Source organism: Dryobates pubescens, chromosome 11 (assembly GCF_014839835.1).
Source record: "Dryobates pubescens isolate bDryPub1 chromosome 11, bDryPub1.pri, whole genome shotgun sequence".
NCBI lineage: Eukaryota > Metazoa > Chordata > Aves > Piciformes > Picidae > Dryobates > Dryobates pubescens.
The window spans coordinates 13,856,827-13,987,787 of record NC_071622.1 but is presented as its reverse complement, the minus strand read 5'-3'; the positions used below and the strand labels follow the sequence as shown (position 1 = coordinate 13,987,787).

The window sequence follows — 130,961 nt, the reverse complement described above, 5'->3', positions numbered from 1 at the left end:
GAGAAATGTGCCTCCTGGTTGAAGGCCATGAAATAGTGATGGCCACCTGGGCCAGACTCAGCCATGAGGCATTGCATAAAAGCATGCTGTCATCTTCATGCTCCTCAGCCAAGGGTCAGGAACTGAGGCAAGACTCAGTGTTTGTATTTAAGGCACAAAAGCACCCATTAGATGTTTTTGAGCATCTCATGTCTGCTCTGTGATCACAGGATCACAGGATGTTTGGGGTTGGAAGGGACCTGCAGAGATCGAGTCTAACCCCCCTGCCAGAGCAGGATCATAGCACAGGTCACATAAAATATGAAATAACAGTGTCTGCCTTCTAATGTTTGTTAAATTTAGTTTTTATGAGCTTTGGGTCTTCAGTGGTGCCTTTATTGGTCTTATCATTGACTGGTTTATAGCAAATGCAAAGCAGTACACCAAGTGTAATTAAATCTGGTGCGAGTAAAAAGTGAACTGAGATCACCTTGTGAGATGTAAATTTGAATTAGTACTTCAGTCTTCAATGATGCAGATGATTTGATATAGAGTATAAAAAACAATTCAAAAAGGAGTATTTTAAGGTTTCCTAGAGCTTTACAATTAATATCCTTACAATCAGCATAGTAACAAAGTCCTGGTTTGGACTGTTTCCCTCTTTGTTTTTCCCTCCCCCTTCATTGCAAAACATTGCATTTTAAAGTCATTCTAGCCTATGCCAGGTTATTCCTGGTCATTCTAAGTAATTATTTTTATTCACTCCCTCACACTCCTTGTGACCTACACCACAGCCTATCTAATTAAATCCCCATAAGAGGTTGATAAGGTAGTCAGCAATAACATCTCTGTTTTCTAAGTGTGATCAAATGTCTTGGCTAAATCTTGGAGGAAGTCAGCTGGGGACAGGACTGAACAGTCCTTTTTTTGTTCTGAATTAGGTTTTTAAAAGAGGTAATTTTTTTTTTCTTAAGTGGGTTGTGTTGAGCTCTTTAAATGTTAGAGTTCAAAGCTGGTAGAGACCAAAAAAAAACAAAAAAAAAAGAGAAACTGATAAGTTCCTCTCTTTAGAATGAAGCTGGTCAGAAGTAATGACTGAAATTTTCCTGATTTTTCCAGCTTTTTGTCAGTTCTGGGGAAAGGAAATATCATCTGTCAAAGTATTGCTGTACCAGGAATGGTGCCTTGGTGAAAGCTGCTTCACTTGGTAACCTGCAGGTGAGTGGAGAACATTTTGCTGCAAGGGAGAAAAAAAGAAATTGAACACAGTTAAGTTGTGCCAGGGGTGTCCAACTCACCATGTCTATAAGAATATTTATTTGATTTTGGTTTACATTTCCTGTATTTAACATATAATAGTAGCAGTGGTGTTCTTGCTACTTTTGAGGGTGTAAAAAAAATGGCCACTGAATACTCTTCCAAGAGCAGGCTGTCAGTCTGCCAAGACATCAGTGAGAAGCAGGTTTCTTTTTAAGGGGGAAAATGTGATGCGGATACCCAATTCTGCTCTATACTAGGTACCCAGGACACTACTGTCCTATTTTGGCCTTCTGTACAGGAAAGGCCTTGACAAACTGGAGCAAGCTCAGGAAGGCCCCTACTGTGGTTGGACGTGGAGCACTTGCCCTGAGAGGAGAGGCCATGGAAGTGGAACTTGGTCAGCCTGGGGCAGGGAAGGCTCTGGGGACTCTACACCATCCAATCCCTTCCTATAGTTTTACTGAGGATGCAGACCCAAGCTTTCCTCAGTGTTGCAAGGGAGCAAGGTGGAAGATGACAATAAACTGAAGCAAGAAAGGTTTGGATTGAATGCTGAGAAAACCCATTCCCCATGAGGACACTCAAGCAGCAGCAGTTTGCCCAGCAAGGTTGTGCCATCTCCCTTCTTGGAGGTTTTCAAGACCTGAGTGGCTGAAAGGCCTGAGCGACCTGGTCTGACCCCAGAGCTGACCTGCTTTGAGCAGGAAGTTGGACAGGGACCTCCTGAGGTCCCCTCCAGCCCAAGTTATCCCATTCGTTCTGTGATTCTGCACTCACAGTGCAGACAAGAAAACCTGGGAGATGGTATTTCAGACCTTAGCATCTGTCAGCATTTTTGTTCCTTGCAGCTTTCTCTGCAGCAGAGAGAAACTTTGTGCAGCAGGAGAGCTGGAAAAGCTTTCATCAGCTCCTGGTTTCCATCATTGCTGGTGTAATGGAAACATTTCTTCTGCTCCTTGCAGCAGCAAAATAATAGTAAAGAAAATTACCCCAGTCAACTGAGACATGCTGTTTCCAAGTCCTCCTTCCAGGTAAAATATTTATTACTTGTTAAAGTGATTGAAGGTCACCCATTCACTGCCTTCTAGAAACCAATATAGGGAGAGAAGAAAAAGGCAAATAAAGTACTGCCATGTTGAAAACTTGGAGACAGGGAATTGTAAATAAGACACAAAAGGTGGGAGGAAATGTCCATGTTGGTGGGTTACTCTGCTGTGGTAGGTTACAGTAAAGAAAGATGAGTGTGTAAGCGAATGATAGCAAGGGAAAAATAAATGGGCAGTGCACTGGTAAGATGAGATAATAGGTGGTGTCCCAGGTAGGCTGAACGACTTGTCTGCCCTGGCTTTAGTAACATAATCGTTTTTCCTGTGCTGGCTGCCCTGCTCCATCAGAGCAGAAGAGGTCTCTGAGACCTTTACCCTTTGTGTGGGTTATAAAGTGTGTACACAGTATCTTTTCCTTGGATCAAATCAGATCCAAGTGAGGCAAGAAGGGGCACTGAGGTTGATCTGAACAAACACTAGTTCAGAAATGATGGGTTTGCTCCAATTTAAGGTTTAGATTGTTTAAAAATGAAGCAGATTGAAGCAAGCTGTATGATCTCTAATGAAAATGTTCAGCATCATGAATAGGAAAGGAGAGAAATTTTAACCATATACTGTTGCAGGTCACATACTAGAATATAAAACCCTTTATGTGCACTGGCCTGTGATGTTTATGTTTATTCCAGCTTCGAAACTACACTAAGATACTTTAAGAAGTTAGGCCAGTTTATGCAACTTGAAGATAACTGTGAGGAGTTACTATGGATGTACTTTGCTAATAATGTGATAGGTCATGTTCAGCAGGAACACATCTGGAGACATAAGCTTATCATCTCCTCAGGTACTGGGTCGTGCACCCTGGATCGATGCTCTTAAAGGTCTTTTCCAAGCTAAACAATGCTATGTTTCTATCAGGCTTATTCCTTTGGGAAAGCAGTCTTGCATGAGACACTATAGGATCTTCAGTATTCAGTTCCCATTATTATTAAGTTCTTGCTTTCAAAAACATCACTGAAAGTCAGTGTGCAGCCAGAATATGAAAAACCAGTGCTGACCCAAGAGGGAAAGATACTGCTAAAACTAGCAGTTTGTAAGTCCTGAAGGAGGAGCATCAGAGATGGGAGCAGGTAGTAACATACTGGATCTTGCATAAGAAGGGTAAAAGATTTTATTTCCCTTCCAGTGTGGCCTCAGAAATGTTGTTGGATCTGCCCTTAATACAGCCTGAATAAACTCATGACTACAATGCACTTCTTAAGCAGTGTGAGGAAGGGCAACAGTTTTGAGCAAGCAGAGACACAAAATCTTTCAACAGCTTTGAGGGAAACAGTATCAAGCTGAGCTCTCCAACGCTGATTGCCTGTAGGAAGGCAAAGAGGAGAAGGCACAGGAAGAAGCAGTTCACTCTGCTCTTAACTGGCAACATAGTCCAGTAGTTTTGGTAGTTGTAGGGACATGAAGCCTTGTGGTGTACATACAAGCCAAAGAAGCCACAAGTGTGGAACAGCAGCAGTGCAGTGGTATCAGTAACTGCTAGTAATTCCGAAACACTTAGGGTTTTCCAGACAGTGTTTTCATAACACCATTAAACTGCAGGGTTCTGAAAGTAATCCTATCAGCAAAGTAAAAACAGAGGTCTAAACTAGCCAAGAGCTTCAGGAGTAGCTGTGAGATAATATTACCTACTTCATAAAATGAAATTTCAGGCAGTGATCAAAGGACTTTGTCAATTTAGGGACTGAAAGCTGGTTCAAAATAGCACACCCCCAAACTGGAGCGTGAAAAAGTTAGTGTATGAAATGCAGCTCCTTAAGCATTTCAAAAGGCAAGACTCCAAACTCACTTAGACTAAAAAAAATCAAAACAAAACAAAAAACCACCAAAGGTATTTACACAATCTATATAGCCTTAGGGCTTGCACTGGAAAACACAGAGTGTTTTCACAACACTCATACTTTGAGTAGACATTTTATGTCTCCTTAGTTTGTGAGGTGTCTCCAAGGCATATTAAGATGTTTGAGTGAAATTTAAAAAGCTGGATAATTAGGAGAATCATTTGTAAACACATGCCTAAGCTGGACTTCTGGAGTGGGGCAGTGTGCACTTAATGCCTACTATTAAATTCTGGAATTTGTATTTAAGACAGTGTATTAGCAGGTGTAGAAATGCAGGGAAACAAAGAATGTGATTATTTAATTATTAATGAGACAGGTGATTAAAAATAAATTAATGTGGTGGGAACTTTATTTTAGACATTTCTTTCATCCCTTTCATACTGTAAGAGAAGATCATTAAGTCCATTTATCTAAAATATATTGTTTAGCCACAACAAAATTAAAGGGAGGTTGTTGTGAGGTGGATGTTGATCTCTCCTTCCAAGGAACAAGCGATAGAACAAGAGGAAATGTCCTCAAGCTGCACCAGGGGAGGTTTAGGTTGGGTATTGGGAACAATCTTTTTGCTGAAAGGCATTCACTCAGGCATTGGAACAGGCTGCCCAGATTGGTGGTGGAGTCCCCATCCCTGGAGGTGTTTAAAAGCTGTGTAGATGTGGTGCTTGGGGATATGGCTTAGCGGTGTTTAGCCAGGTTTAGTGATGACGGAGATGATTGGAATCAATACGGCTGACCAATATGATCGGGTATTGATCCTTTATTGTTCCAGTATTGCAGGCCTATGGTGCAGGCCTATGGTGAGAGTATAGCACAGCAAAGTAAAGCATGGAAGGAGAAGAGATAGGACAGGCAGAAGAAGTGCGTAGCAAGGGAAACCACAGCTTATATAAACTCAGGGTGCCTTGTTGGCATGGACTCATTGGTTCCCTATGAGTGACCACACACCCCATTATTATAGATTATTGGTCCAACTACTGATGACCTGTGAGGTTTGTTGATGCAGGTGCATGTCCTGTTGTCCCAAGATAACTTGCTGTGTTTATAGCTACCAGTGCATTGCTTTAGTTACAGTGCTGCAAGAGAGCACTGTTTGGTGCACTGATAGCTGGCTCTGCACTTATGCTGAGCATGGCCTACCACCATGTCAGGCTCTAGGCCTGCACTGCCAGATTGCTCACACTGCTCGTTGCTGGCATTCCCACAGTGGTGCACTTGGCAGAGTAAGGTTAACAGTTGGACTTGATGGTCTTGAAGGTCTTTTCCAACTGAAATGATTCTATGATTCTACGAATCGCTTCCTCTTGCCAAAACAAAAAAATCAGAAGTAAATAGGAGCTGTTTATCTGTCAAAGTAACAACTTTCTGTCAGTGTTTGCAGCCATTCAGGTACCTTGAGGTGTTTTGGTGTAGATCCTTGGATATGAAGCCAGCTGCCTGGCCCTACTTTCTTGTCCTCTAAGTTACACTTTCAGAGTACACTGAACTTTTTTGACTTCAAGTCATTAGTGATTTTATCTCTGATAACAGAATGTTATTCTTGTCCAGTTTTATTTCAAGAGATGAGGGTAACACACTAAACACATGTGGTTTCCTTCTATTTATGACCTGCTCTGTGTAGTTAATGGATATTCAAACTGCAGGCTAGAAAAGATAAGCTAATGGATACCCTTCCATTCCCAGAAATCCAGGGCCAGGAGGTAAGGACAAAAAGGTGGTAACTTATTGTAAGCAGCTAGGAGAGCAATAAAATGCCTCCTCATTTGACTTAGCCTTCAGAGAGACAGGGATCTACTGGAGAGAATCCAATGGAGAGCTACAAGGATGATCCAGGGACTTGAACATCTCTCCTATGAATAAAGACTGAGAGAGCTGGAGCTGTTTAGTCTGGAGAAGAGGAAGCTGAGAGGGGATCTTATCAATGTCTATAAATACCTGAAGGGTGGATGTCAAGAAGAAGGTGCCAGGCTCTTTTTGATGGTGTCCAGTAACAGGACAAGGAACAATGGGTACAAGCTGGAAGCCAGGAAGTTCCACCTCAACATGAAGAGAAACTTCATTGGTGTGAGGGTGCTGGAGTTGTGGAACAGGCTGTCCAGAGAGGTTCTGGAGTCTCCTTGTCTGGAAAGATTCCAGACCTATCTGGGCATTGTGATCCTGGGCAAGCTGCTGTGGATGCTTTGGCAGGGAGTGTTTGGACTGAATGGTACCTAGAGGACCCTTCCAACCCCTAACATTCTGTGATCCTATGATTCTCATTAAGAATATGTCCAGCAACAAAACTCCTTCTAGGAGCTACTCTAAGACTTAATACTCCTGGTCTGGGAGTGTTCTTTGCTTTCCCACTGACCCTTTTTGTTCCTTTTTGAAGGAGATATAAGCATGTGTATGACTGGCAAACTGTCACTGACCACCTTCTGTTCTCTCATAGCCATGTGCAATAAAGATTCTTAATCCTTTCTTCTCTTCTTGAGGGACAAAATCCTGCTATCCCACAACATGCATCCCAGAAGACAGCATGGGAGTCAGGTCAGAAATGGTACAACATTTCTAGGTGGCACTACCTCCATACAGGCTTTCTTGGGATGTGAAACAGATGTAGTAAACTTCAAGCTGAGGGCAGATGGAAACGCTGAGCTTGCCACTGGATGTGTTTGTACTGACCGTCTGACTGGCAGCAGGTGAACACAGACAGCTCATGATCCCAAATTAGTGGCGGGAAGCAGTTTGTATGGAGAGCTGCCTGGATGCTGTTATGGATAACTCTCTGGTGCCCTCGTGCGGGGCTTTTCACACCACACAAAATTAACACACCTGCAGACTCATGGGGGTTGGCCGGAACCTTTGGCGATCATACAGTCCAAGCCCCTGCTAAAGGAGGAGCACTCCCAACAGATTGCCCAGGATCATAGTGTCCAGGTGGGTTTGGAATCCCTCCAGACAAGGAGACTCCACAACCTCTCTGGGCAGTCTGCTCCATGAGTCTAGCACACTCACAGCAAAGAAGCTTTTTCTCCTATTCAAATGGAACCTCCTGGGTTCCAGTTTGTGCCCACTGCCCCTTGTCCTGTCTCCGGGCGCCACTTACAAGGGTCTGGCCCCATCCTCTTGCCCCCCAACCCTTTAGCTCTAGCTTACATAGAATACATAGAATAAACCAGGTTGGAAGAGACCTTCAAGATCACCGCATCCAACCCATCAACCAATCAAACACCACCCAAACAACTAGCCCACAGCACCAAGCACCCCATCAAGTCTCCTCCTGAAAACCTCCAGTGATGGCGACTCCACCACCTCCCCAGGCAGCCCATTCCAAAGCTGAGCATTGATCGTATCCCCTCTCAGGCTGCTCTTCTCCAGGCTAAACAGCCTCAGGTCTCTCAGCTTTTCCTTCTCACAGAGATGCTCCAGGCCCCTCAGGACTTTTGCAGCTTCTGCTGGACTCTCTCCAGTGGTTCCCTGTTTCTCTTGAACTGGGGAACCCAGGAATTGACCCAGTACTCCAGATGTGGTCTCAGGAGAGAGGACAGGGTAGAAAACCTGTCTTGATCTGTTGCAAATTAAGTATCTAACTCTGTCTTCAAAGCTTTCACAATAATCTCTTTAAAGGAGGGAACAAATAAGTTTAGTCTCATTTTAAGTTGCAGCTATGTGAACCAGATCCAGTCAAATATAGACTCTGTGCAATTGTTTGTTTTGCACATACTGAGATTTTCTCTGGAGTGGCCAAAAGCAGAGCACTTTGGTTGAAAAGCACCCAGGGGGCCAGTAAATATGAGGATGCCTTGGCCTGTTGTTGTGTTTCTCTCTACAAGGCCATTTAGAAGTGATGAACAACAGTCTGTTTTTAGGTAGACCGTGAAGGAGAAGGACAGAAGAAGGCAAAGAACATGAAGGGATAGTGGGTAAAAGAAAAGAAAAAAACAATCAGGACAGGGTTTTAGTCAGTGCTGCCTTAGACATCAGTAACAGGAAATAACTGACAACTTCTTCCCTGTTTAGACCTCATGTTAGAGGATTTTGCATAGCACAGTCTTACCTTGGTTTGTATCTGATCGAAGCACCGGATCTTCATATGACTGTGTCATCAAGTGTGGTCTTCTTTCCCCATGTGGAGAAGCTCAGCAGATGATTGTAGCATGCTTCTCAGAGCTTCATTGAATTTTGCAAGGCTATCCCTGAGCTATGTGTTTGCAATATAATCCAAAGAAGGTTTCTGTTAACTCAGCTGTCTTTCCCATTATTTGAAGTTAAGCACTGACCTCGAGAAATCATGAAGAATAACTGTGTGCAGGCTGTGTTCTTTTTCCAAGTCAGCATGTGACTCAGCAGAGCACTTCTGCCCACTTCTTTGTAATACAGCTCTTCTCTCCTAAACCTTAGGAGCTGTCTAACTCAAAGAAACCCTGCTATGATAGTCTGGACTGCCCTTGAATTTGGAGCACATAGAACTGAGCTGTAACTATTTTGGGGGTGGTCCTGCATATTGTGCACACACTCACATTTCAGTCCAACAACTTCAATAGGATTTTGGAGTTAGTTTCTTCCCAAGGAGGCCCAGTCCAATTTCCAGTGCCTATGAGAACCTAAGCAAGTCACTCAAGGTTTGTCATTCAGCTCCCACACCTGAAGACAGATATAACAATTGTCAGATAATCTTTTAAACAGCTTTATGAATTAGGGATCTGTGGTAGCCTTTGATAGATGCTGAGAGCAGGCATTATAGAATGAAAATAATTAGGCTGGAGAAGACCTATAAGATCATCCAGTTCAACTGTTAACCCAGTACTGCCAAGTCCACCAGCAGACCATGCCCCTCAGCATTACATCTGTATGGCTTTTTATTCTGTTTAGGGATGGAGACTCCACAACTGCCTTAGGCAGCCTCTTCCAGAGCTTGACAACTCTTTCCAGGAAGAAATTGTTCCTTATGTCCAAACTAAACCTTCCCTGACACAACTAAAGGCTGTTTCCTCTTTTTCTATTGTTTGTTACTAGGGAGAAGAGACCAACATCCATCTGGCTCCAACTTCCTTTTTTTTGTAGTGAGCCAGAAGGTCTCTCCTCTGTCTCCTTTTCTCCAACAAAACAACCCCAGTTCCCTCAGCTGCTCCTCACAAGACTTGTGCTCTAGAGCCTTTACCAGCTTCCTTGCCCTTCTCTGTACCCAGTCCAGCACCTCAATGTCCTTCTTGGAGTGAGGGTCCCAAAACTGAACCCAGTACTCAAGGTGTGTGTACAGGGGGACAGCCACTGCCCTGATCCTGTTTGTCACACTATTGCTGATCCAGGCCAGGATGCTGTTGGTCTTCTTGGCCACCTGGGCACACCCTGGCTCATGTTCAGCTGGCTGTTGACCAACACCTCCAGGTCCTTTTCCACTGGGCAGCTTTCCAGCCACTCTTCTTGAAGATGTTATGTTAGAGTAGAAGTCTAAAGAAGAAACAGCTTCCCTGTTAGGCTTCCACCTTCACTCTTCTTTCATTATTTTCAGGCTAAATGAAGGAAAAATGATATCTTGGCTGTGTGTCTTTACTTGTTTTTAAAAATCTGTGGTTCTAGTTGGAAAAGTTTTGTCTTCCAAATGCCCAGTAAGAACAGAGTTTGGAGAAAAATCCCCTACCCCTATTCTTTACAGCCTCCCACATCTGCTTCAAATTTGCAGTAAGAGGAGAAATAAGATGTGTCATGCAGGTTATGAACACAGCAGATACGTATGTCTGTACATGCAGAAGGCTGAAACCTTTTGGATTCAGTTACATGAGGCTAGTGAGAAGCACATCACTATTTGTTGCAATGGTTTCCACTTGCAGAGAACCTGCATTTATGAAGCCCACCCTCTGTTAGCTGCCTGCAAGTAAAATTCAACAGAACTGAGAGGCTGTGTTAAAAGGTGCCAGAATTTTGTATTATCTTTAGAACAAGCAGTGGAAAGGCTACAACCTCCTTAAGGCAAAGAGAGGAAAAAAGAAGCAAGCCAAACTTTCCAAAGGAAATTATGAGTATTAATGTACAGTTGTTGCATCCTTATAACAGGAGATAATTCCCTAGGACTCCCCAGGGAGTCCTGGTGGACAATTTCACCATGAGCCAGCAATGTGCTCTTGTGGCCAAGGAGGCAAATGGTCTCCTGAGGTGCATTAAGAATGTGACCAGCAGGTTGGGGGAAGTTGCCCTCCTCCCTCCTACTTTGCCCTAGTGAGGCCACATCTGGAGTATTGTGTCCAGTTCTAGGCTCCCCAGTTCAAGAGAGACAGGTAACTACTGGAGAGAGTCCAGTGGAGGCTACAAAAATCCTGAAGGGCCTGGAGCTGTTTAGCCTGGAGAAGAACAGGCTGAGAGAGGTTATGATCAATGATCAGCAAGAGTGAAAGGGTGGGGGGCAAGAGGATGGGGCCAGACTCTTGTAAGTGGTGCCCAGTGACAGGACAAGGGATGAACCCTGGAGATTCCATCTGAACAGGAGGAAAGCTTCTTTGCTGTGAGGGTGCTGGAGCTGTGGAGCAGGCTGCCCAGAGAGGTTGTGGAGTCTCCTCTGGAGATATTCCAAACCCACCTGGACACTGTGATCATAGGCAACCTGCTGTGGGTGCCCCTGCTTTAGCAGAGGTTTGGACTGGATGATCTCCAGAGGTCCCTTCCAACCCCCACTAGTCTGGATTCTGTCTCATATTTGCAGTGTTTAATTAAAAATTGGCAGCAGTAACACACACAGAATTCTTCTGTCTCCATTGTCATCTCCATTGGAGCTGATTGGAAAGATTGATCATGTGCCTCAGGTTCCCAGTCATTCTGAATTTGGTTTTCTGTATTGATTATAGAATTAGATATTGCAGCAGCCGTGGGGCAGTGCAATCAAACCAGGTTATTTACAGCACCCAGCAGCGTGTCTGTTGGGGCAGCACATTTAGAAAGCCAGGGCAAGTGGTTTCAAAGAGAGCTGACAGATCACCACAATGTTTATCATTGTTACAGTCTCGGTGGGAGTCTGGGTTAATCTAATTAACATAACAGTGGGAACACAATGGCAATAACAATTAGCAGCACTAAAGAACTCTTTATTATGTAGCCAGTGAGACTGGCTGGAAAAGAGAGACACTGTGATGAATGCAGAGCTGGAGAGCTCAAGGGTGACTAATAGGTCAAAGAAGCTGGGGTTTTTTTTGTACTCATAACATTATCTGTGATATATTTTCACACAGTATTTCTCTAAGCACCTGCAACTTTGGTATAAAAAATTGTAGGGAAGGGAGGAAGCAGGTGGGAGAACGCTGATGTCTTTTTGTCCCATGAGCCACAAAAATCAGGTTTGTTGGTAATAATTTAGCAACACCAGAGAACACTTTCATCAAGAAAGTTAAAACAAACCTACTTGGATTCAATTTAAAGAATGCTGTTTGAAAGGAGTTCCAGGAATCACTAAGCTAAGTTGTAGTGGGAGGAAACTGCCCATAGATACCAAGGCTTTTACCATCAAAGAGTAAGCATTGTCAGGAGCTTTGTTGTGTTCTTTTGCATTCTATACAGAAGTGCCTACTGTGTTTCAGGAACAGCTATGTGGAGATTAATCATACAGGAGATGGTTTCAATTCATGAATCTTTGTGGGTTCCTTTTCCTACTACTTTCAGTGGTTTATTTTGCAGAAGTCTAGTGGGTTGGTATGCATCAAGAGGAGGGGGAGAGGGATCCCACCAAGGTGGGGGCTGGAAGGAACCTTTGGAGATCATCCAGTCCAAGCTCACAGCAGATTGCTCAGGATCACAGTGTCCAGGTGGGTTTGGAATCTCTCTAGAGAAGGAGATTCCACAACCTCTCTGGGCAGTCTGCTCCACAACTCTAGCATGCTCACAACAAAGAAATTTTCCCTTCTGTTTAGGTGGAACATCCTGGGTTCCAGTTTGTGCCAGTTGCTCTTTGTCCTGTCTCTGAGCACCACTGACAAGAATCTGGCTCTATCCTCTTGCTGTCCACTCTGTAGCTCTTTCTGAGCATTGATCACATCCCCTCTCAGGCTGCTCCTCTCCAGCCTAAACAGCCCCAGGCCTCTCAGCCTTTCCTCATCAGAGAGGTGCTCCAGCCTTCTCAGAACCTCTGTAGCCTCCACTGGAGTCTCTCCAGTAGATCCCCGTCTCTCCAGCACAAGTATAGGAATAGATTTCACAAACTTCAAGGCTTAGTGTGTGCCCTGTTCCTAGACACTTCCTTCCAGCAGGAGCAGTTGCAGCCACACTATCCTATCACTCACTGCATTTAAGTTTCCAGAAAGCAGCTGAAAACAGAATTTTAATGCACTTCCTGGTGAAATAGTTTGAAACAATATTGTGTAGCCATTGATCAGAGAATAACCAAAGAGGTCACCTTGCAGAAGGATTTTCCAAAAGCACCTGTGGAAAATGCATGGCCAGTGTCTATGATTTTTTTACTAAAAACAGGCATCTGCTTCTCATCCCCAACCTACAAGTAAAAAAATCTGCAGCGTGCAGATCAGACACCATAAACACTGCACAGCAGTAGCCAAAAGTCAAAGCATTCTTTCTGTTGTTCTCGAACACCGAATTTCTTTCCTTAGCTTCTTGCAGCTTTCTGATGACAAACCAACAAAAATACGATAAAAAGAAGTCTTGAAACACTGAGCAGGGCTGAGGAAGCAGTGTGAATGGCTTGACAGTGTGTAAGAAAGACAATGGGGAAGAAGGAAACAGAGGAGAAAGTGGTTTGGCAATCAGCCCATGAGAGGAGAATGCAGAAATACAGTGATTAAGTGCTAGCCCCATATCCATTCCTCTTGCATGGATTCTTAAACTCCTCAGTGTTTGTGCACCCTTCCTTGCTTTTTGTGGGACTTGGGACCATAGATTTCATCTCCAGATGAAGAAGTGGGTTCATTCTCTCTCACAGCAGGGGAAGAGGACCCATACATGGAGTAAATTTTCTGTCTCAGTGCTGCTGTTTCAGATTGTTTTAATCTCAGCTGGACGACCTGAGGACCTGCTGTTAGTAGACAGAGGTCAAATCACACCTCTGTGAACTTCCTTTGCTGCAGGTACAATGGGCCTTCTGTGCAAAACACCTACATTTGGAACAGAGACACAGAATCTGTCTGATTTTTCTTGACTCTACTGAATGCAGGGACAAGTATTGCTACACAGGTATTGCTACCTTACTACAGGGAGTAGCAAGAAGGCTGAAGGTTGTATGATGGTGGTGAGGAGGAGGCAGCAATTCTCAGAGATTTGCTTGAACTTCAGCTGAACTCTGTCAGAGAAAAGTAGAATCATAGAATCATTTTGGTTGTAAATGACCCTTAAGATCAAGTCCAACATTTAACCCAGCACTGCCAGGTCACCACTAAACCATGTCCCTCAGTACCACATCTACATGGCTTTTCAATCCCTCCAGGGATGGGGACTCTACCACTGCCCTGGGCAGCCTGTTCCAGGGCTTGACAACCCTTTTGTGAAAGAAATTCTCTCTGAGATCCAACCTAAACCTCCCCTGGAGCGAACTGAGGATGTTTCCTACTGCTTATAACTGTGAGAAATTACCAACCCCTACCTGGTCCCAACCCACTTTCAGGGAATTGTAGAGAGCAATGAGGTCTCCTCTTAGCCTCCTTTTCTTCAGGCTGAACAACCCCAGTTGCCTCAGCTGCTCCTCATTTTCCAGACTCTTCACCATCTTTGTTGCCCTTCTCTGGACCAGCTCCAGCACCTCAATATCCTTGGAGCAAGGGGCCCAAAGAAAAGAGGTAGAGAGATTACCTCGAGGAGATAGTCACTAATACCTGCTGAGTGCATTTGGTGGCATGGGTAATTGTTGTTAACAGACCAGAGACAACCAATGGAGAGGTGGACCATGGTTGGTTGAGGATTCTGGGGAGAACTTTTCTTTGTAAAGAAAGCTGATTGCCTGGTAACTCTTCATAATGAAGCTAAGGTGGCCTGGGAGCCTTTTGAAGTGTTATGCCACAACCTAGGTATCTGAAAAACAGGGAGGTAAGGTTTACTGGGTCAGGAGGGACTTTTGTCCTGAAAGACCTCACAGAGGAGGAGGAAGAGGATGTTGTAGGGGATGCTCTGTAACCAGAACAGCTTACACAAGTAAAGGTGCAGGAGAGGGCGCCAGATAGCAAGGAGTAACTTCTGGCGAGCCGACGTTTCCATTAAATAGGAAGAGGACAGCTAGTTTTAACTTTGCGCCGAGGTTATATATCACATAACCTCACAGCGTTCAAGCTGAGCACCCATGATTTTGTTAGCCAGTGCATTTAGTGTTCACTGGAGCAGCCAGGATATAGGAATAGCCACTGGACATTTGTCATTCATGTCAGCAACTCCAGCACTTGACCAGTCAGAAGTACCATTTTCATCATCTTTATCACTCCTCTGTAATTAGATGTGTGAGAGCAAACTCAGTGGGAAGTGCAGAGCTTGCTTTATTTTCATTGTGTCACACTCATGCTCCAGTTACAGCCATGGGACACCCCTCTGCAGTGCACTAGTTTCTTGGCAGGTAGAAAATTCCCTTACAGAGTCTCTAAATTGATACAGTTTGTGTTGGGCTGTCTGTGCTCCCAGATTATTGACTTAACCAGCATACAACTAGCTTACAGCTTCATCTCCTTTTATTCTCAGGGCTGTAGCAGGTGTCTGCCCTTTGCACACAGCATGGGCATTCAGGACACAGAAGACTGTCAGACCCTCTTTTGCAATAGAAAATCAAACATTTACTTGAACTGTAAGGTGTGGCAGCTACTTACACCAGCATCATCCTCAAATGTAGAATACTTCCTAGAAACACTTTCAGCTTGGTGGACTTTCACAGCCTAACTATTTGTACAGATTGCCTCCTGATACAAAATTTTCACTGGGCTACCTTTAAATTCATATATTCAAACTTCAATCCTATTTTACTGCTGTGACAGCCTATTGGCAAGAAGACCTTTGTGCCCCACTAGTGAAAATCTTCATGAGCTGTCTCTGTGTCTTTCCACCATCAATACCTCCCTAATAGCTGCAATTATGCAGCACTTCTCCTCACCATCCCTTGCAGATACAGAATCAAAGAATCCCAGCATGATGGGGGTTGGAAGGCACCACTGGAGATCATCTAGGCCAATCCTGCTACTAAAGCAGGGTCACCCACAGCAGCTTGCCCAGGATCACAGCGTCCAGGTGGGTTTGGAATCTCTCTAGAGAAGGAGACTCCACAACCCCTCTGGGCAGCTGCGCCAGGGCTCCAGCACCCTCACAGCAAAGAAGTTTCTCCTGTTCAAATGGAACCTCCTGGGTTCCAGTTTGTGCATGTTGCCCCTTGTCCTGACACTGGGCACCACTGACAAGAGTCTGGCCCTATCCTTTTGCCCCCCCACCCTGTAGATACTGATAAGATAGAGATTTGTTACACAGATTTAAACACAGCAGACAAGACTGTGGTTTGCATAACTAATTCGTGTGACAACTGCCTTTGATAGTGACCAGAGTTAAGGCTGGTGCTCTCTATATTTCATGTGTATGAACTTCAGCTTATCTTTCTTTATTTTGAGAGGATTTGCCACAAGGCAGAACATTGGAATGGCTCAAAATATCACTGGGCACTCAGAAAACCTTTCTTTGTTGTTGATTGTTTTGGTCTGTGGGCTAACAATGGAAGCGATACCTTCAGCTGAAGCCAGCAGCCAAGTGGCTAGCAGCGATAAAGAGAAGGAAGGAGGAGCAAGTGAGAGTTTGACCTCACCACCTTTGTTTAGATTGCTGATTCTTTTGAGTATTTCCTCTTTTTATTCTGTCAAGTATGTGGGGAAAGAGAAGGGCTCTGTAGCCAAACCATTCTGCCTGCTTATTCCATAATCTAAACATTTTTTTATCGTCTCTTTCTTTTCTGGCAGTTGTTTAAATAGCTATAGAAACAGTCCAGAGAAATGGGGACTAGACGCTAAAATTCTGCAAGATTTTGTTCTGGGCAGCATGCCAAGTAACAGGTAATTGTTGGCAGGGCTAAGAGGTTGGTTTGCATTCTGCTTTCAGCCTGCAGTATGAGAGCCTGCAAAGTGAGGGTTGAAAACAGGCCTTCAGGCAGTGGCTGGGGCCTTTACAGATGCATTAGACCATATAGGCTAAGTCCTTGAAGAACTTAATTTTCCAATGGTGTGGGAGTGGCTGTTGTAGAACATTAACACCTTGATTTCAACCTCCTGCCCACTTTTGTGTTCCTTGCTTCTCTGGTACTTGACAGAGTACTTGAAGACCACCCAGTTTTGTTCAGCATTTACACAGGCTGTGCTAAATGGAAAGAAAGACTCAGAGGAAAAACAGCCTTCTTGTAGTTCAACGTTGAAATATCCAGTGAGACATCAGAACTAAAATAAGGCCACTGCTCTTTCTTCTGTTGGTTATTTAGATAGGCAAGCACTAGTCTGCATATCATAGAATGGCTTAGGTTGGAAGGGACCTTGAAGATCATCTATTACAACCTCCCTGCCATGGGTAGGGACACCTCTCAACTAGACTTGGCTGTCCAAGGCCTCAGCCAATCTGGCTTTAAACATCTCCAGGGAGGGGGCATCCACACCCACTCTGGGCAACCTATTTCATAGTCTCACCACCCTGATACTGAAGAAAGACATCTCTAAATACATCAAGAGAAAACAACTTCCTTCAAGGAGAAATTCTATCTGGATGGAAGTGAAAAAAAAATCACTATGAGAACGATTAAACCTTGGAAGAGGTTGCCAGGGAAGTGGTAGGATTTCCCTCCCTGGAAATGTTCAAGACTGGGCTTGGCAGAGCCCTAGACAAGCTAACTCAATGGCCCTGCTTCCGGCACAAGTTTGGACCAGATGGTCTCCAGAAGTCCCTTCCAACCTAGATACTTCTGTGCTCTGTGATAATGCTCCTGATCATCATGTTTCAAAGTTGGGATAACAGAAGAATGTTGTTATTTGCTCTCATGTCAGGCACATGAGGATTCCACTGCCTGCGGAAATACTGTCTTTGTTATGAAATAGAAAAGGGAGGGAAAGCAATAGCTGCATTTCACTTGCAAACATTATTGCAACCCACTGTTGGTCCAACCCAATGTGATAAAGCTGAACTGCATAGATAACAGGAGAATATAGGTTTCTGCTGAGCATCATTGAAAAAGTAATAAAATGAGTTGGGGTTTGGAGTTTGGGGGTTGTTTTTTATTGGTTTTGTGGTTTGTTTTTTTTCTAGTGAGGGCTGCTTTTATGCAATAAATATAGCAATAGGTTCAGCAGAGTACAGCAAAACAGCTGGACTTGCCATGATGAATGTGTATGTGAAAATAAGCAAGTTCTAAAATGAGTGCAATGCTTTCCTGTAAAAGCCAAATAAACACTGACATTTAAATTGCTTTGGAAAAAAACCCAACCAAACAACAGACTTACTGGTGACTTGATAGAGTTGATCAATTTTAAGCAGATCATTGTAATATATGAAAATGCTCAATTTAGAGCAAAAGGAGATCACAGACTTATAGCATATTTTGATTTGCAGGGACCTTTAAAGGTCATCTAGTCCAACCCCCCTGCAGTCAGCAGGGACATCTGCAACTAGAGCAGGTTGCTCAAGAGTCCCAGACAACCTGACCTGGAATGGTTCCAGAGATGAGACATCTACCACCTCTCTGGGCAACCTGGGACAGGGTATCACCACCCTCAGTGTCAACAGTTTCTCCCTTCTCTCTAGTCTTATCTCCCTCTTTTTGTTTAAATCATCACCCCTTGTCCTGTCACAACAGGCTCTGCTCAAAAGCGTGTCCCCAGCTTTCTTGCTGCTCCTCTTTAAGTACTGGAAGGCCACAAGAAGGTCTCTGTGCCTCAGTGCCCAGCTAATTTACGTTTGCTCTCCTAAAGGATGATGACCAGGGATTACTACCCAAATAAGTAATGGTAATTATTAACTGCTAAGATTCTTGCTTCCCACTTCACCATGAGATGTTCTTTGACATTTATATATCCACCAGCATTACTTGGGCAGCTCCTGCACCAGTAACAAACACATCATGCCACAGCATGTCCTGGAATGGGGGAACTGCCCTGTGCATATGCTGGTGCCCTCAAGTAGGTGATGTCCTTCTTTTGTCTGAGCCAATTCTTGTGTGACTGCAGATAAGCTGGGAGAAGAGCATGAGGCTAACAGGATTACAAGGATCAGTGAGTACCTCACCCACTGACATGATTAGCTCATTGTCCTTTGTTGTGAGGGCTTCTCCCTGTGTGGCTTTCCCATGGCAGAAGCTGGGCTTGGGTGGATAGAACTTAGCGAACAGAACACTTATAAACATCTTGGGATCCAGGTACTGTGATCTGTGTTAGGCTTTTCATAAAGTTATGTAGAAAGAAAATGAAGCAGATGAGACAATGATTTCTGAGAGAGGGGGAAAAGGACCAAACATCTGAACTATTCAGCTCTCTGTTGTCTATCTTCTTCTGAACTCTTGCAGCCCATTCAATGTGCAAGATGGTTGAGCAAATCCCATTTCAATTACCACATATGCCTTCTTGGATAGGCTCCCAGTGGGAAGCTTCTCCGTGGAAAATGGAGACTTGGAACAGGAAGGCTGTGTTTAAACCCTGTGCTTAGTCTTAATGAACATACTCAGAATAAAAAGCAACCAAAACCATCTGTGCCCAGCAGAAGCAAATCCAGATGTGATGGGGATTTAGTCCTCTCCTTCCTTAATCGTGCCTTCAGGATCATTCAGCTCCTGCAGCACATGGCTGCTGTACTTTTGAAGGGTAGTTAATAATACACAAACAGCAGCTCACTTGGGAAGAAAGTTTTGGTCATGTCTGGGTTAATCACATGGAAACAGAACTTCTTACTCCTCTATGTAGAGTCAAACTACAATTTACTTAATTAAGAAGAAAAAACGACAGGCCTAATGTCTAGCTTTTGATGTCTTGCTTCACTAAAGTCTGTTCAAAGACAGTGGGAAGCCTTGAGCCTTCCTCTGTTACCTGAAAAGAAAGCCTTTAATGCTGCCTCCTGCAAATCCTAGAATCTCAGTACAGTGGGGTCAGAAGGAACCTCTGGAAATTGTCCAGTCCAACACCCCTGCTAAAGCAGGGTCACCCACAGCAGCTTGCCCAGGATCACAATGTCCAGGTGGATTAGGAATTTCTCCAGAGAAGGAGACTCCCTCCCAGCAAAGAAGTTTTTCTTCACGTTCAGATAGAACTTCCTGTGTTCTAGTCCATACCCATTACTCCTTGCCCTAACAATCTCATCCTATAAACTCATTTCCACCACTTATGAAGGTTTTTCTTTCTGTCTTCCCAAGCAGATGTGGCTGCCCATTTGAGGCAGTAAAGAATCCATCAGACCTCCAACAGGCAAACTTTTATCCTGGATTTTCTGCTGAGATCAGCAGGCTGAGCTGTGCCTTCCCGTTTGCTCCACTGTGTGAGCACCAGGCACTGGGAGGTGCAGTCAGCTGTGGTTTTACTTACTGGTTTTACTCCATTTCTATGTGAAGGAACAAATCAACGTGTCTTGTTTGACAATGAGGAAGCATGCTTCAACAATTAATTTTCAAAGGCCTGCATGTTAGCTGCTGTGACATGAATGTCCTAATTAATTAAAGTACAGTCCCTAAATGGCAGCTGAACAGGAGCAATCACCCCTAGCTGTGTCGTTCAACACATTTCATAACCTAGTGACTAAGCAGAGAAGTAAATGGCCTTGGAATTCACCATAAATGTTTTGGGTATTTAGTAAACAAGAAAAGTTCAGTATATTTTGATTTACATGCATACAGACCCCTGTAATTACTTGGCCACTGGAACAGGCAAATGGAGTATGGAACAGCTGAAGGTGATTCTAAGATCTAGGATTCCTTAACTGATAGGATACAAAATCAAGAATCACATCCTAAAGAGCCTGGATGTCACATCCCTACTCAGAGTCTTCATTCCTTTCCCATGCGCTTATTCCCATGTCATGTCCTAACAACTGGAGTTTCCCCCTTTCTGATACCCCTTGGTTTTGAGTTTATTGCACCTCTTTACTCCTCTGTTCTTCTCCTTCCAGCATTGCCCCTCAAGCCTTCCAAAAGCAGCCTCCAGCTTCAAAGAATCACAAGGTTGACACCAAAAGAACAAGCTTACAGCAGGATTCCTGACATGGCACGTGGCAGGGCCAACAAGTCTTCAGTAAAACCAGAGAGGGAAGGAGAAAAGACCAAGAGAAGGGATGAAGACTGAGGAATTTGTTGCCATGGGGCTTGAAGAGAAAGTATTTCAGAGTTAAGGTAAGATGAAGTTGCTTGTTCTTGTGGGGTTACTCCATGAGAGGATTTTTCTCCTTAAGTACCCGTGTGTGCAGAGTGTTTTTCCTGCTCCACAGCGACTGTCTTGAGCTGTAATTGAAGAGACTCTTTATTTGTAATAAATCCATTCTGGAATCTGGTTTTGAAATGCAACTTGTTAATATTCCCCAAGTACTAAGAGCTTGCATATTGTGTTACAAAGAATATAACTTGGTCAGAATATATCTGAAAGGTTTTGTTTGTACTCCATGGGAACTGGGAACCTAGGACACACTGAAGGGCCTCTACAAACAGCAAAGAAAGGAAGGTCTTTTCTCTCAAGTGTATGCTATTAGCACTGTGCTGTTCTCCTAATCTGGGAGAAGAAATTCTATGAAAGCAGCATTCTTGTGCCTTCTTCACAGGAAGGGTTCTCAGGCACTGGAATAGGCTGCCCAGGGAAGTGGTGGAGTCACTAGTCCTGGAAGTATTTAAAAGGTGCATGGATCTGAGGGATGAGGTTTAGTGACAGTAGCTTAGCAGTAGCAGTGGCATTGTGAGCTCTAGGTGAGCAGCTGGATGTGATGATCTCAAAAGTCTCTTCCAACCTCAACACTTCTCTGGTTCTGTGATTCTATGATTCTAAGGGTTTTTTTTCCAGCATAAACAATTCTATGATTCACAACCAAGCAAAGTAAAATGATAAACTTTATTTCAAATGTGGTGTTGTGTGAGCACTGGGATCCCAGGAGTACTCAAATGAGGGCTGGTTACATGTTGAACGGCAAGAAAATATAACTGGGAAGAAATAGCAACTCTTAAGTTTTGGGGTTTTTTTAAGGCTGTTTTACCAAAATTTTATTTTTGGCTCTCCAGCCAGAACAGCTGTGATTCTTTGAGAGTATCTTCCAGCTAGATTTTAAGGCTCCTTCTAACCTTTTGAAAACAACTCACGAGTTCTCTCACATTGTTCTGGGTTACTCAGATGGAAGGGATTCAGAATAGATTACAAACCAGTGGCTGTCCTCAGAAAAGAGATGCTTTTATCTTCTGACTTATCTCTTCAGTACTACTTTCTGCAACCTTGCTTTTGCTTTCAGACAATAATAATTATCAGTTTCCTCTAGCAATAGCTAATTATTATTTATCCACAATGGTTTTATTGTATTTGCAGCTGTCTGCCCACAGCACCTCATTCCCCTGCTTACAGAAGTCTTACAATTGCTACCTTCCCTTGGAGAAATCTTTTAAGATAGTTTTGTGTAATTACTTTGGATAATTACTTTTCTCTCCCAATGGATTTCATACTTTAATGCTTCTGACTGATAACAAACTGTGTTTCTGAGGCACTCAAGAAGGCTGTGGGAGTACATACAGGATGAACTCTGCAAAGGGCGCAGTCAAGTGCTATTATGCAGCACATCAAAGCAGCTGGTTCCTTGGCAAGTCTTCTTTACATTTAGATGTTGTTGGAATGCAGGAGAAGTAGCCAACAAGGTGGCATTGATTTTCAGTCCCTCTGATGACACACCTGCAGTTTGATAGCCCTGTAGTTGCATTCTGGATTGTGTGTTTGACTAACAACCACTGGAAGATTATGATGATGGTGCAGTCATTTCCGTTGAGAAAGGATGTCCTTGTCATGTCTATGTCTGTGGCACAGCAGGGTTGCATTGCAGTTATCCCTATAAGGAAGGTGATTGTGGAGACAACCTCTTTGTCCCTCTCTCCCAAAATTGAGTTGGAAGCCAATACAAAATCAGGCAGGATGGTGACTCTGCGCTGCACCTTTGAGGTATGAGAGCTCCCACTACTTTCATTGGCCACCACCAGAAGGTCTCCCTGGAGCCTTCTCTTCATCTTATGGGATGAAAGAGCTCCATCACACTGCCTTTAGGATATCATACAAAACAGGTGTTTAGAGAAGGAATGCTTTAGAGGAGTTAAGGGAAAAAAAACACCAAACCTCAAAGATCATGATTTTGCAGGAGAAAACATGGGGGAAAAGTTGTGCCTCAGGTGGTATTTTTGTTTTGCAGTGCAGATATGTTCTCTCATAATAATATCTAACGTGGCCAATTTATTACTTAGAGAGGATGGGTTTGTTCTTAAGCATCAGAGAACTAGAATAATGCATATCTGTTCCTGATTTTGCTCACATTCTCACGGTATCTGTTTAAGATGCTTAAGATACCACCTTTGCCATTAAAACATAGCATTTCCCTATATTACAAGGAAAATTATGGTCTTTAATTAGCTGGCATTTGTGAAATGCTTGGGGATTTCAGGGATCAGGTATTACCCAAGTATAAAATAGTGTAATTAAAGAACCTATTCAGCTCTCCTTTTGTTTTGACCCTAGCTGTAATTAGAGAGGAAGGTTTCCCAAGCTGTGTGCACACTGACATCTGTTCTGGAGAATAAAGCTTCTGGGATTTGGTGTATTTTCATCTGCTAGATGATGAGACAGACTAGTAATCCCGTTTACAGCTCATGAGTTTTCCATAGTTTATCTCTCCAGACTCCTGGAGTTGTCTTGTATGCTACATGTGACTGTACATTATGAAAGTCTTCTCAAACACAGATATGATAAAAGATATGCTGCACTCTACTGAGGCTGAGTCCTTCTCCAAGTTAACCCCTTGAAAACGCACCATAGGAAATGTTATTTCCTCATTCCAGCCTGCTCCTGCAGCTCAAAGATGGGCAGCAAGCAAGCCACAGCACCCACTGTTCTGAGAGCAAGTGCAAAGCTCTCAAGCAGAGCTCAACACCCAAATACACTGATAAGAGTCTGCTGTCTGATTAATATTTGACCTGAACAGGCTGGAGAGTTGGACAGAGAAGAATCTCATGAAGTGCAACAAGGGCAAGTGTAGGGTCCTGCACCTGGGAAGGAACAACCCCTGCACCAGTACAGGTGAGGGGTGACCTGCTGGAAATCAGGCCTGTGGACAGGGACTTGGGAGTGCTGTTGGACAAGTTCCCATGAATCAGCAAAGTGCCAAGAATGCAAATGGTTTCCTGGAGTGCATTAAGAAGAATGACCAGCAGGTAGAGGGACATCCTCCCCATCCACTCTGCCCTTCTGAGGACATACTTGGAGTATTGGCTCCAGGTCTGAGTTCCCCAGCTCAAGAAAGAGAGAGAACTACTGGGAAGAGCCCAGCAAAGGCTACAAACATGCTGAGGGGCCTGGAGAATCTCTGTGAGGAGGAAAGGCAGAGAGCTGGGACTGTTGAGCCTGGAGAAGAGCAGACTGAGAGGGGATCTGATCAATGCTTAGCAAGCGATAAAGGGCAGGGTCAAGAGGATGGGGCCAGACTCTTTTCAGTGGTGCTTAGTGACAAGACAAGGGGCAATGGGCACAAACTGGAACCCAGGACGTTTAATCTGAACAGGAGGAAAAACTTTGGTGCTGGAGCAGTGGAGCAAGCTGCCCAGAGATGTTGTGGAGTCTCCTTCTTGAGAAGGTTGGACTTGCTTTGGGATTCTGTGAGCAAAAGGAGACAGCAGTGCTGTGCTTTTTGATGGGCCAAAGAAAATCGTTGAGGACAAGGGTGCCTAGGGGCACACCCTTGCCTGGCAAATGGACACGTTTGCCACTGACCCTGCAGATCCTGCTGGTATCTGTCTGGCACTCCTTGCGCCCAGATTTCCCAGACAGGCGAAGGACAGCCCTGTGGCGCCTCTAGGGCAGGGCTGGAGGGTGGGCTACAGAGGCAGGGAGGAGCAAGGTCGGACCATCGCTGCGGACTCAAGACCCGACTCCTGGCGGCGACGGCGAGCTAGAGGCGGCGCCCGAGGGAGGAAGCGGGCGCGGAACGGGGCCGGGCTGAGCTGAGGCGAGGCGAGCCGGGCTGGGCTGGGCTGGGTTTAGCTGGGCTGAGACTGGGTGGGCCGGGCTGGGCGGCAGCGGCGTTCCCCGGCAGCGCTCAGCGGCCGCGCTCGCCGGCAGCATGGGCAGCTCTTCCTCCAGCCTGCTGGACGAGAGCAAGTGCACCTACATCCGAGGTAGGCTCTGCAGGGGAGAGGCGAAGCGGCCCCTGTCTCCCCAGACTTCTCCGCAGAGCTATCTGGGGGGAAAGCCCGCAGAGAGGCACCCGGGGGCGAAGCGGAGAAAGCCCCAGCGGGGCGGGGGCCAGGCGTGGTGGGAGCCCCTGGCAGCGGGCTGGGCTCGGGAGCCGGTGGGCTCGGCGGGGTTTGCGCTGGTCCGGAGGGGGACGGTGTCTGATGGGGTTTCGAGAAGAGAGTTTCTTAAACGGCGATGCTCTCAAAGATTCTTTGAGTGAGCTGTGCCGAAGAGCAGACGGCAAAAAAACTTTAGAATACGGTGAGACGTGAGCTGGAGCTGCCCGTGTGACGGTTCAAAGCAGTGGGTTTTGCTGAGGTGTATCGACTGGCCCAGCTGCCCTGATGCCTTGCAAAGCCCACTGACGGCAAGCTGCTAGGGAATATTTCTTTGGAGACTTTCAAAACCCACCTGGATGCATTTATGTGTGACCTGCCCTAGGTGACCCTTCTTTGGCAGGGGGTTGGACTCGATGATCTCCAGAGGTCCCTTCCAACCCCTAACTTTCTGCGATTCTGTGAGTTAGGTAAACTATTCAGAATTGTGTAAGAACTACTTTTTTTTCCCCCATTTATATGTTGAAAGATAAACCAACCAAATAAAATGCTTTAAATTTATGCATGTTACTATTAAACTACGAAGGAAAAGGGCAAAATTCAGTATTTGGGGGGCTACTTTTGATATTTGAGCAGTTAAAGGATGAAATACATCTGGCTCTTGCCTGCCTACCTACATTCCTTATCGGTAAACTCGCAGGTAAGGTATTTACAAAGCAAATTTCAAGGCTGAAGATTTACAAGCGAAATCAAAGTTTGCATGTGAAAAGGAAGCCCTGTCCCAGAATATTATGTATGCTGCATGTGAAGCCTGCAAGAGTCCTCACTGCTGTGGGCTGGGAGATCAAACAGGCTTCAGACCAGAGGGTGACTCCTGGGTGGTGCCCACAGCTGAGCTTGTCCTTTTATTCTGTTGCTTTGGGATTTTTTTGTGGTGTAGAGGGAGTGCAAATGTTGAACCGCTCCTCTGTTAGGACTCTTTTGAAATCACAGTGGGTCTTTCAAGAGATTCCCATAGTGGGAAAGATGTCCAAATATTAAATGGCTTTCACCCAAAAAGCAGTCGGCAAAGAGCTGCTGGCCTCTCATATGGGTGAGGGTTTTTTTGCAGTGTCCCCTCAGTATTGCTATTTTCTGTCCCACTGAGGGTGGTTTCAGGTCCCATTAGAGCCAAAAGGATGAAGTCCCCATGGGTTTCTTTTTTGTTTTACACTCATCCTCATGCTGTAGCCAAAATTGTGATTCCACAGTTCTGCATTTCAAGTTTTCTGGTCCCTGACTGCGTGGGGGCAGTTGTGAGCCTGTAAAAACCAATGTCTAATTACTGCCAAAAGAAAAGCAGGAGATTCGGGGATCTTATTAGCTTCTTCACAGCTGTGCAAGAGGAAATAGTGCAGGTCTTTGCCCTGGACATGTAGAATTAGAACAAGGAGCTCATGCCAAAGGGTTGGGAAATCCTTATCTTCTTGGACTCGTGTGAAACTGGACTGGATGCCTGTATCTCTGTAGCTGAAAGGGAGAGAGCCTTTGCCTTGCAGAGAGCTGTGCAGCTTGTGCTGCACAGCTGCAGAGGCAAGTGATGAAACAAAATCACTGTGAAAGAAGGTATTAGAACATTGTGTTTACCTCTGGCTCAATTGTTGCTGTGAGGATCACCCTCTCTGATCTTGCTTTGAAAAATAATTAATGAGGTGCTTTGTGCAGAGACAGCCCAGAAATTAGTACTTCAAGAAGGCAAAGAAATCAGGAAGAGCATCTTAAATCAAAAGAGAATGCAGTCCAGCCAACTCACCCAGCCTACTGCTCATGTTGAGGCTGGAGTCTGCAAGATTCAGACGTTGCTTATCTGTCTTACACGTCTTGGTCTGATGTATTTCTGGAGCAGTGCTGTGGTGGAGCTCTCCTCATTCAAAGAGGAAGCTGGCTGAATCACTGATTCTGGAGATTGAATAAGCAGCAGGTGTTTTAGCTGGCTTTGTAAAATTTAGGTTGGTTTTACTGAGGGGCTGGAAGCTTTGGGGTGTTCCTTTTCCTTCAAAGCAGCAGAGGGTTCCTCTGTAAAAAGGGAAGGGAGATCCCTGCATTTTGTCAAAAGAACTATCATCCATAGTGCTTGAATGGGATGGCACTGGTGAAGGAGGCTGTGAGATGGTAAGTTTGAGGATGCTGCCTTACACACCTTGCTCAGAGACCGCAGTCAGTGGTGTTCAACAACCTTTGCACATTTTGGGATGCTTGCTTATACTGGCCCAAGTGTCAGTACACTCAAGGCAGAATTCCAGCATGGTGAGGGTTGGAAGGGACCTCTGGAGATGATCTAGTCCAACCTTCTGCTAAAGCAGGGTCATCCACAGCAGATCGCCTAGGATCACAGTGTGGGTTTGGAATCTCTGTGAAGAAGAGGACTCCAGAATCTCTCTGGGTGGCCTGCTCCAGGGCTCCAGCACCCTCACAACAAAGTTTTTCTTCTTGTTCAGACAAAACCTTCTGGGTTTCAGTTTGTGCCTGTTGTCCCTTGTCCTGTCACAGGCCACCACTGAGAAGGGTCTGGCATTATCCTCTGCACTGAGGTCATGATAGTGTAATTTAATTTCCTGTTGCTGTAATGATGATTTTGTTCCTCTGAAGCCATGCTTCTGCATTGTAAAGCCTTACAGTGTATTTAGATAAGCTAAACCACAATATATGGAGTGGAAATGATGAACTGAGGGCTAAAGGGCTGGGTGGAATTTTCAGCAATAAACTGATGCAGTTTCTTCATCAACATGTGTACAAATCTACAGACTTTCTCATTTCATAGAATCACAGAATGGTTTGGATTGTAAGGGACTTTAAAGATCATTTAATTCCAACCACCCTGCCATGGGCAAGGGCACCTCCTACTAGACCAGGTTGCTCAAGGCCTCATCCATCCTGGCTTAGAACACTTCCAGGCTTAGAGCCTCCACACCTTCTCTGGGCACCTGTTTCAGGACCTCACCACCCTCACAGGGAAGAATTTCTTCCTCATGTCTGATCTAAATTGAACTGCTTCCATTTTGAAACTGTTACCCCTGGTCCTGTCACTCCATGCCTTTGTAGAAGTCCCTCTCCAGCTGTCCTGGAGGCCTCCTTCCAAAAGTCTATTTGCTGACATGGTTTGAGGGATGAGAGGAGAATGGAAGAAGGACATGCTGTGTAAAGTCATATAAAACAATGTGTAAAAAGATATGTGTAGGTGTCTCTGTGAAGCAGCGAGAACATAGCCCTTGGCACAGGCACCCCCAGGTAGATCTTGGTGGATACTTTGCTCTCTGCACTTCCCTGCAGGGGCCTTAGCACTGAGCCTCATCAGACCAGTCAGAGAAATGAATCTGGAGGAAGTCACTGAGGTATTGCTAACCACAAAGGCTGTTTTTTCTACCTTAACCTGCTTCATCTTCTTAAGGAAGAAGTGATAGTATTGAACCAGCCAGATGTCAAGTTGTTGAGAGCTCTGCATGCTTGTACATGGAGCAATACCTTAAGGCATCCCAAAACATCAGCTAATAAGATCATCGGCCTTGTTATGTGTGTTTTCTGCAGCAGATAATACCTAAAAGGAGAATATTTGATGCCAATATGTGGTCTTTGCAGTATGATGCACATGAGGCTGTGTTTGAGGGCAGGGAAGTTTGAATCAGGGGCAGGTACTTCACAAGCTGCCTGAAGACTTACTTAGGGAGAGTAAATGTTTTGCAGAACTATTTTTTAGAGCCAGAAAATCTCTGTTTTAAGAAACTGTTTACTGCCCTGCCATGGGCAGGGACACCTCTCAGCTACACTTGGTTGCTGAAGGCCTCATCCAGCCTGCTCTTGAACACCTGCAGGGATGGGCCATCCACAACTTCCCTGGGCAACCTATTCCAGCGAGTCACCTCCCTTATACTGAAGAATTTCTTCCTAAGATCCTGTGTCCTACTCTCCCTCAGCTTCAAGCCATTCCCCCTTGTCCTGTCACTAGACACCCTTATGAAAGGTCCCTCTCCAGCCTTCTTGCCGGATCCCTTCAGGTTTTAAAAGGCAGCTACAAAGTCCCCCAGAGCCTTCTCCTCTCCAGGCTGAACAACCCCAGCTCCCTCAGCCCATCCTCATAGCAGAGGTGCTCCAGCCCTCGGATTCTCTTTGTGGCACTCCTCTGGACTCATTTCAACAGTCCTATGTCTTTCATAATGACAGTGACACCGAAACTGGACACAGTATTTGAGGTGTGGTCTCACAAGAGCAGAGTAAAGGGGAAGAATCACCTGTCTGGTGAATAAAATGTGAAGACTCAATATTCTTTTCTTCTACCCTAAGGAAATTCATGTCATAGTAAAATAATGAAGGAGTCATCAGAGACTCCTGTGAGCTCTGGGGACAGCTTATGTCCACTGGGGGAAGGTGGGTGGAGTATATTTAGGGGAAGAGTAAGAGGCCATGTAGTGCCAACAAGGAGGAATGAGACAGAAAGCCAGATCACATGCACTGCAGCATTGCTAGTCTTGAAAGGCTAGCAGTTTCAAAGGTATCTTCAACAGAAGCTGTGTAGCACAAGCCTGTTTCCATACCCATGGCAAAGTATTTTTTTCCACTTATTTAAGATACTTGACATATTTAAAGTCAACAGCCTTTACAAGCAGTGAAATGATTTAAAAGCTCCTTGAAATGACAAGAATTTTTTATAGTCATTTCTCCAGATTTAGGACTGAGCTCTTTAAAGAGAAGGGAAGACTTGCAGCAGAGATAATCCTTCTTTGCAGGGTTTTGGGGGGGACTACACAGGACTTACTCAGGATGGAGTTTAAAAGATGGCAGCAATAATTAGAGGAATGGGAGCTGGTCATGTGAAAAGAGTTTATTAAGTAAATGCACGCTTTCAGTTTGATGAGGCATGGGCTAAACTTGTGATGGGAGATGTTGGATGGGTGATTTGCCTAATGATATTTAGTGAGGGTACACCCCACAGGGAGCAGTGCAGGGTGGTAGTGGGGAGTGATGGACTCATGGAACTGGGAAAAAGATGAAAGTGCTTGTTAAAACAACTTGGTAGCGTTCCCTGAGAGGTTGGGCTGGAGGTTTCGAGATTACTGATAAGAAAGTTTTGCTTTGGGTCTCTAATAGTAGTCAAGAAACAATCGAGGAAGTAGGTCTCACACTGAGGAGAAGGCAGAAATGGCTCTGAGAGTGTTCCCAATTTTCCATGTCTGCAATCTCAGCAGCACTGGTAGTAAGAGACCAAGCTCTGCTCTGTCTCACGAGGTCTGTTTGGACCAATTATTTTTTCAGTTTGAGAGGTGGAGGGATTTCAAGCATCCAATGCCAGTAATTTCAACATCTATGCCTTCGAAAGAGTTCAGCATGCAAAGAACAGAGCTTCTCTGAAGATTGGTTTTCTATTGACCATCTCAAATCTACCCATTTCTAGAAACATCAAACTGTCCAGGGGATGAGACTTTGTAGGTCTTTGCTTTTGACTTGCTTGTTTAAATGAAGTTCTCCTTCTTCCCTTCTTTCCTCCCTCCTTTCATGCCTTCTCTCCTTCCTTCCTTTCCTCTCTTCTTCCCTCTCTCCCCTTCCCTCCTTATCCTTCCTTCCTTCCTTTTTCATGTCTTCCCTCTTCCAGGCAGATGGGACAATCTGGCCAAGGGACACAGCGATGGTGCTGTGACCCTGTGCCCCCCCGGGATGCACCCTGTGGGTCTCCTCATTGTTCATCAGTTTTTGCTGAGCAGACCTTCCAGCCATTCTTTGCAGCTGACAGTGAAAGCTGTTAGATCATGTCTGTAAGAAATTTCATTTGTTTTCCCTGTGAATTTCAGTATGGTACTAATTAAGATGTTTTTGGGGTTTTTTTTGCACAAGGATGAAACACTTCAGCATCACAGAGTCATTTTTGTTGGAAAAGATCTTTAAGATCATTGAGTCCAACCATTATCTAACTTTGCAAAGGCTGGTGTTGAACCATGCCCCTCAGCACCACATCTCTGCCTCTTTGAAACACCTCCAGAGATGGTGATTCAACCACCTCCCCAGGAAGCCTGTTCCAGTGTATGAGAAACCTTTCAGTAAAGAAGTTTGTTCTAATGTCCAACCTAAACCTCTCCTGGTGCAACTTGAGGCCATTTGCTCTTGTTCTATTGCTTGATAGAAGGGAGAAGATACCAACCCCACCTCACTCCAACTTCCTTTCAAGGAGTTGAGAGCGAGAAGGTCTCCCCTCAGCCTCCTTTTCTCCAGGATGAACAACCCAAGTCCCTTCAGCTGCTCCTCACCAAACATGTTCTCCAGACCCTTCACCAGCTTTGTTGCCCTTCTCTGGATCCGCTCCAGCACCTCAATGTTTTTCTTGTAGTGAGGGACCCCAAAATTGAACATGTGTTCCTACTAGGTACAACATACTCAGAAAGAGTAGAGAGACTCCTCCTACTCTGTCAAGTTTTAGAGACTGAAGAGGAGCCTTCAAAGGCTTAAAAGGCAAGAGAAGCAAATCACTCACTAGCTTTACAGGAAACCATCTGAACAAACACCATCAGTGCTACAGAGGTGACTTGCACCAATGTGGGGTGAGATAACCCCAGTGCCTGACAGCTCTGGAGTGAAATTCTCCTGATCATTCAGCCATAAGCAGGGATGCTGGAAGAATAACTTGAATTAATTGTGGAAAAGTTGGCCTTTTATGAACAAACACTCAGGCTGGATGTTGAATTTTCTGCTTCAAGCTGTGGTGGTGTCGTTCTGGTTTTAATTTGGTGCATGACTGCCAGTATAGCAGAGTTCTCTGAAACATCTGGCTGCACTTACTGCTTTTTCTCAGCTTGTTGCAAGATGTCTCTTGTTGTGGTGTGGAAAGCCTGTCTTTTGTTTTCCATAGGTGAGCGTGGCTGTAGCATCACATAGGGCAGAAGTGTGGTGTCTCTCCCATTTAGAATCATAGAATCATTTAGGTTGGGAAAGGCCTTCAAGATCATCAAGTCCAACCATTATCTCTACCAAGTCCACCCCTAAACTATATCCCCAAGCACCACATCTACATTTAGCAGCATCTACTTCAGAATAGCATTTAGAGGGTGCTTTTTGTTTTCACGGTCTGAGGCTGATGGTCAAGCTGATAGGATTTTTTGTGATTCTGAAAGTCTAAGAGAATAGGCAGAGTAGTAATTTTTCTTTTATAAACATATATTGGATCCAGAATTTGTGAATATGAAATAGCACTCAGCAAGTACTATCTAGTCCAGTCCAAACAAGATAAATAAATACCCATGGCATGAAAGAAATGAAGTGAAATGCATAGAGAATTCAGATTTCAATAAGGATATGAAATTCTGTTCTTCATTATATGCACTTGCTAAGTTTCCAAATACTTGAAGACCTCAAGAAATGAGATTTTGAAGGAAAATCCTTTTGGCTTTACTAACTTGCTTGAAAGTTTCGGTCCTCAGCGAGGTTGTTGCTGTTGGAGCCAGGGGCAGATTTCCATCCAGTAGTTCTAAGAACTGGTGTTGGAAGTGAGAGGCAGCTTTTCTTTGGTTCTTACATTCTTTCATTCAGGGGGCAGGCACTTCATTTCAGCTTTAGACTGAATGCAAGCGGAAGGCATCCAGGGATATGATTGATGGGAAAGGGATTTGCCACCCAACCTGAACAGAATTTGCTGTACTTGATAACTTCCAAATTTCAGCTTTGGGAGATTAAGACTGGAGGCACCTTTTCTCTTAAGTTTCCATTGCTTGTACAATCCCATTTATTAACATCTTCCAAAAGCAATTTTTGGCAGTTTCCAGTCATGTTGTCTTGCAATGGCAATGGCCATGGTCAAGAATTTCCCTCATTAAAGCAGGAGCTGAGAACTTGTCCTTCAGTTTGTCAAGAAACGGATTGTCCATTATCAGATTCCATTAGCTTTCATGAATGGATGGGTGTTTTCCTAAGCCCAGAAATCCGTTATCCATTTTGTGGCATGGCTCCTTGTTCTGCCAGAGTCCCCGGGAATCTTGGTTAGGATCCTAATCTTGAGGGAGATTCTCCTCCCACAGTAGCCCTAGTGAGGCTACTCTGCACTACTGTGTCCAGTTCTGGGCACCCAGGGACTTTTTACAAAGGCATGGAGTGACAGGATGAGAGGTAGTGGTTTCAGACTGGAAGTGGCTTGATTGGACATTTGGAAGAAATTCTTCCCCATGGGGCTGGTGAGGCACTGGAACAGGCTGCCCAGAGAGGCTGTGGAGATTCCAAGCCTGGAAATGTTCCAAGCCAGGTTGGATGAGGCCTTGAGCAACCTGATCTAGTAGGAGGTGTCCCTGCCCATGGCAGGGGGTTGAAACTAAATGATCTTTAAAGTCCCTTCCAACCCAACCCATTCCATGATTCTTTGATTCTGTGGAGTGCAATGTAGTGCACATTACAGAGCCTGTGCTTGAAAGTGGAAAGGTGTTTCTTACTGGAAAGAGGCCCCTTTTTGTAAAGGGTAAGTGAAGGAAACCGCTGGGTGGTAGGGGAAGGCATGTGGCATTTTTATGCTTTTCTGCTCTTGGTGTAGAAAAAACTCCGTACAGAATTGAATTAAGAGTGCTTATTCTCCATATAAAAGCAAGACGTGCTCACCTTTGCCCCAAACCCCTGTGACTAAGTGTGGAGTCTTCAGCTCTTCTGTATTTAATATTTTACAAGCTCTCAAAGACTGGAGATCTTTAATTAGTACAGCTTGGTCACAACTGATGAGACAGTCTTTCCATCTGATAGAAATTTTAGTGATACTGAAGTGAGAAAAAGCAAAGTCTGAGATGATGAAAGCTGCTTTGTTGTTGATGCCTTAGGGCATTACCAGCTGCAAAGCCAGTGTCTAGATGGAGAAGGATGATATTCATGAACAATGTGGTCATGGTTGCTTTCAAAGAACAGCAGCTTTTTCCTTTTGGTACAATACACTTGCTGTTCTCTTCACACTTAAAGAACAATTAGAAATGGCTTCAAGTTTTTGAATGTGCATGCAAGCATCTTAGTTGCTTTTGCAGTTAAAGGACAGCAATGAAATGAGGCCAGCTCTTACATACAAGTAGGATTAAAGCTTGTGGAAGTGGCCCAGATTTTTGTGGATGAAGTGTTCACCTGCTTGGTGTTCTAAAAATTTGATCCTGTATTTTTGTGTTACTCTTACACAGAAGAAGTGTGGTGCTGATTCCATACTAATGCTGAACTCAATATGCAGAACCCAAGCTCTTCAGAGAATCAGAGTCACAGAATGTTTGGAAGGGACCTCTGGAGATCATCATGTCCAGCTTCCTCTGCCAACAAAGATTCACGTAAAGAAGGTCTCACAGGAATATGTCTAGGCAGGTTTTGAATATCTCCAGAGGTGGAGACTCCCACCATTCTGGGCAATGTGCTCCACTGCTCTGTTACCCTTAAAGAAGTTCCTCCTCATGTTTAGATAGAACTTTTTATGTTCAAGTTTGTGCCTGTTACCCCTTGCCCTGTCACTGGGCAGCACTGAAACAAGACCGGTTTCATCCTCACAACACCCACCCTTTAGGTATTTATAAGCATTTATGAGATCCCCCCTCACTCTTCTCTTTTCCAGACTAAAAAGCCCCAAGTCCCTCAGCCTTTCCTCGGGTTTCTGGCCAGGCAGCATGCCAAGAGAATCCCATGTCAGTTCCTGGCCTGGTTTTGGACTCTCACTGACAACATCAGCAGTGGGGAAGCCTTTTCAAGTCATTGTGGATTTGTAAAGAGATGATTGAAAATGGCCTGAGACCATCAGTTCATAGCTCCCTCAAAGTGCTGCTGTTTTTTCCATCTTCATTCTGTTTTGTCCTTCCAAGGTCAATTCATGTTTTGACTGTGGCTGTCATGCCTTGCAGAAAAGGTTACCTGTGCCTGGTGCTGGAGACATGTTGGTCGTCAAAAAGAGTGTTTGTGGTACAAACAGTGCAAGGCATTCCTTCTTCCTGGGTGGTTACTGTTTAAGCAGGCAAAGCACACAAGCTAGAGCAAAAGCCCAGAGAAATGCAAGCATGGGGCCAAGAAGTGCCAAGATGGGGAGAAGCAGCCTGTGCCCGTCTCCAGTGCAGGGTCAGCCCTCTGCAGCACCTCCAGCTGCACTGTGCCGATGTGTCTCAGCCAGGCAGATGTAACAGCTATGGTATGTGCTAGGGATCAGCTGGACCTTCAAGCACTGCTAAGTACTTCCACAGCCAACCCTCGGAAAAACTATCTGCAGTATCTTTATATTCTAAAACCATCTGGGATTTCCCTCAAAGTTTTATGTTCCCCAGGTCAAGATAGTGCAGGTTTTGTGGAGCTCAAAAGGCAGCTCTGTCTGCGCATTCCATTGCTAAAGGACCCCTGCTCCCTGCCTGGGATGGCTCATTTGCTGCAGTTGTACCTTCCTGGATTTACTACTGGGTTAGTTCTGTGTGCTGGGGGATCCCAGCTAAAAATAAAATAGCTCTCATGCTGTATCTGTAAACTTGCTGCCTGCCAAGCAGCTTCTCCTTTTCGGAGATAATGTGGACTTTATTGCTTGACATTTACAAAAGATGCCACCACCACCCTTCCAATCAGCATCCAGCTCACTCATCCCTGTGCTTTTAGCTGCAACTCTTCTTCAGCCCCTCTCATCTGTTATCTTATGAAGCAATTCAAAGCTCTTTTCCTTCCTCTGCATGAGTCCACAGTTGCCATTCACGCTGTGGTTCTCTGCAGGACTTTGTTGCAATGATGATAACTGAAGGTCTGACACTTGAAGCAGTACTGGGATGTTGGTCATCTCAGGTGAACGTTGCCTAAAGACCCACTTGCTTTTATCAAATGTGATTATATATTTTCACTTGATATAGAATCACAGAATTGTTTCAGTTGGAAAAGAACTCTAAGATTGCTAAGTCCAACCATCAACCTAACATCCCTCTGGCCATTAGACAATGTCCCAGAATGCCATGTCCACACATTTCTTGAGCACCTTCAGGGACAGTGACTCCACCACCTCCCTGGGCAGCCTGTGCCAGTGCCTGACCATATTCCACATACTGTAGTGGACACACTAGAGGAAAGGCAAGAATTCATCATCCCCAAGCAAAGATTTAATGGCAGGGTCTGTGCAAAGCTGAAAAGAAAAAAAAAAAGACTCCCTGTGCTTTTAGGGTAATCTGCAAAGTAATATCACTGGCAGTAATTTAGTCTGCCAGACACTTCTCACTGCTTTCAGTTGTGAATGAGGCTTTGCAGTCTTCAGCTGTTCAGGTTGAAGTTTCCATGCTGAGCATCTGCCTCAAACTGCATTTGTGAGAAAACTGCAGCTAAAATAAATGGGATTTTTCTGTTTGATAATTAAGCCATAGAAAATGTGGTCTTCCTCTCTGGTTATTCTGGTAAGCAGCTCAGGCATATCCTGCAAAAGGAGGGAAGTGGCTGGGGGCTGTGGAGCTGGGATAAGGGAGTGAGAAGGCTTTCTAATCACTGCCAGTGTTTACCTGCTGAACTAAACCCCATTTTTTTCCACAATTGCTCTCTGTGCAGTCTAGCAAATATCTGTGAAACCCACAGCTACCAGCAGCTCTTCATCCCTGTAGCAAAGGTGATGCCACAAAGCAAACACAGCTTTCTACCATGTAAGCTTACTGTGTTAGCTGAAAAGTTCTGTAGATTTGAACCCATCACCGATGCTTGAGGAAGACCAGGGTGCAAAGGCAGCTTTTGTGTATATTTTGCTATTGGCTTCATTCTGTAGGAAGGCCCAGATTTGTTGCTTGGGTTGTTCTTTTTCTGTTCTGAGATTTCCTGTACACTTGCCAAGCTCCAGAGTGTTGTGCAGGCATCAATCAGTTGATCTTCCCACTGAGATACTGTGATAAGTGGTGGTATTTTGTTTCATGCAGGAGTTCTGGCTGTTCATTTAGGGTTTGACAAACCTAGTGCTGATTTTTTCAGGGAACTGGCCATGTTAATGTTCTCCCCAGATTTCCAGCCAAGCTCCAGCTGTGCTCAGTTGTGATTTTGGGCAGTCAGCACTTCTGTAAATCAGAAAAAGAAGTTGACAGGAGCCATCTGGGAACTTCTCCCATCAGTGACATATGCTTTGTCCAGGTTTACAGTTTGTAGCAGACAGAGAGACAAGGATCTGCTTCTTTGGAGTGGTATTTACCTGCCTTAAAAACAAATCAGGTCCCTGCTTTTTCCAGCTTACCTTGCCACAAACTGAATTTCAGAGCTCTACAAAGAATGGGGCAGGTACCATATGAAGTTGATTAGAAGATGGTATTTTTGGATGTGACTGGAAGAGAAGAAGCTGTAATGACTTTTGCTTCTGTTCCATCAGTCTCTGACACAAGGAGTGTTTGAGGTTAGTGATGGTTTGTGAGCGAGGCTGGAGGAGGTACCCAGATGTCAGGGTTGCATTTGATGTGTATGCAAGTAGAAGCCCTAAGAATCATCCAGATTGTGAGCTAATCTAAGTTGATGGTGGTTTTTAGGGTGCTTTTGGAGGAGAAAAGATCATAGAGTCACAAAATGGTTTGGGTTTGTAGGGACCTTTAGAAGTCATCTAGTCCAACTGCCCCGCAGTCAGCAGGGACATCTACAACTAGAGCAGATTGCTTAGAATCCCAAACAACCTGGTCTGGAATGTCTCTCTGTGCAACTTGGGCTCTAAGGTCTACCCAGAGCTTTCCTTTCTCTAGGCTGAACAGCCCCAACTCTCCACCTATAAGGGAGGTGCTCCAGCCCTCTGAGCATCTTTGTGGCCCTGCTCTGTGCTGGATGCTTCCCTTAGGGGATGGCTGCAGTGCGTGCGCTTGCTTTCATGGTAGGTAGTTGCTGTGCTGCTGGAGGGACCGTAGGTATTTCATTAGTGCAGCAGCTCCATTGCCAGTCAAATTGTCCTCATATGGGGTTTCCTCAGAGTCTGTATGAGGAAAGGTCCCCATGTTGTTGTATGTGCTTCACTGTTCTCTACCACAGCTTCAGTTCCTTCCTCCTGTTCTTGAGTTTCAGCTGCTTTTTTTAGCTGAGAGCTGGAGGGCCCAGCAGCAATCTGCTTTCAAACGGATGTCCTACCAAGCCCAAGGGAAGCAGTGGAGAGGAAGAGTGCCCAGAACAAAATTGAGGCCATATTTGCTGTGAAACACACAGGAGATCTGTGACAAAAGAAGCTTCTGTAGAAGACTTTGGAAATGGAGCATTAAGGAATTGATGTGTTCACAATAATCCCTTGGGAGCTGTGGCCAAGTAGTGGTGACAAATGGTAAACTGAAGCAGCACTGGGATTAGTTGGAGGAAGCAGCTGGGTTAAGAGTGATCGAAGAAGGAAGGTGCCCATCTGAATCTATCACCCACTTCCCTTATGAGTGGAAAAAACCACAAAGCTGCTCAGCACATCTGGTACCAGAATGGAAATGTCTGAAGCTGATACCACACTGAGATACAAGGCAGTTACCAACATAAACAAACATACAAAGCCAGTGTGTTGGGAGGAGGAGAAAACATGACCTGAGAACTGTGAGCAGGAGCTTGTGGTTTGGTAGTTACTAATGTTGCTACATGGTTTTTCCTTCAAGTGCCTTCAGTGTTTAGGCAGTAGGAAGTGTGGTCAACTGAAAAGCTGCTTTGCTCTTTCTGTACCACCTGGCATTGGCAGTGGTTACTTTCATGAATATAAATCAAAATCCGACCTTCCTTGGAGGGTGCTCTTACGGCCAGACCTTGCAGGGTGCTGGGGCTGAGTGGTGTAGGTGAGCACTGGGTGGGTTTTTATTGTTACTGGTGGCAAAAGAATGTTTTTTAAGATTAGCTCCAACCTCTGTGATAGCTGAGGTGTCTGGAGTTCTGCTGCTGGAAGGGACATCCCATTTTCTGAGAGTAATTGTTAAGAATCAGGGCTGGACCAGCCACTAAATGAGTGACAGACTCTCCATGAAGCCCTTTGCCTTTCCAAATGGAAGAGAAAAGAAAGAAGGGAGAGAGACTGATGGTGTGGGAAAGAAACTAAACCAGCTGGGATGGAAAGAAGAACAATGCCATGGAATAGAGACAGAGACGCAAAGCAATACAGAACCCAACCTCTGATGGCAATGATGGTGTCTTTGGCAGTGCTGATGCTGGGGGGCAGACATTGGGGAAGTCCCAGACTGGACTCAATAGCAGTTGGGAACCAGATTTAGGAGCTGGAATCTGGAACTGCATTTGGGAACACACAGATTGTTATGGAAGGCAGAACAGAGAGAGTCCTCCCAGGACACCGGCCACTGAAGAAGCAGCTTGACCCTGGTGATCCCTCAGCTTTCTCTTGAAGATGCCATCCATGGGATGAAATCCCTTGCTGGTCAGTTGAGGGTAACCTGTCCTGTCCATTCCTCCCTGCAAGTGCCACTTCTGCCTTCCTGCACCCCAAGGTGGGGCACAAGATGTGGCAGTGCCCTTGGTTTGCCCAGGAGCATTCTCACTGCTAGAAGCAGCTTCTGGCTGTTCAAACCTGCCCCAAACTTCAGAAAGTGCCTCAGTGAGCAGAGATCGAGCTGGGAAGTCACAGCACTGGAAAGAGTTGGTTCAGGTCTAGCTCAGACCAGGACACTGCACTAAAACTCAGTTGAGAGCTGAATCTGAGGATGCTGTAGGAGGTGTCAGGTTGGGTTTCTGTGACCACTACATATAGCAGTGTAGGTTGAATCAGTGCCAGAGATGTGAGTGTGCACAGCCTCGGGAGGATGTGAAAGCTGTATTTCAGATGGGGCCCATCTCTCTCTATTCATATTCTTTTGGATAATGAGAATGGAGACATCTGTAAAAAGTAATAAGTCTCCCTTCCTTCCAGAGTAAGGCTATGAGTTTTCCAGCTGCTGGCTAAGACAGGTTTTCCTGTTGAAATAGCTTTTGTCTGACATAAGTCTAAAACAATATGGTTATGGTAACTGAAAATATTTCTTTGTCAGTGTTGTCCCTGTTAGTTTTAGTTGTAAATCCAAGGATTTCTCCTCATTGTTGCTTCTCAGAGCAGCTGTTGGATTTTCAAAACCTTGTGGAGCCTTCCAGTGAAGTGTGCACTGCTGATCAAACGCAGCATTGCTCCTAGCCTGTATTTTCTTTACCATATTCTGTGTCTCATTACCTTTTATCTTCAGAGTGGATTCTCATGATCGTAGAACAGGCTTTTGCTTTCCTTCAGAAGTCCTCTGTCATCTTGAATAATGCAAAAGCAAGGCCCTAACAGCCATTCATGTGGTTCTTGGTGGCAACCACAACAGTATGGACTGGGACATCGATTTGTCAGCTGACACCGTTCTGTATTTGTAAAACGTGCCTGGGGATCTTGTTTTAGCTCTGTAGAGTTGAACAATTCATTTACTAGGCATCTCTCTGATGTGTAGCTGTTCCAGACTGAGTGGTATGTTAACCAGAAGATATGCAATTTGTATGCAGGAGACGAGGAAAGGAGCATCTGTGTTTAAATAATGAGTTTTTCCAGAGCAGTTTTGCAAAGCAGGTTGTTGTAGAGCGTGTAAGAAATGCCTTCTGATGCAGCTGAAAATATTTGCTTGGTTTTTATTTCAATAACTTCTAAAAAAAAGAATGTGTTGCATCTTTTGTGTTTCTGTACTATAATTCTCTTTTCTTTCCTTTTCAAGATACAGTATTATAGAACTTTAGAAATTAAAGAGTCTAAAAAGCATATTAAAGGTATCACCAGTGAAGCCAGGGCTGCATTATCTCCTCTGGCTTTCTTTGCATTGCTCTACACTAGTTGTTCTTGAATCTTTCCAGTGGTGACCAGTGACAGGACAAGGGGCAACAGGTGCAAACTGGAACCCAGGAGGTTCCATCTGAACAAGAGGAGAAAATTCTTTGCTGTGAGGATGCTGGAGCCCTGGAGCAGGCTACCCAGAGAGGTTGTGGAGTCCTCTTCTCTGCCAAACAGAAAGGGACCTGGGGGCGCTGATTGACAGCTGCCTAAACATGAGCCAGCAGTGTGCCCAGGGGGCCAAGAAGGCCAATGGCATCCTGGCCTGCATCAAGAATAGTGTGGCCAGCAGGAGCAGGGAAGTCATTGTGCCCCTGTACTCTGCATTGGTTAGGCCACACCTTGAGTACTGTGTCCAGTTCTGGGCCCCTCAGTTTAAGAAGGACATCGAGACACTTGAATGTGTCCAGAGAAGGGCATCAAGGCTGGGGAGAGGCCTTGAGCACAGCCCTGTGAGGAGAGGCTGAGAGAGCTGGGATTGCTTAGCCTGGAGAAGAGGAGGCTCAGGGGAGACCTCATTGCTGTCTACAACTATCTGAAGGGAGGGTTGTAGCCAGGAGGGAGTTGGTCTCTTCTCTCAGGCAACCAGCACCAGAACAAGAGGACACAGTCTCAAGCTGCGCCAGGGGAAGTTTAGGCTTGAGGTGAGGAGAAAGTTCTTCACCGAGAGAGTCGTTCGCCATTGGAATGGGCTGCCCAGGGAGGTGGTAGAGTCACCGTCCCTGGAGGGGTTCAAGAGGGGATTGGCTGTGGCACTTGGTGCCACGGTCTAGTTATGAGGTCTGTGGTGACAGGTTGGACTCGATCTTTGAGGTCTCTTCCAGCCTTGGTGATACTGTGAGAGCCACCTGGACATTGTAGTCCTGGGCAAGCTGCTGTGGGTGACCCTGCTTTGGCAGGGGTGTTGGACCAGATGATTTCCAGAGGTCCCTTGCAAGCCCCACCATGCTGGGATTCTGTGATTCAAGAGTGTTTAGGAGTGTTTTGAAGCCCCACTGGATGCTGTTAACTGGGAAAATATTTCGTAGAAGTTCAGTGCTTATCCTGGGTTTCATCAGGCTGGTGAATTCTGTCAGCCCAAATGAAGACAGAAAATTGATTTATGTGGCTTTCCCTGCATCTGTTTCTCAGAAAGCCACAGACTGACTTTCAGCCACCATGAAAGAATGAAAACATGGCTTGAAATTTAGTTGTCATTTGTAAATGCAGGCAGCCTTTTGGAGGAATTCCCATTTGGATGAGGTTCAGAATGAGCCTTACTCTGTTAGAGGCAGTTTGTGGATATTGGACACTTAACGTGGGCTCATGGTAAATTTTTGCAGGGCAGCCCTGCAGAGTCTTAAGTAAAAACCAGACCATCTTGGAGGCTCTGCTTTATCTTCTGTTATCACTGAACTGAGGGCTTTGGGGAAAGACACAAAGAAAAATCCACTGTGTAATTTTGGCCTTTCAAAGCAGCATTACAGTTGTTGGTTGTTAACCTGCCCTAACATAAGCATTTCGTTCCCCTTTTTGCAGCTGAGTAGATAGGAGCTAAATGTATTTAAAGTAGTATTGCTAATGCTTACTTTTGCCTTCAGAAAATGAAATGTAGTCTGATAGACATAAACTTGCCAGATAAACCTCTTATCAGACAGAAGCTGTGTTCTTCTATTCTTATCAGCTCTTGCACATTGCATTCTTAGGGCTGGCTTCTTTTTTTTTCCCCTTAGTCCCCTAAATAAAACATTTTATGATATGCTGAAAGATGAAGAGTTTAAGTTTTGGATATTAGGAACAATTTCTTCACAGAAAGGGTTATCAAGGCCTGGAACAGGCTGCCCAGGGAGGTGGTGGAGTCACCATGCCTGGAGGGAGTTAAATGACCTGTGGCTGTGGTGCTGTGAAGTGGCTTAGCAGTAGTGGTCAGATTGTGAGCTCTAGGTTGAGCAGTTGGACTTGATGATCTCAAAACACTCTTCCACCCTCAACAGTTCTGTGATTCTATGTGGACACACAAAATAGAGAACTATATTCTTCTCCTAAAAGAGAGGAAATATCAGCAGCCACATTGATGGGAGCTCAGACTGGATTGATGTGGACCACTTTATGGAGACCCATGATGGAAGAATGGAAACTTGCAAAACTGGAGCTCCATAATTATTCATACAGAGGCAAGAGTGATGAAAGCAGTGTTAAATGCACTAATTGTGCTGTTGCCACCATAGATGCAACACCAGGCCTGTAACCTTTGCTGGTTATGTGTTGCTACAAGTTGTGGTGTGTGGGCAAGTACTTTTGGCCTGTTTCTACATGGAGGTCCTGCTGAAGGGGCACAGGGTTGCTGTGAACCAGCGGGAGAGCTCTCAGTGAACCATTTCCAAGTAAGTTCTCAGGAACAAATTTCCTCTTTTAATAATAACCTGCTTGGCTGTTTTTCCAAGCCCAGAAGCTCATGTGGTCCTACTGTACAAACACAGTGCTGGAAGAAGGTGGTTTTGATTTGTTTGATTTTTTTTTTTTTCCTTTCAAGTTGTGTTTTGTTGTCATAAGGCCTTCTGATCGTGAAAGATAAATGGAGAGGAAACAAGGCAGCTAAGCTTCTTTTGTCCAAAAGGAAGGAGCACTGAAACATTGAGGCAAAAGAGCTGAGTGGCTGAGGAGACTCAGACACGTTTAGTGAGGGAGACAATAGCTGACTGGTGCTTCTTCCCAGGAAGTCTTCTTAGAAATGAAAGAGCACAAACACCAGTGCCAGCCCTATTGTCTTCCCAGGGATGCTTTCATGAACACTTGAGGAACTGAAACTCATCCAGGCAGAAGTAGAATAATGTACAAGACTCGGTGGTTTTTCAAGTGGCTGGAGTGTAACCCCTTTGATCTGGATTCCAGTGTGTGTAAGCAGATTTGAGTGAAAGTAGCTCCATGGAGGAAACAAGTCTGAAGAAGAGAAGGCTAAGGGGAGATCTTAGTGCTCTCTAGAAATACCTGAAAGGAGGTTGGAGTGAGGCCAGTGGTGATCTCTTCTCCAGAGCAACTAATGACAGGATGGGAGGAAATGTGCCTAAGTTGTGCCAGAGGAGGTTTAAATTGGACATTAGGAAAAATTTCTTTACCTAAAGAGTGGTGAGATGTAGGAACAGGCTGCCCAGGGAGGTGGTAGAGTCACCATCCCTGGAGGTGTTCAAGAAGCATGTAGATGTGGTACTTCAAGATATACTTTAGTGGTCATGGCAGTTGGGTTACAGCTGGACTCAACGACCTTAAAGGTCTTTTCCAACCTTAATGATTCAGTGATTTTAAGACAACTCCATCTGTGGAGTTGTGTGCCACCACCTTCCTGTCACAGCAAGTGGCAATCCTAGCCATGCCTGTCTGGAAATCACAGTTGTAGACTCAGTGGGGCTCTGGTGTTTCTCTGAATTACAGATTAAAAATAGAAATGTGTAAAAGAAAATTATATAATGTCCAGCAGTTTCCTGGGATGAAGAGTAATTAGACCTTGAACTCCAGCATTTGTACAGGAGGTCTTGTTTTGTATGTGTTTTCTGCTATATTTCCATCAAATTCTTTCTGAATACAGAATCCCTTCATAGTGGGGGTTAGAAGTGATCTCTGGACATCATCCAGTCCAACCCCTCTGCTAAAGCAGCATCGCTCACAGCAGCTTGTCCAGGCTCACAATGTCCAGGTGGGTTTGGAATCTCTTCAGAGGAGACTGCATTAACTGCTCTGGGCAGCCTGCACCAGGGCTTCAGCACCCTCACAGCAAAGAATTTTCTCCTCCTGTTCAGATGGAACCTCCTGGGTTCCAGTTTGTGCCCATTGTGTCCTTGTTCTTCACTGGTCACCACTGGAAGAGTCTGGCCCCATCCTCTTGCCCTTCACCCTTTAGCTGTTGATCAGTATCAAGAATATTTTCATAAAGGATTTGGAATGGAATGGAATGGAATGGAATGGAATGGAATGGAATGGAATGGAATGGAATAGCATGGAATGGCATAGCATAACATAGCATAGCATAGCATAGAATAGAATAGAATAGAATAGATTGAAGCTTGAGGAGGGCAGATTTAGACTGGAGATCAGTCAGAAATTCCTGACAGTGAGTGTAGTGAGACATTGGAACAGGTTGCCCAGGGAGGTCATGGATCCTGCCCCCCCCTAGCGTTGTTCAAAGCCAGGTTGGATGAGGCCTTGAGCAACCTGGGGGAAGGTGTCCCTGCCCATGGCAGGGGGTTGGAACTAGATGATCTTTAAGGTCCCTTCCAACCCAAACTATTCTATGGATCAGTGTGTCTTCCTCCTGTCATGTCAAGCCAGGCATTTCCATAGCTTTGAAGAAGCCTTGATCCAGGCAGCTCGTGCTCTGGTGCCACTTCTTGGTGTCTCTCAACTAACTTGAATTATTTAAAGCTCATCTACCACATCACAGAGCTGTATTTTCCCTTCCTCATCTATAATCTTCACTGCTTTACATGGGGTTTGGTGAGCAGATCCATGTAAGAATTCTACACTTGTTTTCTAACTCTTCACTTTTATTGCTGTTTTTTTACAGCATGGGAAAGAACCTCCTTCCCCACAGGATAATGAACCAGTGCTTTCTCTCTTCTGCAGAATTAAAAATTCAGTGAGCAGTGTGGTTTGGTTGGCTGGGAGAAGTACAGAAGGGTTGATTTGTCAAATGGGAGACTTTTAGTTGCATCAATGTAGACATAGGAAACATGTTTAAAGACATTATCTTATTTTTTCTGAACATTAGATCAGACTGTCAGCAAGGAAAATTCATCTAGTTTGGCCTAGCTGAGGCATAGAAAGATTGACCATATATGAGGAAAAATAATTTAGAAATGCCAGAACTAAGGAATATTTTTCTAGTGATTCATGTCATAGAAACAGAGAATGGTTTTATTTGGAAGAGATCTTTAAGATCGAGTCCAACCATTAACCCAGCATTGCCAGGTCACCACTAAACAATGTCCTTCAGCACCACATCTACAGAGTTTTTTAATCCCTCCAGGGGTGGGGACTCCACCAATACCCTGGGCAGCCTGGTCCAGGGTTTGACAACCCTTTTGGGGAGGAAATTTTTCCTAATGTCCAACCTAAAACTCCCCTCTTGCAACTTGAGGCTGTTTTCCCTTGTCCTATCAATTGTTCCTTGGGAGAAGAGACCAGCCTCCATGTGGCTCCAACCTCCTTTGAGGGAGTTGTAGAGACCCAGAAGGTCAGGCTCCTTTTCTCCAGGATGAAGTACCCCAGCTTCCTCAGCTGCTCCTCACAAGATTTGTGCTCTAGACTCATCACCAGCTTCATTGCCCTTCTTTGGACATGCTCCATCACCTCATCAAGCACGTCACTATTCAGTGGGAAAGAAAAAATGCAAGGAAAGGGGCTCCTATGCTACCCAGTTCTCATTTTGTTACCCATATGTAGCCCTTTGTAATTTGTTGGCATTTGTGGAAGAGAAATGGAATAACATACTACAATGGGATAATGGCCTTCTGCTGCAGTTCTTAAAAAGTGATGCCTTCATGGGCAGCTTGGTAGTCTGAGAAGTCCATCTGGGTTGACTTACAGTCAGAAAGCTGGGGACAGACTTTTTAGCACTGCCTGTTGTGACAGGACAAGGGGTGATGGCTGGAAACCAAAAGAGGGAGACTTTGACTAGAGAGAAGGAAGAAATTTTTTGCACTGAGAGTGGTGAGACCCTGGCCCTATTTGCCCAGGGAGGTGGTGCCCTATCCCTGGAAGCATTGGAAGTGATTTTGGATGGGGCACTGAACTAGTTGGAGATGTCTTAGCTCACTGCAGGGGTTTGGACTAGCTGACTTCTAAAGGTTCCTTCTGGCCCAAACCATTCCATGGTTCTATAGTTCTGTATGAGCACACTCCAGGAGTTGCACAGAGTTACTCTTGTGCAGTTACAAATCTATAAATATAGTCAGAAAAGCCTGCAACTAGTGTCTTGCAGATGGTTGTTTCTGTTACCTGCAGCTCCAATGGGAGAGTGGTTTTTGTTGCTTTATCTTGTGGATGGTCAGATGGTGAAGTAACTGGCTGCAAGGCCTGTCACCCAAGGGGGAGAGAAGAGGGACTACATAATCTTGGTTTAAAGGGTGATGCAGCACTGCCTTACATTTTTGGAAAGCTCTTTAAATGTTCCCAAGAACCATTCTTCCATGATGTACTGGGATGTGCAGAGCGATCCGTGGATTCATAGAATTGGTTATGCTGTAAGGGACCTTAAAGATCATCTAGTTCCCACCCCCCTGCCATGTGTAGGCATACCTCCCACTGGACCAGATTGCTCAAGGCTTCATCCAACCTGGCCTTGAACATCTCCAGGGAGGGGACATACACAATCTCCCTGTTGTAATACTGAGATCTGGATTGAGGAAGCTGCTTGGTTTCTGCTTCCCAATTAGTGGCATTGCTTGTAGCTCAAGGAGTTGGAAAAAACCCTGAAATTTGAAACCCACTGACCTTTGCCAAGTTAATTTAATACAGAGCATGGTTTAGCTCCTTGAGGCCTCCAGGAACTAGATTTGGTTCATATGCTTTATTAAATCCCTTATGCTTCTGCTGCTGTGAAATAAAAATTGACAAAAAGGATTGTCAGATCTCATTCTTGCTGAATTTGTCTAGGAGTAATTGTTTCTAGACAGAGCATTGCTGCTTCTAACCCCATTGCCAATAAAGGAGAGATTTCATCAGCCTGAAGGCCAAGCTTATCTGACAAAGTAGTACTCAAACCCTTGGCTTGTGTTGGGCTTCTTGCTGCTTGATTAACCACAAGGTTTGGCCTTTATGTAATTTGTGATCATTAGGATTTTTTTAACCTGACAGGAGTGTGAAGGCAACTTCAGTAAATCTTCCTTCTCCCCTAGCTAATGATTTGGCAGAGCTGGTGGCTGTTTGATGGAAGAGTGCCTGATCTCACTGATCTCACTGGCTGCAGTTCTGGTGCTGGAAGGTTAACATTCCAATCCCTTCCATCGTTTTCCCTATCCCCTGCATGTTTGGACAGCAGTAGCACTGTTAGTGCCTTCCTGATGCTTACTGCATCACCCCTGTGCACTACTGGGGGAGATGTTTGTGCAGCACCCACCTCCAGCTGGAGATGTCCATCCATTTCCCTCAGCACAAGAGATGACACATGTATGGGAGAAGATAGGGAGGAGCTGGAGGGAGTGGTGTCCTAGGAGTTGCATGTGTGAAGTGCATGTGGTAAACAAGTAGATCATATAGTCAGAGAATCATGGAATCTTTGAGGTTGGAAAAGACCTTTAAGATCATTGAGTCCATCCTGTGCTTCCAGTGGAGGACACAGCATGGAAATAACATGATTGCAGTTGAGGTAGCCTCCAGAGTTTCAGGTAATAGCATGTCCTTCTGAAGGTGTGGGAGATGTGCTCTTAGGATAATGATGTCCTGGGCTGCATTAAGAAGAGTATGGCCTGCAGGTCAAGGGAGGTTCTCCTCCCCATTTATACTGCCCTGGTGAGGCCACATCTGGAGTATTGTGTCCATGTATATATTCATTGCATTTGATTCTAGATTGCAGTTTTGTTTGTAAATGCAGCTTCATTTGCTTCCAACTGAGATGGTCTGGCAATTTTATGTTGGGGGGAGGGGGGTGTGTGGTAATTTTAACCCACCACAGTCCAGTTCTGGACTCCCCAGTTCAAGAGGGACAGAGGTATTCTGGAGAGAGTCCAATCAAAGCTACTAGGATGATTAAGGGGTTGGAACGTCTGTCTGGTAAGGAAAGGCTGGGAGACCTGGTGCTATCTAGTCTGGAAAAGAGAAGGCTGAGAGGGAATCTTATAAATGTTGATAACTGTCTGAAGGGTGGGTGTCAAGAAGAAGGGGCCAGTTTTTTCAGTGATGTCTAGGGATAGTACAAGGGGCAGTGGATACAAACTGGAACACAGGAAGTTCCACCTCAACATAAAGAAAAACTACTTCACTGTGAAGGTTTTGGAGCCCTGGAGCAGGCTGTCCAGAGAGGTTGTGGAGTCTCCTTCTCTGGAGACTTTCAAGACCCGCCTGGATGTGTTACTATGTGACCTGCCCTAGGTGACCCTGGTTTGGCAGGGAGTTGGGCTCACTAATCTCCAGGGATCCCTTCCAACCCCCACCATTCTATGAGTCTATGATTCTGTATGTATATATAAACCTATTGAAGTATGTGGGATAATTGCGCAGCTCAGGATAAAATCTAGCTCCATTTAGTGTAATACTTGAGGAAGAACTAAGTGTTAAGTAAAGCTCTGGGAAGGGAGACCTGCAAAGCTGGAACAGAGCCTGTTATTGTTGGCTCCTCCTTTGCTGTGGATCAAGTTTACATGAACTTCCAAATGTGTTTGTTTAGCTTGCCTTGAAAGAGAAGCTTCACTTCTGGGGGAACACCAATTTCACACCCACACTCTCAACTGGGAAACATCCTAAGAAATCTGAATTTTTTCACATGACAGCATCAGCTTTCCCACTTGTCCTCTATAGAGAAGGTGAGCTAAGCACCCGAGGAGTGCTTGTATGCTGAGATTTAGCAAGAAGATGATCCAATGTGTGATGAGTATTCTGTTCTATGCCTCGAGTTTTGGATGACTAACTGGGATTTTACCAATGTCCACATTGCAGATGGATAGTTTGGGCATATATAGTTACAGCATTATAACTTTTTAATGAGAGTTGTCTCCATTAATACAAAACAAAGCTGAGAGTCTTGGTTTCAGTATTTCATCAGGTGCAAACCACACTTTTCAGCCTGTCTGCATGGGGAAGATGGGTGCCTCCACCACAGAGCTTCTTGGTTTGGCTGAGTGAGTGCAAACAAACCTGCAGAGAGGTGATTCAGCCAAATCAGAATGTGGGATTTGTGTCTCTCATCCCTTCCTGTCATAACAGGTACCATGTTATGACAAATAGTCACAACACTGTTTTGATAAATAAAAGTCAGACTTCTCTGGGAAACCTGCTCCAGTGCCTCACCCTCATGGGGAAGAATTTCTTCCTAATGTCTAAACTAAGCTTCTTCCAGTTTGAAGCCATTATCCCCTGGTCCTGTCACTCTATGCCTCATCTCCAGCTCTCCTCTACCCCCTTTCAAATACTGGAAGTCTTCAATAAGGTCTCTGCGGAGCCTTCTCCAGGCTGAACAACTGCAACCCAGCCTTTCTCCACAGGAGAGGTGCTTCAGCCCTCTGATCATCATGATTTCCTCTGGATCCATTCGTAACAGTCCCACGTCCTTCTTATGTTGGGGCTTCCAGAGCTGGTATCACAGGAGCAGAATAGAGGGGACAGAGAAGAAAGTCGTTCATTCCTGTTGTGTCTCATCACCTCATGCTTATAGGAAGTGCTGTGTTCAGCAGGTACAATGCTCATTGCTTCTTCTAGGTTTTATGTTGTCTAAGGTTTGCTTTCATACAGCAAATCATCTACCTTTTTCTTTTTTTTTGGACAGGGCCAATGTGCATTTTCAAAAGAGCTTAAGTAGTTTAATATCCCCCAGACCTCCAAGGAGATGTGTGTCACTGATGGTGGCATTTTGTGAAACCTCATTCAAAAGGCAATGAGGACAAGCAGTAGTCACTTCCCAGGGAAGGGTCACCTTCTGCCCCTGGAAGAGTCATCTTACTACCAAACACCAATATTTAAGTGAAATAACAACTTCTATGGCAAGTTCTTACCTCTTTCTCATCCTACCTTCCAAATAGCTGAGGTCCAGCAGGTGTGAGCAACTCCTCTCTTGTCTGCCAGCCAAGAAGGTACTGTTTTCTGACCGTTGTTTCCTGAATTCTCCTGACCCACATCCGTGCTGGCCGCTTGGCAGCACATTGTTAAGAGCAGAAAAGCATGGCAGGGTGAGCTAGCTGGGCTGTGTGTGTCCATGCTACCAGGCTGAAAGCCAGGGGCTAGACCAGCAGAAAGTCATGGGAGAACTTGCCAAGGGTGACCTTATTTTTGAAAGCTGTGTGTGTTTATTTCAATAAAAGCAGTGAAACCCAAACTAAGAAGTTGGGTATTTGAGGACATGCTTTGAGTCTGATGATTTGGAGCTATGTACAAGTTTCCAGCACAGGAGATGCACAGTTAAGAGGATCAATGGCAGTGGAGAAGCAAGAATAAACAAGTTTAGGGGAGGATTCCTGAGGGGCAACTGGAAGATATTTTTCACTTCTCAGTGCAGGGACATTTGTTTTTAGTCTTAAAAGACATAATTAGTGCTACACTGTTGAGATCAGGGGTGGTTCTGCAGAAGAGGAGATGCATCATGAAGCATTAGCAAAGTTTATTCTGGAGCATAATCAAAATCCTCAGCAAGGGGGACAGAAATCCTTCCACCACCATCACTGTCTTTTCTAGTTGGTAATTTTAGTTGCATGCAGGCTTCTACTGGAGTCATCAAACTGCATATTCTCCTAGGGTAAACATCCTAGCTGCTGGGTTTCAAATCACATTTATGTGGGCTGGAGCTGTGCTGTTGCCAAACCATCCAAGTGGGAAAGTTGGCCTTGCTCCATGTAAACAGCTCTGTCTAAGCAAGCCACATCCAATTTGGAGAAGAATTAAGGGAACACATTTTTCAGCTGCCCAGGAGTATTTTATCTCTAGTTGCCTCATGTTATCATTTCATGAGAAGAGTTTCTATTACTCATGACTATTTCCATCATGTTTATTTTCAGACAACATAGTTTTTATCTTCTGTAAACCAAAACAGTTTAAAGATCCATCAAAGAACAATAGATCAAGGGTTCACCTGCTTTTCTTCCCACCCACAGGTAGACTGCAATTCCTGTTAAGCCAAGCAGTGCAAAGCCAAGTCCTCGTGTGGTCCCACTAAAAATGTCTTAACCCCCACTTTGCATCTCATTTTAAGAGGAGGTAGTATTTTTTAATGTGGAGATCCTTTGCAACAAGTAGTGCAAAGACTGAAATATAACTGAAGGGAGGTTGGAACAAGGTCAGGGTGGGTCTCTTCTGCCAAAGACAAGAGGAAGCAGGCTCAAGTTGCTCCAGAGGAGGTTTAGGTTGGACATTAGGAACAGTTTCTTCCCCAAAAGGGTTGTCAAGCCCTGGCACAGGCTGCCCAGGGCAGTGGTGGAGTCCCCATTCCTGGAGGGTTTCAAAGGTGTGTAGAAGGGGTGCTGAGGGACATGGCTTAGAGGTAACTGGGCAGTGCTGGTTAATGGTTGGACTTGGTGACTTTAAGATCTCTTCCAACCAAAACTTTCCTATGGATAAACAACCTGAAACACTTACTCCCAAATTCATGCTTTAGTTGATTTATTGTCTGGATATAAAAAGTGTATTGCTGTCATATTTCTCACTGACACATCTTATGAATTGCACAGTTCCTTTCTCTTTGGTCTTCATACATGAAGCTGATCTAAGGAATGTTGACTGTGAAAAATCACTTTTGAGCTGGTTTAGCCGTAATTGAAAGACTTTGCCAAAACTGCAGGTATTTCCTGTCATTGTTGGGTTTCTTCCCCAACCTCAGAATCTTGTTCTTTGTCCCACTTCCTCTACAAACTTTTACTGCAGGATGCAGGCAAACAGTCAAGTGAGGTCCAGCGTCCCTGGGCCCACTGTGACAGACTGAGAGGCCACTGCAAGCTGGAAAAGAAAAGACACAGTAAAAAACAGGGGCAAACCCTGAGCAGGAAACTCCACCAGGGCTGAGGCCAAGAATATCCTACTGCTGTCTGGGACCAGCAGGGAAAAAAATGTTATAAAGAAGGTTTTGGGAAGCTTTGTCCTTATTTGGAGAATAAGCTTCTGCCTCTGCACAAAGCAGGCTGAGTTTTAAAGGACTGTCAGATGGGCAGGGACTTTCTGCTTCAGTGGCTACTATATACAAGCATATCAGTAGGTCTTAGAACATCTGACCTCTTCAGACTGGTTGGAGTCCAAGTTGTCACTGGTGCTGTACCCCATGTAGATCTATGAAAAACTTAGATCCCTAAAAGCTTAACCCAGCCTCCTGCTGTCACTCCAGCTTTCTGTAATGACTCTGCAAACGTGGCAGTCACAGAGTTGCAGCGTCAGAGAATGGTAGGGGTTGGATCCAGAGAACATCTTGTGCAAGTGAAGCCTCCTGTATTCTAGTTGGCCGAGCTGTCTCCTCCAAGTACCTGGGCAGGGCTTGAAGAAGGGTCAGGTTTCTAACCTGGATGTACTCCTGTGTAACCTGCCCTGGGTAATCCTGCTTTGGCAGGGGGGTTGGACTCAATGATCTCAAGAGGTCTCTTCCAATCCCTCCCATTTTATGAATCTATGATAATCTATTTCTAACCCTCTGCCATGGACAGGGATGCCTCCTATTAGACCAACTTGCTCAAGGCCCCAACTGCTATGCTTGGAAGACTTCCAGGCTTGGATCCTCCACAGCTTCTCTGGGAAACTTGTTCTAGTGCCTCATCACCCCCATGAAGAAGAATTTCTTCCTAATGTCTAATCTCAATCAAGCTGTCTCTAGTTTGAAGCCATTACCCCTTGTCCCATTGCTCCCTGCCTTTGTCGAAAGTCCCTCTCCGCTTGTCCTATAGCCCACTTCAGATACTGGAAAGCTGCTCTAAGGTGTCCCTGGAGCTTTTTCTTCTCCAGGCTGAACAACTCCAACTCTCTCACCCTGGTGTCATCTATCAATAGTAATCAAGGAGGTGTTGCATGGTTACTCTAGAAGGACTGTACTTATATTCTTGGAACAGCAAAGCTTTTGGGACCACTCTCTGATTTCGTCACAGCTGCTGCAGACTCAGCCCATCGTATAAAACACAGAACATAATGAAAACTCTGTGGTGCTGCTGCTGTGTGGCTGGGAGGAGGCTGTCAATCCAGCAACATCAATATAGGATGCAGGTGGTTGAGCTTTTCCAGGACTGTGGAGGTGATGGTGCTTCTTGGTGGTTTCCCTTCAGGTGTGCAGAATGCCAGGCCTGGGTTAGGAGGCCGTAACTATAAAGACTTCAAGAAATCTCAGTTTGGAAACTACTTTTTTTTTTCTTTTCTTGTACAGAAAATGCAGTATTTTTTTCCCAAGCATAAAAAGATAGAATTTTGAGAGCATCAAAATTGCTTGAGGTGTGGAATTACATTGCTCTGTTGTATGCTCAGAATATCCCTTTGTGCTGGGCTCCTTAATGCAAGGAATCATAGAATGGCCTAAGTTGGAAGGGACTTCAGAGACCATCTCAACTAGAATTGATTGCTCAAGACCTCATCCAGCCTGGCCTTGAACACCACCAGGGAGGGGAACAGAAAGGGATCTCTTCAGATCTCTTCAGTACCCAGGACAGTCAGGATTCTGCCTAGACCAGACTCAGACTCTGAGTGAGGTACATTGCTTCAGACTCTGAGTGAGGTACAAGCACATGCCTTTACCTTTCAGCCTTGCTTCTCTGCCTGTAAAGCATTATTCTTTCTCTGATAGACTTAATGAGTTAATTACTGGTAAATTGCTTTAATATTCCCAGAAGTGAGACTGTCAGAGTGTTTATTGCTGTTATTGCTGCTGCTGAGATCTTGACCACAGTGAGACAATACAAGATTAGTGTTTATTGCAGCCTGACTGGGTATCTATTTACAATAAAACAAAGAGCCTAGTGCCCCAGCCTAGGAAATATCCTTTGTATGAGTTTGGAAATCCAAGGGATAAAACTGGATAATACTGCTGAGGACTAGCCAGTATCACTTGGCTGTATGTTTCTTTGAAAACCTTATCAGCAGTGGAACACCCATGGCTCTGTGGCACTATGTCCCAGGGACAGGTAGGTAGCATCATTTCTTAGAGAAAAGAATTTGGGGTATATTTTCCCACTCTTAGCAGGAAAAACAAAGTCCAAACCCCAGTGTTTTCCTGGAGGAGTTCCCTCTTTGCTTGGTTATCACACTAGCTGAGTGCATCTCTGCAGCAAGTGGCCAGTGGTAGTCTTGGGCAATATTTTGGGTCACTGTTGATAACTGCCTTGGTTCTGCATTATGGTTTCTGAACCCATGTGACAATAAATACAATTAAACCTCTCTCTGTGCTTCAGGAAAAACAGAGGCTGTCATCAAAAACTTCAGCCCACACTACAGGCGCCAGTATGTGGTGGCTTTCTGCAAGCACGTACAGGATGAGCTGGAGCAGCACAGAGACTCCCAGTCCAGGTTCCTCAAAACCAAGGTAGGAGGGTTGTGGCCAGCAGGTGAAGAGGGGAGATTCTGTCCTCTTACTCCACTCTGCTGAGACCCCCAGCTGCAGTGCTGGGTCCAGCTCTCCTCAGCACAGGAGAGACATGGATCTATTGGAGCAGGACTAGAGGAGGCCACAGCAATGGTGGGAGGGCTGGAAGCCCTCTGCTGTGAGGCCACACTGAGAGAGTTGAGGTTGTTCGGCCTGGAGAAGGCGGCTCCAGAGCCTTTCAGTGATTAGAGGGGCTGATCTGAAAGCTGAGGACAGACTTTTGAGTAGGGTCTGTCGTGACAGGACAAGGGGAGATGGTTTGAAACTTTAAGACATTTAGTCACTTTAGAGTGAGAGGAGACTTTTTTGACAAAAAGGATGGTGAGACACTCTCCCAGGGTGCCCAGTTTGGGGCCAGGAGCAGCCTGCTCTAGTTGCACGTATCACTGCTGACTGCAGGGGAATGGACTAGGTGACCTTGAAAGCTCCCTTTCAACTCAAACCATTCCATGATTCAGTGAGGGCACATAAGCCCTTCCCTGTCCTCAAGCTGCCATACAGCTCTTTTCTCCTGCATGAAATAGTTCATGCATTAACTATTTAAATCACATTTTGGTAGATGTAATGTATCAAAAATATGAGCTGGACATGCATCAGCCACTGACTGGGCTTGGTTTTCTTGTTTTCCCCAGTATTGAATGCCATATAGTTAACAGATTCTCAGATCTGTAGTAGCTGGTTCAGTTAGATTTTAGGTGGAAAAATTGCCTCTGGGTACAGGTTTAAAGGTTATTTTCAAAAATTCATCTTTATTTTGGAATTAGAAACATAGAATCATAGAATGATTTAAGTTGGAAAAGACCATGACAATTGTCTATTTCCAGCCCTGCTGCCATGGTCAGGGATGCCTCTCACTAGACCAGGTTGCTCAAGACCCCATCCAACTTGGCTTGGAACACTTCCAGGCTTGGAGCATCCACAGCGTCTCTGGGCAGCCTGTTCCAGTGCCTCACCACCCTCAAGAGGAAGAATTTCTTCCTAATGTCTAATCTAAATAGAGCATCTTCCAGTTCGAAGCCATTATCCTCATCCTGTTACTCCATGACTTTGTTAAAGTCCCTCATCAGCTTTCTTGTAGCCCCCTTCAATACTGGAAAGCTGCTCTAAAGTCTCTGTGAAGCCTTCCCTTCTCCAGGCTGAACAGCCCCAGCCTGTTGCTGTAGGAGAGGTGCTCCAGCCTTCTGATCATCTCTGTGGCCTCCTCTAGACCTGCTCTAACAGTTCCATGTCCTTCTTGTGTTGGGGGCTCCCTGGGTAGATATAGTATTCCTAGTGGAGTGTCAGGAAACAGGTGGGGTCTCATGAAAGAAATGATGATGATGAACTAAAGGTCATTTTGCACTCAGCCTGCCAGCCAAAAGGTAAATGGGAATGTCTCTGTCTCAGAGCTGCCTTCTTACTTCAGGCCACAAGAATCTGACCATGTATGTAGTACCTGCCCAAATCAGTGATGTTTGTGACTCCAAATTGAATTTGAAGACTGAAAAGCTATTGCAGCAGCCTTATGGAAATGTGGAAATCAAAGCTTCCAAATGGTTGGTGATGCAGAGTCATTTAGGATCTCATGAATCATCTTTGCAGCCCCCACTGGAAGCTGGCACTGTCTTATATGAAGCAGAGCTGCTGCATTTTGCTGAGGACCTGAAGAAGTGGAAAGACAGATATGTTGTTATCAAAAATGACTACACTGTGGATTGCTTTGAGACTAAAGAGGTAAGTGCTTCTTCCTCTTATGTTCTTCTGCACTCCCAAATAAACTGCTGTCAAGTGAATTTACTGCTGCAGCTGCCTTTCTTTTAGCAACATGAGATGAAATGTCCTCAGTGAGGCAGCTCCAGCCTTGTGATGGCTGAAGGTACAACCAAACACCTTATGTTGGCCATGTATGTTTGCAGCACTGGCAAACCCTTTTACCAGCGCTTTGAAGCTTCCTTTGCCTGTCACAGAACACTCTTACCTATAGTTACTGCAATACATCCCTGTGCTTCTGCACTTGGACTCACAATGACAAGTTTTGGGTGTCTTTAAGTTGACTCCAGTGAAACTTTTCATTTGACAGCTGCTGTAGTCAAGCTAGTCCTGGCTGACTAATCAAACAAATGGGGATTAGAAGAAAATCCCATCTTTTTCCCTTCCCTTCTTTCCCTGACTCTTCCCCACAGCTCATAAGCCCTGAGAGGACATTTTAAAATATGTTTTTTATATTTAACTGTGTTTGAGGTTTTACCTGTCTAGGGAATATAACCAAACTTCACTCTGACAGAAATACATTCCCCTTGGGGATTATCCCTGTGCATTAGCTTTGTCCTTGGATTGTGTATTTTGTGTTTCCCTTCTCCTTAAATCTCTGTTTGACTCCTTCTCTCTTGTGTTTCCAGGCCTACCAGAAAGGAGCCAGCCCTAAATATCATGTTCTTCCTGCAGGAGGCAAAGTGCTGACTTCAGAAGAAGATTACAATTTGCTGTCTGATAAACATTTCCCAGATCCTGTTGGTAAGCCCTGCTTGATGCTGAGCCGCCAAACCTCTGGCTCTGTTCTGTACACAGACCTCTTCTGGGCAGGCTTTCGGGATGGACTTTAAACTAGGGCAACAGAAGATGCACACAGCCCTTTGTCTAAGGCAAAGGACAGCTCCAGATTGGACATACACAGAAGATGCAAAGAAATGCTGGTTGCCTTTCTTCCCCAGCATCCCGGCACAAAGGTGCTGGAAGCTGTGCAGCGGCAGGGCAGGAACCACAACACCATTGTTCCCAGGGTTTGTTAATATTCCTGGTTTATTTGTTTCCATTTTTAGATGCCAGCTGCCTGTGTTGAGTCACAGCTGATAATAAGTCCTACAAAGAGGGCAGGAAGGTTGTTGCTGCTGAATTTGTTGTTTCTGGGACAGGAACTTCTGTGATCCTGCTTGCCTCCACTCCATGAAGGTGGAGAAAATGAGGGCTTTAAGGGAATAGATCTCCTGTGGCAAAGTCAGATTTGGAAATTGGGATGCCACATGAGGCAAGAGATAAGGACAACATGTTGACAAGGATTATTTTTAAGTCCTGCCTTGTACCACTTACAGTTATGACTTTGGGAGGTGACCCCCTCGTATGCCTTTTCAAAGGTGTAGGGTGGTCAGAGGGTAGCATGGGGCAGTGGTGTCCTAAGGCCATCACCACAACTCTGCAGGAGCTGGAGTTGAGCAATGTGGACCAGCCCAAGGCCACTTTTGGTCTTTCCATGGCTTGTCCTTCACAAAGAATGGCTCAGTTAGTCTTTCACTGTCCTAATCCCATTCTCTGCAGTGCTGAAGACCCTCTGAGATAACCTTCTTGTGGCTGGGCTCTTGATGTGTAGCTCTGAGACAAGACTGAGTTTGATTACCGTAAATGGTGTTGTACAGCATCTCCGGTGCTCAGGGACTCAAGGCAGGTGGGAACAGAAGATGCTTAATGCTCTCTTTGCTTCCCTTTGAGGGCTTGAAGTGACAGTTCATAAGGCCATCTTGCAGCTGTGTTTGGAAACCCTGGAGACAAGGAAACTGCTGCTGTTCCTACATGAATTCTTGCAGTTTGTTTCTATATGCTCCTATATAGTCTCTACATAGAGGAGACCAGTGCTGCCCACTGACTTCATTGCCAGGAAATCCTTTTCCCTAACAGTTCAAATCCAGTGAAACAGTTTCTATGAAATTTTAAATTTTAAGTGTGTAGTTTTTGGCCACCTTGAATACATCAAATTGCTGTGCTATGACATAGAGATGTGGGTGGTGCCTGCTGAGTTTGCCCATCCCAGCTGTGTTCCCCTGCCCTCTGTGCCCAGCTCATAAATTCATAGAATGGTTTGGGTTGGAAGGGACTTTAAAAACTGTCTGGTTCCAACCCTCCTGCCATGGGCAGGGACACCCTCCTTTAGATCAGGCTGTTCAGTGCCTCATCCAACCTGGTGTTCAACACCTCCAGGGAGGGAGTATCCATGACCTCCCTGGGCAGCTTGTTCCAGTGTCTCATTACCCTCATTGTAAAGAATTTCTTCCTAATCTCCAGTGTAAATCTTCCCTCCTCAAGCTTCAATCCATTGCTCCTCATCCTATCATATTACAAGCCCTTGTGAAAAGTCCTTCCCCAGTTCTCCTGTAGCCCCCTTCTGGTACTGGAAGGCTGCTTTAAGGTGTCCCTGGAGCCTTCTGTTCTCCAGGCTGAACAGCCCAAACTCTCTCAGCCTGTCCACATAGGGAAGGTGATCCAGTCCTCTGATCATCTTCATGGCCTCCTCTGGACTTACTCCAGCAGTTCACTGTTCTTGTGTTGGATGCACCAGAACTGGACGTAGTGCTCCAGATGAGGTCTCACAGGTTGATTGGATCAAAAAGGAGATTTGACTTTTTACATGTATCATGCTTCCCTGCTAGCAAAGGTCTGTTTTCTCTGCCAAGCAGAGGAAAAGATCCAAATCCCACCAACAAAACCACAGATTTTGAACAGCTGTGTTTTCTGTGCAGGGTCAAGTGAGAAGGAGGTGTCTCAAGGCTTCGTTCAGCTGCCCAAGGAGTTCCCTGTGTACCTGTGGCAGCCCTTTGCCCGGCACAGCTACTATTGCTTCCCAGAGGCAGAAGCTCAAAGGCACTTCAGCGCCGTGCTGGGGGACTGCGTGAGACACGCAAACCATGGTGAGTGCAGAGAGAGCTTCTTCCTGGACATTGTTCATTTGAACAGCTCTTAGAGTTGCAGAGCTGTTAGAAAAGGCAATTCATTTAAGAAAGGTGCTGGGCTTTCAGTGCCTTGAGGAATGCATTCATGTACCCCTTCTTCTTAGTATTAAGAGACTTGTTTTGGTTGGAAGAGACCTTTGAGATTGAGTCCAACCACTAACCCAACACTGCCAGGTCACCACTTAACCATATCCCTCAGCACCACATCTACACAGCTTTCTAATCCCTCCAGGGATGAGGACTCCACCACTGCTGTGGGCAGTCTGTGCCAGGGCTTGACAACCCGGTTGGGAAAGAAATTGTTCCTCATGTTCAGCCTAAACTTCCTCTGGTGCAGCTTGAGGCCAGCCCCCACCCCACTTTAACCTCCTTTCAGGGGGCTGTAGAGAGCAGAAGGTCTCCCCTCAGCCTTCTCTTCTCCAGGCTGAACAACCCCAGTTCCCTTAGCAGCTCCTCACAAGGCTTGTGCTTTGGACTCTTTTCCAGCTTTGTTGCCTTTCTTTGGGTGTGGCCCAGCACCAAAATGTCCATCGTGGAGTGAGAAGCCCAAAACTGAACCCAGTATTCTTGCATTGTTGGGAGCAAAGTTAGGTGGGATTTGAGCTGCAGTGTGGTGAGCTGGAGTAGAAAAGATAGGAATTACTTTGAAAGTGACATAGTGCTCTCTGCCATCTCATCTGAATCCAGTATCATGATACAAAGTCCTAAGAGATGTTTACTAAATATGCCACTCCCACACAGATTTAGTGACCAGGTTTGTCCAAGGTGGACAAAGCCTTTGTGATTTTCAGTTCTGAATAGCCTGGTTCTAGCTGCAGGGCTCATAGAGTATGAAAGTGCTCTGGATTTTGGAAAGCCACCCCTTTGCTCCTCACTGAGGTTTGGTGAGGAGCTGGGGATACAATCAAGTTTTCCTGGCACTGTCAGCCCTCTATGACCTGAAGCCTGTTCATTAGATTTGGGGGTTTAAATTTCTCTCTTCTGGAGCAAGTGCAGCAGGCTTGACAAAGCTTTTGGCAGCCTTTTTTTCCCCATTAAAGTTCAGCACATTACTCTAGGGGCCAATTCTGAATTGGCAGAAGCTGGGACTAGATGACCTAATAGGTCTTTTCCATCTCCAATTCCTGTGAATCAGTTCTGGATTATATTTCATATGGGTCAGCTCTTGCTCCTTATGCATCTGTCCCAGCACTTATCCCTCCTAGCTTTTCCTGTGGTCAAAGTTTTATCTGACAGAAGATGCTCAGTGACACTGGACTGCCTTCCTCAAGGCTCATTGTTTCTGTCACACTGCTGTTTTGGCTCAGCAGCCTAGCTAAAGACAGTCTGGATTAAGGCCTGCTGTTACACCAGTAAAAGTAAAGAGGTTTTTACAGCTAGAGGAGTGGGAGCCCATATTTTCTGAATTTCTTGGAATTATAAACCATCTGCTGGAAACCCAGGTGCTGCAAGTGGAAAAATGATCACTGACAAGTAACCTTAACGCTGCCCTTGGAGTGAACTTCTTCAGGGATTTTTTCCCCAAGGATTTCATACTGATTTTTATTCATTCTCATGTGCCTGAGAAGTGTTACTTTATTAACACTTTTCAAAGTGTTTATATTTGCAAAAAATCTGCCTAAAAACTCAGATATCCAAACAATCCAACAAAGTCACAGGCACATGCTGCAGCAGCATGGGTAATGAACCTCATGGTACAAAAACTGTCTGGGCTTTTGTATTAAAAGTAACTGAAACAGGAGAGGAAATGTGAAAAGTCCTTTGAGCTGTGTTGTGGAATATAATTCAGTGGGACAAGGAGCAGTGGCCAAAGCAGCTCCCACCCCACCTCTTCTGAAATGTGCCAGGGCAGATTTGGCTCAGGCAGGAGGAAGCCAGATGTTATGGTTGATCAGAAGTTGCCTTTCTGTCTTTTCTAGCCACTTCTGGAAAGGAATAACACTGGCATTTAGGCAACCATTTGTGTGTGGTGTTGTTGGAGCCTGATTTCTCCCAGGAAGGAGAATGAACTATGGTCTTTTGCTGGGCAGAAGGCTGGAGTGAATCAGCCTGTGGAGCCGCCCTGGCATTCAGCTGTTTTCTCTCCTTAGAGTCACTCTGCTCTAGCTGGCTGGTCCAGCCTGTGCTTCTGGGGTTTCTGGTCAGAACTCATGGTCAGGAGAATAATGACAAAAGCGTTGGGATTTAGTGCTCACTGCCTGTAAACATGATTCAGATGTACGGACTGTGGGTTCTCCTCCCTGCCTCCTCCAAATATTCCTGTTGTGTTTATGCTTTATACTAACAGAACCATAGAATTACAGAGTGATTTGGGTTGGAAAAGACCATCAAGATCATCTAGTTCCAACCCCCCTGCCATGGGCAGGGATACCTCCTACTATAGACCAGGTTGCTCAAGGCCCCATCCAATCTGGCTTGGAACACTTCCAGGCTTGAAGCCACCACAGCTTCCCTGGGCAACCTGTCCCAGTTCCTCACCACCCTCATGGGCAAGAATTTCCTCCTAATGTGCAATCTAAATTGAGCTTCTTCCAGTTTGCAGACATTCCCCCAGCTTCTGTCACTCCATGCCTTTGTAGAAAGTTCCTCTCCAGCTCTCCTCAAGCCCCCTTCAAACACTGGAAGGCTGTTCTAAGGCACCCTGGGAGCCTTCACCAGGCTGAACAGCCCCAACTCTGTGTGGCCTCACAGCAGAGGCCTTCCAGCCCTCCCATTATCACTGTGGCCTCCTCTGGTCCTGCTCCAACAGATTCCTGTCTCTTCTGTGCTGAGGACTCCAGACCTGGCCCCAGCACTGCAGATGGAGTCTCAGCAGAGAAGAGGGGCAGGATCCCCTCCCTACACCTGCTAGCCAGACATCTTTTGATGCAGCTGAGGACATGGTTGGCTTCTGAGCTGCAAACACATGTTGCTGGTCACATTGAGCTTCTCATCACCCAGCACCCCAAAGCCCTCCTCAGGACTTCTTTCTATTCATTCTCTACCCAGCCTACATTTGTGCTTGAGGTTGCCCCAACCCAGGTGCAGGACCTTGCACTTGGCCTTGCTGAACTTCATTAGGTTGGCATTGGCCCACCTGCCAAGTCTGTCACCTGTGTGAGGGTGCCTCAGTGTCATGATAAGAGAGAGAAGGATTTGCAGTTAGAGGGGACAAGGATTCCCTTCATTATCAGTGGAATATGTAGATCCTTTGCACCCTTCTTGAGTATGGTTCAAACAAAGGATATTTAAAACCTTCCAAATGAGCCTAAAACAGTCAGGACCTGGCTGGTCATGGCTTTAAAAGTATTCTAGCACAACCAGACACAGATGCTGGGATTCTATGAATTGCCCTCAGCTGACTAATCTGTGCACAGAAATTCATAGATTCATGAATTCATATAATAGTTTGGGTTGGAAGGGACCTTAAAGATCATCTGGTTCCACCTCCCCTGCCATGGGCAGGGACACCTTCCACTAGACCAGGTTGCTCAAGATCCCATTTGAGATTTATTGGATTGTTAGGGGAAGATCCAAAGCGGGTGAAAAGGAAGGATCAAAGTGGATTGAAGAGAAACAAATTTGGGATGTCAGAGGGACAGAATTGCTCTGTTTCAGCTTTGATGATTCATGATTAATTCAGGAGAATAACAGCATGTGACAAAACATATTTATCCTGATACAACAAAGGTTGGACTTGATCATCTTAAAGATCTCTTCCAACCTTATGACTCATATTAACTTCCTGCAGCAAGGAGAAAATTCTGCCCATAATATTATATTTTAGCTTCCCTCCATAAGTTTTGCCCCACCTGAGTTTTCCTTAGGTTGACAGAGAGGAGCTGCTGACTGTTCACTGTTAGTTACCAGAAACCTCTTTGCAAGTGTCTGTGGAGGTCAGACCTTCCTCAGTGCAGGATTTGATGTAATGCTTAGCTTTAAAAACTTGCCAGTTTTTAAAGTTGTTGTGCTTGAGTGGAATGTGGAAGGAAGTGGTTTCATATTTTCCTCTGGTTTCCTAAACCTCTACTCCCAGTTTAGATGTGGGCTGTGTCATGCGATTCATTAGTTTCCCTTTATCTCCATGATCCCTCCACTTTTATCCACATCTTTGACTTGACGTGGCTCCTTCTCCATCCCCATTTTCTAAGTGAGGTGGTGAGAACTGCACACTTCAAATTCTTGTTATCTTAGGAGGTCTCATTTCCTATGTGAGCTCACCAGCTTCTGTTTCACTTACTATTTGCTGTTCAAAGTGAAGAAGCCCACGGAGCTGGGGTTGCTTAGCCTGGAGGAGGCTCAGGGGAGACCTTATTGCTCTCCACAACTACCTGAAGGGAGGTTGTAGACAGGCAGAGGTTAGTCTCTTCTCTCAGGCAACCAGCACCAGAACAAGAGGACACAGTCTCAAGCTGCACCAGGGGAGGTTTAGGCTGGAGGTTAGAAGAAATTCTACAGAGAGAGAGTGATTGCCTGGGGAGGTGTTGAAGGTCTCTTCCAACCTTGTCTATTCTATTCTATTCTATTCTATTCTATTCTATTCTATTCTATTCTATTCTATTCTATTCTATTCTATTCTATTCACTCTAGTCAGTGCAGCCCAACAACTGTATCTGCTCTAGGCCTCTCTAGTTGGTGGAGCCCACAAAGTGTACCTACTGTAGACCGTTCTAGTTGGTGGAGCCCACCAACTCTATCTACTCTAGGCCACTCTGGTTAGTGGAGCCACCAACACTATCCCAGTTGGTGTTGGGACAGAGGGAAGACTGCAGGATGAGAAGGAAAACACAACTAGCCAGTTCTGGGAGGTGCAGTTTCACTTCATGATTTTAGTTTCTTTCATCTGGCTCGATTTCACATCCTTATCTTTCAAAACCACATCCTGTCATCTCCAATTTCACTGTAAATAGAGGGAAAAAAAAAAAAAGTAGTTTAGAGAATAAATGCATTAAAGAAGCACAATGAAGAACTACATTAGGCACAAGAGAAGTGCAAAATGTACTTTTAAGCTCATTCAGGGCATTCTGTCACAGTGTGTCTACGTCAGGACAACTAAGGTGGCTTCAGATCTTTATTCTCCGTCTTTGGCTTTTAGGCTTGCCATTAGCTGTGTCCACATTTCCTTTTTCAGCTCTCGGTCTGCTGGTAGGTGTTTTTCTCATAATTATTTCTAGCTTTCCTGTGTTGCACACATTCAATACACACAGGGCTTGCCAGCTCTTGGACTATAATTCAAAGTAATTACTGAAGCGCTGGTGAAGGTTGAGAAGATGGCATTAAATACTGAAGCTGAAGAATATAGATCTCCAGTTACAGATCAAAGCATCTGTCATGAGTCCAAAAAGGACTTTGGAAGGATTTCTGAGTCTTCATGTTGCAAACACAGGGTGGCTTTTCTTTTCCAGAGAGGGCAGCTGAAAAGAAGGGTTTTCTTATTGCCTTTTTGAGGTGACATGTGGAAAGCACAATTAAAGTAGAACTGAGGAGGAAATTGCTTTTTTTTTTTTGATCTTAAAGAAAAATGTCCTTCTGCAGTGAGATGAAAGCAAGCCCTTTCTGAAGGTTTGTGTGCTCATTTGGGGTGGGAAAGGGCACAGATATTCAGCCCTTCACCTGCCTGGCTTAAACATGGCACTTGTGCCTTGGCTTCTGCTGCTGCAGCTGCTGCTCTTTGATTGATTAAATCCCTTTATGGTTAATAAGATAAGCTCTCCTGTGATCACATGAGCAGCTGAGACCATGGCTGGTCACATAGATAGGTCAGATAGATACCTGATGACCAAATGTACCATGTGAGGATGGGAAAACTCCTCAATTCCCAATCAAGCCAAAACAACTGGGAGAAATTCCCATCAAAGTGACATCAATATCATCTACTGCTTTTGATGCTGCCCTCCAGAAAGTGTTAGCAAAGGTAGTTAGCAAGTCTGCAGCTTGGCTTGCTCCTGAAATAAACCATTCCCTTAAATAAATAACAGAGTGCAGCCCCCTCCCTAGAGGTGTTCAAGGCCAGGTTAGATGAGCTCTTGATCAGTCTGGTCTAGTGGAAGGTACTTCTGCCAGTGGCAGGGCTTTGGAACTAGATGATCTTTAATGGTCCCTTCCAACCCAAAACATTCTATGAATCTACAAATGGACTTTTCAAAACTGACGAGTAAACTTCCATGGAAATATGAACGCTGCCATCACGTTCAAGGGCATTTTGCTCTAAATATCCTTGACAAGGCTTGTGGGGTGCTAGAACACTCATGAAATGTTTTAGGACACAATTTAGATTTTTTTTTTTAAATAATTTTGAATATCTTGCTTAAAATAGAGATTTTTTTTTCCCTCTTTCTGGGAGGCTTTTGCTTTACAACACCAGTTCTTTCAATGGGTGTGGCTTTTGTTTTACCAGTAAGCCTGCTTGCTTCTACTGCAGGTAGGATTTTCAGTCTGTAGGAGTGCCATTCATTCTGAAACACCAAGATAATGAGTATGTTAAAATCCTAATTGCACTTACAGCCTTCTTAGCTCTCTCACCTCCATGCCTTGGGCTGATTCTCCATTTCTTATCTATGACCAAGATTACCAGAAGAACCTTGTGCCTACCACACAAGCCTATTTCAGGAGCCTTGAAGATACCCATTTCATAGAATCACAGGATGGTTTGGGCTGGGAGGAACCTTGAAGGGTCATCTAGTCCAACCCCCCTGCAGTCAGCAGGGACATCTGCAACTGGAGCGGTTGCTCACAGCCCCAGCCAACCTAACACAGAGTGTTTCCAGGGATAACATTTGTAGGTGTAAGCTTTTATTTGGGCTCCAGCTTCAAAGTTCAGCAGCAGAAAGCTTTACACTTGGAGCAGGGACACAGTAACTGGTTTGGACAGCACTTGGAAACCGTCAGAGATGAATGATACTGTGGTTCTTTGTGTGTGTTTATACACTGCACTCATATTTTAGATGATGAAACATTAATCTGGTCCCAGCAGAGGGGAGGTTCCTTCTAATGTGTCTTGTGCTGATTTGAACAGCCTGAATGCAGCCCTTGCATGCTGCAAAGCAGAGAATTAAGCCTGATGCATGCTGGTTTGGTGGTCTTGGAAGGAACCTGTGCTGCAAACATCAACCTGCTATGAATACAGCAGGGTACTGTTGGGTTTGGAAATGACCTCATCTAGCTTCTGCTAGTGGTTAGCAGCTTCACACCACATGATCTATGAATAATATGATAATACATTGCTCTCCAGAAGATATCAGAGCTGTGAGGCTGATTCTTCTTAGATCCAGGGCATTATACATCACTCTTGATGTGGATAATAGTCTGACAGGACTCCAGTTTGTAAAAGTAAATGATATGTCCTTTTATTCAGAGGGTCCTTTCCAGAGGTGCTGTAGCTGAGTTACAAGAACTATCTTTTCCTGATGTCCAGTTCCAAAGCTCTCCTCATCTCCCCAGGTCCAGCAGATAGATTCACTCTCATTTTCCTACCTTCCAACACTTTTGAGATGGAGCCGTTTGCTTCATTTCAGAGACAGAAATTTTCTGGACCTTAGTTTTTCAGAGTTGATGGCCATGGCCTTTCTTACCAACTTTCTGTACTATCTTACAAGCAACAGCTCACAAAATAGTATCACAGAAACAGAGAATGGTTTGGGTTAGAAGGGACCTTAAAGATCATCTAGTTCAACCCCTCTGCCATGGGCAGGGACACCTTCATCTAGACCAGTTTGCTCAAGACCCCATCCAACCTGGCTTGGAGCACTCCAGGCTTGGAGCTTCCACAGCTTCTCTGGGTAACCTGTTCCAGTGCCTCACCACCCTCATGGGGAAGAATTTATTCCTAATGTCTAATTTAAATCAGGCTTCTTCCAGTTTTCAGACATACCCCCTGCTCCAGTCACTCCATGCCTTTGTAGAAAGTCCCTTTCCAGCATCCTGTAGCCCCCTTCAAATACTGGAAGGCTGCTCTAAGGTCTCACTTGAAGCCTTCTATTCTCCAGGCTGAAAATGTGCTGGAAACTTGAGTGGTGCTTTTTGCTATGTCAAAATACAATGATGGGATGGCCTTGCCCTCTCTTAGGCATTCCCTGTGTCCTGTCTGTAATCCTCTGGGTGATGTTATTGCTCATTTGACCCACAGAAGAAAGTTCCTCATCATCAAACAGAAATCACATGAGTGACAGATGCTGATCACTACAGTCCCTGCCCACAGCAAATAAATAGCCAGCAGGTATTACCAGAAATGCCAGAAAAAATTGCTATTCAGGAAACCTGTGCTACAGAGATCACTCCTGGAAAGGGAACTTGTTTTGCATCTGCTTCTTTATTTCTATTTGATAGGTGGCCTCTGATTGTGGTGTAGGGAGTTTGGTAAAACGATTCCTCAGCTGCAGGAATGTCTCTTATTCTGTGATGTTCTCCATCTGCCTTGACCCCAAATTCTTTGGTGGCTGGCATGTATAGTGGAAAGCAGAGGCAAAACCAACAGCCTGAGTATATATGAAAGAAACAGATGCCAAGGTGAGAGCAGAGTGACTTGGAAGGATAAGAAAAATGGGGAAAATGTCGTTTGCATTTCTTAGCATGCAATCTATTCCATTAAGGGAAGCAGCATGCAGTGGAAACAGTAAGTGGTGGAAGCACTGTCTTCTGAGACTGTTAAAACCAAAGCTAAAACAGGATGCCAGAATCCTGGCATGGTAGTGGTTGAAAGGCACCTCTGGAGATCATCCAGTCCAATCGCCTTGCTAAAGCAGGGGCACCCACAGCATGTTCCACAGGATCACAATGTCCAGGGGGGTATGGAGTCTCTCTCCAGAAGAGACTCCACAACCTCTCTGGGTTGGAACTAGATGGTCTTCAAGGTCCCTTCCAACCCAAACCATTCTATGAATCTTTCCCCAACCTGTAGCAGCTCCCCAGCTCAGGAATGTATCTGTAGATGTGAATGCTACAGGAAACAGATGAAGCCAGGGTGGATTACTTCCGACTTCTGGTAGGCCGATGCTGGGCGTTGTGTCAGAATCAGCATTTCTTTAATTAAAACCCGTGCTCTGTGAGCTCAGGCTTCTGGATTTTAACACTTGTTCATCTACATCTTTTGGCCTCAGCCTTCTGTGAAATGTCAGCCAAAAGAGCTTAGGTTCCTCTCAGGGGTTTAGCTAGCTTCGGTAAAGCAGTTTGTCCACGGTCAGTACTCCCCTTTGCTATTACTAACAATAAAGTCAGTAATTTATTGCAAAAAGAGCCCAGATGGGAGAAGGACATTTACTGGATTGCAATAGGGGCACTCAGTTTGTTTTGGAGAATGACATACTCTGTTTTTACACCTCATCAAACATCCTGACTGTGGTTCCTTGGCTCTCCAAATGCTGCTGTTGCGTCCAAAAATCAGTGAGTCCCAGTTTGCGGGCTTAGCCAAGAGGCCGAAAGGAGCTGTGAACTGCTGGTGTCTCAGTGGAGCAAACCACCCCATCAATCCTGGGAAAGGGAAATTTCTCGCTGTCTGGTTATCACATCTGACCAGAGGCCCACCAAGCGCTGAACAAACATTTCACTGTCCTTCCCAAACACAGATTTTTCCATGTGTTCACACTAAATGAGCTGTGCTGCTGCTTCAATGAAGAGTCATCAATAGGGCATTCGTGAAGGGGGTAAATGATACTCTATTTGTCCTCAAACACTTATTAGCACTCCTGTCGTTTGATGACACTAAGCTGGGAGGGAGTGTTGGTCTGCTTGAGGGTAGGAAAGCTCTGCAGAAGGACCTGGACTGGCTGGATTGATGGACTAAGACAATGAGATGAGATTCAGATAGGTGAGGTGCCAGGTCTTGCACTTGGGTCACACCAACCCCATGCAGTGCTACAGGCTTGGGGTGCAGTGACTGGAAACTACCTGTCAAGAGAGGACAGGGGTGTTGGTTGACATCCAGCTGAAGACAAGCCAGTGAGTGCCCAGGTGGCCAAGAAGAGCAACAGCATCCAGGCCTGGATCAGCAGTAGTATGGCCAGCCAGGCTAGGGCAGGGGTAGTCTCCCTGTACTCAGCACTGCTGAGGCCACACCTTGAGTAGTGCATTCAGTTTTGGAGCTCTCACTCTAAGAAGGATGTTGAGGTGCTGGAGTGTGTCCAGAAAAGGGCAAAAGAGCTGGAGAACAAGTCCTGTGAGGAGCAGCTGAGAAAACTGGGGTTGGTTTTGCTGTAGAAAAGGAGACTGAAGGGGAGACCTGGCTCTCCACAACTCCCTGAAAGGAGGTTGGAGCCAGGTAGGGAACAAGTGATAGGACAAGAGGAAATGGCTTCAAGTTGCACCAGGGCAGGTTTAGGCTGGACATTAGAAGAAGATTCTTTACTGAAAGGGCTCTCAAACACTGGAACAGGCTTCCCAGGAAGGTGGTTGAATCCCCATCCCTGGATGTGTTTCCAAGAGGCAGAGATGTGGTGCTGAGGGACATGGTATAGCCCCAGAGCTGGCAGAGTTAGAGCATGGACTGGCTGATCTTAAAGGTCCTTTCCAATCAAAATGATTCTATGACTGTTTTAGCCTCTTCCATGCTGCAATAATGAGTTTGAAGAGCTTTGTTAATGACAATGACTTTTCAGAGAGGCACACAGTTTAAACTGGATATTGAAATACTTTGTAACAGCTAGTGAGGCAGGTTAGGATATGTGATGTTAAAGAGGCATCTTGCTTTGATCATAGTTAAGAAAGATCATCATCTAAGCAGTTAATGTCAACTATTTTTGAGCTTTCTGGCACAAAGCAGCAGTCTGTGCAGAGTGCCAGTGCAGCATTCTGCTGCAGACAGAAATTTGAACTGGAATGTTCACACACAGATTTCACATTATATGGATTGGCTGAAACCCCCCAGTTTTAGCTGGAGGCAGCAAGGTCTGGGGCATTCACCTATTTATAGGTCTTGCACAGAGCTCATCAATGTTTTGGCTGGTGTGAGACTGGCTGATTTACAGCCAAATTCACCAGGGCAATTAATTTCTGCTGCTGTCTTTAGGCACGCACAAGAAGTGTTAATGGGGTCAGAAAAATTGTTAGGATGGCCTTTCCCAAAGGGATGTTAAACAATGAGCCAGCAACAGGTCTGTCCTCAGACAAAGGTGCAGCTGTCCTGCTGTGGATGGGAGGAGCAGGTGGGGACTTGGGAATGTAGATTCCCACATTACTCACCAATACAACCAAGCCTTTTTCTGCCAAGTGACAGAGAAGGAGCCCCAGCTCATAGTGTGAAGCACTTCATTAGGAGCCTTTGAGTCCCATGGCAGCCAAAATATGGGATACAGCTCAAATGAGGATGAGGACGCTCCAAGTTAACCCTTCTGCACCAGATGCAAGTGCAGTCAATGGGACTCAAGTAGCCTGGGACGCTGTGAATCATTTTCATGAGTTAAGGATTGGGGTATTTATGTTTTTTTTTAATGAGAGATTTCAACTGTTTATAGGCTGCAAGCTAGCTCAGTCCCACAGACAACTTTCTGCAGTACTGAACAAACTCAGCTGTGCCTTTGAGAGGTACAAATTTAAGAGGTGTATAAAGTAAGGGTGTTTCCAGATGTCCTTCCATCTTTAAATGACGTTTACAGCAATTATTCTGTTTATAAAAAGAGCCTATGGATGGCAATATCATATCTGTTTATACAACTAGGTTTCATACTTAGGTATGTAAGGATAGTCTCTAGGTGGGTTTTCCTGTTCTAGAATTAAAGAGAGCAATAAACATTTTGTTTTGCTTTCCATAAATAGGCTTATGTTACATTCTTCAGCAGCTGGAGAAGCTGTTTGGGTCATTTTCCAAGTGCAGTCCAGCCTGGATTAAGCATGTAGCATCAGGCTGGGTACCTCAACAGCCTCACTGGTCCTCACTGGAGGACAGGGAACTACTGGAGAGAGTGCAAAGGAAACTGCAAAGGTGCTGAGGGGCCTGGAGTAACTCTCTGAGAAGGAAAGGCTGAGAGACCTTGGGGCTGTTTAGCCTGGAGAAGAGCAGTCCGAGAGGGGAGCTGATCAATGCTGATCAATAGCTAAAGCGTGGGGGGCAAGAGGATGGGGCCAGACTCTTCAATTGTGCCTGTCAACAGGACAAGGAGCAATGGACACCAACTGAAACCCAGGAGGTTCCATCTGAACAGGAGGGAAAAACTCTTTGGTGTGAGGGTGCTGGAGCCCTGGAGCAGGCTGTCCAGAGAGGCTGTGGAGTCTCCTTGTCTGGAGAGATTCCAAACCCACCTGGACATTTTGATTGTGGGCAACCTGCTGTGGGTGACTCTGCTTTAGCAGAGGGGTTGGACTGGATGATCTCCAAAGGTCCTTTCCAACTCTTCTGTGATTCTCTGTTTTTCAGTAAACTTCATGGCTTTATGTGGTATTTGGATAAGGTTGACCTGCAGTCACCACTGCACCATGCTTCCCTAAAGTTCTTTGCAACCAGCAGGGACAGATGCATTAGTCATCATAGGTGCCAGCCAGATTGGATGAACTGGAAGCCCCTGTGAGGGCATTCAGGAGAGCAAAGTGCCCATCATCCTGTCTGCTACTGAACATCGTTCCTGATACCACTGGTGTTTACCACCTGCCTTCTTTGCAGCTGCAGTATCTGTTTCCATCTCCCATGCATCACACACTCCCATGCACGCAAGAGGAGCTACCCCAACAGCTTACTCATTGTTTCCCCTGCTTTGCTGTGGCCTAACGAGTTGGCTGCTGTGGGAGCTGCAAGCCTCTAGCCTTTTCATACACTGCTGGGGCTGATTTACAGAAGCCCTGCCTCTTCTCTGCTGAAGTCTTGGAGGATGTGCACCGCAGCTCCTTTCAGCTTGGGTACAATTCCCTTTTCTTGAGCTGTATCCCATGAATGTGGCTCTGTCTTGTGGGACTCACCAACAGCTTCTTCACAGCACAGTGCTGGATGGATCTGGTTGTTCAGTGCCTTAAAGCTGATGCAATCTTTTCCTCCTATGGAAAGTGAGAATGAAGTTGCCTAAATTAAGCAACTGCAATATCCTTGAAGGATAAAGCCTTCTTTCTGCTTTGAGATAGCTGGGTTTTACAGTGAGACTGCCACAATTGTGTTTTTTCTCCTGTGTTTACTGGCATAGGAATGAATGCACGATTGGGATTTGATGTACTTACAGCTTGACATTGTTCCCACAAATTGCTCAAATGAATCTCTCTGGGATTTTGAGCACCTTCTTTCCACTTCTCCTTGGGGTTGGGGACAGTCACAACACTGTCCCCAGACAAGGCAGAAAATACTGCCTTGAGCACAGAGGTTAAAAGTTGATCTGAGAGGGCAGACTCTTGTCAGCACTGTCACATCATCATCTCAGCAGGTCCAAGATCCAGCCCTTCAGATGGTCGGTTGTCCCTTTTGGTTAGGAGGGAGCACAGCTGTGAAGAAGGAAAACATGTGAGTCACAATTGGAGTGCTGCAAGAGCTGCAGTTCTCCCTTCCTCCAGCCAAGCCTGGCCTTCTTCTCATCAAAATATTTGGAGTTTAATTTGGGGAGGACAAAAGATTTTAGATGCAACATTCCACCAGTTTCTCCAGTGGATTACTGCGTTCTTTCATTAAAGCTGCCATCAGAAGGTGTTCTCTCGGAGGTGATGAGCCTGACTTACAACTTTTTTACTGGTATTTTAGACCCTGATTTGTGGCTTGCTGTGAAAAATGCTATAAATCATGGAGGTAGTGGTGAGGTTTGGTTGGGATTTTACCTGGTTGTTTTTCTCTAGTTGGATGATGGTATGAGCTCAATGCAGATACTGTGTGATGTCTCTGGACCTCCAAATATCTGTAAAACAGGGACAGTGTCTATAGAGTAGCAGTGAGAGTGTTTGCTGCTCCTCAGAATGTGTAACATACCTTCCTGAAGTAAATTATTACATCCAGGGAAAAGTCTGGAAGGGCAAATACTGACATTTGAGTTCTTAGCAGCTCTGAAAGCTCACTGCCCACCACATAGATAACATCTATAGACTGCTGCCTTCAAGCAGTAGCCAGGCTTAAACACTGAGGAAAGTAATGGTAGCTTTCTGGAGCTTTTGGGTTTGTGTAAAGTGCATGGAGGAGACATTTCAGGCATTGCTGCAGTTTAAATCCTTCATGTTTCCCATAATTTGTATAATCCCTGTGTTGCCCTTGGCATGCATGCAAGCTTCCTATAAAGCTGCTCTCTTTGGAAGTTTCATGAACAAGTCAAAGGAAGCATCTTGCTTGGCAGGCAAGACTTGAGAACTGACTCTCTGACTCTTCACATACCCATTGTTTATGCAGCTCAGTAACTTAAAGCAGCATACCTACCTTGAGAGAGTTAACCTTCTCCTTCCCTCATTCTTCCTAACCTGTACACAAAAGGACTTCAGCTGATCAAGGCTGCAAGCAGATTACCTTGAAGAGAGGGCAATAAACCACTGTAGCTTTGTTTTTCTTTTAAAATAGTAATCCTCAGAATAATCCTGAAGCTGTGTTCCAGAGCAAAGGCACAGCCCTTGCATTCCTGTAGTGTTTCAGTGGTGGTTTTCCTTAGGCAGGTTTCTCAAGCAGCCTGATGGCTCTAGGGAGCTTTTCCACATTTTGAGGCAGAGCCCAGGTGATCACAAACTGGTTCTGTGATGTGGCTGCTCCTGCACTTTCCATTAGCTGTGCTTTTGTGTGCTCTCACAAGAAAAAGAGCATTGGCTGCAACTCTCTTGAAAAGCCCACAGCAGCTTGGAAAGAACACATTGCATGGGATCTAATTTCTGTTGCACAACTGCTTATCCAGAGTTTGTCAGAGCAAACTAGCTCAGCCACTTCTCTGTTTTTTTCCCATGATGCAGTCTCATTGGTGCTACAGAGCGTCCCCAGGCAACCCCATTGCTCTTGGGAAGTAACTGTCCAGTTCTGGGTCCCTAAGTTCAAGAAGGAGAGGGAACTGCTTGAAAAGGCCCAGTGCAGAGTGACAAAGATGCTGAAGGAAGTGGAACATCTTCCTTATGAGGAAAGGCTGAGGGAGCTGGGGCTCTTTAGCTTAGAAAAGAGAAAACTGAGAGATGACCTCATTTGTGTTTATAAAGATGAGAAGGGCAAGTGTCAGGAGGATGAAGCCAGGCTCTGCTCAGTGATGTCCAATGATAGGACGAGGGGTAATGGGTGCAAGCTAGAGCAGAGGAGGTTCCACAGGAAACTAAGGAGAAACTTCTTCACTGTGAGGGTGACAAAATATTGGAACAGGCTGCCCAGAGAGGTTGTAGAGTCTCCTTCTCTGAAGACATTCAAAACCAGCCTGGATGTGTTCCTATGTGACCTGTTCTAGGTAATCCTGCTCTAGCAATGAGGTGGGACTGGGTGATCTTTTGAGGTCCCTTCCAACCCCTAACATTCTGTGATTCTGTGAAGAGCCTATCATCTCTCAACAATAGCCATGGATGATCACCAGATACTCCAGAGCTGTGGTTAAACATTCCTGAAATATCTAAGGAAAGCAGCATGATTTTGACAGAAGTTTTTGTGCTTAGTTGGGATGAACTGTCACAGTGCTCGCTTTGTCCAGGTCTGGTTTATTGTACATCCCTGAAAACTCATCTTGGTCATCAATTCCAAAGGAAAGCAAAGATACTGGGGAGTGTTACCTAAGGGTTTAACAATTTAATGACATGCTGCAGTCTTGCTGATTGGCATTATCTTAAATTCTTAATTCTGATCTTGAATTAAAGAAGCCAAAGCTCCGAACTCTTGGCCCTAGTATATGCTGTCATAGCCTTCACATGTACCATCTTACATTGCTTTGAAGAGCTTTCGTATGTCAATGACTGCCCTCTCAGTCTACCACAATCAAGGCTTGCTGCCCTAAAATGCTTTATCTTATCATATACACCTTATTAACATCTATTAGTATTGGTTTAACTTACCAGCTTAGACAGGAAGGCTTGGGACACTTCCTATTCACAGATTCACAGATTGCATTGGGTTGAAAGGGACCTTCAAAGGTCATCTTGTCCAACCCTCCTGCAGTCATCAGGGACAGCTCCAACTAGGTCAGGCTGCCCAGGGCCACATCTTCCTCCTGATGTCCAACCTAAGTCTGCCCTGCTCCCGTTTCAAACTGTTGCCCCTCATCCTATCACCACAAGCCCTTCTAAACAGTCCCTCTCCAGCCTCCTGTAAGCTAGGGATATTCAGATATTGAAATGTAGCTCTAAGATGTCCCCAGAGCCTTCTCTTCTCCAGGCTGAACAGCCCCAATGTTTTCAGCATGTCTTCACAGGAGAGGTGCTCCAGCCCTCTGATCATCTTGGTGGAAATGCCATAGCTCAGCTTCACTCTTCTAAATCCTAATGAAGGCCCAGGGTCTTCAGGCATTCAGGTGTACTAACTAATTTAAAAATATTACAGCTAGATGCACAAGGAAGAGCAGAATAGATTGAACAAGAATTGTCATTATTTAAAGATTTTTTTTTTTTTTTTATTTTGCTTTATTTTAGATTTTCTCAAGCAGACCACGTATGAAGTGGAGGCATTCCTAGAAGCCATTCAGTTCTTCCGGCAGGAGAAAGGCCACTATGGGACATGGGAAATGATAACAGGCAATGAAAAAGAGGTAAGAGAATATATTCCTGATCTTTTTTGGTTTGCTGTTGTTACTGCTTTGGATATGGCAGCTCTGAGGACAGTGAAAGTTGTAAAGCCTCTTGGAAAAAGCCAGCATTTTAAAAAAGAACATCTAATAGGTAGAAATGCCCAAGATTTCAAGATGCTTCTTGGTGCTGTGTAAGTGATAATTCCTTTTTAATAAACCCCATTTTGGGTTTGTTGCTAGAAGGTGAAAGAAAGTGTGCTGTGAACTAAGGTTGTTAGGTTGTGCTTAAAGGTAGGGATAACCACATTTCCACACAAAGCACACAGAATCACAGAGTGAGTATCATCGAGCCCAAGCCCTGATGAAGCAGGGTCACCCACAGCAGGTTGCCCACAGTCACAATGTCCAGAGCGTTGGGAATCTCTCTAGATCTCTCCACAACCTCTCTGGGCATCCTGATCCAGGGCTCCAGCACCCTCACAGCAAAGAAGTTTTCCCTTGTGCTCAGATGGTACCTCCTGGGTTCCAGTTTATCCTGTCACTGGGTATGACTGAGTTGAGTCTGGCCCCATCCTCTTGCTCCCTAACCTTTAGCTCTTGCCAAGCATAGATCTGATTCCCTCTCAGGCAGCTCTTCTCCAGGCTAAACAGCCCCAGCACACTCAGCCTTTCTTCCTCAGAGATGCTCCAGGCCCCTCATCATCTTTGTAGTTTCCACTGGACTCTCTCCAGTAATTCCTTGTCTGTGTTCAAGTGGAGAAACCAGAACTGGACCCCGAACTGCAGATGTGGCCTCAGCAGGGCAGAGCAGATTAGGAGGAGAACCTTCCTCAACTCACTGGCCACACTCTTCTTAATGCATCCAATGATCCCATTTGCCTTCTTGGCCACAAGGACACTCTTCTGCCTCATGGTGTTTCTCCAGCAGGAGTCATACATCTACCTCAATCTGATGACACAGGATCAGTTGGTGAATAAATGCAGTGTCTAAAAGAAGTCACTTGCTCATCTCTCGTACCACACATGCTGCTGTTTTAGTTCCGGTGACTGAGTGAGGCCAAAGGCCGCACACACCATGCTCAGATCCCATGGTCTGGATGCAGCAGATCCTCACTGTCAGCTGGGGCAGGCTGGGCTCTGTTTTCCTGTCTTCCTTGGCAGCTATTTTGCAAGTAAGAAACATTTGTCCTGCTGTTGCCACTACCTTTGTAACTAAACAGAGTACTTTTGCTACTTGTCCCAATCACAGGAGACAAGGCTTTGCAAGGAGCTGAACAGCAGCTAGACATAAATGTAGAAGAATCTCCTTAGTTTGCTTTTCCCCATGCTTTGGGAGTGAAGCTTTTAGTCCTGAGCAGATAAACCTGTAGACCTGCTTGTTGTGCCAGACTTCTGAAGTCCTACATCTTAACAGTCACACTTGAACACTAAACATTTGGGTATTTAAGCTCAGGGCCTAGGTCCATATTTGGGCATCTGAGTATGAAGCTTTGGCGCACTGATGGTAGCTGTACTAACTCCACCAATCTTTCTGGCATCACTCCAGATGTCTTTTAGTGAAATTGAGACATGATCTGAGCCCTGATTTATATTTTTTCCCCAAAGCACAGAGTACTCAGCAGCTAATATTTACTTTAGCACCAGCTGCTGGGTATTTTCCTTGATGAAATCTGGCTTCCCTTGGGAGGGGGAAAAAAAAAGCCTGATGCAGAGTTCACAATCCAGGGTTTTGTTCTAAGAAACCAGAGAATTCTACCTCTCAAATGGTGAAAAATGTGGAAACTGGAGAAGAATCTATAAACAGTATCTCTCCCAGTGCCATCGTGTCGGGGGCTGAAGTTTCCTGCTAACATCTGATAACAAATTCCTTAGGATAAGGAGTTCCACCCTTCCAGTGGAGGGAGCGAGGGTTTTTCTCTTCTCCCCTCTACCCCAAGTTATGGGGCTGTTAGAGTGCTAGTTTCATTTTATGCTTTATTTTTATCTTGCTTGCCAACTCCTTACTCATAACCCATATACCTTGAGAGAACTGTAATCAGAAGGCACCCAGGCTATTATCTTAGCAATAATTCATTCTGTAAGTATAGTGTGTTCTCATGCCTGTTCTGACCAAATATAAGCCTTGTTTTGGGCAAATATCCAAGCTAAGTGAATGGTCTGGAACTAGAAAGCTACAATTTGTTGCTGTAAAAATCTCTGCAGAATGCCAATAAATAATTGCCTGACATTCATCTTTAAGCACCAAGGCTCAACAGTGTCAGCTCAGGCAGTCCTGCAGCTCACAGCAACATGGATGTCACATCTGCCACTGCCAGGGCACTTGGAAGAAAACCTACTAAATATTTTCTTGTGTCATACAAATTCCTTTTCCTGGTTTTGTTTTTGCTCTTATTAACAACCCCCAGCACCAGTACAAATTAGGGGCTGACCTGCTGGAAAGCCACTCCATGAAGAAGGACCTGGGAGTCCTGCTGGGCAGTAAGTTATCCATGGGGCAGCAATGTGTCCTTGTGGTCAAGAAGGCCAGTGGTCTCCTGGTATGCATTAAGAACAGTGTGGCCAGCAGGTCAAAGGAGGTTCTCCTTCCCCTCTACTCTGCCCTGGCGAGACTACATTTGGAGTACTGGGTCCAGTTCTGCACTCCCCAGTTCAAGAGGGACAGGTAACTACTGGAGAGAGTGCAGTGGAAACTACAAAGATGATGAGGGGCCTGGAGCATCTCTGTGAGGAGGAAAGGCTGAGAGACCTGGGGCTGTTTAGCCTGGAGAAGAGTAGTCTGAGAGGGGAGCTGATCAATGCTGATCAATAAATAGATAAAGAGTGGGGAACAAGAGGATGGAGCCAGACTCTTTTCAGTGGTGCCTGTCAACAGGACAAGGGGCAATGGGCACAAACTGGAACCCAGGAGGTTACATCTGAACAGGAGGGAAAAAAACTCTTTGGTGTGAAGGTGCTGGAGCCCTGGAGCAGGCTGCCCAGAGAAGCTGTGGAGTCTGCTTGTCTGGAGAAATTCCAAACCCACCTGGACATTTTGATAGTGGGCAGCCTGCTGTGGGTGACTCTGCTTTAGCAGAGGGGTTGTACTGGATGATCTCCAGAGGTCCTCTCCAACCCCTACCATGCTAGGATTCTGTGATTACTAATGAAGGGTAAATTCATCTAGAGATGATATTTCTATAGATTAAATGCTGAAATAGGTGATTTAAATACCCCAAAGCCCTTCAACACAGGAATTTAAAGCAAATCCATCATTTCCAGATAGCTCAGATTCTTCAGAATATGTTTGAGCCCATTTTTTATTTGATCTGTTATGCTCCAGTTTGCATTTTTTGGGAGATGTTTTCTAAATGAGCCATTAGCTTAGTAGTCCATTGGTTTGGGTAAGTACTTTAGTCGATGCAGCTGAATCTGAGGCAGTGCTGCGGCAGAATCCGTAAGTTACATGAAACAACAATAAGTGGGGTATTGCATATTATGGGTATTTTAAAGGTATATGAATAAGTGGGGTATTGTGTGTTAGATTTCTGATTTATGCCCAGGAGCACCCCAGTTTGCACTACTTGGCAGCAGTCAGAGCCCTTTATTACTTATTTTGCTATCTAAATTCCTCCTGATGTGTGAGGCTGAATGTCACAAAGCAGTGGAAGCAATATAGACTCATAGACTTGTTTTGGTTGAAAAAGACCCCTAAGACCATCAAGTCCAACCATTCCCTAACTCTGCCAAGGCTGGTGCTAAACCATGTCTCTCAGCACCATATCTTTTAAACAACTCCAGGGATGGGGATTCAGCCACCTCTCATGGAAGCCTGTTCCAGTGTTTAGTAACCCTTACATGGAAGTTCTCCCAATGTCCAACTTAAACCTCCCCTGGTGCAACTTGAGACCTTTTCCCCCTCTCCTGTCACTTGTTATGTAGAAGTGTCCGACCCCTGCCTGGCTCCAATCTCCTTTCAGGGAATTGCAGAGGATGAAAAGGTGTCTAGGAACATCTGCTTATAGGTTTTCTATTCAAGAATCTGTAGGTGTTGGGAAGAGACTTCAATGTATGTGAATTCCACAATGTGGAAATTTTACTGGGTTTAGACCAGTACAATGATCTTTGACTGAAAAAAGTAATGGCTTGAAAACTCTCTCACAAACTCCAGCAGCTCTTTATTTTAACCCCTTTGCCTCAGAATTAGTCTGGAGCTAATGAATCCTTTTGATTATGTTATACATTGTTGAAAAAAGGTCAGACAGACTATAAGTAGAATCACAAAGGTCAGAAAGGTTTGAAAAGATCTCCAAGGTCATCAATTCCAACCATTAACCCAGCACCACCACCACTAAAGTGCCCCACCACCCACAGCTCACCACTAAATCGTTTCCCTCAGTGCCACATCTACAAGTGTTTTGAACACTTCCAGAGAATCAATTACTTGATTCACAGATTACCCACATTTCTGGCTTCCATTTCTGTCTCCTATGTCCTGTTTTTCCTGAGATTTTCTTCTTTTCTTATTTGGATGATGCTCACCTGAAAATGTGCTGGAGATCCACATTGGTACAGCCATAGATTTGGGAGTTTTGGCTCGTTATCTTCCTGTCAGAAGCAATCTTTGTCTCTCTTTGATGATACCTCCTCTGGGACAGTGTGAGCATCCCAGGAAAAGGGAGGTTGGGGAAGCTGCAGTCAGCAAACCAACTTGCCAAATATTTTTGATTTGCACATGGCAATTTCATAACTGCACACAGTAAATTTTAATGGGCACCTTCGTTCTTGTTTTGTCAGCTGTTGTGTGCTCCCTCCAAGTCTTTCAGTGAAAAATGCCTCAGGTGAAATGCTTCCCTTCAGCATACCTCACTCCGAGAAGGACATTGAGGTCCTGGAGTGGGTCCAGAGAAGGGCAATGAAGCTGGTGAAGGGTCTACAGCACAAGTCTTGTGAGGAGCAGCTGAGGGAACTGGAGTTGTTCAGCCTGGAGAAAACGAGGCTGGGGGGAGACCTTTTGGCTCTCTACAACTCCCTGAAAGGAGGCTGGAGTGAGGTGGAGATCAATCTCTTCTCCCAGGTAACAAGTGATAGGACAAGAGGAAATGACCTCAAGTTGTACCAAAGGAGGTTTAGGTTGGATGTCAGAAGAAAATTCTTCACTGAAATGGAGGCTGGAACAGCTTCCACAGGCAGGTGGTTCCATCTGCATCCCTAGAGGTGACCTGGCAGTGCTGAGTTAATGGTTGGACTTGATGCTCTTAAAGGTTTTTTCCAACCAAAATGCTTCTGCGATTCTGTACCTAACATTTCAAACCCAGTCCTTGGGGCAGTCTGGGGATAGCTAAGCCACTGTGTGTTTGAGGCTGCCCATGCTGGCCCATCACTCTGATTCAGATGCTCTGTGTTCAAGTGAAGAACAGTGTGTCAACATGCCATTTTTATCTTCTGACTATCTAGATCCTGAGCAACCTTGTGATGGAAGAACTCTTGCCTAACCTTCAGACAATGATCCTGCCTAAAATGAAAGGCAAGAGGAACGACAGGAAGCGTGCCTGGTTTGGTGTAAGTAATTGCTGCTGTTTGCAGAGCAGTTGTTTCCCATATCAGCTCTCTCTGCATGCTGATTATGATCTCTGCTTCTTAATATCATTTGGGTGTAGATTGTAGAAGAAACTTATGGCCTAGTCCAGCAGCAGGTGTCAGAAGGATTAAGTACCTTGAAAGAAGAATGCAGAGAGTTTGCAAAGACTCTTGAAGGAACCATTCGTTCAGACATGGATCAGATTCTGAACTCCAAGAACTTCTTAGCTGGGAAAATCAAAGGTTAGTGGAGGAACAGCTGTGTTCTGGAGCACACTGTTGTGTGCTGTTGTGTTGCTCAGATTACCAGATGTCATTGTTTTGAAATCCTTATTTTGAAAAATCCAGCTACTTTTCAGGCAACAAATGGTTTGGCCTCTGCTGTCTTTGATGGGAACTGATACCTGTGGCCACTGTGGCTGTGAAATTACCAAGGCTTCTCAGATTGGAACTAGAGCTGACAGGTTTTGAGTATCCTGATTAAAGATGCTGATTCTGCTTTCATTTTGACTTGGACAGCCTTATTTGTTGAAGATGAGCACAATTAAAGTTTTGACCTGATGTCTAGGAATGTGCCACAAAGCCAGGGTCTGGTTATGTGACAGATTCTTAGGCTATCAAGGAATGTTGATATGAGGTGGTTTTAAACTAATGAGAAGTAATTGTGATTTTGTTATGAATATAGAAATGAGTGTAAAAAGCATGCAAAGCATTAATTGAGATTGTCTGAGCTAGCAAATAAATAGCTGATCACTGAGGAGCTCTTTGGATGAAACTCAGGGCATGCTGTGGATATTCTCACATACCAGACTAGGATGCTTTCAGTACCAAGGTTGGACACCTCCTTTGAGTGTCACCGTGTCCATCCTCTGTGCAGACCTCCCAGGGTGTATCAGTACTTAGAGCTGCCCTTTCCTCTGCTCTCACAGTGCCCCCAAGCTGCTGGCATTTGATTAGCTGGGATGTGGGAAAAGATGTTTCATTATCATTCATAAAACTATAAACTCTCCTTTGATTACCCTCATCACCTGTGCAGAGGTGAGACTGCAGGGGAGAACAGGGAGTCAGGTCATTCACTGTAAAGTAAATCAGACTGCTTTTTCCACCATACTTCAAATGCGACCTTTGTATTGTTTGACACTCCAGCCACTGTTTCTGAGCCTGCCCAGAAGTGCTGCACAGAAAACATCCAGCCATTTCTCACATCCATATTAGAGGAGCTCATGGGTCCAGTGAGTTCTGGATTCACTGAAGTGCGCTCCCTTTTTGATAAAGAGGTTAACGAAATCATCCAGGACTTCCAGAAGACAAATGATATGACTAAGCTAAAGGAGGTAAGACAAAGATATTTTGGGAGGCTTTTGTATAGGGAAAAGAAGCTCCTAGCTAGAACTTGACTGACAGCAGTGTTTGCTTTCCCAGGTGGTAACATGTTAGGTCTTGGTTTTGTCATTTAGAAAGTCTGGTGGTGTTTGTGCAAGTAGAGTGTAGACAGCAGAATTTGGTTTAGGGCCACTGTTATGTTCTGCATTAAAAATTCACTTCTGGTTGCTCTCTCTCAAAACCTGTTCTCTCTCCACTGGAATGCAGAATGTGGATCAGCTGATGAATCTACCATTCAGCTCTGTGAAAATGGAGCCTTGCTATCTGAAAGTAAACCTCCTCCAGGAGCTCCTTCAAGACCTCAAGAGTCGCTTCAAGGTGTATCACATTGACTTTGTGATTCAGAGGACCCAGAACTTCATGCAAGAGGTACTGTAAAATCCAGTTTTTCCTCCTGGCAGAACAGGTTATGTTTGCCCTTCTAAGCTGCTTCAAAGGAATCTTGACAAAAGCTGTTCAAGAGTCCCAGAAATATCTCTCCATCAAAGCACAGATAACAAAACCTAAAAAAACCCCACAGCTAGAAGATGTTTGACATTTCTTGGGTTGCATGTGTGTGAATCTACCAGCAAGGCACAAAAAATTTGCACGGATCATGAATTTCCATGGTCTGAATTTTCAGTGTCTCAGCACCTGAGAAAGTTGTGCTTATAACCAGTGGGTTGGTTAAAATGTACTTGCAAGGGTTGATTTTTCAGGAAGGCTCTTAAATATGTTTCACCAAAATGGAAGGTCTCCTCCTCAGTACTTCATTTTCTGATTGATGTAAAGTATTCATGTTAGAAACATGCAATTATTTGCCTCTGGTGAGACCTCATCTGGGAAACTCTGAAGCACTCTGCACAGAAAAGACAGGAGCCTGTAGGAGCATAGCCAGAGAAGGCTATCCAAGGGCTGGAACCTCTCTGCTGTGAGGCCAGGCTGAGAGAATTGGGGTTGTGCAGCCCAGACAAAACAAGGCTCCAGGGAGACCTTCTTGTGACCTGACAGGACTTAAAGGGGCTGATCAGAAAGCTGGGGGCAGACATTGGAGCACGGCCTGTTGTGACAGAACAAGAGGTGATGGGTTGAACTAAAAGAGGGAGAACTACACTAGATCTAAGGAAGAAGTGTTTTACGCTGAGGGTGGTGAGACACTGTCCCAGGTTTCCAAGACAGCTGGTAAATGCCCCGTTCATGGAAACACTCCATGTAAGGTTGTCTGGGGCTCTGAGCGACCTGCTCTAGTTGCAGATATCCCTGCTTAGTGCAGGGGGTTGGGCTAGATGACCTTTAAAGGTCCCTTCCAACCTAAAAAATTCTGTGATTCTACTTGGGACACATCTCAGGATGTGGCTGCATGTAGATGCTTCAACCAACTTCACCTCTCCTGGGAATGGGTGAAGTGGCAACATCATTTCAGATAAAAAATAAACTCAACTTCTTTCCCCCCTCTAGTGTCTGTTGGTGGAGGCTATAATTTTGCTTTGGTTTTATTTCTTCTGGATGCCTGGCCAGAAGTCTATTAGGAGCTGGCCAGTAGACTCCTTTTGATTGCCAGATCACAAGGCAGATTTGGCCTTGCAGTTCTATGTTGAATCCTGTGCTTTTAATCCATAGCTGAAAAAAACTAAATAATCTAATTGGGAAATGGAGCTGGTCCAGTTCAATGGGGTGGGAGCTATGCACATGGAAAACAAATCTCTAGCATGGTGCTGGGATAGGGTTTTCTTAAAAGCAGCTCTTCTGAGTACAGCCCTGACCAGCAGCCGAAGAGTTACTGACAAATAGAAGTCTGATTTCATGTCGGAGTCTTTCAGGGGGGACCATTCCAAAATGCTGCCAAATAAAATATCTTGCAGTGAGTGAAGGCCATGAGTCAAGACAAAGAAGTAGACAAAAAGCAGATCCCACACAAACCAAGTGGTGTTTTTTACTGAGCAGAACACAAGTCAAAATTCAGAACGAATCAGTTAGAATTAAAGCACAAGTTGCTCTAAAAATGCTGGGTCTGCTTCTCTCTCTTTGAAAGGCTGGCCTTTTTCTCATCAAATGAGCAAATAGATTCACTTTGTGTCCATGGGATTTTATTTTATTAAAAAATGAGGTCAGGCATCCCTATACTAGAGCAGTCTTGACCTCAGAGAAGCATTTGGCTTAACTCAGTCCCAGATGGAGACTTGGATTCCTTGGCTTGGGAGCTTGGCATCCTCTAGTGGCCAGTGTTAGGAAATCTGGGAACATGAAGCTCCACTGGCATGAGCGAAACAGCTTCAGTGACTTTGCCAGAACTATGCCAATTTATGATCTGCTTCAAACAAAAACTGAAAACTTTCATCTTTTGATTAGCCTCAGACTTAACTCTACACTGATTTTTCTAATGTTTTACTAGTTTTTCTTGCACCCAGAGTCTTGCAGTGCATGAGTGTTGGTACAGTGGAGTAAACCACTATCAGCTCCATTTCTGTTTGTAAATAGAGTCTGCAGTCTAATCCTATGTTAACTGCAAAGTCAGGTATGAAAATTTGCCTTCAACTTTTGTCACTGCACCTTGAAAAGATTGCTGTCCAAGAAGGTATAGGGTGAGAAGCTTAAGTTGTGCCATGGGAGGCTTAGGTTGGATATTAGGAACAATTTCTTTCCTGTAAGAGTGGTCAGGCATTGGAGCAGCCTGCCCAGGGAGGTGGTGGAGGTGTTCAAGAAATGTGTGGACATGGTGCTTCAGGATATAGTTTAGTGGTGATGGTAGTTGGGTTATTCTTGGACTCGATCTTGAAGGGCTTTTCCAGCCTCAATGATTCTGTGGTTCTGTGTCTTATCCATAAGTAGGTACATATACATTTACAAACAACAAGAATCATAGAATCATTTAAGTTTGAAACAAAATTGTATTGGTTGGGAGTCACTTTCGGGATCATCAAGCCCAACCATTAACCCGCAACTGCCAGGTCATCACTAAACTGCTTAGCTACATTAGCAAACTTCCTAGTTCTGACCTACCTCAAGATAGAAGCTGAGGTAGTTCAATTTTCTTACTCTCTTGCATTAGGTAATCTTCTTTGGGGTTTCCCATTGCAAAACTGAGTGTTACAATTTGAACAAAATTAAGCCTTTCTTTCCCTTGACAGGGAAATGCTTGAAATATCTCTTGATTTTAGGCCTGTTATCCTTTCCCCATTTCATCTTCTTCATCTAGTTTAATGGCTTCTTTCTGTGTGTAGGAGTTTTCTGTTACTGGTCTTTAACAGATTGTTTTAATTATTATTTGTAGCTGATGGAAAATGCAGTTTATACTTTTGAGCAGCTGTTTTCTCCAAGTCGCCAGGCAGACTCAGCCAAAGTTGCAACAACCATTGAAAAAGTCAAGCTGAGAGTACTGAAGGTAAATGTAACATTGCATCATTTGCACCTTGGGTCCTGCCTTTTTGGATATTTAGAGTGTATTTAATGTATCTGAAAGAAAAGATTGCCTGCCATCCATCTGGAAAGGCATGAAGGCATTGAGATGCTGCAGCAGGTACAGAGAAGGGCAGCAAAGTTGGTAAGGGGTTTGGAGAGCGTGTCTTATGAGGAGTGGCTAAGGGAGCTGGGGTTGTTTAGCCTGGAGAAGGCGAAGCTGAGAGGTGATTTTAGAATAGAATAGAATAGAATAAACCAGGTTGGAAGAGACCTTCAAGATCATCATGTCCAACCTATCATCCAACACCACCTAATCAACTAAACCATGCAACCAAGCATCCTGTCAAGCCTCGCCCTGAACACCCCCAGCGACAGCGACCCCACCACCTCCTCAGGCAGCCCATTCCAGTGGGCAATCACTCTCTCTGTGTAAAACTTCCTCCTAACCTCCAGCCTAAACCTCCCCTGACGCAGCCTGAGACTGTGTCCTCTTGTTTATTGCTCTCTACAGCTCCCTGAAGGGAGGTCATAGTGAAACTGGTGTTTGCCTCTTCTTCCAAGGGGCTAACCACAGGAAACTACCTGTAGCTGCACCAGGGGAGGTTTAGGTTAGATATAAGGAAGAATTTCTGTGCTGAATGAGTCATCAGGCCAAGGAGGTGGTGAAGTCACCATCCCTGGAAGTGTCCAAGAAACAGTCAAATGTGGTACTTTGGGACATAGTCTAATGGTCATGGAGATGTTGGGTAGAAGGTTGGACTTGATCTCAGAAGTCTTTTGCAACCTTAATGATTCTATGATTCTTTGAAACAGTAGTTTGGTGGCACCTAGCAAAGTAACTCATGTAGGGAGTGAAAACTAGTTCTGGGTAGACACTTGTCAAAGTATTTCCATGTGCATCCCATTCACTGCAGTTAGATCAGCAGGAGGTGATACTCTGGATCTGGGTAAACAATTTTTTATTAGCTTTATAATGAGCCTGCCCCTAGAATTTGTTGCTCTCAGGAGAGGCAGTGCTGGAATACCTGGAGGGGGCAATCACGGGGCTGTTTCAAGTCTAGGTGTAAAGAAAATGAAGGGAGAGAGATTCCAGAAAACTAGATTTTAGGGTATTTTTGTAAAAGCTGGAATAACCTGCATGGGAATTCAGACCCTTGTGATGTGGTTTCATTTGGGTTTCACCAGCTACAGGATAACAAGAACCAGTTCCTCCCATGAGTGATTAATAACTCAGAACACGTTTGGGCTTGTTTCTCTTTCTGCCTGCCCTGACAGCAATACGATTATGACAGCAGCACTATCCGGAAGAAGATCTTTCAAGAAGCACTGGTCCAGATTACCTTGCCCACCATGCAGAAGACACTGGCTTCAACATGCAAACCAGTAGGTTTCTGTGATAAACCCCCCCACTCTGTGTGATTAAAGAAAGCACAACTGTTTCTGTGATTAATAAAAGGTAGGGAAGGATTAGTACCTTGGCAGTAAATCCTTAGCTCTGTAAAGCTGTTTTCTCTCAGGCAGTTGTGCAGACTGGCTGCCTGCTTGGCCAGATGATGCTTATATTTCCCAGTTTCTGGACTGGGAAGCTTCCAGCAAACAGAGAAATTGTAGACATAGCTTTCTCCATGATAGTTGCAGACCTTTGCCCCATCCCCTTTTAATCTCTTCCCTAGAGATTTGAAGTCCCTTCAAAGTGGACCCCACTTGACAGTTACAATTGTAGGTTATGAGCTCCTCTTTGTGTTCAGCAGCCCTGAAGTCTCCTCAGCCCGTGAGTAGAGGGCACTTTCTTCTTCAGCAGCACCCTGAGCATACCCAGCATCTGCCAATGGCCTCCTTCAATGCCAAATACCTGCTTGGGCAGCAGGACCAGCAAGCAGGCAGGCTGTGCACTTGCTTTCATTAATTTTAAATGGAAGAAATTGCATCAGCCTCCAGGAAACCAACCTGCAGACATGATCTCTGTTGCCCTTAGTCCTGGGGGTAGGTTAATACTCAACAAATGTGGCTACCAGAGTTTCATGGAGATGTTATCAGTGTGGCTGCATCAGGGGCCAGCTGGAATGCTGTTCACATCGCCTCCAAATAAATAATCTGTGCCCTTTTTCAAGCCCCTGCATATCCTCCTGCATTCTCACTCTGCTTGCTGAAAGGTGGCTGCCCTAAGCCATCCCAGCCTTTCTGCCCTTTTATTTCCCTTGATGTTCATCAGTTCCCAGAGGCTGTAAGCTCTTACCTACAGTGTGCTGCTCTCACTGATGCCCTCCAGCTTGCTTCAGTTTCAAAACCAAGTTTAAAACTATGCATTTTGCCAAGTTATGCTTTGTGAGGCCTTGGGTATGGACTATTACAATTTACAACTTTCAAACATATTTAAACCCACTCTCTTCTGTATGTCATTCTGTTTTCTTCACTATCTCCCAAATAATAGTCCCTTGTAGAGTGTCAGCAGTTCATTCAATATACAGCATCTACACACAGAGGCAAGCATTTCATCACCTTGAATGTGTGGAGAGAGGGCGAGTCCCACATGGTGACACTGTCATACAGTATGGAGGAAGTGGTGGAAGTGGTGCAAACTTCCCACCAACCCTCTGTTTCATTTCCCACAAGCCTTTTGTGTTTGTGCCTCTGTAGAAATGAGCAGCTAGCTTATGGCTGGGCACAGACCTGCCCAGTCAAGCCTTTACCTCAAAACCTCCAGATGTTTGTACATAGGCACCTCTTCTAGAAGTAGGCAGAGGTCACTTAATTTACTTTTTATAGACAACCCAGCAGCTGCTCAGTGATAATGACTCAGTTATTGTCTGGACAGCCTGTTGTATGTAAATTCAGTAAGCTAAAAATGGTACACACCTATTAGAAAAACAGAACCAAACCCTGTGTTCTCCTCCCATGCTCATCATGGACTCACCTCCTTGGACAAACAGCCAGTGAGGCACTTCCTCACCAAGTATTTATTGCAGAGGTGTTCAGTATAGGACAGATGACAGCAATCCATAGAGCATTTAAATGTGCAAGAGTGCTGTTTGATAAATACATCATAGATTGTGAAGATACAGAGTTTGTTTAGTCACAGTTCAAACAGTTCAGGAACATGGCAGGACCTGCTTGACATCATCTCCAAAGTGCTCTGCTGAAGGAGAACTGTCAGAATCTCTCAGATTTGTGACTGTCCTTTTCTTGTGTGCCTGCACAGGAGCTGCAGAAGTATGAGCAGTTCATTTTTGCTGACTACACTAATATGATCCAAGTGGAGAATGTGTATGAAGAGATTTTGTATCAAACACTGCTTGAGGAAGCCCTGAAAGGTGAGGACATTCTTGAGAGGACAGCAATTTTTGCTGTTGACACCTGAGCTTCCCTGAGCTCCCGAGCTTCCTGGAGTCTCACCCGGCTGTTTCAGACCCAGGTCCCACTTTCCTGAGGACTGGTGGTTACAATGCTATAGTGTTTGAATTCAGCTCACTTGTGGCAAGCCCTGAAATCTGAATTATGGGGCAACTTTGCTAAACCTGGGAAGCTCAGAGCTATAGCTTGGCAAAGGCCTATTGCTAACAAAAGGTAATTACACAAACTTCATTCCATTTTGATTCCCTAGGCCAAGGAGTGAAGTTATGTCCTTATTTGCAGCAAAAATTAATTTCCTCAAATTAAATACACTGCTGGATGCACTTTCCAGTGCATCACTGGTGCCTGTGCAGGGCTCCCTGCAGATCTCTCTGCTTCTGTGTCAGAAAACTAAACTATTTTTGATGGCATATAGAGATAAAATACTTCAAGCACTTCTCCAAGTATCTCTGTCAGTCTTTCCCACATCAGTTTGATCTTTCTGTTTTATTTAGTGATTAAAGAGGCTGCCATTCTGAAGAAGCACAACCTCTTTGAAGATAACTTGAATTTGCCCTGTGAAAGCGTGTCCAGCTTAACAGACCTGAAGACTCCTTCAGGATCAGCCCAGACCACTCCTGCAAAGAAGCCTTCCATTGCTCGGGCTGAGGCATCAGACACTGAGACACAAAGTGATGAAACTCTTGTCGTGACAGAAAAGATTTCCTGGGAGAAGGATGCTGATGATAGGAAGTCACCAGACAAAGAGGCAGTCAATTCTGTTCATGTGGCAAGCAAAAGGGAAGAAGTGCTGGTTACAGACATGGCTCAAAACCAAGAGTCCCTTTCATCTACCTTCACAAAACAAGAAACTGCAGAGGAAAGAAGTGCTGTGGAGAATGAAGATGTGGGGAAAGCAGAGTGTGTAGTGAACACTGAGGAGGAGCTTAAGACACAACAGGAAGCTGTGGAGGTAAAAGTTGGTCCTGAGACTGAAACAGCAGTGAGAGATTTTGGAGCTAGACCTAAAAAAGAACTTGAGGTAGATGAAAGAGCAGTGGAGGAAAAGGTAACTTCTGAGAGTCAGGTGGCAGTAGCTGCTGGGTTTTGCAGTGGCACTGAAAAAGACAGCAAAGCACAGGAAGAAGGTGCTGAAATAAAGCTCATTTCCCCATGTGATAATGCAGCAGAAGCAGAGATTTTAGGGAATGCTGAGAAGAAAATCGAGGGAGAAAAAGAAATTATGGAAGAATCACATCTGAGTGAAAATGCAGCAGGAAGGTTTGAAGAGGATAGTAAAAAAGCAAGCAATGACCAAGGAGCGAGTACTGAGACAAGGGTAACTTCCCAGGATGAAAAGACTGGGAAAGGAGGGTTTGATGATAAACCTGGAAAAGAAAGCAAGTCAGAAGAAAAGAGCTGTAAACCCCTTGATGATGTGAACGAGATAAGGAGTTTGCTGATGGTAGCGGTTGAGATACCAGCAGATACTCCAACTGAGAACATAAAGGAGACTTGTGAAGGTGAGATGTTAAAGTTGCAGGATCACAGTAAAGGGAACAAGGAGATGAACAAAATGGCTGTGGCAGAAATTCAAGTGAGCCAGACAATGGTGGATAAAGATGCAGCAGAATGTGCGAAGTTCAAGGAGGACCAACTATCTTCATCTTGTTTGGGGACAGATGGTATGAACATAGTGAATGTGTCCAAGGGGCCCTGCTATACTGGCCAAGCAGAATGGCTGGTGGAAGGCTCAACTATGCCTCAGGGGACACAGGCAGAGGGGGAGATGAAGCAAAGCATCTGGTACACGGGTGTGGGAAGCTGTGAAAGCAACCAACTGCAGCCAGAGGAACACGCTGAAAATGTGTCTGAAGGCAAAAGATTAGATGAGGAGGAAGCAGGAACAGGGAATGGCCAGGCTGTCCTGGTGGAGGTAGGGACTGAGAGCTTGCTTCATAACCCTGATGACAATGCAAGCACAGCACAAGTGCCCATTCTGGATATGGAAAACCCAAGCACAGGACTGATGGATGTGCTGGTTTCTGTGGTGCCAGAGCAGGGCGAGGTTAGCTCCAGAGACATCATAAAAGAAACACAGGCTGGTGAGGGTGAAGGGAAGCCAGAAGATGACTCAGCCTCACTCACAGAAATAACAAGTACAGAAGTAAAAGGTATTTTCACAGAAGAGAACAGAGAAGATAGTCATGTACAACAAAACTCTGAAGAATAAGAAGCATTCATCAGCCCAGCCCTGCATGATTTCTTTATCCCAGTAATCCATGTTTAATCGTGAATACTTAATTGGGTTGGGGCTAGAGGAAATGGGCTTTGTGGTGGTGTTACCAGCTCTTGCAGTTTCAGCATGGATCCCTTCCCCATGGAGAAAGGTTTCTCCTTGGTTAAAGCCCTCACTGTTCAAAAGCAGGTTATTGCTGGGGAATCTCATCATTCACCTAAAATTTGCCACCTTTTACATGTCTAGAAAAAGCCTGAGAGCGTGACCACTGAACACTTGAAAAGCAGCTCATCCCCAGCTAGAAAGTGACTTGAACAGCTTAAGTGTTCTTAGGTTCTGGAGCAGGGGAATAGCTCCTGGGTTTTAAATGGATGGATTTGACAAGCACTGCCATGATTCTTAGGTGGCTGGTACATACATTGCTATCCCAGGGTGCTTTTAGTATGTGCATGCAGTCTATGGGAAATCAACACAACTTGCAGTAGTTAAACAGAAACAAATAGTTAAGTTAGTAGGTTGCTCATACACCACACTCTATCCCAACTCTGCAAACTGATGACTTAATTATTTTAATGTTTTGATGGCGATTAAAGTCAAGCAAGTATCCTGGTGGTTATTCTTTTCTCTTATTGCTATATTTAAAATGGAGAAAAAATATGGGAGCAGGTTTCTCAGTCCCACTCTGCACTTCTGGGTGATTTAACCTTCCAGTGCACTTTACAGCTATTTTATTTTGTTTTATTTTATGGAAGGGAGAGACGAGAATGTTTACAATAACTGTCAACCATTAGGCAGCATCTTTCTGTTTTCCTTCCCCCCATCAAATAGATTCATGAGGGCTATCTAACAGAGTATTGAGAGTCCTGCCATTCCCATTCCCATGACTGAGAGAGCCCTGCCATTTCCATGACTGAGTTGCCCAGCTCCAGAGGCCTTGTTTGGTGTGGAAATTACATAAAAACTGCAATTATTGTGAAATATCATCATAATTGCATATAATTCCTAATACAAATGTTAACAAGCAAAAAGCAGCCAAAGGTTACTCACAGATGCTTAGATTTTGAGGGCAGGATCACATTTCAAAAGCAGTTACTAACAAGAGAGCTATTGCTTTCAGAGCTGGCATATTATCACCTGTATCCAGCCATGATCTATGCCCAGGGTTGCTTAGATACATTATTTGCATGCACAATTTACAGACTGTGCCCAGGAAAACTTGGAAATGAAACCAAATATTTTAATAAATTGGGCTTTAGAGCTCAAGACCTCACTTCAAATACTGGTTTAAGGCACCTTAAAAATCTGACCTGGTGTTTCAGACTGTTTCTGAATAAATATAATACAGGGCAGCAAAGGTTAATACAGTAAAGACTGCAAGATTTACAACCAAAGAGACATGGGAAGAAATAACAAAGTCCTGAGAGCATAATGCTTGTTGGCATTTAACTTCAACAAACTATGCAAAGCCTATTATTTAATGCTATCAAAACATGCTATAATACTAACAGAGAATTGACACTAGTGGCACAGGCAAATATTACTGCATGAGTAAAGAACGTTGTTGAGTAACTAGCCCAAGTGCAATGTCACTGCTGTACGAGAAATGCAACTCCCTATTTATTCCAGAAGCTCTGTTGTGGTACAGAAACATTAAGGTCACAGATGTTTTCCTTGCAAAAGTACTTTGTACTCCTTTCCTCCTAATATTTTGTGCAAAACCAGCAATTTGTCAACACACAAACCGCTGTCAGCCAATTTCTTTTACAAGTCATTAGTTAGTCCACTGTCAGCTCCTTTGTTTTTACACATCATTAGCTATTTCTAATTGGTACTGAGCATCAAGGGACTTCAAATTTATAACCTGTGCTTTACAGTTAAGTAGCCACAGTCTCTTTTAGCCATGCTTAAATTAGGGGACGTGACGGTTTTTTAATAGAGTGTTTTGTACAAAAGAGGACCAGCAAGACAGTGACTCTGTGAAAAAGGCTGCCACCTCCTACAGAGGCTCTTTCCTGTGGCTAATGTGAATTGGATATATCTGTTCAGAAAATACGCACCAGGAACATTCCCATCAGTGTCATTTTTGAGCTATTTCTGTGGCAGGCTTAGGTCTGGGTAATATATTCCTGTAATATCAAAGAACCGAGCTGTTAAATACAGATGCTTGGCATACTTGTTTTTCACAAGCAGGATGGGAAAGAAAGGGAAAGATTTAACCTGTACATCACCTTCTTCTGCAATTTAAATTGAAGGCTGATGTTTCACTTTTGTGGACGTTTTCTGTATGCTTGCAAAACCATGAGAGAAAATTATTTTTCTTGTCTTTAACCAGACGTGGGGAGAGGTGACAGCAATTTAGAGGTCAGCAATCTGCCAGCTTATGTTGGACTGCTGATCAAATATTACAATAATCCACCCATTCAGTATTTTTTCTTGCTCTCTTAGATTTTCCTGCACTTACCTGGAATGAATTATTTTGCCTGTAAACAAGGAACAGTAATAAATCACCTTTCAGTGCCTGGAGGGTTGAGGTTTAGGAGCCTTAAGGGAAGCAGGCTAGGGGCTGTTTCCACTGTTTTATTTCATGGGGTTGCCAGTTTTAAAGGACAGGATATGAAACACATTGTATCTTGCTTAGAACCTTGTAAAAACGCTTGTCACGGAAATAAAGTCAGCTCTTCCCTTCCATCATTGGCAGGCTGGTTTTGTGTCTGTGTGTGATCATTTCATTGGGGTTTTGTATATTGAAAAAAGGCACTTGGGGAGTGAGTTAAGGAGAAGCTTGCCCAGCGCTTTCCCTGATTGAGGGCTGCCTTTCACCCAGTGTGCACACACATATACACACAAAGCAGAGAGACTGATTTTAACAATGTGACACCAGTTTTGAGGTTAGGCAGCGTCTGACAAAGCCAGCACATCTCCCCCAAATTCCCCACATATTATAAACAATTTATCAACAATTTAAGTACAACATCCCAATACCCAATTGGTTTACAGCTTCTTTGTCTTCAAGTAAAACAACATTATCTACAAAAATCATAGCACATGCTTTGACAGGGGTGGTCTTGCAGTTATGGAGCTTCTTGTAGGTAAGAGGGGTGTGTGGGTTAGTATTATGATATATATATTAGCAGAACCAGGAAAGTGATTGTCCCCCTGTACTCAGCACTGGTGAAGCCACACATTGAGTACTGGGTTCAGTTATAGGCCCTACAAGGACATTGAAGTGCTGGAGCAGATCCAAAGAAAGGCAATAAAGCTGGCAAAGGGTCTGGAGAACAAGTGCGGGGGGGGTGGAGGGGGTGGCATCTGAGGAAACAGGTTGTTTGATCTGGAGGAGGCTGAGGGGAGACCTGTCTCTACAACCCCCTGAAAGGGGGTTGGTCTCTTCCCCAAGGACCAAATGACATGCCTCAAATTGCACCAGGGGAGGCTTGGGTTTGACATCAGAAGAACCTTCTTCCATTAAAGGGCCCTCACACACTGTACCAGGCTCCCCAGGAAGGTGATTGAATCCCCACCCTCGGAGGGGTTTTGAAAGACCAGGGATGTGGTGCTGAGGGATATGGTTTAGTAACTTAGTAGAGTTACATAATGGTTAGACTCGATGATCTTAAAGGTTTTTTCCAACCAAAGCAATTCTGTGATTCTATGATCTAGTCCCCAGCAAGACACACGTTGTTCATACAACGTGAACAGCTTTATACCATAGAGCCCCTGGCCAGTAATTCTCTTCGGCAGACCATGTAGTATGTTTAACTTCAAGAGCGTTGCTATAACCTAGGCATTCACTCAGTTTTCTATGCACAGCAGCCCTGGGGCTCGCCTGGCACCCGGAGCAAACCCCTGCAGGGGCGGGGCGCGGCGGGCCGGGGCCGCTCGCCTCAGGACACGCAGCGCTCAGCCCCGCGGTGGATGCCGGGAGCCGTAGTCCGACGCCGCCGCCCTTCCTTTTGTCCACGTCTCCCTCTCTCTCCCGGCGGGCTGCTGCCCTCACATGATCCGCCTGCTGTCACGTGACTCCCCGGAGCCCCTTCCCTTTTTCCGATTGGCCGGACGGCGCGGCGCGTGTCTGGGCGGGGGACAGCCGGTACCCGGAAGCGGCGCGGCGCGGCCAGGCGGTTTCCTTGACTACGCCACAGGAAAGCCGAGGGGCCGGCCCCTGCTTCCGCCTGCGCGTCGGCGTTGGGAGAGCCGCGGCCGCCGTGCAGTGAGGGGCGGGCAGCGACAGAGATGGGCCGGGGCCGGGCCTGGGCCTAGCGGCAGCGGGCAGGCGGCCGCGGCCATGAGCGGAGCTGCGGGCTGCCAGGAGGGCGGCGGCGAGCCAGGGCCCCGCTGGAGGAGGCCGTGGAAGCTCCTGGCCCTTGGCCTGCTCTCCGCCTCCTCCGTGCTGGCGGCTGCCCCGGGCGCCGGGGCCATGAGCAAGGAAGAGAAGCGCCAGTTGGGGTGAGTGGTGGGCCGGGCCGGGAGGGAAAGGGGGAAGTGAAACGGCGGCGGCGCCGGGTCGTCCTCGGAGCCGCCGGAGTCGTGTGCGGCCGGCAGGGCCTGTGCTGTGTGACCGCCATGGCTTTGCGGTGCACCGGTGTGCCCTCGTCCTGCTGGGGCAGGGGATCTGTGCGGCCCGCTGCTGTTGGGTTGGGCTTGACGGGTACGGGTGCGCCCCTTGGCCACCTGAGCTCCTGTCCGTCCCTTTTCCCCCCCTCACCGAAGACTCTAGGAGATGCAGGGCATCGGTCTCTCATCACTGTTTGAGATGTGTGTGCTAGAACTGGGACGGGATTTCGGGTCTGGTTGCCCCTCATGTGGAGTCAACCCCTTGTGCCATATGCTTGGGAGATGCAGTCTTGAAGAGTGAAGCCAGTGGTTGCGTGTAATTATGTATAAAAGTGATCAAAGGTAAATCTGTATTCGTAGTCAGTTGGTTTAATTATGGCTGTGCCTCTGGAACATGTGACTGTTTGGGAGTCATAAAAAAGGTAAATGTTTACATGTGTTTGTGCCTAGTTCCTGTATGTAAGGTAATCTGCTTTCATCCTCTATGTACGTACATATGAGAAGCTGCTTCTCTTGTGGTGTAGTTTCTAGTTGGAGAACAAACATTGCAGGCAGTGTGGCAGGGGATTGCACTCTATGGAGTAGAGGGTTTTTTTAGACAAGTAAGTAAACAAGCATATCATAATCTTGGTATATTACTGAGACAGTTTCATCATTGTCTTCTTCCCGTCTACTGGTCAGCTGCACAAAATAATGATACAAAAAGTCTGCTGGAGTAACACTCTGGATACCCTAAGAGTTATTAATCATTAGATATAAGTTGATATTTACCTCTGGTGTTTACAGTTACTGGGGTTCTCCATCTTGCCCTCTCAGGGTACTTTTTGTGCCTAATGTTTTGCACGTTTTCTCCATGTGACTGCAGAAAGAGTATACATTTCATTCACCAATTGGGTTTTAAAGCTTTATGGTCATAATTTGCACTCACTTTATCATCAGATGGCCCCATGTCTTGCCATGCTTCCTTTTTGGGGGCACCAAGCTGGGTCATTTCTGAATACCAGGTAATGTAAGTATTTATTTAATGGCAAGGTCATGTCAGTCACAGAAATTCTTCAGAAAATGAATGTAAATTGGCTGTAAAGAAATTAAAGTTTTAGGCAGCTCTCAGTGTGGTACATTGCTGAGCATTGTCATTGGCCAAACCCTAGGGTTTTACCTGCTGCAGCCAGGCTATGAAGTCCCTGACAAAAGCATCACACTGTGCTTTTGATGACTTAATGCATTTGATGAGTTAAAATTGCTTCTTAAAACTTCCAAGTCATTGAACTAAATCAGATATTTTGTCTATAATTGCAGCATTCTTCTCTCTTAATCACAGTATAACTAAGGTTGGGAGTCTTATCAGCAGAGATTGTGATGTTGATGTAGCTGAGAAGTTAGTGTGCTCTTCTGCCTTGCAGGGCTCCTCTGTAAAGCAGGAAGGCTTGGAGGTAGTGCTGCCTCTCAAAAAGCCCAGTTATTATTTAGATAGTGGCATTTCTCACCTTGACTGCTTTTCAAACACATAAAATAAATGTGTCTACAAGGCTTTTCTTTAGTATTTGTGTGCCAAGACTTTGAATGGAAGGAAGAGGTGTACCTCATGACTTATGGTCCTTTTCTGAATCACAGAGAGGAATTTATACTGTGTCAGTTGGTTTTACTATTGGTGATTACAAGCAGAACATAATTCTAGTTGCCTTTTTTTTGCTGAGCATCTCTTTTTGTGTCCCATCTCTAGCTTTAATGTGTTGGTGACATCAGAGCAGTTTTAGGGAGAAACACAGGAGGTTAAAAGAGATCCCCAAATCCATAATTTCATATTAGTAATAGTCATTCTGCAGTGAATGCAAGTAGCCAAATTAGGAACAATTATGATGCTGAATTTCACTGACTTGAGTAGAGAATACCTGCTACTGATACTCAGATATTAAAGTGTAACACACCCTGCTGTTCTAAGATGGTGTGTTTAAAGGCCATTATGAGGCAGACCACTAATGCTTGCCCTTTTTATCTCTTTTAGAAACCAAGTGCTTGAAATGTTTGACCATGCATATAGCAATTATATGGTAAGTAGAATACTTGTTTAATTGTTTTAGAGTTCTTATTGCTGGCCTGCAAGAGAAAACAACCAACAGTATGTGACTTTCCAGAGGAACAGCAGGGAGGTAGGGACAAAAACAAGGCTAAAATAAGTAAGGACACCTGCATAGCCTGTAAGAAGACATTAACAAATGTTACTTTCAGGAGGAGCAGTTTCAGGAGGGTTATAAAAGCTAGGAATTACTAGCAATAACTTTTATTAATCTCTGCCTGATATTTCTCAAACCAGTTTATCTCACATGAAGATGCAAGCAGTGCTGTTCTTTGACAAAGTATTTAGGCTGAAATTCCAGACTCCTAACAATACTAGGAAAAGGTAGCTGAAGAAAGCTGCCTAGTCAGTAGGTTCTGGAGAATACAAACCGCTCTTACTTCTTGGTAAAAATGGAGTACTGTATTTCTTCTGGGGCATGTTAGATGGAGTTGAGTGGCTTTGTGAGCATAAAGGGGATCTGGGGCCATACCTACACATTACAGCCTCTTCTGAGTATGTGACTGTCATATGACAGGGAGCCACACTCACTATGGTCTGTTTTAATATGACTCATGATTTTCTGTGCAGGTATCTTCATGTTCTGGCTGTGTGAACCATTCTGCACTCTAATCAATCTTGAAACACATTAGCTTAGTTCAGGTTTGTTTAAGAATAGAGAATTAGTGTGGGCTGACTTTCCTCAAGTAATAATTACTTTCAGATTTATACTAAAAAGCAATACACTGCTGGGGAGAAACTGTAAATGTGAAGAAAAAACATCTAAAGAACACATCCTTGCTGACTTTGTTAACAGTCTGTGCACATGCTCTGTGGCTGTTGCAGAAACCCCTCTTTTTTCAGTTGTCCCAGTTCCTGCAGGACAAACTGCTGTCCCTTGACAGTATCTTGCCACATGGCCCAGTTTCTCTTTTATGGTTTAACACTTTAATATGTAGGATTAAAAGTTTCTAAGAATGAGTAGAAAGCCAAGCCAAGAGTATTCTCAAAGTGGGTGTAGTTTTTCTTTTACTCTTAACTCTTGCTTTTGGCACCTTAGCACTTTAACAACCATCAGGCTTTTTGGTTGCCTGGGACCTGCTTCCATGGGGGGGAAAAACCTTGGCCTGCATTTCCCATGGCATTCTGAGGTAAAAACTGTTAAATATTTGGCAAAACTGGATAAAATGTAATACACCAGTGGAAAGGCTTCTGCTGTTCCTTGTGTGATAAGCTGCAAACTGGTACGTTTTCTTCTGAAGCAAGAAAACGCTGGATGAAAGAGAAGAATGACTTTAGTGATCCTGGAAACTTGGAAGCCAAAAGGATATTTACTTGCCACGTATCCTGGAGCACTGAACAAACAGAGAAATATGACTTGTTTGCTCGAAGCTGAAGAAAAGATTAGGGTATCAGGCTTGATTCTGACAGAGAAGGAGGTATTTTTGCAGCTGCTTTTGAAACAGGCAGCTGAAAAGCTGTGCTTTTCTGTTTCTATTAATATACGTTACAGGCTTGTGAATTTAGAAGACTGAAAACTCATCTTTGCATGCAAGGGGCGAAACTCTTGCCACTGAGATCACAGAATACTAGGGGCTGGAAGGGACCTCTGGAGATCATCCAGTCATCTTGTCTTTTCTTTTTTTTTTTCATTCACTTGTTAACAGAAGCTTTAAGAAAAAGCTGCTGTTTTCTTTCAGTCTTTGAACAACGTTTGTTCTAATCACGTCTTTTTTCTTCTTGACTGTCAGAAGGAGTATGTGGAACTGTCAGTCACTTGAGGCCAGTAGGTGGTTCTTGGTATACAGCACTAGTAGAAGTGTATCTTCTTTCATTCTTCAAGTACTGTGCTACCCTGAATTTACAGTCCTGACACGAGGCAGTGTCATCTTTTGGGTCAGAACGTGCAGAAATTGCAGAGGATCCGTTGAGCTCTGTTTGTGTAATAATTTTCCTGAAACCTGTCATATTTGTGCTGTGTTTTCGTATTTACTGGATCCTGCTACCTTCCTTTGAGGTCACTTGAAGGGAGAGAAGTTGCAAGTTGGAAATCACTTGACCTAGAAGCTTTTCTTGCTGTAGACAGACAACAAGTGAACTTTTCTTTTTCAACTTGCTTCTAGTTCCAGATGATTTTGTAGGACTAAAAGTCCCTTTCCTGTAGCATTTTTATCACATTTTTTCTCCTGGACTTAAATGAAAGAGTTGAGTTTTGACACTGGTTTTGTCCTGTGTTTCTTTAATCTGTTTTTCTGAACACTTTGCACAAATACTCACATCTGAGGATTTGTGAGAAATACTGAGAAACCTCTGAGCTGTATTAAAATGATCTAAATTCTGGCTTTTGTAATTGAACTTGGGGAGAACGGAGTCGTGCAAAGACCGAAACGGTTGGGAGGGTGGTAGAGAGGGAAGCAAACCATCAGTTTCAAAAGAGGTTGATGTAAGAGCTGTTTATTTACAGAAGGTTGTTCCTTCTTTTCCTCTCTGTTTCATGTTTGAATATAGATTATTTTTGTACCTTATATTTGGAAAGGCTTTGAGTGTGTTTGCTTGCTCTTTCAGTGCAGTAACTGAACTTTTTATCCTGCCACATGTTCTGTGCTAAAAGTAAGATTGGGGAGCACAGCACAGCAGCTAGTTTCCTAAGGAAATCAGAACAGAGAAGCTGCATCCCAAATCACTTGTGTTGGGCTTCTAATGGAGATGCAATTCATAACAGAATAGAATTGTTTAGGTTGGAAAAGACCTAAGATCATTGAGCCCAAACAGTGACCAGCACTGGCAGGTCATCACTAAACCATGTCCCTCAGCACCGCATCTACGTGGCTTTTCAGTCCCTCCACTGACTGGGACTCCACCACTGCCCTGGGCAGCCTTTTCCAGGTTTGACAACCCTTTTGAGGAAGAAATTGTTCCTCATGTCCAACCTAAACCTCCTCAGAACTTGGCACACCTTGAGGCTGTTTCCTCTTGTCCTGTCACTTCTGTCTGGGGAGAAAAGGCTGACCCTCACCTGTCTTCAGGTCCCAACTTTCAGGGAGCTGAAGAGAGCCAGAAGGTCCCCCTCAGCCTCCTGTTTTCAAAGCTAGGTGACCCTGGGTCCTTCAGCCACTTCTCACAAGACTTGTGCTCCAGACTCTTCATGAGCTTTATTACCATTCTCTGGACCTGCTCCAGCCACTCAATGTCCATCTTGAAGTGAGGGTCCCAAAACTGAACATACCACTCTTTGGGCCCAGCCATCAGCAAGTTTTTACCCAGTATTTCTGTGGCTGCTGAATTTTTTTCAGTGAACCTCTCCTATTGCACAATGATTAATTTCCATTTGGAGTTTCTTTCATGTGATGTCCCCCTGTGTGAGTAGTGTAAGCCTACAGAGCTTGTGTTGACTTGGGAAGGAATAGGAACAGGCCCCTTATTCACTGTGTTTGACTTAGGCAGTGGTGCCATTCCTGTTGTTTCTGCCCGACTGACAAGAAATAATAACACAGTGCAGCTCTGCAGAGTGCTTTTTCTAGAAACAGGGGAAGTAACCATTGCTTTTCCAGAAGATCTAGCAATGTCTCTCTTTAAAATCAAATCCTCTATTTGGAAAAGGCTCAGTCTTGGAATGCATTTTTGATGAATGTTATCTTTTGTTAGGCCTTGTGTAGTAATTTGCTCATTTATTATTTTACCTTGTAAGTTTTTATCTGCTACTGATTGTGACCCTAAGTCACTTGTCTTCATTTAGAAATGTTTCCAGAGTTACCTCACAGTTTAATTCTCAATGTTTTTCCATAAAATGCCAGCCATGATGAAGCCTGCATAAGCTTTCAAACTTGTCTCTGAGATGATAACTTCTGCCCAAAAAACATCATAAGAAGTATCATATACACCTGGGTGCAGAAAATGCATAATTAACTAATCACAGAATGTTGGAAGTTTGAAGGGACCTCCAGAGATCATTGAGCCCAACCCTCCTGCCAAAGCAGAATCACCTAGGGTGTCCTCACAGGAATGCATCCAGGCAGGTTTTGAAAGTCTTCAGAGAAGGAGACTCTACAACCAATCTGGGCAGCCTGCTCCAGTGTTCTTGTCACTCTCACTGTAACGACATTTATCCTCATGTTGAGGTGAAGTCATCTGTGTTCAAGCTTGTATCCATTGTTGCTTGTCTTATTACTGCACACCACCAAAAAGAGATTGGCCCCATCCGCCTGACACCCACCCCTCAGATCTTTATAGACATTGATCCCATTTCTGTCTTCTCAAGACTAAACAGCCCCAGGTCTCCCAGTCTCTCTTCACAGGGGAGATGCTCAAGTGCCCTAATCATCCTCATGGCTCTCTGCTGGAGAGAGTCCAACGGATCCCTGTCTCTCTTGGACTGGAGAGCCCAAAACTGGACACAATACTCCAGGTGTGGTCTCACCAGGGCAGAGAAGAACCTCCCTAGACCTGCTGGACACACTTTTCTTGATGCACCCTAGGGTACCATTGGCCCTCTTGGCCACAAGGGCACATTGCTGACCCATGGACAAGATGATTTCCAGAGGTGCCATCTCATCTCAAATACTCTGTGACTGTAATTTGGCTTCCTTTGATCAGCCTCTGAAGAGCTGCTGAAGTGGCTGTGCCAGTTTTAACTTGTTTCCTGCTTTGTTTCCCAACAGGAGCATGCATATCCAGCTGATGAACTCATGCCTTTAACGTGTCGTGGACGAGTACGGGGTCAGGAACCGAGTCGAGGGGATGTGGACGACGCCTTGGGAAAGTTAGTGTTTGAAATGGTTGCTGTGCCATGGAAGCATCTAGGAATGACAGCACAGTCTGCAGCCCATAAAACTTGTTTGCTCAGTTGACATGAAAAACTTCCTTTTATTATTTCCTCTTGCCATGCTAACTGATGTGAAATTGTATGTTAATCAGGAAAAGAAATGACCGGGCAGTGAGAGCCAAAGAAAGTCTTCCAAATGTGAGCTGACATTTATGGTGTCTGCAAATTTGTCTGCTCAGTAGAGGTTAGAAGGGTTAAATATCAGCTGAACAGAACAGTAAACAGTTCTCTTTTATGCTGGCCTTAGAAGTGATATTGAAAATGGATTTATTTTTTTTTAATAGCAGGAAGCTCTCTGAAAACACAGTTAGTCAAATGATTATCATGTGTGTGATAGCCTGAGTACAAAACATGCTTTCAGGCAGGGAAACCCTTCACATTTTTCTTTTAGGATAGCTTATAATACAAAGTACTGATGCTTTGGCCAGCAAAATGTAGATTTAAAGACTGCCTTTCTCCATGCAAAGTTGAATTGCTCTGAGTCTGTCTTTAAGCGATTCATTTGTTGTCTGTGTGTACAGCTAATAGAGCAAATACTTAATAACAAAGAGATGATAGCTTTTTCTTTATTGGTATCACTGCTTAATGTCTCTAAACAGAACAGTGTTAATCAAAGCTGCAGGCTTGTCTTAAATATTCCTTCTAATTCACTCTCTGATGCCAAGCCTGTTTTGCTCATTTATTTTCTTTGTCCTGTATGAAAGCTCCATAGTCTAGAATTCCTCTGTAAGCCTGCTGCCTTGGAGGTGTTGGGAGCTATGACTGATGAGAAAGAAGTGTCAAGCAAATGTATTTTTAATCCTGGTCATGCACTCTTCTTAATGACCTTCTTTTTGCATAGTGACATTGAGTAAAAATACTTGTCACCCCCTTAGCTGCACTGAATAGTGTAAGTATTTAGTACTTTCTGTATAGAATCATTTTGGTTGGAAAAAACCTTGTAAGATCATCAAGCCCAACCATTCTCTAACGCTGCAAGTGCTGGTGCCGAACCATGCCCTTCAGCACCACATCTCTGCATCTTTTAAACACTTCCAGGGATGGGGATTCAGCCACCTCCCTGGGGAGCCTGTTCCAGTGTTTGAGAACCCTTTCAGTGAAGAACTTTCTTCTAGTATCTAACCTGAACCTCCCCTGGCACAACTTGAGACTGTTTGCTCTTGTCCTATTGCTTGTTACTTGAGAGAAGTAACCCACACCCACCTGGCTCCAACCTCCTTTCAGGGAGTTGTAGAGAGCAATGAAGTCTCCCCTTAGCCTTCAGGAGGTGCGGCTGTGGGAGCGTTGTGTTGTTCAGCCTGAGAAAGAGAAGGCTCCAGGAGGTCTTCTCGTGTCCTTTCAGTGTTTGAAGGGTCCAATCAGAAAGCTGAGGGCAGACTTTCTAGCAGGGCCTGTTGTGACAGGACAGGAATTTTTTGACAGTGAGGGTGGTGAGGTGCTGTCCCAGGTTGTCCCAGGGAGATGGTAGATGCCCCTTCCCTGGAACCATTCCAGGTGAGGTTGTTTGGGGCTCTGAGTAGCCCACTGTAGTTGTGGATGTCCTTGCTGACTGCAGGGGGGTTGGACCAGATGACCTTCAAAGGTCACTTCTAACCTCAAGCATTCTGTGGATCTGTATGGAACTGTGGATCTGATTTGATGTTTCCTTTCTATGGAATAAGTAGTTTTTTAAGCCTGCCACTTGCTAGTGCTGGGTGGCATCAAGTGAAACTTGCTGAGACAAACAGCAAAGAGGAGATTCTCATCTGCTTTCTTCATTTCATGTGTCATTTAAAAATCTTTGTATAGTGACAGGCTGTTCACTTATTCCTAGCCCAGGAGCTGCTATGTACCTTCAGGCCTCCATTACTGCCTCTTTCTTGTTCCATTGTATTCCATGGAGAAGTTTCTTAACACCCTAAGCCCATTTTCTTTAGTCTTTCACCACTGATTTTAACACTGAGCTTGACTGCAACCAGTTCCAGCTTTTTCTGAGGTAGGTAGTTGGAACAGTTTCTGGGAGAAGAAATTTAGCTTGGGATGATTTTTGATCTTCCTGGGTCTTTTTATTACAACTTAAGTCAACATCCTTTTCTTTGTTTGTTTTTTTAAGAAAGATAAAAATAGTTTGGCAAAAGGCTTTGAACCATTCTGCTGAGTTTCTGAGTATTTGATTGGAAACTAGAATAAATCTGCTTCCAAGAAGTCTGAAGGCTTTGCAGTAAATAGAACTATCTTTATAATCACAGCTTGTTTGAGACAGCTCCTACTCCGGTCACTAATGAAGGGAAGAAGCTGCACAGGGTATTTCAAACACCTTGTGTACAACTAATTTTTTAACAGCAAGTGGTCTGTGAGAATTCAGCTGCTGTTAAAGTTTATTAGATTTCTGCACATCCAAGTCTATAGTACATGTATTTAAAATTTTGTTTCACAGGTTCTCCCTGACCTTGATTGACACCTTGGACACTCTTGTGGTAAGTTTTATCTATTGATAAACTTCGATAAACCAAAAAAGATTGGCTTCTGATGCTCTGATTTGTTTTTAGATCTCTATGTTTTTAAATAGTATGTCAAAATTAGTAGTTTGTCTTCACCTGGTACCTGTTTGAAGTGGCCTTTGCTGGTAAGACCTTCCAGATGTTGCAGTGGTGGTGTCTGGAGTTTGTTGCAAAAGAAAACTAGAGCAGTTCTTTTGCATTTCATTGATGCTTTTTTAACTTGCTTTTCTTTGGGCTTTAGCTTAAAGAAACACATGAAGTTCCTTCCCATGTACCCTAAAGCTTTATGCTGTAGGTGAACATCTCTTAACTACTGAATTACTTAAGTTTTGAAATTGTATGTGCATGTTTCATGGTTGAATTTGCTTGCACTTAAATATGCTTTAAAAACCAAAAAAACCCTGAAACCTTGGTTATATTTGCTAGGAAATGTTGCCCAACTTACTATGTTCCACCTCTTATTAAGAGATTCCAGTCTGTACCAGATACCCAAATGGATTATTGTGGTTGATATATTTTTTTTTGCTCTTAGAGCAGGATTAACACTTGTGGAATTTAAAGGCACTTAAGATAATGAATTGGATGAGTCCAATTCCTAAAGACTCCTTAAGACTAAAATAAATGTAAAATAAAAGCTTGGAACCCCTCTGCTGTGAGGACAGGCTGAGAGAGTTGGGTTTTTTTGGTCTGGAGAAGAGAAGGCTCCAGGGAGATCTTCTTGAGGCCTTTCAGTACTTTAAAGGGGACTTTTGAACAGGGCCTGTTGTGACAGGACACAGGTGACGGTTTTAAACTCAAAGCACGAGATTTAGACTAGAGAGAAGGACAAAGATTTTGAAAGTGAGGGTCGTGGTAGACTAGAGAGAAGGAAGTTTTTGACAGTGAGGGTTGCCCAGAGAGGTGATAGCTGTCCCATTCATGGAACTATTCCAGGTCACACTGTTTGTGGCTCTGAGCAGCCACTTGGTAGTTGTCCCTGCTGACTGCAGAGGGATTGGACCTTTAAAGGTCCATTCTAACCTAAACCGCTCTATGAAATGCCTGGGCTGTTCTTCAGGCACAAAAGAAAAACTGCTGGGAGGAGAAAGGGTACTAGAACAATTCACCAAACTTAAGGATGTGGCTCCTTAGCTCATGGGTAGGAGTTTCTGTGAAATATGGGAGGCTTTGGAACAATCCAGTCGTCGCCCACTCTACCAGCACAGCCTGCAGCCTGCTGAGTCCTGCTTCACTACAGTCATGGCATGTGAGCAGGAGAAGGGAAAAACAAATAAGTCCTTGGGTGGTAATTTAGGTACATTCTCAGTGACTTTGTGTACAGCTTTGATTCTCTTTCATGTGTCTCATGAGAAAAGCATTCATACTAATGTCTGCTTGCACAGTGTCAGAGGGCATCCCTGCAGGACCACAACATCTATTCTATGTATTCTATGTATATCAATCCAAGGCATGTTAAATACTTTGCCTTCTTTAATTCATTGCACTTGTTCTTCTGCACCTGAGTGTGGCTGCTGAAACTTCAGCACCTGGTTATATTTGCATTGCAGGTGTTGAATAAAACCAAAGAGTTTGAAGAGGCTGTAAGGAAAGTAATAAAGGATGTGAATTTAGACAATGACATAGTTGTATCTGTCTTTGAAACCAACATAAGAGTCCTTGGGTGAGTAATCTTTATCTTTTCTAAACTCTTTAAAATGTGTTTATTTTGTTTTGTGTGTTTTTTTAATGGAACTGCCCTTAAGTCACAACTTTCTGTGCTCCTTCATTTGCAACAGTTGTGCCTGTGTCGGGGCAGCTTGACACCTGCCCTAAGCAAGGCTGTCAGATGCAGTGGTCCTGAGTCAAGCTGGCCCCCATCTCACTGCTGCAGGTGTAGCTGTTGGGATTAAAAGAAATTGTTCCTGCTGGGGTAGCAGTGGTTTTTTGTAATGGAAACAGGCTTATAAATTACACTGTTCAATACTTGATTTCAGGGATAGAACATATCCGTACTTAGTGTAGTAGATTATTTCAGGTTGGATGGAACTCTGGAGGTCTCTAGTCCAATGTGCTGCTCAGCACAGAAGCAGAGCAGGTTAGTTGAAAGCTACTATTGAGTATCTCTGAAGAGGAAAGGCTGAGAGACCTGGGGCTGTTTAGCCTAGAGGAGAGCAACCTGAGAGGAGATCTGATGAATGCTAGCCAAGAGCTAAATGGTGGGGGGCAAGAGGATGGGGCCAGACTCTTCTCAGTGGTGTCCAGTGACAGGACCTGGGGCAGTGGGCACAAACTGGAGTCCAGGAGGTTCCACCTAAATATGTAAGGAAAAACTACTTTGCTGTGAGTTCTGGAGCCCTGGAGCAGGCTGCCCAGAGAGGTTGTGGAGTCGTCTTCTCTGCAGAAATTCCAAGCTCACTTGGACATTGTGATCCTGGACAACTTGCTGGAGGAGTTGGACTGGGTGATCTCCAGAGATCCCTTCCAACTCCCACTGTGCTAGAATTCTGTTGTTATATGCAGTTTTAGCGGTGCTGGTGGCTGTTCTCTATTAACTCTACGAATCAATGAATCCTCTGCAGTTTAGGATGTAGTCCTAAACAAGAATTGCTTCCAAAATACTGGCAGCAAACCTTGAATGTAACTGGGAGTTGTGTATGCTTAGCATTCCTGTAAATTAGGGCCATGGGAATACAGCACAGTTATATCTATAGACATCTAAATAGTGGAATTATTATGTTGCTGTTGAGATAAATACACCTTTTGAGATTTGGATATTTTTTTCTTGTATTTAGAGGTCTCCTAGGTGGGCACTCAGTGGCAATTATGCTGAAAGAAAAAGGTGACTACATGCAGTGGTACAACGGTGAACTTCTGCACATGGCAAAGGAACTGGGCTACAAACTTTTACCTGCTTTTAACACCACTAGTGGTCTCCCTTATCCAAGAGTAAGTCCTCTGGTTTCTGCAATTCAGAGTTACTTCTGTAAGCAGTTTTTGTTGTTTTGGTTTTATCTCTGTTTCTAAAATAATTTCTGTGTTTAATAAATGTACAGAAAATCAAAAGCTGAAGAAATAGTGGTTTAGGCTCCCTGAATCCCTACATTTCCAGCTCTGGAATCTCTAATATGCATTGTTGTGGATAAATAGTAACAGCAGTAACCTTGGCTGAGCTTGGTCTTCTGATTTCTTGCTCCCTGCTACTTAAAGGCAGCACCAAGTAGCTGAAGAGAGTAATTTTTGGTTTGGTACAGATCTCTCACTAAGACAGTGAAAGAACAAACCACAGACACTTGCTTGTGAATTTATCAGAAATTAATCTTCATAGTCTACATCCATACTTTAAAGAGGGCAAAAGTTGCTGTCATCTAAAATCATTCACTTGATGTAAAAAACTTTCATCATTTTAAATGACAGAACTGTGCTTCTGGTGCATATCTTCCATTGAGTTTGTGAGATGGGGCTTTGATTGGAAACATTTCCATCAGTTAAAGGTTGAGGCTTAGTGAATCAGCATTTTCCCCGTGAAAATGTCTCATTCAAAACGTTCAGGGTTTGGCAGTCCTCTGCTAAGAGGCCCCTCTCCAGAATGCAGAGTTGTGCCTGCCACAAAAGCAGGACCATTTACCAAGTGTTCTCTGGAGCCAGGAATAGCAAGATACTCGCCAAGCTGTTCTGAGTTCATGGTTTGCTGGTATATAAATTGTTAGAATTAGTGGGGTTTTTTTTATCCATCTCTCCAGTGAACCAGGCAGCAGGTACTTGGGCCAGTCCTTGTTTTGGAGGGTTGAGTATTCTGGGTAGTTAGGGAGAACTTTATGTGCATGTTTGAGTTGACAGCAAGTGGTAAAGCAGAGCAAAACAGAAGGGGGATGTGTGATCTTTTTCTTTTGTTCCCCTTGCCTTTAGAAAAGAGCATAGATTACAGAGTTGCTCTACAAATCTATCACAGGAGTGTAAATAGTAAAAGTAAAGATGATAATCTCTGCCTTTTTTTCCCCTCACCTCCTTCTAGGTTAACTTAAAATTTGGGGTAAGACATCCAGAAGCACGAACAGGAACAGAAACTGATACCTGTACAGCTTGTGCAGGTACCTTGATCCTTGAGTTTGCAGCTTTAAGCCGATTCACAGGAACATCTATATTTGAGGTTTGCTTTCCATGATACCTTGGGGGTTTTTTGGTTTGCTGTTCATTAGTGTTGTGTTACATCTGTGATTTTGAAAAACCAATTTTGGCTTCATGAAAGGGGTGCATCCCTTAGTTGTTAACACACAAAAGGTTTGTGTGTGTGTGCCTTCAGATTGGTTGTGTTTATGGCCTTTTTCTCTAAGAATTCATTTGATTATTTTATGTCTAAAGGTCAAAACCACAGAAATTACTTCTGCTATAGTGTAACTACTTTTAAACAAAATAAACAACATAATTACACTGAAGCATAGCTGAAGGGTAATGGTTGCATAATTTTTGGGTAGTGGGATCAGGACTAATAAGAAGAAAAGTCGGTTAGAGCACCTCCCCTATGGGGACAGCCTGTAGGAGTTGGGACTGTTTAGCCTGGAGAAGAGAAGGTTCTGCACAGACCTTGGAACAGCCTTCCAGTAACTGAAGGGGGCCTACAAGAATTCTAGGGAGGGACTTTTTACAAGGGCTTGTTGTGACAGGACAAGGGGAATGGATTGAAGCTGAAAGAGGGCAGATTTAGACTGGAGGTTAGAAAGAAATTCTTTACAGTGAAGGTGGTGAGACACTGGAGCAGGTTGCCCAGGGAGGTGGTGGTCAGCCCCTCTATGGAGGTGTTCAAAGCCATGTTGGATGAGGTCAGCCACTTCCCTGGGCAGCCTCTTCAGGGCTTGACAACCGTTTCAGTGAAGTTTCTTCTAATGTCCAACCTAAATTTTCCTTGTTTCAATGTCAGGCTGTTTCCTCTCATTCTAGCAATTGCTGCTTGAGAAAAGAGACTGAGCCCCAGCTGGCTCTAACCTCCTTCTGGGGAGTTGTAGAGAGCAAGAAGGTCTCCCCTCACCCTCCTTTGGTCCAGGCTAAACAACACCACTTCCCTCATCCGCTCTTCACAAGATTTGGACGTGCTCCAGCACCTCAGTGCCCTCCTTATAGTGATGGCCCCCAACCTGAGCCCAGTACTGAAGGTGTGGCCTCACTGGCGCTGAGTACAGGGGGACAATCCCTGCCCTCTTTGTAGCACTGAATTTTATAATAGATTGGAAACAATTTCTGATTTCCTAGCAACCTGATTTGAAGAGACAGAAGAAGTAGTGTTTGGTATCATTGTTTCTCTGGTCTCCTGTGATGAATGTTTGTTGTTGTTGCAGGAATATGCTCGGAAAGCACTGGATTTTATCTGGGAGAAGCGGCAGCGCAGCAGCAACTTAGTGGGTGTCACCATTAACATTCACACTGGAGACTGGGTCCGCAAAGGTGGGTGGCGTTCTGGCTTAGACTTTAGGCAAGAAAAAGATCTTGAGACACTGTCCCCAGCACACTTCCCTACCTTACTGAAAACTATTAATGGGATAGGCAAGTGGAGTAGCCTAATTTCAGTGCTGGAGAAACCCATTAGACCAGGCTTTGCTCTGGAAGGGTGTACTGGTAGAGATACTCGTGTTATTTGTGTCCTCTGATTCACTTTAATACTGAGGAGAATGCCTTGGGGTAAATTCTGAAACATTCCTCTGTAAATAAAGGAAAAAAATCTAAATGGGTCTGTGGTTGTTTGTGGCAGCCAGTGGAAATATTTTCACATGAGGAAAGTGAAACAACTGACTTCAATGCGTGTCTGTTTGTGTTAGGATGTGGAAAGCCTTTAGCATAGACACCCAGTATTGTGCCTCTGCATCTATCTATGCCTTAATGAAAAAGCCTTTGAAATCAAAATGAAACCAAGGAAAAATATCCTTGTAGCTACCACCTTTGGTTTTCATTCTCTGCTGTTTTCTAGATAGTGGAGTTGGAGCAGGGATAGATTCCTATTATGAATATTTATTAAAAGCCTATGTCTTGCTGGGAGATGACAGCTTCCTGGAAAGATTTAACACGGTAAGTTAACACCTTGCTCAGGTTTGTGCCTTCTGCCAGGCAAATTTAAGACTAATTGCATTGTCAGTCAGCTGTTCGTCTGAGAAGCCTGTGAAGAAGGCATCTTCGGCAGAATTTCTGCCACTTCTGGTGTGTCTAGTGCCAGCTCTTGCTTCAAGGTTTTGCTAATCTTGGGTGAATTGTCACCTAAGCAACTATTTTAACACCATCCAGTGAAAATTAGAATCTTCTGGGCTTTTTTCCATGTCTGCAGTACAGGAGAAGCTGTATTTCAAGATCAGCTTGGAGAGTGTAATATACAGATGTTTCTGTAAGACGGTGTACAAGCCATGGACAATTTCCTTCTGTCCTGGAGGAACAAAAAAGATCTGAAAATCAAAGTCTGAATCTTGCACTGCAGATCCTGAGGCCCACTGCACATCTAAGCACACTTATAAGCTAAAAAACCCTGCCACACTTAGATTACTAAATCCACAAGGTTGCTGAGAAGCTTTGTCAGCATCTTTGTTCTTTCATAAAAGCATTTTTTCTTTTGAAAATAGCCATGTCCAGCAGCAACATTTTATATTATAAACTGATTTTGTATAGTACCATTAGATCATAAGCAGTACTAAAATTGGAATAATTCAGTAGCTTAAGGCCTGTTGCAACATTTGAAGTGTAATTATGATTTCATACTCCTAACCTGCAGCCACCGTTACTGTATTTTGCCTCAATTATGTCTGTTAACTGATTCCTATCTGTTTGGCTCACGTGCTTGTGACTGTGCCTCAGAAAACAAGAGAGGCAACTCCTGTCTTGGGCTGTATAGAATTGGAAGTTAGTAAGCTGACAAGTGAGCTAGTGGGTTTGAAATATGCTCTGAGCAACCAAATTGAGCTGCTTGGGTTGTTTGTGTTGTTTTTTAATATACCTTCTTTCCCATTTCTCCTCCTCAGATGCATATGCTTTCGAATTCTCCTGTTCAGAAAAAGCTGTTTCAGCTTTAGCTAGCATGTGCTTCAAGATTCAGCCAAAACAAATGTGCCTTAACTGTGATAGTAACTTGTTAATCACATGGCTGCTGAATATACTACTGTGTGTGTAGTACTTGGGGAAAAATGATGTATATCCTGTGTGTAATGCTGTGGAGCTCTTCAATATTGAGTGCTTCTTAGTTTGTAAAAGTAGAAACTACTCTGCACTGCTAGAGGTAATAATGATTGGGAGTGTAGTGCTGCTTCTACTGAAATAAAATGCCTGCTGCTGGGCCATCTACAGCATTTAGGGATAAAGCATCTAGTCTGGTGATCTCTCTCTGTTTGGGAATACCAACTCATGTGTTTTCTGCTCTTTGTCAGCACTATGATGCCATAATGAGATACATCAGCCAACCACCTCTTCTTCTTGATGTTCACATTCATAAACCCATGCTAAATGCTAGGACCTGGATGGATTCTTTGCTAGCTTTCTTCCCTGGATTGCAGGTAAGGTTTAAACCCTGTGCGCAGATGATCTTAATAACAAGTAAATAATGAAACAGGCAGGGATCTGCTGGAAGAAATCCAATGAAGAGCTGTGAGCATGACTAAAGGGCTTGAACATCTCTCATATCAACAGAGACTGAGATTCCTGGGGCTGTTTAGTCTGGAGAAGAGAAGGCTGAGAGGGGATCCTTATCAGTGTCTAAATATCAGAGGGGTGGGTGTCAAAATGAAGGTGCCAGGCTCTTTTCAGTGGTGCCCAGTGATAAGACAAGGAACAACAGGTACAACAGGAAGTTCCACCTCAACATGAGGAGAAACTTCTTTGCTGTTAGGGTGCTGGAGCCCTGGAGCAGGCTGCCCAGAGAGGTGGTGGAATCTCTTTCTTTGGAGACTTTCAAAACTCACCTGGATACATTCCTGTGTGTCCTGCCCTAGGTGAGCCTGCTTTGGCAGGGGGCTTGGACTTGATCTCTAGAGGTGCCTGCCAGCACCTCATGCTCCATGATTTCAAGCTGAGCAATTTGATTTGCAGGAATACTGAATGGTGCTCAGTCCTGCCACTTCAGTGCTGTGATGCAAGTTAGCATGCATTGCTGGCCATGTTGAGTGCCAAGAGAAGGATGTCTGCAGGGTTTGCTTCCTTCAGGCTAGTCACAAAAACAATCTAAGCAAGGTACCTTTATGGTGCTCTAGTGACAGCTTTTCTAGGTTGTGTGTCATTTACACCTTCAAGCCAAGCTAAATCACACTTCTCCCCCAGAAGCTGGTCTGCAGCTTTACATGACCACAGCAATTGTTGCCTAACTTTGTGTGGTGAACTGGTGTTAATTTTATTATTCCATTTTAGGTGCTGAAGGGTGATATTAGACCTGCTATTGAAACTCATGAGATGCTCTATCAGGTTATAAAAAAGCATAACTTTCTTCCAGAGGTAAAGTAGCAATTTTTCACTTGTGCAAACTGATTCTTAGCTTAATTTGAGCAGTTTCAGATATCATTGTGGAAAAAAACAACAGAGGGTGTATGTGTTATTAAAACCAAAGGCTCATTTCCGTAGCATTCATATATGACTTACAGTCCTGCAACTGTATTTTGGATATGAAATATTTTTTCAGTTATGTTGTAGTTAACACAGCAAGAGGAAGCTGCTGCTATTAGTGGTTTCTTGAGCTTTGTATTTTAGCCTTTCAGAACTGCCCTTGACTCACTGCAGCATGCAGAACTTGTATAACCACGTGTAGTAGCTCCTTAGTAATACAATAGCATTAATTCACTGTCATCTTTTCTTTTAACCCAAAGAGGGAAACTAAGGACTGAATTGTTCTGAAATTGTGCATAATGTCCTTAAGAGTAGGTACAAAAAGTTACTTGTAGATATTGCCAGGGTAGTCTCTGAGCAAGTGTATTCTGCACAGGAAAGCTTGCTTACCTGCTGAAGTGTGTCTTTATTCTGTGGTGACCCAGAATATATGAGAGAGCTTCCAGCTCCAGTTTTAATTTTGTCTTTTCTCTGGTGTAAACTTACTTCTGCTAGAGATGATTTTAATTACCATCACATTCACCTAATGCAGTTATTGAGACCAAAGAATGCTTTCTAAGCACTGGAGTGATTTTTTTTTTTAGAGTGCTTTTAAAATGGTATGATTTGGCTCCTTGGGGAGTTTTTGGGTTGGTTTTTTTGGTGCTTTGTACTTTCACAAGCAAGTCTGACAGATGAGTTAGTTGGATTTAAGCCAATATGCCATCCTCTTTAGCAAAGACCTCATTTAAACCCTGTACAAACTGGTAGTGAATGAAAGCCATCACAGAAGGGGCTTTTACCAATGCATAATAAGAGTGAATACACAGACTGAAAAATTTGTAGATAACTGATTTCTGTCCTGTGGTATTTCTCATGGTAGAAACAGCTGCTTCCCCTCTGTCAGCCTGCAATGACAGCTTAATCTGCTGGAGGTGTAAGGTGACAGGTGTGCTTGCAAAAATGGTACTTGTCAAAGGGTGATCTCTGTGTAGCTGCCCTTCCACAGGCTGCTTTGCTTGGGTTGCAGCAACAGTAGGGTGCTTGTGCTGATGGGAGTGATTGGAGGCTGTATGCTGCCTTCTGGGTCTGGAGCACAAGTTCTCACCTGGCATCACCTGCCAGAACTCCGCCTGCTGGAGACTTGTCAGGAGGCTGGATGGTGTCCTGCCCTAACACATCTGTAATTTCACTAAGTGGTCTGAATGAAGGAAATACTAAATACTGTCACAGGTTGGCCAGGGATGTGGTTGGAGCCCTGTCTCTGGAGACATTCAAAATCAGACTTGATGTGGCTCTGGGCTGCCTGATCTAGTTGAGTTGTCCCTGTGGACTGCAGGGAGGGTTGGACAAGATGACCTTTGAGAATGCCTTCCAACCTGATGCAATCTGTGAGTCTGTCTAGAACAGCAGGGTTGATGGTTTGAACTGAAAGAGGGAGATTTAGACTGGAGAGAAGTTCTTTGACAATGAAGATGGTAAAACACTGGGCCAGGTTGCCCAAAGGCGAAGGTTCAGCCTTCAAGGTGAAGATTGGATGGGGCTCTGAGCAGCCTGCTGTAGTTGCAGACGTCCCTGCTCACTGCAGAGAGATTGGACTAGATGACCTTTAAAGGTCTCTTCCAACCCAGATGATTTTATGATTCTATGAAATGAACCCATGTTTGGTTTTCTTGTATTTATTTTTGTCGATCCTTTTTACTTCTTCAGGCATTCACAACAGACTTCAGAGTTCACTGGGCTCAGCATCCTTTAAGGCCTGAATTTGCTGAAAGCACTTACTTCTTGTATAAGGTAAGGTCACTTTCATTCCTCTGGTTTTTGGTCACTTTGTTCAGCACCCAAAATTTGGTTTTATTTCAATAAGGAGTAGCATATTTTGATGTAAAATATATAGCCTATCTTTAGCTTATTTTGTCTGCTGGAACCAGGTCTGTGTGTAAACAAGCTGAAAGTATTTGCTTTCAAAAATTGTTGTAGAAATCTTGTTTTGTATGCCTAGAATTAGAACAAAAACAGTTAGGTGACAAAGGGCTGTACTTTAAAAGATGTTTACAGATATTGCTGATCTCTCTTAAGGAGATCTGAGAGACTAAGGGCAAAACTACTTGTACCTTGCAGAAAAGAGCAGTGCCTATATGTCCTGGTGTTTCTGTAAGCATTTCCATGTCCTTACCTGCATATCTGTAAAAAGGCTGTGCAGTGGTACCTCAGATTGATTAGCACCCCTAACAAATTAGACTTTATGGTGCCTCAGAAGGTTTGGAGTCAAACTAGCATTAGGAAAACGGAAGCTGCTAATTGTACCTTAAGTCAAACTGCACCTCTGAGTTTGGGGTTTGCATTGCTTTTGTAGGCTACTGGGGACCCTTATTATCTAGAAGTGGGAAAAACACTCATTGAAAACTTGAACAAGTACGCAAGAGTGCCTTGTGGGTTTGCTGCAATGAAGGATGTTCGTACGGGAAGTCATGAAGACAGGTAAAAGGTTTTGCAATTCTCTTCTTCATAAAAAGATTACAGGAAAAAAAATCTCATTACTCTCTTTACATAACTGAATTGACTTTTGAGTAGCTGTCTGTCTGCAGTTGAACAACCAAGCCCTATATTGCCTGTTTGTCATAGTCTATAAACTGTTTGTCTCAGAGCGATGGAGGAATTGCTTCCAAACCAAATACACTTCAAATCGAGAGGTTTGTAAAGAGGTTTATTTGTTTTGTGTGTTTCTGCTGGTTGGTACTGAACATGCCTGATCATTTCCCTCCAAACATAGTTTCTTCTCAGTGGAAGGAACACTAATGGAATTCAGTTCCACAGTAATAGTCATGAAGTCTTCAGAGATGGAGCAACAGGAGTATTTGTTCTACTGATGCTTTTGAAAAGAAGAGGGGATCTTCCTAAAGGGCATGCATTTCTTTCCCATAGAATGGACTCTTTCTTTCTGGCTGAGATGTTTAAATACCTTTACCTGCTGTTTGCTGATAAGGAAGACATGATTTTTGACATTGAAGACTATATCTTCACTACAGAAGCTCATCTGTTACCACTTTGGCTTTCCACTACAAACCAGACCATCTCTAAAAAAAATACAGTAAGTAATAACTCAACTCTAAATTAGTTTTAGTGATGCTTTGAAGCAGTTTTGGGGTTTTTTTTTGTTGTTGTTTAATGGGGGAAGTAGAAGAAAAAGCAGGAAAGATCCTAGTTTGAAGAAGTACACCATTTCTGACACTTCATTTCATAGGAGCCATTTTGTCATCACATGACTACAAATAATGTTTACTTGATGAGATTCTGCACCACTGAATCAGGGGGGGGAAAAAAGCTGTGGAATATGAGCAATAGATAAAAAGAAAACAATTCTTCATCTTGGTATAAATGTTAAAAGAATACACTGCTGTGCTTTTGTTTTCAGCTTTATTTTCTGTTATTTTTTTCTAAGACATTATCATCAATGCCTAAGTTTTTGTTGCTAATTTTACCACACTAACCCTTGGCAAATTTAGAAAGGTTTGTTTGAATCCATGGAATAGGCATCTGTTGTCTAAATGTGAGAACACTGATAGAATTACAGAACTGGTGAGGTTGGAAGAGACCTCTGAGACCATCAAGTCCAGCTGCACACCCAGAGCTCACAATCCCACCACTACTGCTAAGCCACTGCCACTAACCCACATCCCTCAGCAGCACATTCGTGTGTCTTTTAAATCCCTCCAGGAATGGGAGTGCCAGCACCTCCTGGGGCAGCCTTTTCCAGTGCCTGAGAACCCTTTCTGGGAAGAAGTTTTCCCTTGTGTCTAACCTTAGCCTTCTCTGGTACAACTTGAAGCTGTTTCCTCCTGCCCTGTTACTTGTTACATGTGAGAAGAGACCAACCCCCACCTCACTCCAACCTTTCGAGGGGTTGCAGAGGGCCAGAGGGTCTCGCCGCAGCCTCCTTTTCTCCAGGCTGAACAACCTCACTGCCTTCAGCTACTCCTCATAAGACTTGTGTTCAAGGCCCTTCACCAGCTTAGGTTGCTCTTTTCTGGACCTGCTCCAGCACTTCAGTGCCCTTCTTGGAGTGAGTACAGTATTTGAGGTGTGGCCTCACCGGTGCTGAGTGGAGGGAGACAATTGCTATTGGCCATACTATTTCTGATCCAGGCCAGGAGGCTATTTGCCTTCTTGGCCATCTGTGCACACACTGGCTGATGTTCAGCCAACCACCGACCAGCACTCCCAGATCCTTCTCCACCAGGCAGCTCTCCAGCCACTGCTCTCCGTGTCTGTAGTGTTGTATGGGGTTGGTGAAACACAAGGCGCTTGGCCTTACTGAACCTTAAGCTGTTGGCCTCTGCCCACTGGTCCAGCTCTGTAGGGCCCCGCTGCCCCCAAGCAGACCAATCCTTCCTCCCAGCTTAGTGTCTGAGGGTGCAGTTGATCCCCTCATCCAGATCATTGGTCAAAATGCTAAACAGAACTGGCCCCAGCACTGAACCTAGGGAACACTGACAGGTTTAGACATTACTTAACCTTCCAAAATAACCTACAGCTAATACAGCTGTGCTGAGGAGCATCATAAACACCTGCCATTGGTTTGGTCTGTGCTCATGAGGTAAGGTGATATCATGTATTTGTGAGGCAGTAGAAGTACATGAGACTGTGGAGAAAAGGGTGACAGGGGCATCAGGGGTGTAAATTCCCTTATGTTAGTGTCTCCATTTTCACCCTGTACTTGGAGTTTTATGGTAATACCTGGATCAGGGGAAAAGGCTCCTGTTGTGTGTCAAGCCACACTGAGTAGAAAGCATGCTGGTTCAGGGACAGAGCTTCATGTTCATCAGTGGGATAAATGCAATTACTGGCTCTCAGTGCCCAATGTTAATACATTTAATGTGCCATGGAGTTGGATTTTCCTGTTCCTTGATAGTGGAGAGCCTGCAGCCTCTCTGAAATGTGCTTTCCTTGAGCATTTATCCTGTTTCATCTTTGAGTTTTGGAAAGGAGAGACTTCTTTAAACTACACAAGAAGTTCTCTGAAGGATCTGAAGTATTTTATGTGACTTTCATTCCCAACATGAAAAGTTGATACTTTTGAGGCAGGCAGGATACCCACAGCTTAAACTGTCTGAAGAGGTGGCCTCAAAAATGTAGTTCTCTTCAGAACCACAAATATTAGTAAAAGGCCAATAAAGGGCAACAGAGTAAGTTGCTCAAGTGCAGTTTTCTTAAGCTCTTTAAGTCAGAGCTGTTAACATGCATAATGCAAATAAGAAAGGTCCGTTGAAAATAGTGTCCCAAAAATTGTGTGAAATGGCTAAAAGGCTGCGAGTGTGTTTGTTCTGTTGTGGAATTTACCTGATGGTGACAAAAAATGGGTAAGAACAAATGGAATGTGTCAATTATTTGTAATATAAACACAGTGCTATGAAGCCAAAGTGCCTGTGAACTATCTGGCAGCATCAAGCCAACATCCTGTTTGTACTGATTCTCATAAACAGGAAAGGTCATGTCTTGCACTGTGATGCTTGCAAGATCTTTCGGTGATGTGACTACTATTTGTCACTCTTAGGAGCAGAGATACTTCAAAGTGTTTGTTCCAGTAAGCTAACAGCCTTTTGACCTTGTTTTTAGGGAGCCTTTACCTACTTTCATAAGATAATTCAGTAGATTTTTAATTAGCTAATACATTGCAAACAAGGTGGGTTTTTTTGCTGTGGGCATTTCTTGCAAGTAGATAACTACTAAGAGCAGGCTAACTATGGCTCCGAAGCGCCGTACATGTTCCACATGGCTTCACATGTTGCAAACTGGCAGTTTGTGCCAGTGTGAACTCTCTCATCTTTACTGAAAATAGACTCTGTGAGTTACACAGAGATCCATCCCTGCCCATTCGGACTTCCAAGCCTATGTGGCTCCTGAGGAGGAGAATCTTTTGTTCATACGATCGGATGTGATATTCTTAGTAACGGGAAGCAGGAATGACCTCAGGTCTGCAGCTCCTCCACTCAGCATGAGGACACAGTCAGATTAAATCAGAACAACTTCCTTTAGTTGTCCAGCACATAAAGGTGCAGGGACACTAGCTGTGTCCTGAGCAGGCTTGAGGAATGCTATTTGCCACTAAAGGATTAGGTGTTTCTGCAAAAAAAGTTGGAGAGATTGTGGATGCAGGTTTGGTAAGTGACAAATCAGAACTGGTTGCATTTGTCTATCCCTGGAACAGGGTTGTAGTTAGCTGGTTACCCTTTGTTACTCCAAGGTGTGGCACAGAAAAGTGATGCATCCTTCATTCCTGGACTCTGGACTGCACTCAGCTGCTGTATATCCTGAGTACACACATTACTTGAGGGTGGATCTGTTGGTTTTTTGAACATAGAACTGTAAGCTGCATTTTTAACAAGTGATTGCATCTCTTGTTTTAGACTACAGAATACACAGAGCTGGATGACAGCAACTTTGACTGGACCTGTCCCAACACCCAGATTCTTTTCCCAAATGACCCAATGTTTGCTCAAAGCATTCGTGAACCTTTGAAAAATGTGGTGGATAAGAGCTGTCCCAGGGGTATTTCCAGAGCGTAAGATGGATGTTTTCTGTCTTTTGGCAGTGTAGAGATGAGTGGGATTGAGTCTGTTAATGCATGTAAGGAGAAACAGGAGGTGTACTGGAGCTTGCTCTGCTTGAGTTTGTAGTCCTTTTAGAATGGATAACTGAGCTACAGGGAGAAATCAGTCTGGCATCAACAGCAAGACTTAATTCATTTCCAGCAGGAATTTGAGTGCTTTTCAAAGCAAAAGGAGCTTAATGAGCCACATGCTCCAAGTGGGGATTATAGCTCAGGTATTGCAGGAAGTATGTCTCTGATTTGTAAAATTGATGTCTGCAATCCCTTGAACAGTTCTGCAGTTCTTTGTGGTAAGCAAATCATACTGCAGAACCTCACAGAATCCCAGCATGGTGGGTTGGCAGGAACCTCTGGAGATTATCCAGTCCAACAGCCCTGCTAAAGCAGGGGCACCCACAGCAGCTTGCCCAGAAGCACAATGTCCAGGTGGGTTTGGAGTCTCTCCAGAGAAGGAGACTCTACAACCTCTCTGGGCAGCCTGCTCCAGGGCTCCAGCACCCCTACAGCAAAGAATTTTTTTCCTTCCTGCACAGATGGCTTCCAGTTTGTACCCACTGCCTCTTGTCCTGTCACTGGACACCACTGGAAAGAGTCTTGACATCTGGCCTTTAGATATTGATAAGATCCCCCAACTTCACTTGTTTTGAAGAATTTAGGACAGTGTTAAAGCTGAGGAAGTTTATCCTTCTAACCAGCTCTTTCGTATTTCTACTTCACAAATAACACCGAGAAGCAACTGCTTGAGGACAACTGATTTTAGTCAGTCTAATAGTCATGCAGTCTAGTCAGAAAGGAGAGACAGCACACGTGGCAGTCTTGCCATCACCCTTGCATGTGCTTTTTTTGCACTACAGAATTACTGATCATCTCAACAACTTTAAAAGACAGACAGTTTGATAAGCTGAATCCTAGTGAAGCTTGTGCTCAACATTATTTGAAAGAATCCAAGTTTTGGGGTGGTAGGAATAATGTGAGAGTTACATTTCAACAACAGTCTTGTTTTTAAAGCTTTGATGTCTAATGTCTTTTGGCAGAGAAGATGGTTTGGGAAGTGGACCAAAGCCGCCATTGAGAGCCAGAGATTTCATGGCCAGTAATCCTGAACACTTGGAGATACTGAAGAAGATGGGAGTCAGTTTGATTCATCTGAAGGATGGGAGAGTACAATTAGTACAGCATGCAGTGCAAGTAAGACTTGACAGGACTTCTTTTGGAAACCTTCAGTGATACTTGACAGTTAAGAGCTTCAGGAGGGACTGGCAGACTGGAAAGAGGCACATGAGCTTTATCTGCAGCTATATTTAGCAACCTTATGCTTGTTAATGTTTTGCCTCATTAACACTTTTAACTAATCTTCCCTTGAATTAGATGGAGGCTTTTGAGTCAAAGTGATGTAGCTAGCAACACCTTATGTGAAAAGATCTCAGTGTGAGATACTTCCACTTGTGTTTAAGTGGTCTGTGTGTTTTCAGTCTTCTGGGTGGTAGAGGCGCTGAAAGGTTAACTTCCTCAATGAGATGATGAATGAGTGCCAGTGAGCATCTGCTCTGTGCTTTAAAATTCTGTAGCAGTGGTCCAAAGCAAACATAACTGCAGTAATTATTTTTCTTTCCTCAAACACTTCTGAAGAAACTGTTTATGTTTCTTTACTCCCAGGCAGCAAGTTCTCTTGATGCTGAGGATGGCTTGCGGTTCATGCAGGAGATGATTGAACTCTCCAGTCAGCAGCAGAAAGAGCAGCAGCTACCTCCTCGTGCTGTTCAAATTGTTTCCCATCCCTTCTTTGGCAGGGTGGTCTTGACTGCTGGACCAGCACAATTTGGGATGGACTTATCCAAACACAAAGCAGGGGTAGGGAGGATGTTGATTCAATCTGTTTGTGGCTTTGTTACTTTCCTAATTCCATAAGCCTAAATTTTACAGTACTGCTTCTATCTCAGCCTTGCCAGCAAGAGGGTGATAAATTAATTACAGTGATTAAAATGACAGGGCACAGAAATGGCAGCAGTGACAGACTCTTAGATGGGTGACTTAGCAGTCTGTGGCCTGTGCTTTGCTCTTGAGTCATCAGTGATGAGTTAGGATTTAAAAAGCATACGTAGTATGGTTTTCTGGAAACAAATTCATGTGGTCTGCAGTGCAGATCTTAAGAGAGATTAATTCAAGGGGAGGTTTTCCTACCATGTCAGCCAAAAACTCTCAAAAGCCGTTTTGGAGTTACAGCAGGCTGTTTTCATGCAAGCTTTTATAAAAGGCTGTGTCTGGATGGAAGAAGAAACTATCAGTGGCAGTGGTGCCTATTGGAATCAGTAGGAAAACCCAGTGGCTTAGACTGGGCAAGGTGCAGCCCCAAAGAGGAGTTCCAGAGAAGCTGTTCACAGAAGAGAATTTTCCAGAGACAGCAGCTGACAAAATGCAGCAGATACAAGAATTAGGTTTTCACTTGGTCATTCATTGCTTCTCAGAACTCCAGCTTCAGGGTAAAGATTGCCTGCATTGACAGAACATTGGCTTCTGTCACTGAATGCATTAGATTAACTGAGGGAATGAAAATGCTTAGGAATCTTCTGCAAGTTTGAACCCAGTGCTCTAATTCTCTCTTCTTGTTTGTTTTTTCCCAGACAAGAGGATTTGTTGCAACCATTAAGCCATATAATGGATGCTCAGAGATCACTAATCCTGAGGCAGTGAAAGAGAAGATTGCTCTGATGCAGAGAGGCCAGTGTATGTTTGCTGAAAAGGCACGAAATGTCCAAAGAGCTGGAGCAATAGGAGGCATTGTTATTGGTAAGCAGAACCCTTCAGTTCATGTAGATGTACTTCACAGATTTGGAGATAGTAGAGAGCTGATAAGCAGCTGTTAGACTGTCTGAGATGACAACACAGAAACTGCGCCTTCAGAAGAAGAAATGGTTTGGTTTGGTCTGGTTCTGTGCAGAAAGCATAGCTAAACAAATTGGGATGGGTGATTGTCACTGGGTTTTGCAGATTAAAAACTCTTTGAAGGATCACAGAATTGCAGTAGTGCTGTCTGCTTACTGCTGAGGAAGACAAGCTAGGAATGAGAAATGTGAAGGGAAACAAGTACACATGTTGCCTTTTTGCAACAAGCTTCAGATTTTGTGCCTGGCGTCCTCTCAACTGTCTGGGCAGCAGAAGGCTGCTGAGAAGTCTCTGGAAGTTGGGAGTTGTAGTGTATCTAACAGGAAGGTCACTTGCTTCTTGTGTGCACTGGCCAGATGACAACGAGGGAAGCAGCAGTGACACAGCTCCTCTCTTCCAAATGGCTGGTGATGGGAAGAACACAGATGATATCACAATTCCCATGCTCTTCCTCTTCAACAAGGAAGGAAACATCATCCTGGATGCAATCCGGGAGTATGAGGCTGTGGAGGTGCTCCTTTCTGATAAAGCAAAAGACAGAGGTAAGATCAGAGGTGGTTTCTTCAGGTTCAGAGGTTATTCTTCAGTTCAGCTTCCCTCTCTGCCGTTGCCACCCAAAGGTGCGCACGTGTTACTTGGCAACTCTGCTTTTCTGTTTGACATTGGTAATAGGTATTCCAGCAAAAAGCCATTGTCTGAGGAGTGTCATTACCTGCTCCCCCTCTTCAAGTTCTTATCAACATGAAGTGCTGTTCATAAGTTGTCAGTTTGACTAAAGAGAAAATGCAGCCTTTTGGATTCTTTTTGGACCCCTTTTGTCATAATGTGCTTTGAAGTGGTGTCAGGAATAGCTGAGTGTTCAGTGCCCTACATTGTAAATGCCTCTCTCTTATCAAGCTCCCCAGTGACATCCTTGGTACCCAAAAGGAAAGATACAACTGTTACAACTATTCTGCCTATCTAAGGAGAAGTGAGAAATAAGGCTGCTGAGCTCAGATGTTTTGCAATTTTCCTTGCATGGTGCAGGAAGATTGCAAGCTAAAACATTCCCAATTAAAATGCTTGCCTATGACAGATCATTCTGAGTTTCCCTTTTGTGAGCCTTCCTTGCTAGCACCACTTTGTCCAAGCAGAGCAGATATAAGATGAAATCTCTCAGTGGCAGCATTTATTTCCTGCACATTTGCAAAGGTGATATGCTGAAAGCTGCAGTGTTCTTCACAGCTGCTGACTAACGCCTCCTGCTTCTATCTGTGGTTAGACTGCTCTAACGAAATGGTAAACACATTTGGGAATTTGTAATCTGTGTCTGCTTCTTCCCCTCTCCTCATGCTTCCATTTGGAATCCCAGCAACAATCTTTAAAGGTAAAATGATTCCAAACTACATTATTGATAGCAGTAAGTATCTTGTATTAAACATAGCTTACACAGTTCAACTCCCTACAGGTCTTGAAATACCACTGGCCTGTTTACTAGGCTTAAGCAGCAAACTCTGGAGTTTGCTGCGCTTATAAATCAGCTGTTATAAAGCTCTATTACTACTTGAGATGTGTGTTAGTTGTTCTGAGTGGGCTTGTGATGAGGGAGGCTTCAGCTTTGGCACTTCAATTTACAGTTCAATGAACTTACGAAACTCTGACTCCCCTTACTTGGGAGTGGGATCTGGGTGGACCCGTGAGTGCTTTAAAATCCAGTATGAAAGTTCAGTGCAGGCAGTGGGGATTTGCTGAGGACTGGAGGATGGTAGCTAGCACTGACCCAGAATCACTAGTCACAGAGTCACAAAGCGGTTTGGGTTGGAAGGGACCTTAAAGAGTGTCTAGTGCCACCCCCGCCCTGCCATGGGCAGGGACACCTCCTACTAGACCAGCTTGCTCAAGGCCTCATCCAACCTGGCTTTAAACACTTCCAGGCTTGGAGCCTCCATGGCTTCTCTGGACAACCTGTTCCAGTGCCTCACCACCCTCCTGGGGAAGAATTTCCTCCTAATGTCTAATCTAAATCAAGCTGCTTCCACTTTGAAGCCCTTACCTCTGCTCCTGTCACTACCTGCCTTTGTAAAAAGTCCCTCCCTGCTCGAGTTTGAGGAACCCAAACTAGTCTGTGTTGTTTGCCCTTGTTTAAAATGCCTTTAAATGTCTTCTCTCCCCTCCCTCTGTAAAAGAAGCTCCTTGATAGTAGCTTCTCCTATCAGTGGTAAGTCTGCACTTCCTTGAGGGTATAAAGCCAAGGGAAGTGACCTTGCTTTTCAAATACATAATAGACTGTTGCATTCCTAGGGGAGTTTTCAAACCATGCTTTTCTCTTCCCTCTAAAAGACTTGGAAGTGGAGAATATGGACCAGAAATTGTCTGAAAATGATTCACATAAACAGCATTCAGAAGAACCTACTTCAGCATCTCAGGATGTTGGCACAGTCAGCGAGGAGCCCGAAGAAGGAGAAAGCTCTGATGTTACTGATCCTGACTCTGTACCTCCTGCTGATGCAGCCAGTGACAGTGTTTCCATTTCAAATCAGGATTCCTCCGTCCCTGGAAGCCAGGAGGCTGGTGCTTCAGAGCCAGCATGTCCACCAGGGGACAGCCAGCCTCAGGAACAACAGACTGAGACAGAGCCAAATTCCAAAGTTAACTGGGATAATAAAGTCCAGCCTATGGAATCCATATTAGCAGACTGGAATGAAGATATAGAAGCATTTGAAATGATGGAAAAGGATGAGCTATGACTTGTAATAATAACTTATTTGTTAGGAAACAAGTGGAGAACTCTTTGGGTGGAAGTGAGGCTCTGAGATCTGACAGCTAGAAAACATATTCAGTATTGTGGCAAGCAGTCAGGTGCCACCTGGAAAATACCATAGAAACTCAGCACCCACTCCTTGTCTCATCTGAATGTGTCCTCTTTGACAATGGGAACGTGCAATCGAAGCATTTGCCTGGCTCCACAGCATGGTGCTGTAGCCCAGGAGGCTCATTCAGGGAACCAGCCCAGCTTCTGCCTTCCAGGCTTCAAGAGGTCACCCTCCCTTGGCCTCTGGAAAGCAGAAGTTGAGCGCAGTGGGGTTAATGTACCACACAATGGTTATCCATGAGAGCACTTCAGGGCAGCAGGTCAGCTGCTGTTCTGCTTGGAGCAGAGGTGTGGTTTCACTGGTCTCTGCTGAGTTGAAAGCCTCCACTGACAGCAGCAGGTGAAGTTACGGTTCCAGTTATGGTGTCTTCAAGCCACAGCTAGAAGCAGTCTGATTTTGGTCCTGCCATATCATACTGAGATTTTTGTGTTGCTCACCACTGCTTCCATCTGTTACCATGAAGAACCACCATGATGACAGGCGAGTTGTTTTCCTTCTGCTTCACTTCCAACTAGAGAAACTATAAACCAAAGGCAGCGTGTGCTTTGTAAGCAGGGCCCATGAGGGGAACTGAGACAGCCTTGGGGTCTTGGGACCCTGGGATCAGAGAAACTGAGACAGCCTTGGGAAGCAACTAAAGGTTTGTGGTGTGGTGTTGAAGTTCTGCTTGAAGTTAAGGCAATGTGGACAAGGCAGATGTTAAGTTACAGCTATTTCATTTGGCCTTCCAGGTTGCAAAACTCAAATGTACCCCATGACATGGAGTTTAAAGTGGCAATACTCTCTGTCAGGACAGCAAGCACAGCTGATCTTGTTCCAAAAAACATCTTCCTTTTTCTACAAGTTTTACTTCTGACAGCTTGACTTTGCTGCCATCCTTTTGATATTCAAGCTTCCACATGTGTGATACTGCAAGGCAATGAGGCCAGTACCAGTAGTGAAGTGCAGTTGGGGCCATAGTTTAGCGGTGTGAGCTGTGAGGATGGCTGGTCTGTTACTGTGGGCTTTGGGAGCTTGTTACAGGTAAGTGTGAGTCCCAGTTTGTTATCCCTATGATGAGAACCCCACGACTGAAATAAAACTGGGGATGGTTGAACTCCTGAGAGATGTTTTGACTGTGTCCAAAGAAACTGCCAAAATACTGAAGTCACTTGATTTGTATAGACTGCTTGTAGTGAATTGTGGTTCAGAGAGTTGTTTTATATTATAGAGTAAATTAACACTGCCTATATGCTGCACCTGGTGAAAGATGAAGGTTAAAATGCAAAGGAGAGGGGGGGGAAAAAAGCCCCAGTCTGAACTGCACCTTTCATGGAGCTGGTGAAATGACGTGTGCTGAATGTGCAGCTGTTAATTGTCAGAGCCATACTGTATCCATTTGTGTCCTCCTGTACAGTATGGGCAGAGAAATCCCAGGCAAACATCTCCATGTCTACTCAGCTGCTTTCCAGAGTCTCCAACGCACAGGCACCTTTTGGAGAGCAGGCAGAACATCACCCAGGTACCTAGCGCTCAGCCACACTGCGAGGAGGCAGCAGGACAGTGACTAAGTGTCCTTGGAAACACATCAGCTTTTACATGCAGGCATCATTCCTTTGCACAAACAGCTGCCTGGAGCCTTGGGGTGAGTGAGCAGGACTTGCAGCAGCTGGGGGTTCAGTCTGGAATCTATTTGTGTGTCTATCACATTAGGTGAGGTTCTGCATGTGTGTTCCATCAGGGGAGTCTTCTAAGTGTCCTTGGAGCCCAAGTCAGCACCCAAGGGTGCTGCACTCACTCCCCTGGTAGCACCAGGCTCTAAGCCATGTGGCCAACTGCAGTCAGCTGCAGCATCACCACCATTCGGGTGCAGATCAAACTTTTTCCTTCTGATAACTCCTTTGGTCTGTCAGTGCTTAGTGCCACAAAAGGAGCATCCTCGTTCCCCATGCTCTTCATCTTCACACTTGCTAGCTTTGCTGGTGGAGATGGGATCATTTCTGTAGCTATAGGAGACCCTGGTCATTGTTACAACTGTCAGTAAGCCAACTACAGATTATTTTCTTTTATGTGCAGAAAATCTAGGTGTAGGTTTAAAATGTTATCAAAAGATAACTTTCTCTGCCATCAGCAGTTTGGGTTTATTTAGCTGCTTTTCCCACATTGTGTTGCTAAAGCAGCAGGTATTAGCAGTCTCCTTTGAGGGGATTTTGAATGATCCCAGCATTCCCTATGAATTGGAGGAAGAATTTCGGTGGTGGCCTACCTCAGCTAAGTGTTGCCTCCTTCCTTTTGGGTTGGTTTTCTTTGTTTTAGTTTGTTCTACTTTTGACACCATCAGGAGAGCCACAGCTTTGTTTATAAAACTGAACTGGGTTAAGGTTGACCTTTGGGGACAGAGGACTGAATTTTATTCAGGTTATTTTCACTTTGTACTTGATGAGGAAGCAGGCTTTAGCTGAACCTTTTCATATCATTCTGGAAATAATTCTGTTTCAGAATTTGAACTGAATCCCAAAATTCAATTCAGTGTCATCCTAAAAAGTGAGAAGAATGTATTCATCAAACCCCCACAACCTTTTGGAGAGGGGAGTAAGGGGTTTTTTCCCTCCCAGTTTGTAGAAGTCTGCTCCCTCTGTGTGGAACCTTGCTGGTACATCATTAATCAGTAATTGCCTCTACCTATTGTACATGTATTTCTATGATATTGGACACTGAAGAGTTCAGGAATCACAGCTGGAACTAGCACTTACTCCATGCCATGTAATTCAGAGCAGCCAATTATTTTATCATTTGATTTTAGAGGAATCTTCTTAATTGTTTACATTTATTGTCTCTTAATGAAGTTTCACAACGAGCCCAGCTTTGGTTCTCCTCCTCCTCCTCCTGCCAGCCTACCTGGAGGCACAGCAGTAGGCACAGCAGTAGGCACAGTAGGTACAGGGAGAGGTTAAAATCAGGATAACTTCTGCAAAAGGCATCAGTCAGAACATAGGAAACAAACCCATTCTGTGAATGAAATATTGTATGTTGGGGTTTTATAAGGTTATTACTATTTTGGTTTTTAGCCAGCCCAATTTACAGCCCTCTATTTTCTTACGAGAGATGTCTAATAACAGGAGCTGTAAGAGAACTGTTGGGTTTTACTGTCTGCGGGGGAATCTATACAATATTTCTAAGGGCGACTATGTACTGTGATGTAAAAGCCTGGGCTACAATGTATATAATCTGTGTACATAATTGTGTACTTGATTATAACTGCTGATTGTAAAGATTTAATAAAATGTAAATACTCTGGTCAAGCTGTGCTGAAATGACACCAATTCCTGGCTTGCCCAGCCAGCTCTCTGTGCCTTGACTTGTAGCAAGGCCTTTGGTCACCACAGCATCCCAGCATGATGGGGTTGGAAGGGACTTCTGGAGATCATCCAGTCCAACCCCCCTGCTAAAGCAGGGTCACACACAGCAGCTTGCCCAGGATCACAGTGTCCAGGAGGGTTTGGAATCTCTCCAGAGAAAGAGACTCCACAACCTCTCTGGGCAGCCTGCTCCAGGGCTCCAGCACTTTCACAGCAAAGAATTTTCTCCTCCCATTCAGATGGCACTTCCTGGGTTCCAGTTTGTGCCCACTGCCTCTTGTCCTGTCATTGGGCACCACTGAGCAGAGTCTGTCCCCATCCTCTTGCCCTTCACCCTTTAGCTCTTGCCTTTAGCTCACGCTTTAGCCCCTCTCAGGCTGCTCTTCTCCAGACTGAACAGCCCCAGGTCTCTCAGCCTTTCCTCATCACAGAGATGCTTCAGGCCCCTCAGCATCTTTGTAGGTCTCTGTTGCACTCTCTCCAGTAGTTCCCTGTCTTGAACTGGAGTTCCCAGAACTGGACAGAGTGTTCCAGATGTAGCCTCACTCAAGGCAGAGTGGAGAGACAGGAGTACCTCCCTTGACCTGCTGGCCACACCCTTCTTAGTGCACCTCAGGGCACCATTGGCCGCCTTGGCCAGAGGGTACATTGGTGGCTCACAGAGAACTTGTCCACAGCACTCCCAGGTCCTTCTCCACACAGCTGCTTCCCAGCAGGTCACCCCTCACCTGTACTGGTGCAGGGGTTGTTCTTCCCCAGGTACAGGACCCTACACTTGCCATTGTGGCACTTCATGAGACACAGTGGTGCACGGCCATGGCTGATAGCAGCAGGCACACTGCAGTGCAGGACACTGAAATGAGACCAACTTTTCACTGAGGGTAGCCAGACACAAGCAGAGCAACCCTTTTGTGTGGAAGAGGATAGGGCAGGCTCTCAGCAGCCTCCTCTAACCAGGCTGTTCCAACCTCTCTTATGCTATGACTTAGGCATTTTTAATGATTATTTTTCAGGCCTGCTCCTGCAGTGAGAGTGCAGAGCCTCACACCTTCAGTGCAAGTGTGACTACTTCTGATACTGCCATTAGGATTAAAAGAACCTCTCGTCTCTCTTGGGCTTGATTAGGTAAGTCTCAGAGGAACCAGCCTCCAGCATCCTTCCTCATTTATTAGCTATTCTCTGACATACTAGAGCATGCCCCC

At 44.6% G+C, this 130,961-nt stretch overlaps 2 protein-coding genes across 3 annotated transcripts; both read left to right on the top strand.

Moving 5' to 3' along the window:
* The first annotated feature begins 24,357 nt into the window (after window positions 1-24,357).
* NIBAN1 (niban apoptosis regulator 1) lies at window positions 24,358-92,997 on the top strand. Its single transcript, XM_054165419.1, has 14 exons — window positions 24,358-24,464; window positions 54,336-54,466; window positions 56,108-56,239; window positions 56,905-57,019; window positions 59,014-59,181; window positions 75,667-75,782; window positions 81,195-81,299; window positions 81,398-81,560; window positions 82,464-82,651; window positions 82,908-83,069; window positions 85,951-86,061; window positions 87,354-87,461; window positions 89,278-89,389; window positions 89,924-92,997. The coding sequence occupies exons 1-14, from the start codon at window positions 24,410-24,412 to the stop codon at window positions 91,639-91,641; spliced, it is 3,384 nt and encodes a 1,127-aa protein (XP_054021394.1). The 5' UTR covers window positions 24,358-24,409; the 3' UTR covers window positions 91,642-92,997.
* A 2,741-nt stretch (window positions 92,998-95,738) lies between these two features.
* Window positions 95,739-129,694, top strand: EDEM3 (ER degradation enhancing alpha-mannosidase like protein 3). 2 transcript variants are annotated; one of them, XM_054165013.1, is made up of 21 exons: window positions 95,739-96,093; window positions 98,207-98,252; window positions 102,916-103,016; window positions 105,496-105,535; window positions 107,107-107,219; window positions 108,331-108,484; window positions 109,551-109,685; window positions 110,869-110,974; window positions 111,495-111,592; window positions 112,933-113,058; window positions 113,906-113,989; window positions 115,787-115,870; window positions 116,433-116,557; window positions 117,002-117,167; window positions 120,484-120,638; window positions 121,721-121,874; window positions 122,343-122,537; window positions 123,308-123,473; window positions 123,926-124,111; window positions 124,921-124,968; window positions 125,889-129,694. In XM_054165013.1, the coding sequence occupies exons 1-21, from the start codon at window positions 95,933-95,935 to the stop codon at window positions 126,293-126,295; spliced, it is 2,850 nt and encodes a 949-aa protein (XP_054020988.1). In that variant the 5' UTR covers window positions 95,739-95,932; the 3' UTR covers window positions 126,296-129,694. The 2 variants fall into 2 exon arrangements, with proteins under 2 accessions (XP_054020988.1, XP_054020989.1); XM_054165014.1 differs by lacking the exon at window positions 124,921-124,968.
* Window positions 129,695-130,961: the final 1,267 nt, after the last annotated feature.

What these genes read in the sequence shown, in the direction of transcription:
- NIBAN1 (XM_054165419.1), top strand. Translation starts at nt 24,410, where the DNA reads ATGGGCAGCTCTTCCTCCAGCCTGCTGGACGAGAGCAAGTGCACCTAC. An exon ending in CAAGTGCACCTACATCCGAG is followed by an intron (nt 24,465 to 54,335) that starts GTAGGCTCTGCA and finishes TCTGTGCTTCAG; the next exon opens with GAAAAACAGAGGCTGTCATC. An exon ending in GGAAGCGTGCCTGGTTTGGT is followed by an intron (nt 81,300 to 81,397) that starts GTAAGTAATTGC and finishes ATTTGGGTGTAG; the next exon opens with ATTGTAGAAGAAACTTATGG.
- EDEM3 (XM_054165013.1), top strand. Translation starts at nt 95,933, where the DNA reads ATGAGCGGAGCTGCGGGCTGCCAGGAGGGCGGCGGCGAGCCAGGGCCC. An exon ending in CAGGAACATCTATATTTGAG is followed by an intron (nt 109,686 to 110,868) that starts GTTTGCTTTCCA and finishes TTGTTGTTGCAG; the next exon opens with GAATATGCTCGGAAAGCACT. An exon ending in TGATAAAGCAAAAGACAGAG is followed by an intron (nt 124,112 to 124,920) that starts GTAAGATCAGAG and finishes TTGGAATCCCAG; the next exon opens with CAACAATCTTTAAAGGTAAA.